At 41.0% G+C, this 125394-nt stretch overlaps 3 protein-coding genes, 1 long non-coding RNA gene and 2 other non-coding genes across 6 annotated transcripts; 1 reads left to right on the forward strand and 5 right to left on the reverse strand.

The window, feature by feature from the left end:
- The first annotated feature begins 17593 nt into the window (after positions 1-17593).
- Positions 17594-95948, forward strand: GTF2F2 (general transcription factor IIF subunit 2). The gene is made up of 9 exons (XM_041407305.1): positions 17594-17761; positions 24178-24251; positions 24745-24763; positions 25531-25675; positions 32391-32429; positions 54394-54475; positions 86423-86522; positions 90911-91054; positions 95593-95948. The coding sequence occupies exons 1-9, from the start codon at positions 17696-17698 to the stop codon at positions 95710-95712; spliced, it is 789 nt and encodes a 262-aa protein (XP_041263239.1). The 5' UTR covers positions 17594-17695; the 3' UTR covers positions 95713-95948.
- On the reverse strand, positions 43327-58286 carry KCTD4 (potassium channel tetramerization domain containing 4). The gene is made up of 2 exons (XM_041407306.1): positions 58242-58286; positions 43327-44757 (listed from the first exon to the last, which is right to left on the reverse strand). Exon 2 carries the CDS (start codon positions 44553-44555, stop codon positions 43782-43784), a length of 774 nt encoding a protein of 257 aa, XP_041263240.1. The 5' UTR covers positions 44556-44757; positions 58242-58286; the 3' UTR covers positions 43327-43781.
- LOC121337284 lies at positions 87204-90903 on the reverse strand. Its single transcript, XR_005952872.1, has 2 exons — positions 89964-90903; positions 87204-88571 (listed from the first exon to the last, which is right to left on the reverse strand). It is a non-coding gene; the product is annotated as an uncharacterized LOC121337284 (long non-coding RNA).
- Positions 95949-103528: 7580 nt separating the features above from the next.
- Positions 103529-103664, reverse strand: LOC121337353. The gene has a single exon (XR_005952888.1). It is a non-coding gene; the product is annotated as a small nucleolar RNA SNORA31 (small nucleolar RNA).
- Positions 103665-104338: 674 nt separating this feature from the next.
- On the reverse strand, positions 104339-109213 carry TPT1 (tumor protein, translationally-controlled 1). The gene is made up of 5 exons (XM_041407307.1): positions 109055-109213; positions 108210-108400; positions 107370-107475; positions 105983-106099; positions 104339-104562 (listed from the first exon to the last, which is right to left on the reverse strand). The coding sequence occupies exons 1-5, from the start codon at positions 109151-109153 to the stop codon at positions 104560-104562; spliced, it is 516 nt and encodes a 171-aa protein (XP_041263241.1). The 5' UTR covers positions 109154-109213; the 3' UTR covers positions 104339-104559.
- On the reverse strand, positions 104628-104757 carry LOC121337352. The gene has a single exon (XR_005952887.1). It is a non-coding gene; the product is annotated as a small nucleolar RNA SNORA31 (small nucleolar RNA).
- Positions 109214-125394: the final 16181 nt, after the last annotated feature.

The following is a 125394-nucleotide window of genomic DNA, read 5'->3' on the forward strand; positions in this document are numbered from 1 at the left end:
TTTTCCCTTTTCTCCTGCTATGCTTAAGATACTCTTTCTGAGCCTGACCTGAAGGCCATTGAAAAATCTCCATTATATTTGTGTGCAGAACATTGCTTGACGAGTTCCTGCTGGGGAGTATAAACTCAAATGGCAGCTTTTACATTTGCCCAGTGCTTTTATTTCTCTGGCTCTGTGTCTGTACATAAATACAGGTTTATATGTATGCAGTACAGTTTCTGTACTGTAGCAGGAAGAGCTAGGGGTAGCAGGAGTAGTAAAACCTCAAGGTTTTCAAAGTTAGTTGTAAAATGGTAGTATATGAGAAGAGAAAATCTAATTTGAGTTTCAATTTGTAGGGATTGTCATCAGAAATCCGTCTTTTTTTAAGCACATACGATGTGAAAATCAAAATAAGGCTTATTTTGTCCATTAATTTGCAGACCAGAGCAGCTCTTCAGTAAGGAAGGAAATAAATCTGACATTTAAAAAAGTCTACAATCATGTTGAGAGTTCTTTACCTCTTCTGAGGGTTAGCAGCAGAAGAGGTTGTTAAACCTTGCAGTGGGCTGCTCAAGGAGGCGGTGGAGTCAGCATCCCTGAAGGTGTTCAAGAAACAGCTGGATATGGCACTTGATGCTTTGGTCCACACCGTGGTCATCAGTCAAAGGCTGGAGTCAATATTTAGAAGTCTTTTCCAACCTAAATGATTCTGTGATTCTGTGTTAATTATTTAAAATGAGACCTGTGCTTTCGCCCTTTGTCTCAAAAGTTTAGGATCCTTCTTAAGCAGTTACTCAAAGTACCTATACATGAAAACAATTTTATTTATGAGATGCTGGTAATTTGTTTGGAGGTGTAAATACTGTGGGGTTTGCTGTAATTTGAAAAAAATTCCTGTAATTTGGAAAAAGGCTACCCGGAGAGATGGTGTCTGGGTTACTTCATGTTTAATCGAGCAGTGACTTAAGTTCCAGAAATGAATATTTGAAAACTTGGTCTTATTTTGTTGCATTTGTGTGTGAGCTGGAGACACAGGCTTCATGTGCAGAGAAGTCTCGGAGAGTTGCAAATGACTGCTTACGTGGAATGCATTTAGATACCACTTTTTTTCTAATGGACAATTTATTTTGCCAGCTGAAAACCCTCCTGCCTTCAGGAGAAAGAGAGATTGATTTTGTATTGTGTTTGCCTTTTATCACTTTTCAGTTCCTGAGCCTTCTGTTTTGAGGTGAGAGGAGGGTTTAAATAAGGGCTCTTTATTTTTCTTCCCCTAATACAGACTTCTCTTGCCTCATGCTTTTTTAACTCAGCAATCAAGGCCTCATTAAGATTCTACTTTCTGAGCAAATGTAGATTTCTTTATTGGAAAAGCAGTATTAGAAATGTCTGGGACTTTTTTAGGCAACTAAAGCGATGACAAGGTGAGCATGGTATGACTAGCTAAATCTTCACAGCTGAGAAAAAATTACTTGATGAGCGCATCATGCAGTCCTTGCTCATTCAAAGTCTGGAGCAAGGATGAGGGCTCCTTGTATAAAAATTTTGTTGTTGCTGTTCTGTGCCCTGTTTTGATTTTTGTCCTTTGGCTCCTCCTCCAAACTGGGGACCAGTCATCAGATGTCGCAGATGGCCAGATCCAGTTGGCTCCCTGCTGTTTGCTCTCTGCCCTGCCTGGCCCCATCCTGGTCTCCTGCCCTGTCCAAGGCCATGCTTGAGAGGAGAGCTCTCTTAACGGGAGTGCAGCAGCCCCTTTGCCATCGTGCACTATTCATCTGTGGGACACGTGGTTCTAATTAATCAAGCCTTGGTGCGAGCTGGGAACCTGGTTTTGACTCTTCTTTTTTTTGCCCCCACTCTGCGGCAGCTTCTTAAAGTCTTGATGATATCAGTGTTATGATCTTGAGGTGGGGGCAAGAGGAGTTGAGAGTTCAAGTCAAGCTTTTCATTACTTTCTGTAAATTGCATGAACCTTTGAACTGAATTCATACACAAACTCATCTCTTACTCATGCCAAGCCATCCCCTCAAGTAGTCATTAGAACAAGCAGTAACTCAGTAAATTACAAGCTCTGTAAGCTTTCATGGGAGAAGATGAGACATCTACAATTTGGACAAGTTGTAAAGCTTTTCTGCTGCAATGTTAGGAGGTGTTTTTTTCAGAATCTCATTTGAAAAACCAGAATCTATTTCACAGAGAATCTTCACCATAATTACTATGCAGTGTTTCTGGTAACGAGCTCCAACACAGATTTAATGTATGCTGTTGCTATTCTGCAGTGCCAGCCCATGTCACACCATACTGACTCCAGGCATATCAGGAAATCCTGTTTTGTAAAAAGAAAATGTCAGAGAGGTTTTCCTGAATATGAAAAGTCTGCCAGCCTAGATTTCAGTGTGCTTGCCTTTGATTTGGGCTGGCATAGGTGTCCTTTATTTACACTGATGTTGAACATTCCTGCTCAAGAGTGAGGTCTCCCTCTTCTGAAATGTTAAATAGGTGTGTAATTCATAGTACAGTCAGTAAAAAGAAGGCTTTTGTGGTAGGCGTATGATAAATTGGGTGTTTAAAACGAATTTTAAGGAACATTATATGTTAATAACAAAACAGAAAGGGAAAAGAACCAAAAAATAATTTTTGAGCTTGCTGTTACCAATGCACAATTAAAAGCAATAAAGACATTTTCAAGAAGACTTACTGATTGCTTTGTATATGTCTTCAGGACAAATATCTTGAGCTACCATACTGTCTGAGATGCAAAATTTTGTTAGAATATGATACAGCAATACCTGGGTAAAATCTCTGTTTATGCTCTCCCAACGCAAACACCTATTTGTGGAGTTATTTTTTGCTTTTGCTGTGGCAGAATGGATATTGGTGGATGCCCTGTGCATGTTGGCTTTCCTGGGATAAAATGCATTTCCTAAATAATCAACGACAATAGAAATGGGTTTTATTTAGGGCTTTGATGGCATCATATTGATAGCACCAAAATGGCATTGTAGAAATATCTTTCTTTTAGAAAAAAATGTTGAGATGGAACATTAATATATTTCTGTCCAGTCGGAAAGGGAGTTTCCACATTAAAGAAGATGTAAAATGCTCCAGAAGATTCCAAGAATCCAGGGCTAATTGATCCTGGGGACTTGTTTTGTTTCTGAAATGTAAATTTATTGTGATTTCTGTCCAGCCAATTACAAATCACCTGTTGATTTAAGAGTCATATAGCATTAAAAATCTGAATCTGAAAACTTTCTGTGCATGCATCCTCAGCTCCTGCCACCCACATTGCATACAGTGCATATAGTATCTAACTGCATAATTACCTAATTCTCAAAACACATGCATATGTTTTCCTGTCTTTATTAATTGCATGCAATTGTTTATATGCTGGGGGGGGGAAAACCTAACAAATTCTGCAGTGTCTTTCAGACACTCTTGAAATTTTTCTCATGTGCTCACAAAGATGGTTGAGGAACACAATTGTGGCTCTCTGTTGTTGTGCACCTCTGAAATGCATCTTCCTGATGCTTCCAGCTCTGGCAGATGTATGGGAAGTGATGACCCACAACAGGATCTCACACAAATGTGGCATTTCTGTTCTTTTCAAATATAGCATGAAGGCTGAGGCATTACCTGTGCAGGGCTGATTTTCTCATAGCAGCCGCTTCTGGGTCCTCCCAAAGTGGCTGTCACTGCAACAGCCACTGGTTCAGTTCATCTGTTTTCTTACATTGGTCCTTAAACCAGTAATAAGTCCCACTGCTCTTCGAAATTACACCCACTTTGAATCAGCATAGAAATCAAGCCTTAGTTTTAAAAAACAAAGTCTTTCTTTCAGAGTGAGAATTTAAGATGTCTAGGAGACAGCAATGCAAACTGTCAGTTCAGCAGGAGCAGATGCAGCTGTGACTTCTTCCAAATAATTATTCCAAACATAAATATTCACAAACAATTCTCATAAGCAGATTTAGAGGGGGGGGGAGGGGGGGGGGGATGGCTGACCTAGGCTCTCAGCTGCTTAACATCACAACCACTTGCTTCACTTCATAGGGCTGTAGCCACTTGTCCTTGCTCATGTGACACCTGGCCAGGAGTTTGACAATTTGGGGCAAATGACATCTTCTCTCTGTCCTTGCCTGACAGTCTCTCTCAGAGGGCCTTGCTGGTACCTGGACATGCAAGCCCCCCGCTCACAGCCCTGCCGCAGCTGCACCACTCAGCCCTCCTCTGCTGCTCGCCAGCCACACCAGCATCACGTTGGCTGTGCTCACACACACCCACTCAGACCAGAAAGAACACTCTGGTTTAAACCAGATAAAAATAGGTTTTAATGAGAATACAGAACAGATTGGAGTGATCAAGTGCAGGCAGGACTCAGGGACACTGACCTGCCCTTTTATACTCTTTTTTCCCCACACTTGCTGCTTTCCAATCTACCTCAATTCCTTCCTTTCCCCACTTTTAATCCATTCCCAATATCCTAAACTAAGTCTTGTACGTTCCCATGGCCCTTGGAAAACATCCCAAAACAAATTGTAGACAATCCCAAAAGTGTTTTTTCCCACCACATCCCTCAATGAGCCTTATACTCATCATCTTATTGTAAATACCTCTAGATGTTTCCACATGACCCACAAGAGGGTCGGTCATGTGTCTGCTCTGCAGGGCCTCACATGCCATTGGCACTGAGGCCATGGAAGCCTAATGATCCTTTCCACTGCTTGGAGTTCCCTCTTTTCTGTTCAGCTGCTTTGTACCTCTGCTGTCAGGGCAGTGAAGGGTTGGCATGACCTAGGGCGACATCTGAGCTGTGTGAAATCGAGGAAGCCAAACTCCTACTGCTGCTTCCCAGTGCAGCACCACTCCCCATCTGATGCCCCACAGCACCAGGAGATGGTAAATCAAAGTGGTCGTTTTCCATCGAGGGAGAAAAGGCACAACAGAAAAACAGCAACTTCAGGAAAAGGAGACCAGCTGGCTGCTGGTGTGTACAAAGCCTGCAGCCAGGGGGAAGCTGTCTAGAAGCAATGAAGGTGTTCCTGTTGTTTCCAAGGTAACTTCCATCTTCTGCCACCCAGGTGAGGCTCAGCCTTTATCATAATGTGAGCAGAATACAAATAACGGGCCTGATGTGGAAAACAAAGAGCACAAAAAATGCCATATGTTACTCCAGCTGCTCTGCTAGTCATTTCTCACCTTCCACCCTTCCACATCAGTCTACTGAGGCAAAGTGACAGGAACAAGGAATTCACCCACTGCAGCTGAACCTTTCTGACTCGCTGCCAGATGGAAGTCAGCTAATTCAAAATTATCATAGATGGCTTTCCAACTGGAGTTACAACTCAGGAGCCCAGGAAGCTCATCAATGCACAGATCTTTGGTGCCCACACCTCATGGATCTGACCTTCCCATGCTCATCTGAGAGGATCCATGAGCTCTCCAGCGCGCATGGGCAACAGCTAGGTGTGCCTGTTGCCTCAAAGCCATCCTGTTATCTTCTAGGGAAATAAAGGAGTGAAGGCTTCTCAGACTTTGTGGCAACCTCAAGAGAGCTGGGCTGCTGCCACTGAACCAAGTGGCACTTCTTGTATGGAGTCACACGTGTCAGGTGCTATTGACCTCTGCACCACCTGTGACAGAAGTCACTGGGTTTTAATTGCGTCTTCAAAACCAGCAAGAGAGGAAAAGAGGAGTGAGAGGATGTGCCCACAGTCACGTACTGAGTGCAATACTTTAATCCTTTGATGTATGCATTATTGTCCACAAAGAGAGTTTCCAGGAGCAGAGATACTTAAGGTCATCTCTGAACTCTGTGCAGTTATTCCTGTCATTATCATGTTGTGCACTGGCAGGGAGCCCGCACCAACTATGCCAGCCTTCCACAGAGCCCTCCCAGGACACACTCTCAGGTTGTGGCCCTGCTGCTGCCCCTGGTCCAACATCATCTCTCCAACACCTTTTCAGAACAGAGACCTCAGCGGGGAGGAGGATACAAGCACCAGGCTGAGCTGTTAGGGCAGAATCTAGCACAAGACCAGCACCACAGTGATGAGGGTTATGGGGGGATAGTCTTGAGGAGGTTTCTGCTTAGTATTGATACTCTAGCAGGACAAGTGCATGGCCAGGAACCAGTAGGGGATCTGCAATGATACTAAATACAAACATTACCTGAAAAATTTGGCAGCAGGAAGCCCCTCCTTTCCAGGTATTTGCAGCTTTCCTGGAAGCTGGCGTTATCTATCTAGGTGTCAGCTCTGATTCACCCACAAGAGCCTGTGTCACAAAATGTCACATCAATATGACTTTTTTAGAGTATTTCAGAGCACAAACTCCAGCACTACCAATACTGAAGAGTTCCTAGCACTGTGTGTTAAAAAGCTCTGGTTTGGAATATAGACTTAAATTTGGGACTCTTGCTAGCATAAGGAGTATTTTTTTTTACCAGATATACCCCCACCTACAAGCCTTCAACCCTCTCAGGTCACAGATGCTGAGAAGAAATGCGTTGGTGCCTAAGAAGCAGCTCCCCAAGACCTGCTCTGTCAATGCTGTACCCCAGGCAAGGAGGCTGGCTGAGGTCTGCTTCCACAGGCAGGGCCTGCAGCAATGCCAGGATGAGTGGATCTGTGAGCAGGGAACTTGTTCATTCCAGAGGATCAGACTTCTCCATCTGTGCGGCTGAGATGACCAGTAGGAATCTTGTGGCCTGCTCTCTTGAAGGATGTGGAGAGATCCACTTTGCCTTGTCAGCTTCTGGGGTGAAATGATGTATCACAACCATCAGCTGAGGCAACCAGTGAAATTTCTGCCCCATACCCATTTGTCAAATCCTGCTCATCAGGGTCCTGGAAAATGGAGTGTGGAAGGAGCTGCCTGGTCACCCACCAGTTGGCGGTGATTTTCTCTGGCACTCAGAGATGGGCATAGCCCAACAAATTGATACCTCCTGCAACATGGACAAGTGAACTTGTAACCTCTCATCTGGGGTTAAGCACACAGAAAAAGCAGAAATCTCGACCAACATCCAAACAGCAATAGCAAGTGAGATGATATAGATGATACAGGCTATTTTGACTGCTGTACCCCCTCAATTAGCAATTGAGTAGTCTTGGTTACAGAATCTTATTAAAAACTCTTCACCAGGAGGAATTCTTGGTTTAGCAGCTAATATGAGACAGTGAAAATCTGCCAAATGCTTGGGAATTTGAAATGCACTAGGCACAACTTTGCAAAGGCAAAAGAAATCTTCTTTCTCAGCCTGTCAAAAGATACAGCCTTCAACTCTTCAAAAGAGTCAGCTGGGATGAAGTGCTTCCAACAGGCAACATTCCTTACAGTGTAGTTGTTCCATTTCTGATCTTCCAGCCCTGATTATCAAAGAAGATCCTACAATATCTTGGTGAGGCAAATCTGGGAACTGTATCTCATTACTTTCCTGAATACTAATGTTTTAGAACACATTACCATCCTTCTCTCTGCACCTTTCCCAATTATCAATCTCCCAGTGCTCTACATCATAAATTACCTGCATCTTTTTTGCCCCTAGGAGATAACCACCAATATAGTCTTTATATTCCACGGGTGCTGTCAGATGTCTAGCTCAGACACAGGTCTAATTAAACCCAGAACAACTGTTCCCAAGATGCAGTTAGGTTTGAAATTCACCTCATCTTTTCTGAGGAGTGTACATACCCCAAAACTCATCTGCTTTCTTCAGATATACTAGGTGGCTTCAGAAAAGCTATTACACCTACATAAAAATCTTTATCTTGAAACCTTTGCTCTTACAATACTGGCATGCCAAAAGGCTTCATAGACTGTGAATAGGAGGGGCAGCAGGGGAGTGACTGGATATGGTTTCTAAAAAATAGAGGTGTGATACTCTGTCATGCTTCACAGAAGATCTTAAATTCTGTTTCACAGGGCAGAGCGGGGTTTGAGCACTAATTTAAAACAGATGCTCACTTTTGAGTAGCAACAATGACACATAGCTACAAATTGCTGCAAAGCTCAGACTCCCCTTCACTCTTTCAGCTCCTGCCTGGGAGAAACACCTCTGCACTCCTTCAGGAGGCTCTTCCCCATAAGGGAAGCAGCGTCTGAGCTGCCCTTTCACTGAGCCTCAGTTTCCTATTTGTAGAAGGAGGACAGGCTCAGGCTTAGCCACTCCAGCCTGCCATCTCCTCCACTGGCTTATCCATCACTGCTTGTGTTTGCTCCTGACCATGGCCAGTCTCTCTCCAGACAGCCACCTGCACTGCTCTCCCCAGGGTTTTGTACATTCACTGTCACCTTGCTGCATGAGAGGGACAGTGTGTCCTGCCAACAACTCCCAGGGCAGCTGTGTAATAGCTTTATTGTACATTTCCACAGTGGAGAAGACTTGAATCTCTTCTCCTTGAAGCCAGGCATCATGACTGAGACCTTCAGAGATGGCTTGGAGAATGAGCACTCCTCATGGAAAGCAGCAAGCAGGGCAGGGAATGCAGGATGAGGGAATCCCCACATTGTGGACCAAGCCAGTGCTGCAGCAATGCCCCCATGGGAAGTGCTGACAGTGTGGGACTGAGCTGGGCAGAAGAGTGAGTAGCTCTGGGACCAGCAAGAGCCCAGCCTGCAGGGTGACCTTTGGAAGGAGAATTACCACAATACATATTTATCCCATTTAGACAACAGAGGAGGTAAACTTTGACTGTGGCCAAGTTTTTAATAAAGCATGAGACCAGCTGAGGCCTTTCTCATACCTGTAGTATTTTAAGCATTCTCCTCCCTCAGGTTGCTCTGTTAGCTCTTAAGGGCTGGATTTACATTGCTCTTATTCTCTCTCACTGCATCTCTAGCAGCCTCTCTTTCCTCAACTGGACCTCTAATTTCCACAGATTTGTGGCAGTACAGTATCTTTAGGCTTTGGCTGAAACTGATGGATAGTTTCAAAAGTTAGGGACAGAGCCACTGGCAAGCAGACACCTACAGAGACAACGTGACTCCAAGGGCTTCCTTCCCATAAAAAAAACAAGCTAAATGCTATGTAGTCATGACATTCAAGGCTCCATTATAATGCAGAAATATAGAAATACAGAAATAATGGGGTGTGAGCAGCCTAAACTTTGGCCTTCTTTAATTTTTGGCTACTTGACTTTGCAATTTTAATGACTCTTTCAAGGAATCATTTTTATATTCAATGCAGTACTTTGTGCAATGGCGTGTTAACTTTGATGGACTTTGTTTAAGTAGGGGAAGATACCTTGTAATTTTCAGCTGATTTTCACCTTTTTTGCATTTTTCCCTCACACACTCTCGCCCACTGAGAGTAGATTCACAAACCCTGTGCACAAACACACAGAGGATCAGCAATGCAAAAGCCATCCACATCCTTGTCCCCATGCCATGCATGATGGGAGGCCGATGAGTCTGATCCTCGAGCCTTGCACAGACAGGCTTATTGAATTTGACAGCACCACTTGTGTGCAGGGAGATGACTCATTCGAGCAGAGGCTGCGGGATCTGCCCCTACTTGTTGAGCCACTTTCTTCATAGCAAATACTGGCTGTTCAAACAACACTCACGTTTCTATTTTGGGTCACTGTTTACAAGCACAAACTAACAACAGTGGGAGAATGGAAATCTGCTACCAGCCAGCATTCTCCCAGCCCTCTCAAAAGCAGCTTTTAGAAACTACATTATTGGAGAGGATCAGAATGGACAATTGCTCCAAATATCTTAAAAATATGTTATTATCTTCCAGAGACTTCACATTTCCTAAGAGGAAGGTGAATATCTGGCACTTTATCTGGTTAGAGGAGTAATTACTAGTGCAGAGACATCGACTCTTATCTTTGATAAGTTGTCAAGGATTTCTGAGACTAGTGAAGTATCACAATGTTTTCAAAATATCAGCAAATTTTCTAGTGAAGAGCTGTACGGTTATGGGTGCTTGACTGAAGCATCTCTTAATGGCTGTCAGAAGTAATTTGCACTGTTGCTCAGCAGAGGCAACGGATGGTTTAATATCCAGACCTTTTGTTCTGCACAGGCATGTCAGCTAAGTACATATTGTACCCAAAGGAAATTGCTACCCATTCTTTGTACATTTGCTTCTCTTTGTGTGAAATCGCCTGTGACTCCAGCAGGCCAGTTCAAAGTCCCTCATCAAAACCATAATTGTGGTTCAATCAACAGTGTTTTACAAGAGGGAAAATGACTTCACCACGAGTGCTCAAAACGGACGTCATGCCAAACTTACAACTCATCAAGGTGCGCAGACATTTCGCATGACCTGCCTTGAATTTCAAAAGCTGAGTTTTATTGAGCACTCATCTCAATGATTTTGTGTTGTTCTCCTTTCTAATATAGCAGTGGGCTCCTTTCTGCAAAGGATTCTGTATGCCATGAATGCCCAGGATGAGCTGGCAAGCACAAGTGACTTCTGACGTCTGGGTTTTCTTCAGCAGAAGCATGGTTGATATGTCACTGAGATCAGAACAAAAGGTCAAAGAAAGCAAAACAAAGAAATTTAATCTTGAGTCTGCTACTCTTCTCTCCACATGGTAAGAAAATCCTTATGTGTTTCCCTTTTTCAGTGTCAGCCCTCTACATGTTGAAAAGTATTATACATCTGTTAACATAGGATTAATACCTAAGATTAATAATGAGGGAAAAGCCTATCAGCCAAAACAAGGACTCAAAGTCAGTCAAATGAGATTCCAGTGAAAGAGAAATAAGACTTCCTTATTCCTGGCATTGTTAGAAAGATACCTTCTCTTTCACCCTAGAAATTCTCCATGTGAACAAAGAAAGTTCAGGTAATTTAACGAAGAGTTTAGCATTCAGCTTTGTTAGAAAAAACTTCACTGACTCATCCTCAAGAGTATATGAAGAGCTGACCTGATCATGTGGGGACTCCAGAAATGACAGGGGGTGAGCTTCAGGAGGGAAGAGAAAATATCCCACAAGCTGCAAGTGCTCATTTGAGGGCTGCTGCTGCCAAATGCTCAGTCTCTGGAAGAAAGTGTTCTCAGTGGTAAGTCTGCACTTTTCAACAAGAGGCAGGCTATCAAGAAATAGCCTCTGATAATAAATAATCCTAGAATTATTGTATTTCTTTCCTCCAGCCCCATGTGTCATTTGCCAGAAGATAAAATGAAACAACATGAGGCCATCAGGACTAGCTGTGGTCTCTGTCCCTCTCATGACAATTTGGCCCCCACATTCTCATTGGATTTTCTTAATCTCACCGGTTTTATTTTCTGTTTTCCTTGGTTCTTTTTCTGTTTATTTTCCTCTCACTGACTGAAATGTCATTTCCATTCCTTTTTTTTTCATGTTTAAGCCATAACAATTAACTAGAAGGCAAAATTTCAGACCTTATTTAACCTCATCCATCAACAGAAATGCAGTAAAATATGATTCAATTGCAGGTCTGTAACACTTTCTATTCATTCCAGTTTATTTATTTCACTTTGGTGGGAAATCTGGCAAAGAGACTGTATTTTGCTCTGGTCTGTAATAGCATTGTTAGCTTATGCTGAAAGGAGACAAACCACTCTTACATAATCATATTTATTAGATCATTAGTGCTGTTTTAGAGAAGTGCCAACAAGCAGCACATAGGAAAAAAAGTGAGTTATCAGCAAAGGCCATTAGGTGGAAAAACTTTGGAGGGAACCTGCAGGCAACAGCACACAGCAGTAATGAAGCAGACACCTCTGATGTCTCCAGTTAATTATCTCAGTGAGAGTCTGTTGTGAGGCGCTGCGGTGGCTGAGCTGCAGCTAGGTGCAAGGGTGGGACACGAGGTTAGATGCACATGCATGTGGTTCATTTCCTTTAATGACAGCACTGACACTTGTGGCATTGAAGAGTCCCAGAGTGATTACTTCTGAAGCAGTGAAACCATAAACTAGATGCCTTTGTTGCATTTATATGTACACACAATCACAAAATTATATACACCTACTATGCTTTCAGGCTGAGAAGCTTTCTAACAGAAGTACCCTGTTTTTCTTTAGGAGCATTGTAGATTTGTTCTTCTGGTCAATAATCTTGTTTTTGCTCAGTTTAGTCACACAGCCTTCTCCTAGTCTCATTGGGAAGCTCCCTCTGCAAAACAGTATTTCATTAGGAGATAATTTATGCATCAATAACACACCTTGGTGACTGTGCATTGCCTATACCTACAAAATAAGGGGAATATCAGTGGCATAGAATCAAGTTTGTTAAATTACAACACAAGGGGAATAAATCCATTGAAAACCATTTTTTTGGTAGCCGAAGAGAAAATGCCTTGCTCTTCACCAACTCATTAGTGGAAAGTCCAGGAGATGAGTGACGGTAGATGCTGCTGACCTTTTGTGCTGAGGTAGTACATTACTGGAGAAGAAGATCAGAAAAAATATCAAGGAGTGCAGGAGAACAGGTTAAACTCAGTTCTGTGTAACATTTTCTATAACCTACAATGAAAAAGCACTTTAGAAAGCAACAAGTTGCTGAAACCTCACATTACCTTTGTACTATTACTAGACTGAAAATATTGCATGCTTAAAACTCCTTCTTGAGAGACACTGGTGAAAGAGGCTAGATAATACTTTTTTTATGCCTGCAAGGCACAAAAAGTATCTTGAGTTAAAGAGATAATGCCAATTTTATGGTCATTAAAAAAATTATTTTAAATTAGCTTCAAACCAAGCACCTGAAATTCTCTGACAAGTGTTCTCTTCCTCTGAAAAAAATTAATTTGCAGTTGTGTCTTTCAATTTTCTCTCTTCCCCCACTTCCACTCCTTTCTTGATATGGTGAAAATCCTAACAAGCAAGAGTACAAGCTGCCTACATTCAAATTTACTGCACACTGTCAATATGATGGAAGACATGGTATGGGTTGGAACTGCAAGCAGAGGTGCAATGCCATTACAGTGAAAATTAAGTGTTCTCCAGTACATAGCATAGATAAAAATGTATGGCTGTAAATAAAGAATTAAAAATGATAAATAAATAAATGAAGGCTGCCCTCTGTTCAGAACTGCCTTTTTATGTTGTGGTTTGCAGCAGAAGTGCCATGTTGAAGATTTCATACTGCCTAGGATTGTACTGAAATAGGAGCTCAGCCCTGTGATGTTTTCCAACTCTCTGCCACAGAACAGCTTGGAGTAAACAAGTCTGTTATTAACATGTTGCTCGAAAGCAGTTTGAAAACACAAAATCTCCAACATATATTTTTGTCTTAAAAAGACACACTAATTCTTTGCTGCCTCAGGAAATAGATATGCAGCTTGATGGGCCATGCTCTGTTTTGGAGTAAGTTACACAGAATTTATTTTCACTTATTCAAAAATAAATAATCATGATCTGCCCAGATGTTCTTTTCATCTCTGCAGATTATTTCTTCTCTTCTTTCCAGCTTACACAGACCAACTGTGCCACAAACAAGAGAATGATGCATTACAGTTGAAGATGGCAAAAGTTTGCCCTCCTCATACTCAAGCAGTTCAAGCAATAATGGTAGTTGTGAGATTTGAGTGTTTCTTGCACCCTCGTAAGTCCATGAGGTCTTTGCTGACTGAAAATCCAGGTATTCAGAATAGAGAGATCCTTGCTGGCAGGCAGAGCTCTGCTGATGCTGTGTTGTACTTGTTACAGAGTAGGACAAGCAAAGTTATAACAATCTCCCTCCAGTAATTTGCCTCTTCCAGCATGAGTTCCCTGCTCACCTTAATTTGTTGATGAGGAGATTAGAAGGCAGGAATGAGTGAAGTTAGAGCATCAGCTGTGGGTGGAATAGTCTTCCTGGCTCAGTACTCCCAAATCAAAACCAGCTTCTGCAGGAGATTCCCTCTGTGCCTCGCAGCAGATCTCAGCTCTGGCTCCAGTCCCAAATATTTTGACTCCATGGAGGCCCAGCACAGCTCTGGTGTACAGCACTGAACTCAGGGAGCATCCAGATGTGGGCAGCACTCATCTCCTCCAGCATGTGGAAACCTCTCTGATGGTGTCCATCCCTGATATTCTGTGGGACCACCAGCTCCCAGGAGCACATCTTCCCTAGTTCTTGCTGGGCTTTGAGGAAAGCACATGGGTTCCTAAATGCAAAACTCCCATCAGCTTCAACAGGGCAGCATCAGGCCTTTTGCATCTTCTGCTGTGCTGGATTTCACTGAGCACCACAGGCTGCATCAATTAGACCATTCCTAAAATGGATGAAGTGAAATTCTGTGTGGCTGCTGATGACACTTCCAACTCTTCATCTCACCAAATTGGACAAGAGGAAGATAAAGAATTAAAGGCTGTACAAGTCTGAATTTGGCCATCTCTCTTCTCAGACACATCTGTTTCCATGCAAGCAAGAAGAAAATGGGTGACTAACACACAGCTCAACAGCTGGCCCCTGGGTCCTCCTCCATGGCACTAAATGTGTCCCTGGCAAACACAAGGTTGAGATTTTAAATGAGGAATTAATGAAAATGAGCTCTTTCTCCTGCTTGTTGTCCCTTTAAATTCAGTTTCCATGGAAACAGCTATGGAAAGGCTGCCTGGAGGAAGCCAGGAGAGATCTCTGCCTGGCCGCCTTCCCCTCTGGGTTGCCAGCTGAGCCACCCCAATTGTCAGTTTTTTACAGAGGTTTTTGCTGTTTTCATTCACACTTGGAATATGAGCGATGACTCCTCAAGGATTCCCTCTGTAAGGAGTCCTGAGGTGGTCAGCCATGCTCGTGTAACCTGCTGCTGGGCTCTTTGCAAATGGAACTCCTCTCCATCCATCTGGTGGAGTGCAGGCCCACCTGAACCCCTGCGACGCTGCTTTGCTGCAAATGTCACCCCATTAGAGACATCCATTCCACTGCTTTTTTCTTTTGAAATGTAGTGGTGCATGCGATCTGAGTACACAGACTGAGCTGGGAGTGGTGGCAGAGGGACAATTTTGTTGTTAATTCAGTGTTAATCCCAGGGGAACATTTGAGATCCCTCCCGCAGTACTGCATCCAGGCCTGGATTCCCAGCATAAGGCAGACACCAACCCATCAGACAAGGTCCAGAGGAAAGAAACTAAAATGGTCAGAGGGCTGGAGCACTTCTCCTATGAAGACAGCTGAAAGATTTGGGCATGTTCAGCCTGGAGAAACAGAAGCCCCAGGGAGATCTTTTTGCAGCCTTTCAGTACATTAAAGGGGCTCACAAGAAAGAAAGAGACACTTTTTATTCAGGGCCTGTACTGAAAGGACAAGGTGCAATGGTTTTAAAGAGGGTAGGTTTAGATTGGACATCAGAAAGAAATGTTTCCTAATGAGGGTAGTGAAACATTGGAACAAATCACCCAGAGAAATTGTGGATGCCTTATGCCTAGAAATGTTTAAGGCCAGGTTGGATGGAACCCTGAGCAACCTGGTCTAGTGGAAAGCGTCGCTGCCAGGGCAGGACATTTGGAACTAGATGGTCTTTCAGGTCCCTTTCAACCCAAACTGTTTTATGATCTTATGAGCAGGATGCAAAGCGTACGATAAAGCAATGGTGTTTGTCTGTGTAGATCCACTCTTTCTCCAGGTGAACAAAACCAAAGGGTCTTAGATCTACAATATTTGGGGGTGACAGTCCCAGAAAATGGGGCTGGTCTTACTATTGTTGAGATGCACCCATTTCCATTTTTATTAGCATTTGAGGAGCCTCTAGTAGGTCTATGTAAGGTTGTCATAAAGAAAACTGAATTTTCAGTGGAAGTTGACTAACAATATAAGATCTGTCCACCCTCCCAGATGAGTTCTGCAGACAAACACAGTTCCAGTGTAAAAACAAAAGCAATTTTTAAATGTAAATAATTTTAAATGTAACTAACCCTAGTCAATAGTTCAGTGTTAGCCATTATTGCTGCAGATACATATAAAAATGTTGTCATCCTTGGTTACCTAGATGACTGCCTATAATTAGAAAGGCAGACTCTCATATCTGAGATTTAATACTGAGATAATTTTTTGTGAACCGGATGAGCAATTTCTTGCATATTGCACTAGAAAAAACCCTCTGCTTGCTGCTGGTACAGACTCAGATGGAATACAACCTTCAATATTGAACAACCAGGCTTCAAAGAGGACGCAAACTTGTACTGGGGGGAATTCAGAGAGCAATAGACATAGCCAGAGGTCTAGAAAATAGACCTATGAGACAGAATTGAACAAACTGAAGGTATTTCATATGAAAGGAGGCAAATCAAAGGGCTACATCTCAGTAAAAGGATAAAGTAAAGAGAGGAAGATAATAAAATGTTTTCAGTGCCATAGAATCATAGAGTGGTTTGGATTGGAAAGGACCTTAAAGATCAACTAGTTGAAACCCACTGCAGTGGAGAGTGACACATTCCATTAGACCAGGTTGCTCAGAGCCCTGGCAAACCTGGCCTTGAACACTGCCAGGAATAGGGCATCCACAAGTTCTCTGGGCAAACTGTGCCAGCATCTCCAGCGTGTCCAAGTCTCTCTAGTGCTCACAGTGGATAGAAGGTAGATAACAAGGTTAAACTGCAAAGGGGGAAAACTTCCCCAGGGATAGAGACAGCTGTAAAATAAAGACTTAAGTTTTTCTAAGCCAAATACCACCATCTCAAAGCAGGATGGGCTCTTTCTCTCTCCTGACATAGAGATTTTTCACTGTCTGACATGCTGTCCTATCTTCGGACAGCCTGTTCCAGCATTTCCTTGTGAGTTCCCTTTCTGGGAAGCTAAGCTTAAATCTTTACTTTTACTCCCAGTAAGTGATTCACCAGCTGAGTTTTCCTCACTTTCGTGGCCTTTAGGCCCCCTTTCACAGGAGCTGCTCCTCTAGCCACCATTTCTCTCCCAAACAGAAAGGCACTGTCATGGTAGTGCCTCCTCTCTCCAGGCTTCTCCTCCAGGTCCCCTAGATCATTTACATGCTGCTATCTTTCTTCAGCATGCTGGGACAACTCTGCTGGTACCAGGAGGGAAAAACTTCAAGCTCTGCTCTGCGCTGGTGCTGCCTCACCTTGAATCCTGTGCGCAGTTTTGGGCGCCACAGTGTAAGAAGGACATTAGGCTGTTGGAGAGCGGCCTAAGGAGGGCAATGACGATGGTGAGGGGTCTTGAAGGGATGCTGTATGAGGAGCAGCTGAGGTTCCATAGTCTGTTTAGCTTGGAGGAGACTGAGGGGAGCACTCATTGCAGTTACAGCTTCCCCGCAAGGGGAAAAGGAGGGCCAGGCACTGATCTCTTTTCTCTCAGGACCAGTGACAGGACCCGAGGGAATGGCCTCAAATTGGTGTCGAGGGAGGTTCAGGCTGGGTATCAGGAAAAGGTTCTTCACCCACAGGGTGGCTGGGCACTGGAACAGGGTCCCCATGGGAGTGGGCACAGCACTGACAGAGCTCAAGAAGCATTTGGACAATGCTCTCAGGCACATGGTGTGACACTTGGGCATGTCCTGTGCAGGGTCGGGGTTGGATGTGATGATCCTTACAGGCGCCTTCGAACCCAGGATATCCCGCAACACTGGGACTTCCTGCGGCCACCACGAATTCCCGCCCCTTCCCATGGCCCCGCCAGGGCGGGGACCCGAACCCGCGGCCCCGAGGCAGCGAGGGCCCGCCCCGCCGCGCAGTGAGAGCGGAGGAGGTTTGTCCCTCACGGGCCGCCGTGTGCCGGGTGCGCTTCGCTGCCGCGCTCACCGCCTGCTCGTCTCGTCCGCCGCCCGGCCCGGCCCGGCCGCTGCCTCGCCATGAGCGACAAGGGCGAGCTGGACCTCACCGGCGCCAAGCAGAACACGGGCATGTGGCTGGTGAAGGTGAGGAGCCGCGGCCCAGGGCCCGGGCCCGGCCCAGCGCGGCCTGTGGCAAACGGGTCCCTCCGTTCGTTCCCGCCCCGCCGTGCCCGGGTTGAGGCCGGGGTTGCCCGCGTCAGGCTCGCCCTGTGGCCCGGGACAGCCACTGTGCCTGTTCCCCGTCCCGGGGACAGCGCGGGGCCGGGCCCGGATGCCTGCTGAGTAAAGGAGACACGGCAGGGAAAGTTGGGCTGCCGGGGAGCTCTCACAGAATCAGAATGCTGGGGGCTTGGAATGAACCTTAGAGATCATTCAGTCCCAGCCCCCCTGCGCTGGGCAGGGACGTCTCCCACTAGACCAGGTTGCTCACGGCCTTATCCGGCCTGGCTTTGACCATTTCCAGGGATGGGGCATCCACAGCTTCTCTGGGCAAGCTGTGCCAGTGTCTCACCACCCGCATTGTAAAACATCTTTTCCTTGTCCTTGCTAGTGGTTTGTGACAAGCAACAAGCATGGCCGTGTAACTTTTATTTCCCCAAAACTTTGAGAGTTGGAAAAAGTTTTGAGTGTGCCCAGATTCATGTCCTGATTAAAAAACTGTCCACATCCAACAAGGAAAGTAAACACACCAGTGTCTTGTCATTACAGCTCCCTTGGGTGCTAGTGAAATACAGCTCTAGTGGAGGGGCTGTAAAAACGTAGTGAGGGTGTCAAAATCAAACCTGTTTGGTGCAGGGCCACACTCCAGTCTGGTGCCACCACTAACAGGCTGGCACTGCTCTGTTCCCTGGAGTCAGTGTCTTTGCTGTCAAGACGTTTTGCTGCCAATACCAGGGATTGTTTCAGAAAGAGGAACTTGAAGCTGATGGGGAGCGTGTGCCCTGCCTGCTTCGAGTCCCCTCTGGTGTGCTCCTCTTTTTCTAGACTTATATTTATTCTCTCTTGGGAGAAGCAGTTCCTTCTGCCCATCCCTCCTTTAGGAATAGGTTCAGACCATCAGCTTGAAAGAACCTGTGGGGGCAGGGTGGTACCCAAATACTAGTCTTGAGTGGTGAGAGGGGTGTAACATCATACTTCAGCTGCCAAAACTTCCTGATGTGACCCTTAAAAGTGACTGGGGATTTCAGAGCTGCTTTGCTGTGCAGAATTTTTGGTGGGCAGGTTGCTGCATCTGGCTTCCTCTTCTGTACTGACACCTGAGTGTGTGGTGTCACAAAACCACAATGAGCAACTGTGCAAGTGTTCTAATTGTAGTAGCTTTTCCTGGGCACTGTCAATGAACGCTGGCAGCAGGAAGCTGCAGAACTGGATCATGACATACTGAGTGACAGGATGATAAAGTGGCAGATGAAATTAAGAGCTGAAAGATCTAATCTGGTGTGCATAGAGAAAAACTATCCTAATTATATGTATGCAGCAGTTGGACTCCTGCTGGTTGTTTTCATTCAGGAGGAGTGGTTTTTTCTGTACATGGAGATAAATCTATAAGAACGTGTCAAATGAGCAGAGTCAACATTGGACATGAGTACAAAAGACACAGAAAACAGAAGAGAAAATATTATTGTGCCATCACGTTGCCTCTATCCAGAATGCTTTTTGTAGCCATGCTCTCATCCCCCCTGCTGTGGAACGTGTACAGTGCACCTGGGAACAGTCCAGAGGAGAGCACCAGGTCTGGTCTTGGCCACAAGGAGTGACAGCTGTGAGGGAACTCCTAAATGTGTTGTTACCTTTTAGGCCAGCAAGAGGATTGATTTGGAAATCTTGTAGAGGTCTGAAGCAATGAGTAATGTCTTGGATGGATAAGGAAGAAGCGAATAGGCAAAGGTGAACAGGAAAGAATCAGTTCAAACACTAGAATTAGAGGTGTGTCAGATTAATTCATTGGTGGGGCTCAGCGTGAGCAAAGGAGGTACTGTTTTGCACAATGTGTAGTTAAATTTTGGAGCTTCTTGCAGGTAGAAGTTCTGAATTTCAAAACTTCACAGGAGCTCAGACACAGTTAGTCAAATTCAGGCAAGAAAATTAAATTGAGAGATTAAAAAGCAATTTGCTGCCAAACCCCATGTCTGCTAAAACATCCTAGAAATTAGAAGAGCACGCTGGGGAAATAAATTTTCCTTGTATGTTCCTCCTGAAGTAACTGCCAATGGCTGCATTTGGAGACAGGACACTGAACTTGCTTGTCCTTTAGTGTGGTACAGTTTGATGTTTCCTGAAGCAAGGAATTTTCAGGCACATTTGTTCTTAGAGTTGGTGCCACTGTGTTTATTGAGAAAACAGGACTGAAAGGAAAGCTGGAGTATTACTCTTCCAAGTAAATGTTGATGTAGTCCTTCATGCATGTGTTCTGAACTTATGTCTGTCTCCTTGTATGGTAATGATAATGCTAACACTGATAGACCATAACATGGGGCGTGCAGGATTTGATCCTTTGATTTCCTTTGGACTTGAGCTTGGAAACAACCACATCTGTTAGGAGGACTTCCAGCTCAGTGGCAAGACAGTGCATAGTACCTGTACTTTCTATCTTCACTAGCCCAGACAATGGGGATGAATTTATCCTTCCTTTGAGGGAGAGAGCATTCAGCTCTGATGGAATAAAAAACCTGGCTTATTTGATTTCCTTTTAGCGTGCATTGTGCTAGCACAGGAAGTATTCCAGAGAGACTACTTAACAGGCAATAAAAAAATGTAGTGATGAGTATTTTAGAAGCATGAGCAGTAAAAGGAGGTACCATAAAGAGAGTGAGTTGCTTTAGTACAAATCCAGAAAGCCACTAGATTTTTATTTCTGTGTTTTCAGTGTGTTTTACCTCTTTAAGGTAGAGAAATAGTAAGAGTATTCGGTTATGTACTTGTGGTAAAGTGAAACCCATTTAGTGTTAGCCATTAGAATGTTAATTTCTTGCTCTCTGAGTGTGTTGGTCAGATTTTTTTATTTAATCTGCTGCATGGTTCTATAGCTAGAAAGAGGATATCTTTATTTAATTATTTTTTCTATGTTCAAAGAAAAATTTAAACATGGAATCTGACATCAGCCTTAGTTTCTGTTGTATGCACTGCGTATGTATTGCTATATAGAGAAAGAGCTAATTTAGTTTCTTGCAGAAAAGTGGAAGTAGTGTGTTACAGAGAGGGGCTGCTTGTGTGTTCCCTTCTACAGCGGGGAGGAAGCTGTGCCCAGGCTGAAAGAGGAGTGGAGCAGGGGCACTCGTGTCCTTCACTGCCTGTAGCGTGCCTGGTGTACTGCAGCCTGGGCTGTGATGTGAGTAGCAAGAGGAGAACAGCAATGGGAAGAGGGCTTGAAGTGATGCTCCTTAGTACATCACATTTGTTCTAGTGATTAAACTCCATTTTTTTCTCTTTTGGAGAGAAGAGTGTTCTTACCTGCAAATCCCAGAATAAAGACCACTTGTCCTGAAAGGCTGCATCCAGCTGCCTTTCAGTTGGGCAGGCACTCGGTCCACGGTGCTCTTTCTGTGCATATGTAGTTTTCAAAATCTTCCTGTGGGATCTGTGAAAATTCTGCCCTGTAAAAACAGGTTGCTCTTGTTTTCTGTGTTCTTTCAAGGATTGTTACGACTTTGAAACCTGACACTTATACCATAAGTATTATGTTAAGTTAAAAGAAAGGTGCAAAATAAGATGTCTATGGCATTTAAGATTTATTTAGTCTTTCCTCATTGTTTACGTCATTAGCATGTGGGTTTGTGAGTAACACCCAGTTTTATCTGAAGTACCTGTGGATAGCTGGAAGTAATCCTTTGATCACAGCCCTTCAAAACCCTTTGTCTTTCTCTGCATGGGCCTTGACTGCAGGTAGGCCAGCAGAAAGATGATTAAATGCACTCTTTGAGACTTTCCCATGCAGTATGATTGATCTGCAACGTCTTAATCTGACTTAATTCCCAGTCTGAATATATTACATAGCAAGTCAATGATTTTAACACCATAAGAGCCCTTCACTCCTTGTCCACTCATACTGAATGGGCATCTACCTTTTTGTCTGGCAGTATAAAGAGAGATTAGGTACAAGCATGTAATAATACTTCTGTTGAGTAGCTGGATCATGTCACAACATTTATCTTGACTTTAGAAAGAAAACAGTATCTGATCTGGCATGGAATCTGCTGTAGAAAGTTACCAGTTTGGAAATAGATATATCAATAGATTGTGCCAATTCATGGCTTTCTGTTGTGCTTTTGTGATATTTTTGACCAAAGTTGTCTGAACTTTATGGGAACCTGGACTACCATTTATTTTGTCTGAGCAGTTGGAGGCATCTGGATTTTGTAGTTATTCTACATGTACTTCATGGGGTGCTGTGAGTCTAAAGCTAAGTGCTAACTAAGTACTAGTTCCAAGTCCTGGAGTTCTTGAAGAACTGATACATGCAAAGTTAGTGTTAATTTAATTTGAGCTTTAGGAAGTTAGGAGGTTGTTCTTTGTCAGCAAGTTATTGGAACAGGCTCTTTTTCTCCCCAGCTTGGCTTAGTTTTACTCTATGCAAGAAAAAAATTAGGCTTCAAAGTGCTTCTTTGCTGCTTGAAACAGAAAATGCCCCAGGCACAGCTTAGTGTATTTCTCTTTGTGGCTGTGCCTCACACTGTTTTTCTGTGTGGGCACAGATGTTTTCAGTAGCTGTGGACTGTGTGAGCCAGGACAAACTTTGCCGTGCCAGTAAAGAACATGGCTGTAAAATTCTGAGGAGTGTGCTGCTTGCCAGAGCCTTTTAAGCCAAGGTCACCCAATGCTGCAGATACCACAGCCTTTGCAACTGAAGGAATTGGTGTGTAGGTGAGGTAACAGAACTGCAGCAGCTTTTAATTCTCAATTTATGCTGGTCTTGTTCCTGTCCCTGGACTAATCACTACTTTGTGCAGCTGTTCTGGAAAAGGGGTTGGGGAGCTGCGTTGGTTGTTCCACCTGCTAAACACAAAATCAGCACAGCTAAAACGTAGAAGTCACCCACTCCTCCTAGCTAGACCAGTCTGCTCTTTTCATGTACTGAGCAGCTGCACAAGGTCTTTGCCCAATGCGCTGAAGAGCTGGGAATGAGTGATGGGAGGCAGATTTGCCTTGGGTGGTTCTGCTGTTGGAGGAGTGGCAATAAGCTGTGGTCTACTGCTCAACATGTCTGAGATTCCCTGACTCTAAGCCTTACCCTCACGGCAGAAATTGCCTAACTTCTTATCACTGTGATTGGTTGGTTGATTTTTTTTCCCAGAGAGATGATAGTTTCTAATGAATATTTAAAAGTATAATTTTACCCAATAAAATATTGAGACTCCTTAGTTTAAGAATTTGATGCTGATCTTTTTCTGCCTTTTATGACTGGATAATAGTATTTGAGATTGAAGTTACTAAGATTTTTCTCTCATTAGAGACTCTACATTGGTGTTATTTTTGGGCTACGTTATTCTCTTTGCTCTCTCTAACTGAATATATATACACATAAGTGTGTGTGTGCATGTATATGTATATAACAGCTCAAGAAGTGGGCTTGCATGAGCTTCAGAAAGTTCAACAAGGCCAAGCACAAGGTCCTGCACTTGAGCTGGGGTAACCCCCAGTATCAGTGCATAGGGTGGAAAGGACTGAGAGCAGCTCTGAGGGGATGCTGGTAGATGGGAGGCTGGTCATGACCTGGCAATGTGCACTTGCAGCCCAGAAAGACAATTCTGTCCAGGGCTGCAACAAAAGCAGCATGGGCAGTATGTCAAGGGAGGGGATTCTGTCCCTCTGCTCTGCTCTGCTCTGCTCTGCTCTGCTCTGCTCTGGTGAGACCCCCCTGGATTGCTGCCTCCTGCTCTGGGGCCCCCAGCATAAGAAGGATGTGGACATGATGTAGCAGGTACTAAGGAGACCACAAAGATGATCAGAGAGCTGGAGCACCTCTTCTGTGAAGACAGATGGAGAGAGCTGGGTCTGCTCAGCCTGGAGGGGAAGAGGCTCCAGGGAGACCTTACAGGTGCCTTCCAGTGCCTCAAAGGGGCTGATGAGGAAGATGGGGACAGACTTTTTAGTAGGGCCTATAGCAGCTGGACGAGGAATAATGGTTTTAAGTTAAAGGAACGTGGATTTAGACTAGATCTAAGGAAGAAATGTTTAATAATGAGGGTGGTGGGGCACTGGCACAGGTTGCCCAGACAAGTTGTGGATGTGGCATCCCTGGAAGCATTCAAGGTCAGTTTGGATAGAGCTCTGAGCAAACCGATCAAGTTGCAGATGTCCTTGGTCATTGCAGGGGGTTTGGACTAGATGTCTGTTAAGGCCCCTGCCAACCAAAATCATCCATGACTCTCTATTGTCTACTAGATTTAGCTCATACTTTATTCTGAAGTGGTCAGGGTAAAAGCATTTAAAGTATTTACCCATACACAGTTTGTACAGAATTTTAAAATCTGCTTTTCTTGAAATCTGTTGTCTTCTCTTAGGTCCCCAAATACTTGTCACAACAGTGGAGTAAAGCTTCGGGAAGAGGTGAAGTGGGAAAACTAAGGATTGTCAAGTAAGCCTTTACATTTACTGGTTATATTTCTTAGAAGTTACCCATGTAAAATAAGAATATGTTGCACCTGTTCTGAGACATAATCCTTTTTCTTGCCAACAGTGTGCATATTTCTCTGATACACGAACAGTGTTTGCTTGTGTAGTGATTAGGAATATAAATTTTACAAAATTATACTGGGGAGTCACTCTGTAGCATTACATGAGATTTGATTTCCTAGGTTTAAGAAAACCTAATTGCAGAATTTGCTTTTATTTATATATGTTATTTTGCTGCTTCTGTCCTCTATTCATGCTGACTTTTCCCATTTACTCTTGGGCATCATCATAACAAAAAATTGAATAGCTCAGGGGTGAAGATGAATAACAAAACTAGAATTTGAATGTGCTTTTTTATCAAGAAAGCTAGAATTGAGGAATTAGGCTATGGAAATGTTGTTAAATATTTTTTAATATTTCTATATTTAGTAAATATTAAATGTTTTCTTTTTCAGAAATCAAGGAAGAACGGAAGTAAGTAATTGTTAAAGTTTATGTTTGAATTCTAAAAACTGTTTAGAATGTGCTGGTTTCTAATGTCACATATTTGTTGTTATACCTCTAGCGAAGCGATGTACCACAGAATCAGGAGGAGAGGATTCTGTTAGTAGCTCTGCCCAGAGATGCCTGTGGGGCTTGCGTCGGGTCTCTCTCTTCCCTCACTTTGTTTACCTTCTCTTCAGACACTTTGAGATGTGTTAGTACAAAAGGCTGAGGAGGATGCACACGAAAAGCACGTGCTGCTGGTGTGAAGTATCCCTCTTCAAACTTCCTTAGCTTCTCTATTGAGAGTACACTGTGAACATGGCAAAGGAGCTGTGTTTAAACCTCTTCTGGGCTGTCTGCAATTCAGGAGTCCCAGGCTAGTAACACTTGTTGTGGCACTTCAGCACTTTTTCTGGAACTCATCTGGCTGTGCAAAACATTTTTTAGCACTCATACTGAGCAATGGCTGAAAACCTATTAGGCTATATATTTTAACAAGTAAAATCAAGTTGTTCTCTGACTTCAGGAGGAGGTAATCTACAACTTTTTGAAAGCTGAGTAAATTTTATTAAGTACATGAAAGCTTTGAATTCTGTATTTCAACAAGAGATCGGTGTGGAAGGACTCCTACATCACCCTTTATTTTTGCAATAGAAATATACTGTACTACTTGTGTTTTCTCTCTGTTTCCCCATAACCTGGGAAACAGTGTAATTGAGTCTGTTTGGTAACACTGTGGCAATTGTGACTGTTAGGTGTCATTTACTTTGAATGAAGAGCTTGCAAGCATCAGTGATATTGGAGGAAAGCCTGCTTCAGTCAGTGCACCAAGGGAACATCCATTTCTTCTGCAAAGTGTGGGAGGACAGACCTTAACAGTGTTCACAGAAACTTCAGTAGGTAAGTTAGAATTAAAGTTGTTATGACTTTACTGGTATGTCTGCTTTCAATAAACTCAGTGCTGTAAAAGACAGAAGACTCCAAGTCAGATTTTGGCTGCTTTGTTGCTTTCCGTGTAGGTAACACTGTTGTAAGTTTTTTTTGTGTCTGTCTGTTTACTTAGTGTGATCAAGCAACTGATTTAAGTTCTCTGGGGTTATCATGTACATTTCAGCTCTGAGTCTGCCTGAGAGAGCAGGGGGAATGTGGAATGCAATAGAGTGCAGTACATTGTGTACATTCTCCTTTAGGGTTTTGACTCAAAAAACATGGTTTTGTGTTTCTGTGTATTTTTTGTATGAACTAGTATTTGGTTTTTTCTCCTTGAATTGGTCTCTGCTGTGAATATAATTTTATAAGAGTGCTGATTTTTCTTCTGTTCATTTTTTTTTTATTTAATCAATTTAAAATTTTGCATTTCCCAGCAACTAGAAACAGTTATTTGAGGATTGTGGATTACTGAGCCGAAGTTATTTTAGCTGGGAGCGTAGGGTGGTTAGTTACATGAGAAATTATTGGGATGAAGCACTAAATAAGCATAGACCCTGTCAAAATTGTTTTTGTTTGAGATTAGCAAGCATAACATGCAGTCAATGAGTTTTCCTGAAACTGACTTAAATGCAAAATGGCTGAAATCTTTTGCTATTGCGTTTAAGTTGGTACAGTGACAGTACAGTCAAAAATGTACTTTATTTTGCTTTTCTTGCTTGACTTTTTTTTGCTTTGAAAAATGAACATGACACAAATAGTCCAAATTCCAGTCAGATTCCTTACAGGCTCCATGTTTCTGAGGTTACACTCATGTGCTTAAATGTGTAGGCATGCTTTGACTTCAGTGTCCATTTTCAACAAATTTCAAAGTGAATTATGGCTAGTGGGAAAACAGGCATCTGAAGGGTGGACTGTACAGATGTCCCAATTGAAAGAAAGGCTGCTACTGTATTGGATGCCAAAAAATCCCCATGGAAAAACCCACTATATTGGCCATGAAAAAACACCCAGTAAGAACTTACATACCTTTGCACATCAGTTGATCCACAGTAAGGCAATAATAGGAAATTGAAATTCATTCATTCCTAGGTTCACAGATCATTATGAGTCTTCATATTATAATTAGCATATTTTTTTCTGAAAAGCATCTTGTCCTTTTTCTTTTTTTTTATCTGCATCATGTAACACAAGGAATATATCAGTTTGAACCATAGGCCAAAGATTAAGCTGGCATGGAACTGCAGATGTCATCTAGAAGGGTGCAATTGAGGAATTAGGCAATGAAATATGGATAAAAAAGTGCTTCATGCATTATTGCTTTCAGTCAGTAGCCTTACTGAGGACTCACTTAAATCAACTAGAGCAAATGGCTTAAAGCAGTTGGGTTTGTTTTGTACAAGGTGGGGTGGGTTTTTTTTTTTTTGATTGTAGGTTTGTGATTTTTTTCGCCCCTCCACTGTTTTTTGGGTGTATTGAATATCCTAAGATCTATTCTCTGTGTAGTCCTTTAATGCTGGGATCCTTATATTGCAGGGACTGTCTTTTTGATGGCTTTTCTGAAATATGCTGTGATCTTGGAAGATGCTGTAGGCAGTTTATATATTCTGGATAATTCAGCACTTCACATTGACTCATCAGGTCATTTAGAGCAAGCAAAAAAGATCAAATTTGACAAATAATTTAATATTTTCTGCATGATGTAATTTCTAGTCTTCTGAATGGATTTTCTATGGGTTTTGTTTTTAACTGAACTATGCCTCTCCTACTTGTAGTGCTGGAAGAAATCCTTCAGTTCTTTCATTGTAAATGTCTGCATCTCTGGTGGTCCCATATTTCTTAATGGACAGCAGTAGGCTCTTCTAAGTTACAATTTATTGTGTCCAAAATGTAAAGAATTGCAGTTTCTTGCTCTTCTGCACTGTGTATCTGAGCTAATAGGAAGCTTGGTAAAGTGGCTCCCACCCCACATACTGTTAAAAATCTGGCCTGGGCTGGTGCTGTGTCCTCTGCTTGATTAGCTCTGGGATTTCTCCCATTTATTTTCTTTTCTTTTCCTTTTTCTGTAATTTGAAATAGCTCCAGTGAGTAATACTGAGTACTCTGAAGGTGGTAGTTGCAAAGTACCTCCCTAGTTCCTTTGCAAGGCTGTTGCATGTGTGGACATTGCATTGTCTCCATCGCTGGGCAGATCACTGAGGCCTGTGGTGGCGTTCTTGAGCATGAGTGTAGCAAAGCTGGGGGGAAGCATGGCTTCCATCATGTCTGCAGAGGGATCCAAAGCACACTTGTCTCTTGCTGTCTAGGTCTTGCTGTCTAGGCTGGTTTTGGTGTTATTTCTGCATTAAATATGAACTACATTCTGTTCCATAAACATCACCATATGTACATCAACAGTTGCTATGCTACAATGCTATTTGTGCTTCCAGTCGTTTTATCTCATCTTTGTCATCAGCTATCATAGCTGTGGTTTTTGGCGGGTGAAAAGCAAAGATTTTTCATATATTTTCATGTCTTATTGAACAAAATGAATTCTTTATATGTGCATATAGCTAGAAACTATCTAGGGGCAGTTCATAGGCCTGATACATAGGGTATATTTGTTTAAAATAGTTTTCTGCACTTCCTGGTGGCAGACACCCTAGCTTAAGATAATACTGTAATTTAACTGCTTTTTCCTTCTTTGAAGGAATGGGAACACACTTTTGTTAAACATTTAACTGCAAACTTTTCTGATTATGATTATACATTACTTTCCTTACTGCTTTAGTTGCCCATTGCTTAATTTTTCTGCCAGCACATAGTTTAGGTTTGCTGGATCTTAGTATAAATAAAATTGCAGCTTTGTTAGAGGTAATGGCAAAAGTTTCTTACTGAACTGGTTTTTGGAAAAATGTGCTACTAATATGACTTTTGAAAACACAGACCTTGGCAGGCAATTGCATCCCAGACTCTAAGGACTGATGGGTGGAGGAGAAGATTTTACACTGTAGACACAGCTAAAGTGTAAGATATTTCTGTAAAGTAGGATGAGATGATTCATTTTATTTAAATTTTGAATATATCTTCACAACTCCCCCTTCACAAGTGGGATAGCCGTAATGCCTATTTTTGCGTCTTTAAATTCTTTCATGCTCTTTCCATCTTACTGAAAGTAAAAAGTGTTCAGAGAATTCCATTGACAGAACACATATCAGAGCTTTGCTTCTGAGCAGCATTCATGCATGGATTGTCCCACTGTTTCATGCTTCACAGAACATTGCTGGCTTTTAGTATTTTGTTTTTCTTCAGTTTCCTAAGCCTTCTCTCCTTCAGAAATTCAGTTAGTGACACTAAATTATTTTTTGTGTTCTTGTTCAATAATACACATAACTCTGCCTATATACCGAAGAACAGTTCCTTTATTCCCACATTCCTTGAAAATTCTCCCATTGTTTTGAATTATTTGGGTTTTTTTCCTTTACACAAAAGCTTCTCATACATGAAAGGACCTTTTCTGAGTTTGTACAAGAATCACACCTACCATATAGCATACAATTTGCAATTGTATGTCAGTGAAAATGAATATTCAGATGTTTTTATTCTGTATTTTGTATATATGTATTTTTAAATATCAGCTGTCCACCCATTAAAGAAATGTGAAGGGAACAAACCCTAATAAAAACCTTTCATTAAAGCAGTTACTTATTTAATTGCACTTAATTATTCCCAGTAAAATACAGTGTGCTCAGAATCTTGATGCCTTGTAATACTGTTTCCAATTTTATTACATAAGTGTCTGAATTCTGAAATTCCTCATTAAACTGTTATTTAGGAAATAAACACTCTCACTGTTCTGCCATTTTAGTGGGGCCTGATGAGGAGTTTTGATGTGTACCTGTCTACGTTAACAGTACTCTCCAGTTGTTTCTGTTCAAGCTGTCACTTAACCACATACTCCAGTTTCCAGAAGATTTTGGGATCTAAGCTAATGCTTCTTTGTTCTGTTTTCTACTTCACTCTTTTCTGCACTGTTAGCAGAAGCAGAAAATCTATCAGCAGCCTCATGATCAAAAGTAATAGAACCAACAGCAGCCTTTCAAATCTATAGCACTTATGCAAATTTCCAAATATTTTTGAGAATCATAAAGATGAAACCCTTGATCAGAAAAGGAGAATTTGAGGCTCAAGCTAGTTTAATTACAGACATCATTTTGATGGCTCAAAATTTTGTGTGTATTATTGAGATATACAGTCCATTTAGAAAACAATTGCAGTTGCTTATATAATACCCCTTCTCCATCTCAAAAAAATGGAAATTATATTTATTTAATTACTTATGCTTGTTGGAAAGTTAAAAAAGTACTGTAAAGCAGGTTCAGCTGGCTGGCAGGGATAAGCTAATTTTATTTTCATTTCTGTTATTAAAATTATAGACTGTTAATTCTTGTACAAATTTAAACAATTGAGGATGTAACACTCAAAATATATGGTCTGTTAGAATGGGCTCCATGTGATGGGAATAGTCTTTTTGCAAACTTCATTGATTTAAAATACCTTTTGTTTCCAGTCTCACTGATGTATGTGTAAAAAAACAACACCCTACCACCACCCACTGCCACAATGACAGCAAAAAACCCACTAACATCAAAAAACCCCACTTACCAACCCCAGTCTGTTGACATTTGTCAACTCCTGCATATTGTAGAGGAGGCTGAGCAGCTTTAGTCTGCATTAATAAAATATATTCAGTAGGCATATAGACTTCAGTAGACTTCCTTTACCACGTTCATTATATTAATGCTGAGAAGATTTTTAAAGCAGAATTTGTGACCTAATCATAACAAAACTGAGTTGTCTAATGATGAGGAAGAAAAATGGCACTTTTTTGCAAGACTTGAATTTTGTCTAGCTTTTTGTCTCCGCTGTTGAGGGCAGATACAAACACACACACTTTCCCTGTAGACTTGAAGTACATTTATTGCTATTTGAATCAGAGAGGCTCTTAGCAATGTTCAAGTGTGATGTCTTTGGCAATAGTGTCGGTCTTACGTTGAAACTGAGTTGAAATTGAACAGCTTTAAGTCCAGTTCCATCTCGCTTCTCACTTCAGACAGGTGTTTGTATCTTTGTATGTTTGCATGTTCTTCATTTCATCCTCTGTGCTTCCTGTGTGTGTACTGAATGTTGAACGTTTCCTTTGTTAAACTACAGTTGAGTTAAGGTATTGGTTGGGCGTTTGTTTTATGTCATGCTGTAAATGTGCCAAATATGCACAAAAAATTACATCAAGGAGAAAGTGCTTGATTATTCTGTAAACAGGCTATCCTGGATATACGTCTGAAAATTGGCAAGGGTCTTTACTCACTTTGTGAATACTCATGGCTGGGAAGGGGCCATATAATGATTGTTTCTCAAAGAGAAAGCAGGTGCCTTCAGCTGCTGAGGCTAATGACAGCCACCTGGTGTAAAGACAGAAGGAGCTGTAAGATACTGGTTTTTATGTTTGCCTTTAGTCCTCAGGCTCTCAAGCCATCTCAATGAGAAAAGAGGAGCAGAAGCCTTCAAAGCCAGCAAGAATCAGTGGCAAGAAAATGATTTTCTAAAATATTTCATGTTTTCAGTTATTTTACTACCCAGCCTGTAAATGGCAGAAATTTTCAACCTAACTGAACTGAAAATTACTCTCGGAGTTAGAGCAGTAATTCACTCTTGCCTGTAAGTAAATAGCCTGTAATGACAGCTGTAACTTGCCTGAGTTGAAAGCAAAGGACAAGTATGTTTTAGCATTTCTAACTGTGTTTCAGGGAAGTGAAAATGTTCTTTTTGTTCTCTGCATCAGAGGATGCATAAAAAGGAAAAATATAGGAGTAGCAGTCAAATATAATACTGACAAATTAATGGCGGGGTTTAATCGTACAGGACTTGGTAGGCGTTATAACTCAGATTACCACAATACATCTACTGGCAGCCATTCCTTGAAATGTGGGATTGGAATTCCTTGCAGAAAGCTGCTTCTGAATCTGACTCTGCCATTCACTAGTGATAATTTTTTAGCAAGTCAATTTGCAACACTGTGTCTGTTTCATACATATAATTCTCTGCTATGTGGAACGGGGAGGTGTTTCTGATTATTTGTTGTACTTGACAAGTACAAACACTTGACAAAAAATTCCAGGGGACTATAGTGTCATTGTAGGACAAATAATCACAGAGGAAAAAGCTTGAATAAATAAATTCTTCCATGGCCTGTAAAAAGGGTAGAGAAGAGGCTGACCAAGGTAAAAAAATTACCTAATGCCAATTAAGAATATTCTCTGGCAGAAACCTGATTATTTTTGTAATATACAAAAATGTTTGTCTAGGCTAACTGGTGAGATAAATGAATAATGTACATTGCTTGAGCATAATCCTGCTACTGATTTTGTATAAATGTGTAACTTTGTTCTCGCAGAGCTCAGTCAGAGGTGCAATAGAGTTTTCTCATTTAAGTTGTAAGTTTGGGCACTAAAGGACTTTTTTTTTTTTTGTTGCTCCTGGTAGCAAATTATTCCTCAGAAGGTATATTTATAAGCATTAATCAAATCCAGTGATTTTTATTTTATCATAATTTATCATTCTTTATTTTGCATCCCAGTTGTTGGATGTAATTTCAAATAATCAATACGGAAACATTATGATTACTTTTCTGTTTATTTTTTTTTTCCAGAAAACCAATCAGAAGAAAAATCAGAGAGTGGCAGTGCTGGTGAGTACAGACATTTTCTTTGACGCACTTAAGAAATTACTTATTTCTGCACATATTCAGTTTTGCATATTAAGAAATTGGTAAATTTAAAAAAGTGTCTTTTAAAATATTTTGTAGAATATCATAATATTAAAAAATAACTTCATAACTGTTTATCTGCTGTGCTCAAAAGTTTAAATTATTAATATTTTTTTTTAAAGAAGGGAAATAAAATGATGAGGGAGAGGTTTAGAAATGTAATGTTCTTTGCACTGTTGTTTTAGAGTTTTTATTTATTTCTCAACCTTTTTTTTTGTTTGTTTGTTTCAATTTATTGTTTGTCTGCCTTTAGTTTGAATTCTTTTCTTTTGGTTGAAAAGTTTGTGACACATTTTCCAGATCTTTTGTTATTTGATTCCAATTACATAAACTAAGCAGTCATAAAAATAGTCCATAAAAAGTAGGATTATCTCTGGTGCACATGAAATAAGTAGTGCTGGGACTGGAATGCACTTGTTAAGTGGCAATGGCACAGATAGGAGATGGCTCATGTGAAAGATGTGAAAGAGTTTCAAACTCCTACTTTTCTTAAAAGCATTTCCTAAACAAAACTCTAATGCTAATGGGTGTTTAAAATGTCTTCTTGAAAGTACTTCTTGGACACTTAAACATGGAGATGTCAGCTTGTTCTAGTATCTGACTTCTTTGAATTGCTTTTCAGCATCAAATACTGTCAGAAGTGTGTAGTTATGTCTGGCTAGAGCTAGGGTTTGGGTTTTGTTTTCTGTAGCAGGGAATTTTTTGTAAAATGGAGATTCCTTCTGTTACTCTGGCCTAAGCATGTCAGAAGACTGACATTAGGAATGTTATGGTCTGCAGACTTGTACTGAATACAAGTCTGTACAAGGTGTGTTTTACAGCTTGCAGTTCTTCTTATTTAATTGGTAAAACCTGTTCACTGATTCTGTGTGAATCGTGGTGCAGTTTTAAGATAAGAAGGGATACTTCCTAGAGATTGGTATTTTATACCACTACAAGACTGAGATTCACTGCTATGCAGTGTCTCTTGTAAATCAGATATTGAGATTTTAGCTGCTAAAATGAATCAGAATTTTGATACTTCTGTTTAGTTGGTTTTTTAGTTGTAAGGGTGCACTCTTGGTTTTGTTTTGTTTCGGTTTGTGTTTGAATGGTTGAATTGTCTGCTGTTCACTTGGTGCCTCCTCTGTGCTCTGTGAATGTTGTGTAAGATGGCCACGTGTTTAGTTGTTTGTATTTTTGCTTCAGCCAGAAGAATGAATTACTGTATGGTGTGAGCTGTTTAAATATGCTGACAGGATAAGTTCTCAACCCATTTTATGGAATCAAACTGGGTATGGATTCACTCTCTGAGTGATGGTAGTTGGTTACCCTGGGGCGTATAAAGGAGGACTCTCAGCCCTCAGTTACACTGTTTACTTATTCACTTTTTTCTCAAAATCATTGTGGAACTCAGATGGCCTTTTCCAAACTACCTCTCAGGTAATTCAGGATATTTAGTATTTAATTTTTTTCTGTTAATCTACTGTTTCTTGGCCTACATCAAGTACTTCTGAGGCAAAGATGATGTATTTTATGTTTTTATTCAGCATGTTAGCATAACAAGATCCTTTTGGGTCTTACTGAAATAAAATATGTAAAGTTTTAAAGTTAATTCATAGTTAGCAAGTAAAGAAAGTACATGAGATATGGCATTCTGGAACCATTTGATTTACATCCTTAAAAGATGATTACATTGGCAAGGTGCTGTCAAACTTTAGAATTTATGTCGTAAATCCTTAGTATTATGTATGACATTTTTAATCACATTTATTGTTGGGATAGTTGTAAACCACCTAGAAAAGCCATGACAGTGTTGCTACTCTACATGGTGCTGTTTGAGAGAGAATGTGAGTGATACTGGATCACACCAAAGTTCATCTGGCTGGTGTGCTGTCCTCAGTGGTGCTAAGCAGCAGATACCTTGAGATGAGAGTAAGAGCAGGGTAGAAGCACAGTGGTACCTCCCCATGATACTTTTCATGGAATCCTAGAACAGTTTGGTTTGAAAAGGACCTTTAAAGGTCGCTTAGTCCAGCACCCCTGCAATGAGCAGGAGCAACTCCAACTAAAACTGGTTGCTCAGACCCCTGTCCAACCCAACCCTTGAAGGTTTGCAGAGAAGAGCTCCTTCCTCCTCTCTGGGCAACCTGTTCCAGCTTCTTCCAGCCTGTAGTGATTCACAGCTCAGGGAGTTCCAGAACCAGAAATTATGGTATTTTACCTAACAGGACCTCATGGATTTTTCTTCTATGAAGTGTCCCTGTTGTTTGAGCCCATGTAAAATCTTTAGTATCCATAACATCTCGAATGATGTTAACAGTCAAAATATTCAGGAATCAAGACATATGTGAGACAAGTTTCCTTAAATTAAATTTGAGTTCCTTTTGCATTTTATCATTTTAGATCAATTTTTCCATACAGAAATCTATTTGTTTAGAGCTTGTAATAAACAGTGCTTGGTGATTCAACTAGTGTTGTTTAGTGCCTGAAGGCTGGTTTATGCTGAAATTGAAAGGAGCAAATGATACACTAAGCTAAAGGAAAAGAGAAATGAGGATTGACTTTACTTGGTCCTATATAAGGATGAGCAAGCAATTTAAATCCAAATATGTGTATGTGGCTCTTGTTTGTTTATGACATTGCTTGCACCTACCTGAAAGTGCTGTCAGTGGTGACAGAAGCTGTGAAAACCAAGCATTTGTGCCAGTATAAAGTGTGACCTGCTCCCCCCCATAAAAATACTCAGAAGCTGCTGCTCTGAGCCTGTGTAGTCTGCTGAGTATGATACAGTAAAGAAATGCATTCTCATGTAAGAGCAAATTCAGTTAGGTGCAGTCCTTGTGGGAATGCATTATATGGAAGCTGCAGGGGCAGCAACTGAGTATTTAATGTTGCCCAAGCTTTGAGCATGTAGACAGACAATATAGGGTAAATTTAGTATTAAAATGTTACCAATTGTGAGTGTATGAATGTGACTGCAGACACAAGTATACAACACTCAAACTGCTTGTATATACCACTTCCTTAATTTCTTTATATTGTGGTAAAAAAGGATTCACATGTTGATTATACATATGTTGGAATATTTGGAATTCATTGTAAGCGTGATGATAACCACTGACCTCCATGTGATAAAATCAGCCCTTTTTTGGTAAAGACAGAGACTTCTTATGGTATAACATGGGATGATATAAAGCTGCTAAATGCACATTTGATTTTTTCCTCTTTCAAGCAATTAACATATATTAATTAAACTCCAAAAAAAAACCCCTCTAACTGAAAAATGATTGTCAGGAGGGATAAAACAGTGACTTTTAATTTAAATATTAGCTTGCAACTCAGCGTTGAAGATAATTTAGATGTGATTCTGCCATGCTCAAGACACACAAACAGTTTTTGTCTTGGAAATATAACCGGGTTTGTTGGCAGATAAATACAACACAGCTTAAAATATAAGTTTTCCAGTGGCTTTCCAGAAGCCGTAATCAGTGTGAGACTCCATTGGTAGCTGTTGAAACACACAAAGAAGCAGTGATTCTTGCTTTAAGGTATATGTAGTCAAGGCCTATGGTACTGATTATAATGAATATTGTGGAAGAACAGGGAAGGTGCAGTGATACAATAGCAAAAGGATATGGATTTAATGTAGGCCAGGATTAAGTGGGGTGAATTTTCTTGAGAATTTGTGTAAGTGTCCTTGGTGCCCTTAGAGCGTGACTATTTATTTTAGGATATTTTATGAATAGTCTAACAGGTATGTCTGAGCAAACAAATGTACTTATTGTCATACAGTTTCTCTCCTGAGAACAGGACTTGATACAACACAATGGGAATTAATCCCATGTCTGTATTTTGTCCTTCTATGCTGTCCATGTCCAGCTTGTAGAAGTAATGAATAAACAGAAGTGTGCTTTTGGCTTGTACCAGAGTTCTTGGTTTTCCTTATGGCTCTTGAGGAATCCCAGGAATCTTAGCCATGCCGAGCACTGCAGATCATGACTTCACAAATTGTGTTTGTCTTCTGTGAGGTATTTTGCTGATTGTTGCAGTTCACCCACCTACCAGCGTTTGATGGATTTGATCACATTTGATGGGCTCAGATTTATAGAGTATTGCGAATTCAGGGCCTTGAATGATGGATCAAAGGGGCAGAGGAAAATCAAATGTTTTCTGTCTTTGTACAAGACTGACATGTAAGACTTGCAGGAGTCAGTTTCAAAGTGAATAAAATGAGGGAACACTGTGGGCAAACCCAGAAATCATAATCTTGGCATGGCAGAAAAGTTATAGAAGTAGACTTTTATCGTCATATGGAAGGCGTAAGGTAGCCTACCTGTTAGATTTCTGCCCTGTTGGGAAAGACCTTTATTTGCTATTCTTTTTAGAAAATGTGTTGGGAATGTCATAAGACCTGGCAGTGCTGTAGGCCTTAGATAATGTTAGTATTGATAAGACTTCTAACCTCAAGAGTACCTTTTCCTCTCTTTAGCTGATTCTTATCAACCTGCCTGGCAGGACCTTTAATTTGTCTCCTCTGAGGCTACCAGTTTCAGTACAGAGAAAATGTACTGCTTTATCCCTAATACTTGCCAAAGGCCTTATTTAAGTAGTAGAGAGGCGATAAATGACTGGGTTTGGTGTTGCAGTTGCTTGTTCTGTTTACATTTTTTCATGCTTAGCCTGTTCATTGCTAGTTTGTTTGCTTATTTTTTCTTCCTGATTGAGAGAGTCTGTATCCACCTCTGACCTGTTTTTTTTTCATTTTATCTGTTCGCTATGGTACAAAATCAGGAATCTCCTAGGAGCTAACAAATAGCTTTCTGTGGAACTGCAGCAGGAGATTTGTAGCTTGAAATTTTCTATTAACAATATTTTTTAAAAGTTAATTCCTCTGACTTCTGCTATAATAAATAAAATTGCCTCTTTGAAAGGTGGCATATGAAAAGCAAAAAGAGAATTTTGTAAGATTTTTCATCCATTATTTATTTATTAATTTCAGGATTATTAGACATTACTGGTACTGTATAACCTCAGTGTTGCATGGTGTGGGCATCTGTCTTCAGCACAAAACCAAGACCCTCAGCTGACAGTGAGTGACACTGAGTCCTTTTCTCTTCACCTCATAGTGCTCTCATAGGCTCTCTCACCACACTTCTCCCTCCCCATTCTCACAGCTGGGGGAGTCCAGCACTGCAGACTTCCCTGAGCATCAGAGTCCAGACTCTGGCAAGCCCCTTGGAACTTCGTCTTCCTGGGGCATTTCCCCAGCAAGCAGCCTTGGGTTTTTAAACCTGAATTCTCATCTCCTTGATGTGTTTCTGTTGCTGGTAAAGTGCCACCCCCTGACACAGGATGCCAAATCTCTCTTCAGGAGCTGTGAGCAAGGAGACCTTGTGCTTTGATTAGAGCAGGCTTTCCATACCTGGAGCAAAGCTGTCCCGGAAAGTTTGGTGGTGTCAAAGGGAAAAAAAAAATGTATCCTGGAAAAGAGTAAAGATCTAGCTTTTCACAAAACTGAAATAATGCTTGGGGTGGGACTAGTGGAATACCCCTTTAATGCCCAGAAAGATGATGGCTTTCATGAACTGTGTGTAAACCAAGGTTATGTCTCCCACAGTCACACTGCCAGTGAGCAAGGCAGTGTTGTAATTTTTGGCATTATCAGGAGAAGCTTACAGACATTCAAAATGACTCAATTTGTAGGAGTCATCTTCTAACAACTTGGTTTTGAAATCCTAGCATGTTGAGCTTGCATATCATCATGTTATAATGGTGTTTTAAATGAGTAGCTGCTGTTTACAGCTATAATTATTTTACCAGCTTTGAGCAGCACAGATAGAAACAGCTTCCTGGGAGACTGTTGCATTAGCTGTGTGTGGTACTCCTACTACAAACATTTTTGGGAAGAGAAATCAACTGTCTAGTTCTACAGAACATTACGCAATTTCAGAAAGAAAGACAACTGCAGTTGCTTTTTTGGAGTGGTTGCTCATCTGCATTCCTCAGGTGTCATCATACATCTTCCTCCTACCTTCCCCAGTCCTTGCCATACTGCTTGTTTTCTGGCATTTTTTTGGGAATGATGATGATTTACAGAGGCAGTGTTTTGAGACAATGTTCTCTGTCATATTCCAATACATAGGAGTTACAGAATGTCTATTTCAAATGTAAATAAATCCCAAAATGTTATTTTTTCTGATCCTAAATTTCTTGTACCTTACTTATTGATTTTGTTTCAACACAGTGTAATTATGCAAGGCTCTCTCTTCATGTAAGGGTTCCTTCATTTTTTAACTAGTAGTGACTTTCCTTTTCAATCTACCCTGTGTTGCAGGGCAGCAGACAATGTTAGGTTTATGTAATAGTTATTTTGCAAAGATGATCTAGCCTAGGAAAATAGTATTTATTTTGCCACAGACCCAAGTGAACTTGTGCTCTTCATCCCCAATCCTGATTTATCAGTCAATAGCATTAGGGCAACGTGACCCTTCTACACAAATAAATGAATGGATTAGACACTGCTCTTATTAAATTGTATTTTTTGTTGCCTGCCCTTATTCTGCTTGTATACTAATGAGGAGTGGGGGAAGAAGATCATTTTCTTAACCTCTTCTCATCTTACTGAGTGGAAACCTTGTAATGCTTTTAAGAGGCGAAAATAACAATGCCACTGGTTTTCTGCAAATGATGATGTAATTTTTACCCACTGTAGAAAAGAAGTGACCTGTTGTCACTTAAACAGTTGTAATAAGTACAAATGCAAAAAATGAAAAGACATGAGTGTTTGAAAATATCAATAGTGCAATTATGAGGCTGTGAAACACTGGTCAGTGGGTGAGTCAGTGCTGAAGGTACAGAACTGGAGCTGCAGTTTGACCCTGTTGTGCAGCCTCTGTATTTCACAGCATGAAGACTACTTCCAGAAACCACATCTAACCCTAGAAGTCATTGGGCAATAAGACTGGTTAGAGACTGAAAAAATACTTTGAGCAGGCATTGTATATATTTTTCCCAGTATTTATTCTTTCTTAGGCATCCCTGACAAAGCCCCACAACTGGCCTGATGAAAGCAAGGGGTACAGTGAAACAAAAATGAAAATAGTTGCATGATGGGAGGAGAGGACATGAGAAGGGAAAGAATGTGAGGGTCAAAGGATCAAAAATGTTGGTTCTCCCAGACATGTGAAGTCTCTGGGTTTAGAAACAGTTCCCAGTCACCAGGGAAAACTGGGGTAAAACAAGCTTTAGTCTGACATAGTGCAGCCACTTGTAGGTTTTGTCTTCAATGGAAATCCATATAGTTGGTACCTATGGCAGTGTACTGCCAAGTGTGATCGAGTCCTTGGCTTCTCCTCCACCATTGGGGAAAGGCGAGCATCCAGGTGTCAGTATTTTGGTTAGTTTGGCAGCTATTTATATTTTTCCATGAGTAGTCATTCAAGAAATTAATAGGGACAAGGACAATTTTTTGTAGTCTATGGAATTTAGTCCTGCCTTCAGTTGCCTCTCCTTTCTGCTTGGTGACACCTTTTCTCACTTGGCGAAACAGGCAGGGAGGCAAGCAGAGCTGACCAAGCCTGGGAGCAGGTTAAGTGCCTCCTTGGGGAAACAGGAGGAAGTTCTTTCTTGCTCCTACCAGAGCAATTGAAGGTCATTAGAGAAATTATGGTAATTGTCATTCCTTCCTGATACTTGTAGGACAGTTCTGATAAGTTTGTTGTGATCCAAGTCTTAATGAGAGAAAGGAGAATAGAAATATTTTGCCTGCACATCATGTACTAAATAATGTTAGTGTTGTTAGAACAACTGTGGGTATTTCTGACTTAAGCACTTGATTTTGCAGCTTTCATATTGTCATAGCACTTATTGAATATGAAATTTCTAGCTTTAAAGAAAAGACAGAAAAGGTAGCTGTTGCATAACTGTGTACTTTTTCTGGCCCATCCTACTGTGATGGAACACAAGTATCCACCTGACTGACTGAACATATGCAAAATATATTTATGTTATAATTAGGATGATTATGGAGTACAAAGGAAACATTATTCGCACTGTTGATGTTTTATGTGCTTTTTTTGTTCCTATACCAAAACAAGACAGTCCCACCCTGAAAAATTGCTCAAGTTTATATCTAGTTTTAAGTGTCTAATTGTAGCTGATATGGCATGATTCAAGACAGTTGTGGATTTGTTTAGTCTGAATAGAGAAGGGAATTAAATTTTTTACCTCCATGTTCCTTTCTGCTGTGTAATTCAAAGAGCTGAGGTGCCTTCGATCAGAGGTAGCATGTAAAAATTTCAAACCCTGACACTTGCAGAAATGCATCACTGCTCATGAAAAAGGGAAAAGAAACAAGATTGAAGTTAGTGTTGCAGCAGATGACTTTATGTGTGTGCCATAAATGTCAGTATTACTTACACAGAAATATACGAAAATTACATGAGGTAATGAATCATTGAATTTCAAACAAACAAACCAACCTGCAATAAACCAACCAAACAACACAGGTATTTATTTTAATAATTATTAGAGAAGTACATTTTTCACCCAAAAACCCCTTTTTTTTGTCCAAGTTCTCTGTCATAGGTTAAAAGGGCAGTAGATACTCTGAACCAAAATTCTGGCAAATAAATCTTTTATGAATAGCTATACAATATTCTTAGAAGATGCTTCAGATGGTTTCCATGTTACCTGTGATTATCAGCTTATGAACAACTTATATTCTGAAAATATTTTCTACAATAAATGCAGACCCATCAAATTCTCTACTGATTTTTCATGAGCAAAAGTCATTCTCCAATAAAAAACTGGTTCTGCCTTCTGATAGGGGAGTGATAACAATTGATTTCTTGGTGTTTGGCATCCTAAGAGCTTAACTGAAAGGCAAGCAACCACAACATATTTTAATTAACATATATTAATTGTTTGAAATAAAAATTGTTTTTCGCCTTCCTTCTTTTTAGCTGCAATTACATTTTAAATTTTAGTCAAAGACCCAGGACAAATGAAGGTTGTAATCATAAGTGTTTAAGTGCAAATGGATTGACATCCCAGGAGCAACATCCTCCTCCAGACTTTGTGTTGATGCAGGCTGTGTATTTGACAGCACTGTGAGCATGCTGCTTTAAAACGTGTGGATTTATTATGGAGCTTTTTTAGATTGTCTTGCCGCTTTATCTTGCTCATGTAGAGAATTCTATCTACAATGGGCTTTTCATGTAATTGTTCTGTGTGTGATTGTGTTTCTAGTTCTTGTCCTAGAAGATGAACAGGATTTTGTATTTCTTTTAGGGAAACTTTCAAATTTGCTTTTCACAGAAGTCCTACAGATTCTTATAAGCACACGAGTAGTGGTTAATGAGGGTTTTTTTAATACCTCAATTTGAAAAGAGCTTGGAGGGGGAGGAGGGAAGATGACACATGCTGGTGGCACATGTAAACAATAGTATTTTACTATGTATCTTTTGTGTGTATATAATTAATGCATTTGGACAAATTCAGAGAAGTTTTGGGATACATGGACAGTTCTTCAGCTTGTATGCCTGAAATATAAAGTGATCTGATTTTTAAGCATTAGAGCCTGAAAAAGTTTCACTTAGAATCATATTTTTTACAGAACCACATTTTTTGTGAACTGTAAGTCTGTAAAGGAGGACTAAATAGAAAACATCATAATTTCTAGACAGTGTATTCATTCTGATTGAGTATTCTGGAGAGGTTCAATTCCCCCATTTGATAAAATCAAATGGGACATGGGAACATGGAATATGTTTCAGTCACTGCTCCTGGTCTGGAGATGTAGCATCACTGTATTAATTCATCTGTAGCAAGGGACCTAGTTAACAACACCTGTTGTGTGTTAAAAGTGAAAAAGAGTTTCATGTTGAGGGATTAGTGGACCTTTGGCATTTGTATTCTCAGCCCTTGATACTTAGGATTGATTTGTTCCCCCTAAAATCCAAACCACAACTGTTTTCAGCCTGTCTTCTGTTAGCTGTTTTCCTTGGTTGTCACTTCCAGTATGGATTGTACTGCCTTTTGTTAACATTATTTTTTTCCTGTATGAATCAATGTTTTGGGAGACTTAGTTGGTTTTTTCCTTCTTTAAAAGCACTTTACTTGAATTTTGGGTTCATATAAGCTGTGAATGATGATTGGTTTCAATGACAAACAACACTTAGTGCTGCTTTTTGCCTTTTGTGATGATTTTTCAACTTGCTTTTGTGAAATGACTGGTTTGTAATCCTTGTGTTTAAATTGGTTGCACTTGTGCTGTAGAAACTATTAAAACTTTGTTTAAAATATCAAGTAAAAGATTTTATAAATAGTGGAGATGAGGAGAATGAAGGTATTTATTCCATTACTTAAGAGTGAATTGTCTTTAATGCCAGCAGGTGGTCTGTTCAGAACTGATAGTACTCATTGCATTTAGTATGCCACTGTGCAAAGCAAGGGCTGTCTCTGTTCATTGCCTGTCCTTATATGCACAAATGATTGCTAGGAAATACTGACTGTGGCATTGTTGGATACCAATACTGGAAACCTGTTACACTAAACTTAATATCAAATACTTTTGTTAGTTATTTCATATGTATGTATGATTAGAAAATGTAACATTCTGTGCAGATTGGACCCAATTCCTATAATCAAATTAATTTCCCCCAGAATTATTTTGTTGATTTACATGTTTCTGGCAGCATTACTGTAACAATATGGTATAAATTGGGGGTTAAGTGAGTTGAGAAATCATTTAACTTAAAAATTAAGTTGGTTATTTTAAACTCTCTTGCAATCTTATTTTTGGAAATTCAGTACAATAGATTACCATAAACACTAATGAACAGTCAAAATCATTTATTCCAGTTAAAATTCATTCTTAATGTCTTATAAGCAAAACATACTTTAAGCCTGCTTATTGTCTGAAAACACTCTCACTGCTGTTCAGCAGAGCAGTTAGGTATATGCACGTTCATCACACAGGTACACAAAAATTCAGCTAGACTCTGGTTGAAAGACAGCATTGAGAAAACGTATTACAAAGAGCATAAAGCATTCCATCTGTTTACAGTGTTAGCAGATGATTCTTGTTAAATTCAGGCATAAAATTTTCATTCAGCTTAAGTAAGCCAGAGATAGATGTCATTATGAGATTTACATACCATTAGCTCACATCAGTTGATTAGCAGCTGAGCTCTGTGGTACAGAGCTAGTTAGATGCATTATTTGCGATGCCAGGAGGCTGCAGCTCAGGGAGGTTTACTGGCTGCGTGCTCGTTTCCTGTGCCTTTGTGATTACTTGATAAAATGCAGTGCATCACTGTGAACAATCGACCCTCTTGAACAGTCCAGACTGGTCAGCAGTCTAAATCCACATTTTAAAGCTGTCATTATAGCCTCAAATTTAAGAGTTTCCAGGGTGCAGACGAAGGTGTTGTCCTCCTTCAGTACCAATCGTGTACCGTTTTCAGACTTTATGAAGTACTTGAATTGAATAATATTTGAAGATACTGAAAACTCCTCTGGAAATCCATCCAGCCTGCTTTTGGACACCAGTACAATTCTGGATTTTATTTTTGCAATGAATTCAGGAGCATTACAAAAGATTCTAAGTCCTTGTGAACGGTCGTGGCTGTCAGTTATTTCCAGGAAAGTAGTCTCTCGGGATGCTAGCTGTTCCTTCTCCCACCTTGATTTCACTGCCTCTGAGAGTACCTTAAGCTGGAAAAATTCGGCTTCTTGTGCCAAGAGTTGATTTTCTCGAAACCCCTCTGGTAGAAGAAGTTCTCCGTTCCGTAGGAAGTTGAGGATGTGTCTAAAAAGGAGTCCATCTCTGTCTATGAAGTAATGACCATCTGCATCAAATGGGCACATTATTCTTCCATTTATGATCCCCTCCAGGAAGGAATCTGGATACTTGGTTAGTGTCTGTTTTTGTGTGATATATAGATAACCACCGACATTCAGAGTAATCAGAGACGTTTTATAGTCCTTGTCTAGCTCCGAGCTTTCAGAGTTGCTGTTTTTTTCTTCGCATTCGTTTTCTCTCCTGCTTGCTTTTCTCTCCATTATTGAAGCTAGGACAACAATACAGCTATCCTGCTTTGCTCTTGTCAGCTTGCAAAGAGGATGTTTCTTTTTAAAAAGCCCCTTTATTCAGCTCCAGCTCGATGTTGGAATGGAAATGCTGCTCGCATTGCTCCGACTGTCAGCTTGGGTTTGCAGTAGGTGGCGTATCAGCTGTGTGTGCAGGGAGATAGCAGGAATATGACTGTAAGAGAGAATTTGCATTTAACTGTGTAAGGGAAGAAGCATGTAACAACTGTTTGTTTTATTTCTTTCCTTTAAGTCTAAGTGGTTTGCATAGCTTAAGGGGTTCTGCACAGAAGTACATACTGCTATACTAAATGGCAACTTATTTTTAATACTCGCAGATGTATTTGTAGTGTCAGCTGGCCAAATCACGTTTTGTGCTTATGGTGTTAAACAGCTTCATTTGGGTTTCAAGGATTTTTTATTTTCACAAAGCCTGTTTTTTGCATGTTGTTTTTTAGTACAGATTACAGTACCTGATGTATAGAGAAGGACAACACAGAAACGAAAGGTGTCCCTGTGTGTATAAGGGGGGGTGTCATCTGTGGAATGTGTGCACATGCATGTCACTCATTTATCAGGCACATGTGCAGCAGTAAGATGTTTCCACAGAAGAAACCCTGGAAGTGATGCTAAGGAATTGTTGGTCTGACTGTTCTAAGTTTGTGGCAAAAGCTTTTATTTGCAGTCAAAGGGTCTATCCTCACCACCACAAGAACAGCAGCCTGATTAGGTTTTGCTTTTTGCCTTCCTGTGTGCCATAGACAAAAACAATTTTACAGAGAGGATTTACCATTTATATTGATGATGGTTTTTAAGTCACCAGGGCTGTCTAGCATCATTTGGTTCTTTCTCGATAGAAGAACTCAGCTGCCCTGTGGAACAAAGGGCTTGTGTGCCTACAGATAGCTTTGAACATCACATAACACCATAGCTTAGCAACACTGGGGTACAGGGAGGCAGAAACATCGGCACAGCACACTGAAATCAAATGCTTATCTTCACTCCTGTACTTTGAGCCTCTCAGTTGCCTCCTAGAAAAAGATTTCCCCTTTAAACATTTGCAGTTTGGAGCAGGAAGGGGAAAGCTCTCCACACATCTCTTTGGGCGTTTCCTTGGGGAGTGGACAGATGGGAGCCACTGCACGCATTCCCCCGCACGGGTGGGAGCAAAGGCTTTCCTTGGGTTAGACCTGGAGAGGAGGAGGTTCCATCTTTTTCAAGATGTATTTTTCACTTTACAGATAGATGTGTCCTGCTTTGTCTGACTAGCAGTGGAAAGGCAGATGATTTTTCTGTAAATTCTTCTGCTCTAAGTATCTTATTCCTACTTCTCCCACTGTCTGTAAGGTTGTTTATTGATACCACAGAGTAATCACTATACAATTTCATTAGCTGGTAATCAACTCTAGTGAAAATAAATGTTTTTCTCTCACTCTTCTCCTTGCCAGGGTATCCTATCCCTAGCGCTGAATACAGTGCTGAATTTTTCTGCTGCTGTATATGATATATTAAGCAGGTATTATTAATTAAGTTTGATTTACCATGAATTAGTAATGGTTTTATTTTTAACTTTTTGATGCTATGGATATGTTTAACATAACTTCAGTCAGAGATTTCAATCTCTTTCTAATTCTTAAACATTTGGACTTTTTTTCAAGATTAACTCCTTTCACTAATTACTAAGGTGTTGAAGTTCAAGTTACTGAATTCGTAATTGAGAAAATGAAAAAGCCAATTAGTTTCAAGTAAGGTTCTTTTTTTCATTACAGGAGACATTCACTCAAATTCATTTTATTGTCAAGTGATGGAAAATTCATGTAATGTGCTTAGATTGTGCATAACTAAAATACTGAACCATCTTATTGTCTGTTAAACCTTAAGAGAATGATTGGTGGTTCTTTCATCTCACACAGTGAACTTGAAATATTCTGAATCTGTGCTAGGAGCATCCTGGTACAAGTGACTAGGGATTTCCAAGGAGAGAAGGGATTTGTAAAAGACAAGAAATTTTCCATGTCCAGTTAAACTGTCTGCATTTTAACAGACAGAATTTACAGAACAGTGCGTGTTCTCTGTTCATCACCTTCTCAATGTTCTAACACTTGTGGTTGATATTTTCCACTTTTGTGAAGAAGTAAGTATTCTTTAAAAGATCATGCAAAATCATTTTAGTGGTTTGTATGATAAAATATTCAAAATGGATTTGGTGTGGAAAATATACTCTGTGGAGTTCATGAATATTTACACTTAAACCTTTGAGACTTGAAAAATTTAGAGCTGCTGTAAAATTTTCATTCCCACAAACCCATGTAGCTTTATTTCACTGCAGCTGACAGTCATCTGTAACACAAAACTAAAGCATGGCATTTCTCAGTGAAAATTTTCCACTTTTTCTGCCATGCACAGGACTTTCCCAAAAAGCCTAATTCTTCCTTTGCACTTGGTCATACATGTGGTATTGTAGTGCGTGTAATTTTAGTGGGGTGGTTTCATATAACTTACTGTTTTTTGAAGGTGTAGCTATGCTAGATTTTCTTTTTTCTGTCCTTTTGTCCATGCACTGAAAGACCATCCAAAAGTTCATTTTGGCAAAGATACAGAAGTATTTCCTGCAATCGAGTTAGAGAATTTGACCATTTTTGTCCTCTGAGAGTCTTTTGTGTTGTCTGTAGTAGCTGAGATGTACCAAGTGCATCCCAGATCTTCTTGCTTCCCACTTGGATTGAATGGAGTAGCTTGTTGCTGGATGCTTTTCCCTGTTGTTAGTGAACTGTTTCTGCCCTATCCTGCCGAAGTGTTTTGCTTACAGTGTGGGGTAGCAATCCTGAAATGACTGCTGCTTCACAAATTTTTAGTGTCACCTGTATGCTGGGTTTGCTGTTGAAATAGGGAATAGTGCTGGAATCCAGCGATTGAAAGGATATTGTTTTGGTTTCAGATTAAGTCATGAAATACACAGAGAACCCTTGTGCACACTTAGGAAAGTGGCTATAGTAGTTGTACTCCCTTCCCAAGTTACACACACTTTGGGTTGCAGCAGAAGGGCAATCCACAGAGATTTCCAGGCTCTAGCTCAGACAAGCTGTCCTGGAGACAGCGAAAATTCACTGCTGGTGTCTAGCAGCTACACAAAAAACAAAACTTAGGAGGAGGGGGCTAGGCATCTGCCCCTCCTTCTGCCCTACATGTTTCCTTTTGGAAAATAAGTTCACTCTCACTCAACTTCCACTCTCTTCCTGAACCTCGTGGTCTGTAAGCTTGAGCATGCCATGGAGCTGAGGATTCAGGACCAGAAACACCATGGAAAAGTTGGTGCTTTACTAGTGGTTCAGCTTACTTGCCTATCCAAAGAACATCAGCTTTGCCAACAGTCTGCTGTCAGTGAAAATAATCTGGGTTACAAAAACCAGCTAAATTTTTTATTAGAGTACAAAAGAATATGAGGAAAATTCTCAGCTACAGGAGGGAGAGAAATTTAAGAGTGTATTAGGAAGCCATGCTAATGCAATCTGTTAGGGTTATTGAGGCAGTTTGCTAGTCATTTAATGTCATAACACCGAAAATTGGCCAGGTTGTTGGACAGTTAGACCATTCAGTAGCTCCTGTCTCACAGTGTTGGTAGCATAGAAATTCTCATTTCAAAAATATCTCCAGATGTTGATTAACAGCTGTTGAAGACAAACTCTACATAATAATTAAAATTAAAAATTTTCAAACCAGCAAGTCTGAACAATTTGCATTCAAGAGTTTCTAAAGGGCTGTCTAAGAAACTGTCAAAGTTGCTGTTGATATTTTTAATAATTTTTGAGCACTGCAATTCTACAAGACTGGAAGAGCAAATTTTGTGCCAATATCTGATGAGACAGGTATTTAAATATGAAAAGGTACTGTATGAAGAATGATAAAATATCTGACTTGGAAATCAATCAGTTAAAAATTAAGGGAGAGTGATATAATGCTAATCAATGTATGGAGAGAAAATGGGTGGTGCCAATTTTTTTTTCCCTTTTTTTAAAAATCGAATTTGTTCAGCAAAGCAGGTGATGCTTTTTCTGATAAATCCTTCAGTATGTTTCATTTTGTAATAGAATATATGCCACCTTAGTTTCCCTATCATTTAGCTATACAGAACTTAACCTGCAGGCTTGAAACTGGCAAATGTTAAGCAGAAAATTGTCATTCAGATGTTGCTGTGGTTTGGTTCTTGGTCCAATTTTTTTCTAGTGAAAAAGATCGAGGAGGTTGTTGCTGATGGTTTTGGAGATGATACACCTGAGAGTCCAGTCAGAAAGGTGATACATTGATGATGCAGAACAATTTGGATAGTTGTTTAGGATAACATTTTATTATCACCAAATACAAAGCTTATGTGCCCAGGAATACACTGTAGACAGAGCTTGCACTATTTGTGTTTGCAGGATAGTTACAGCAGAGGTTCAGACCTATGTATAATAGGTCATTGACAGCTGAGCCTGAGTTCTGTGCAGTGGTCAGTAAAACAAACATAGACTGTATCACTGGATGTCTAAACAAGGGAATGCCAAGTGAAGACCTGGAGAGCCTGTTCCATAGTTGCATAGCTACCAGGGAAGGATGGTCTGAGAAGGGCACCAGCTTTGAGGCAAGAGAGGTGCCACAAAATGCCTTTGGTGTGTAAATGCAGGGCTGAGGTCTAGTGAACGAAAGGGCTGTTCCTTGTCCAGCCAACACATGCAGATGTGAAGCTGCACAGCGGTTTAAGTGAGCAGTGTGGGCTTACCAGGACTTCTGACTTGGATGCAACTGTGCTGGTTTTGGCTGGGGTAGAGTTAACTTTCTTCACCGTGGCTGGTATGGGGCTGTTTTGGATTTGTTCTGAACACAGGGTTGATAGCGCAGAGATGTTTTTGTTATTGCTGAGAGGGATTACACAGAGCCAAGAGTTTTTCTGCTTTTTGTACTGACACACTGGTAAGGAAGTTAGCGGTGCATTGGAGGTTGAGAGATGAGACAGCCAGGACAGGTGACCCAAACTGACAAATGGATGTCCCAGACCATGTGACACCATGCACAGTATATTAAGTGGGTGAAGAAGGAGGAAGAGGGGGGGACATTTAGAGTGATGGCATTTGTCTTCCCAAGTGACTGTTATATGTGGTACAGCCCTGTCTTTATCTCAGCCCATGAGTTTTCCAGCTTTTACCCTTCTGATTCTCTCCCTGATCCTGCTGGTGGGGCAGTGAGTGGCTGCATGGGGCTTGTTTGCTGGCTGGGGGTAAACCATGACAGCTGGGAAGCAACAGCCCATCTTCTAACAGCTGAGGAGCGGAAGGCACACATGCCCACAGCCTGGCCTTCCTACCCTTTCATCTCCTTTTTCCTGCAGCCTGAGTACCATGCATCCTGAGTGTGGTCTTCTTCTCCTTTTTTTCCTTGGCGCCGCTCACAAGGCAGAGGACTTGGTGAGCTCCAGAACCTGACCCACGTGCTGTCAAGTCTGGCTATGAGAGATAATATCTCAGGAAAGACGTACACGAACTGGACTTTCTCAGGCTAGTAAGAACAATTAAGAAGCTGAAGAATTGACATAATGGAAGGTTCAAGAAAACATGATTTATTTTTATTAGGCTTGATAAAGGGGGAGACTGTGTAAGTGCTTGGATGGGCAGAAATGCTTTCCTAGCATGCTCTTCAACTTAGCAGTCAATGGTCCAGCAAGACGGTGACTGGAAATCGAAGCTGAGTGCAGTCAGACTAGAAGATTGATACATTAAAATCTCCAAGCCAATCCATCTCTCTCTTTCTAAAAACTACAGCAAGCCAACTCCTATCAGACCATCTACTGCAGAATTCCAGTAAATTTCTCTCCTGCCCGTTTATTAACATTGGGTTAAGTGTTTCTGCCATATTCTGTTCATTGATAATGGTTATCAAAAGGATTCCAAGCTGGATTCTGTGTCTCCCCAGCATATCTATCATCTCACTGAGACAATTGTTGAAATTGCTTTATGAATTGGCAACAGGGCATTCAGGCAGGGAGGACAGGGTGAGCATGCACTTGGCAGCTAATGATGAACGTATGGGTTCTGTGGAGGAGCCTGTCTGGAGCGGCACTAAGAGGGTACTTTGTTCCTGCCAGCACATGCTGGGCATTTGAGAGTGTGAGGCTCTTGGGAAAATGTCTTATTTCCCTTCCCATGACTGATCTCAGTTAGTCTTTCAGACCTATTTAATATTTTGTACTATCTACTTTGAGTAGGTGTTTTTAACAGGAAACTAGCAATTCCGTGCCTTAGTCATACATTACCTCCTAGGCTGATGTGACTATGGAAATATCAAGGCAGATGTGTAGCATTTTTGGATATCTTTTCATTGCATCTCTGGTCCTGCAACAGTTGAAGACAGACCCAAGTCTCTGAATTTGAGTTTGGTGAATGGGGTCTAATTAGGCTACAAAGGGAATAAAAATGTGTTCCCTCACTACAGTCTTGCATCCAGAGGTTTGCATGCATCTTTGTGTATTCTGCTTGACTCTAAGGTTGTGCTAAAATCCCAAAGAGGGTCCAGGGAAAGTGGGACATAAGCTTTGGTGTTTGGACAGTGGATGCTCTTAGACAGCAAACAAGCTTAGCTGCAAGGTGGTGTTTGGGAGACTATGCACAGCCTTGTACATTAAGTGATTAGAACATTTTGTCTGGACTTGACTGCAAAAGTCAAATCTGGATCAGTGGTAATTAAAAGAGGGTATTAACCAAGACATCAAAGATTGGATACCAGAGAAGTTGTGGATTCCCTAACCCCGACAGTGTTAAAGGACAGGTTGGATGGGGCTTTGAGCAGCCTGGTCTAGTGGAAGGTGTTACTGATCATGACAGGGGGGTTGGAACTGAGTGATTTTTAAGTCCCCTTCTAACCCAAACTGTTATGTGATTCTGTGGTAATATTAAGGATAAACACGTTTAATTGGCATGTTCATTTTCTAAATAGTGGGTAGGAACTTAACTGATCCTGATCCTTGAAACATAAAAATAATTTGAAAATTGTGCAAGGAGCAGGGAGATTGATAGTGACATGTCAGTGTTCAGACAGCTGGGTTAGATGGTTCATATGAATATAGGTCAGCTAGCCTTGAAACCTCTACCATTGAAGTGAGCAGAAAAATTTTTATGGAGTTGAAGAGGTATCTAAGATTGGAATGTAATGAATGCTAGCAAACATGGCTTTATGTGAAGTTTTTCTGGTCCCACAAACCTCATTTTGTTTGTTTTGAAGATTATGAGTTTAAAGTAACAGCACATTTGCAGCGTGCTTAACATTTCCTATTGCACATAGTCTAGATCCTTGTGGCATTCTGATTTATATTAAAAAAGAAACTAAAACAAGCACAGAACAAAATTAAAAACTAGCTGACAGTTATCAGAAAGGAATTATGAGTAGGAAGCCTCTTGAGTTGTAGTTTGAAGAGCTTACTCCAGGATTAGCAAGAAGGACATGGTGAGAATCACTGCTTATAAAATGTGTCGTGATTGACACAAATGCAGGTCAGACAGTGAGTAACTATGACAGGACTGCCATAGTGTGACTGGAATTGCTTAATTCACAGAATCTGTTTTAGAGACAATGTGATTTCACCAAGCCAAAGGCAATTATACACCTAGGCAATGCAGAGCACCTAGGTAAAAATGTGAGGCTTAGAAAAGACTCAGAATAGTTGTGTTGGTAATATAATAGCCAGTCAACTCCACAAACCCCCAGAACTTGGTTTTTAGAGACAAATTGATCTTAACCCAGTTTTAGCCATCTAGGCATGAAGCAGTCATGGGACACAGACACAGTGTGCCCCCTCCTCCAAAAAAAAACTTAGAAAAAAACCCCACTGGAAAATAATTTAATTCTAAAAGAGATGGGACCATTTTTTTCCTGACAGTCTCCCTTCCTCCCTCTCTCTGCTGAATTCATAGATTCTGAATAACATTCAAATGGCTTAAGTGAGGTGAGAGAAATTCCAGCTTCTGTATCTGTTGTTTTACTTCCATGTATGGTTTTTATAAAATCAGTTCAGTGGTGTTATGTCTGGCTTCTGGTCTCTGTTATTTTAAAACATCATTTTGAGATTGAACAAGATGCAAATAAGAAACCTCGGACTGATTTAAGTATGGCAAAAATGTCTTGCAACGAGAATGCATGAGCTTAAATCCGTTCATTTATTGAAAAGGTGATTGAGAAGCAACTTGATAATGATTTATAAGTACTTTCAAAGGGATAAGACACCAGGTACTGAAAGACTCTTTACCATAGTATAGAAAGTCATGAGAAGAACCAACTGCTAGAAGCTGAAGCCGAAATCTTATTAGAAACTAAGCAGCAATATTAGTACCACTTTGGCTACAAATAAGTTACTAGATTCTGTAAAGTAGGAAGACCATACAATTTTTCTGTCTGTGATATACAGGAAGTCAGGCAAATTTGTCAAGTTGTCTCTTTTGACCATTAAGCTGGGAATCTGCAAAATCACAAGTGTTTTAAAACAAATTTTCTTGCATTTCATTCAAACCTATCTGAAAAAATATGGCTTTCTTACTGCTTTCAAAGATTTTGTTTGAATCAATCCAATAAATTTTAGATTAAATAGTTTTAAAATACGTGATGTCTAAGTAATTGCTTCTGGCATTATTCAGGGAGAGCAGACTTAGATGTGCAGATATAGTAATATTTCAGTCTATAAAGTGCTAGGAAATCCGGAGATATCTCAGAGTGCCCTGGGTTACTTGGACATCAGTATTTCTAAGTGTTTCTGTCATCTTCTATGACATTGCCAGCAGAAGGTGACAATGACAATGTAGTGCTCTTGGAAGGATATTTTAATACGGGGAGCTAATCAAGCCTTTAAAACTCATCCTTTCTTGTATGCAAGGCTGTTCCAGAGGTGTTTGTTTAACACATCTTGCGCTGGCTATGCCCAAAACAGATGGATTAATTGACATGTGCTCCTCCCACATCCACACATCATGCACTAGAACATTGTAGTAGAAGTGAAGAAGTCTCCCCACCATCACTTCTCTCTTCATTTCTGCATTAAGTTGCTTTTAATTTTTGGGTTTACCTACCTTTATGGTGTAGGCAGGTACTGCTCTGCCATCGTTGCTTTAGGGAAAAGGTGGTCACGTAGGGTAACAAAGTGACTGCCTCACGTTGTGGTGAATATCCAGAGAGGAGTATTACCTAGATACATTTATGTGATGTCCTAGATTACTAACTGAAAGCTTTTACTTCTTTTCCCTGAATGTTACCATCTGTTGTATTATTACTTTTTTTGCATTGTGTTCCTTTAATGTCTTTCTAAAAAAATTGTAACAAGAGGAAAATGTGGTACTATTTTCCAGAGAATAAGAATAAAGTTAGCTTTTGTTTTATCTTCCACTAATTTTGGATACTTTGATTATTGGATTCTCTTTGTATATTATTTTTTTCATAGTCACTGATTGTATTAATTGCCCATTTACAAAAAAGTTCCTAGATAATAATCTGAGTGCAACATCTAGAGAAAGGAGTTGAAATCTCGTATTTAAAATGTGATCTCTGTGATTCATTCTTAATATGTAAAACATCTGAAGGCAAAACAAGGACGTCTAGGGTACACCAGCTATGCAAACATGTTTTTCTGCTTATTTCTTTGGTGTCTAAATAGCAGAGATTTTAGAACTTGGTTCGAGAACTTAGAATTATGTTATATTTAGTAAATTCTTAATTAGTGAAAAATAATTCAAATGCTGACTGTCTTGGTGGATCTTATTTTAATGTCCAGATTTACTTCATTTTCTTTTCATTCTAGATAAACTTGCTTTGGAAGGAATAGTGGTGCAACGTGCTGAATGCAGACCTGCAGCTAGTGAAAATTATATGAAGCTGAAAAGGTAGGAGGCCTTAATAACAAATGATATGTGATATCTGACTTTGCCTTACTAGGGAAGGTTAATTTCAGTATTATCATGGTCTTACACACCAGATCTACACAGAATCAGAACTGACCTTGCTTTTGGGGTGGATTTACTTTAGGGAGGGAGTGAAGGCTGCTGTGACCGTTGTATCTCCCTCTGGTTTTGTTTGGTGGGATGATGCATACTTCTGCATCCCATCATATGCAAATCTCTTACTAGAGCACATGTACCTTTTCATATCTGAACATATGACTGTATTCAAATGTGATTCAAGCTGAATTTCCTGAGGACTTCAGGGATTACATTGGTCTGCTCAGGGTGCATTTCTCGAGTGTGGGTTTCTGTGGATCACCCAAGTTTAATTCCACTTTACACTGTGCCATGCTAGACAAAAAAGATCTCTGAGAAGACATTTAGAATGTCCAAAATAGAAGTTTCTGGAGAAGTGCTGAACCTAAATTGGCATGGTTCTTAGAAAGTGTAGTGACTGAAAATATCAGAAGTGGCATGGAAACCACAGTGCACACATTTAACAGGATCATTTAGCGACTTCTGAAAATTTTGCCAAATAGCGCTAGAATTTACCATTTGATTCATGTATCTTATGGGGAATTAACTTGATGATGTTCTCTAGTAATCAGATTTGGGATTGAATTGTGCCTTATATTGAGTCCATCTTTATATATTCTAAGCATGTGGGTTTTCATTAAATCACCTTTTTATACTGTGAGTTTGTTGTAAATAGAGACATTGAAAGCAGGAAATTTCAGGAAGAGAATTGTCCATGACTGGCTTTAAAATTGTCAAAAGAAACATAAAATGCAAAGTGACATTTTTCTCTGATGCCTGATCTGATTTCTATGTATCATATACGTTTTCAGTCTCTTGTATTTTATTAACCTTCTCTGTCGTCTAAATTGCTCCAGTACTTCCTTACAGAGTTCATTCAGTTTTGACATTTTTTGACATTTTATGTTCTAGCTGTTGGAAATTAGTACCATAAGTTTGTTCCTGTACAGTGAACTACTTTATTTCAGACTGAGTTCTAGGATTGCTGTCATGGTTTTTGTCATCAGTCGGAAATGGAGATGAGGCAAATGTAATGTTATAGAAAAGGACTCATTTCAACCTGGCAATTTTAAACATACATGAATATATAGTGTATTTGCTTCATACTTGTTCTAATTACAGGTTTCCTGATCCAAGTGCTTTTTTGCATTTTGTACATAGTTGATCAGATAAGCTTCTTCTGGTAAGGCCACAGAAGGAGACCAAAACAGAACTGACAGCTTTAATTAAGAACTACCCAAACTGAATTTTTCAGCATTCTACTTTCTGTCACGCATGGATGAAGCCCCCCCTGGTCTTCAATTTTGTCATGTTCTACTCCTATAGGAGCAACAGAAGTACAAACACAAAAGCAGATTTTGTCTCTGAAAATATTTGCAGGTGAAAACAATGGTACCGTTGTTTTTTTCCTTCCTCTAGAAAAATTGTCAGGCTGTGTATTCCTACTTTCTAACTTCACATGTTGTTAAAGATTTTTTTGCCTCCTACCAAGAAGTTAAAAAAAATAGTCTGATCTGCTGAGAATCAGCATGAGATTTAACACATCTAGCAGTCTCAGCCTCACAAAGAATTGGTTTATATCCAAATACTGTATCTGGTATTTGAGTAGTAGGATCTAACTTTTCACTCCCTTTATGCTCTCCCACCCTCAACATGTTACAGTCTGTACATAAAAAAAGGTGACAGCATTAAATATAAAACACATTATAGAGCTATGTTATATTTAACCATTTTGTTCATTTTTCAATTTACTGTTTTGCTTATATGAGACAGACTTTTCAAAGATGGAATTTATATTGACAAAACAGCAAATCTATTGTGTAGGCTTTGAGTGCTATAATACTAAGTTGGGAAGGAAGTAAAAGATAAATGCAGTAGCTTCAAACGTTTAAGATCTAGAAAATGGAGCTGCACACTCTCAAAATCTATAATCACTTTTTTCTGAGAGCTGGCAGTAACCAAAAAGGATTATATACTTCCTGGTATTAAATGCAGATATGGATCCTGTCTATTTTGCTGTCTGCATCTGGGTCGAGGAGATCAGCTGATGGATGCCTGGCATGGCATTGGTCTCCTTGCTGCTCTGTTGAGTTTCAGCATGAGGATGAAGTGATGGTCTTGTGATGGGCTTGTTAAGTTAAGTGGGAGATAAGCGTGACATGTGGGTTTAAGGATGGATGATGAAACTGCAGAAACTGGTGACATGTGTGAGTGAAAATGTTAAAAAACGTAGTAGTCAGGAGGGTTCCCCCCCTCCACTTTTGATTTAATTACAGAAAGGATAGAGGTGGCTGATGTTCGTAACACGTTGAATACAAGGTACAAATGTGTCTCTAGGGATAACTGCTCCCTAACTAAGGTAAAAGAGAGGTTGTGTGGCCTTCACTTGGTATTCCATTTTGCAAGTTTTGTTGTCGGCAGATTTATTTAAATTTTTTCAGTTTTCCTGAGCTTCACTTTCTAGAAGAGGGACAAATACCATGAATCTCCCACTATCCTGCTAGTAAAGCTTTGTGCTATTGAACTTCCTGCAAATTTTTTATTAGCGGTGTATTTCTTCATAGCACCTTAATGATTGGTTTTGCATTTGCTATTATTGAGGCTAGCTGGAAAATAATATATGTGGTTTTCAAGCACCTGTCATGATTTCTGTCTTGTGGGAGTGGATCTCATGATCCCATTTAAAAATATTTGGACTGTGTGGGGAAAAAAGTAGGCAGACCATTCCTAACTGCAGTCAGCTTTACTGTGCAGTGTACAGAAAATACTGTGCCTACATTGCTCTATGATAATTCCCTTCTTGCCCCATGGAGCCTGTCAGACAGTGGGGGCACATGTGAACTGTGGTAGCAGTGCCTGTGTCACAGGTGGGGGTCACACACATGGCTCACTGTGCAGCACACTCTGTATCTGCACCAGGCTTGTGCCCCCACCATCCGTGTCATCCAGGCAGGTTGCCTTTCCCGTCTGTCAGGCTGCCTTAGGCAGGCTCCACATCCTCCCTAGCCAGTCCCACACAAGCCAGATGATTTTTGTACTGTAGTCAGCTTTCCACCATGAAGATGCATTGTCTGTGCCTTAATTTTGTCTTTGAAGCTTAAGAGATTTTAATTTTGTGATTCCAATGTTTAACCACATTGGATTAATGACCCCTCCAAAGAGAGAGATCTTCCAAGCAGAAGATCTTGTCTGCACTGGGAAACATAGGGCACAGGAAGAGAGGAGTTCCCCAGACATTCAGGATCGCTTCAGGCTCCAGATGACTTGAGAGGAGATGAGAATACAATTTTGATACTCCTAAGGAGTGTTTGCTATTCACAAAAAAGGGAAAATGGAGGGCTGGGGTTGTACAAGGGGGAAAAAACCATTATTTTCTTTTTTTTTTTTAATATATAATTTCTAGCATATTAATTATATTGTTTGTGCAAACTGATACTTTCTTAAATTTTGGGAGAGACCATTGATCTGATCACTGGATCTCAGTTTCCTTCTTTTTGTAAATGCATGGAGACAGAGGATAAAAAAAGTAGGCTTTGCGGGCTGACTTATGATTCTTCTTTTGTTTTACCTTAAAATGGCTTCATTACAGCATGGTATGAAATTTGCCTCCTTTCTATATTTTAAATATCATCATGCCAGTTGTAGCCATCTCAGATTCTTTCTGCTACATTACCTGTTTCAATCCTTGCATTGGTCCTTATGTCCATTCTCTTCATCCCTCGATCACAGCAAACTCTCTTCTTCCCCAAATCTTTCTCAGTCCTCCTTTCCCATTTCTGCTTCTCCATTTCCTCATAGGAAAAAATATTTTTAAAAGTATTTGGACCAGATCAGCATCATACATTTCATTTTAAGGTAAAGTTACGAAGAAGAAAATCTCTGAGAGTGACTTCTGCAAAGCTCCAATTCAGACTGACATGGTTCAGTTGAGTAGCTACAGAAAGGTGTCCAGGACTGCTCGGGCCCTCTGCACTGGGGGCTGCAGGCTCGAAGTTCTCAGAGGAGGTTTTGAAGGCTCATGTGAAGTGCAGATCAAGCAGTTGATGAATTGTGTGATGTGTTTGTTAGCACTTCTGCAATGGTGGAGAATGGCAGGCAAAAAAGGATGAATTCAGTGCCCTTGTTTCATTCTCAAATGTGATGCTGAAATGCTGGTCGCCTTTCACAATGGCTTGTGGAATACTCTGGTTTGACTATACCTAACCTGAATTACTGAAGTCTCACAAACTGTACACCAAGTGAAGAAAAAGAAGGAGTCCTAGGATTTCCAAAAGCCTAGAAGAGCCAACATTTAACAGTGCAACAAGGGTCATAATCCCTATAGCTCTCTTGAGTAATTTAAAAATATGTCTTGAAGTGTCATTAGTGAAAATATGATTGCCAGTATGACAGCTTGTAACAAGGCTGCAAGAATTTTGTGTACCTTCTTGCTTTTTCTTCTAAGAGTTTTCTATAGAGAATATAAAGAAAGTCCTGATAAAAGATGCTGGAAGAAACGTACATAATAGACTTTTAGGAGTAATGGGTTGTAAAACATTCTCGAATAATGAACTTCCACATTTGAAAAGTCATATTTCTTTACAACCATATTATGGAGGCCTCTAGAAGTCCTGAAGCTTCGTGTTCTAGGTCAAGCAAGTGAAATTTAATTAGTGCAGATGAGATGCTCACCTTTTCTAACGTATTGAGAGAGTATTGACTGACTGACAGTTCAGTATATTGCTAAAAATGTGCATTATACCAGGGATTTGGGAGGGTTTTTTTCGTTGGGGTTGTTTTGGGTTTTTTTCTTTCCCCCCCCAAATACTTCCTACTAGCAGAAGAAAATGAGTCATTTGACCACCATGCCACTTCCTATATATTCTTGTAGATATGCTTAGTTGGCTATGAATTCCTTTCCAAAATGCATAAGTGTGCATACCTCTGTGCATTTTCCACAAAGTCTGACGTGCTGCACAAATGCTGTTCAGTTTGTTTGAGGTGGAAAGCCAGTTTTATGCACGGCTGAGATTGCATCTGCCAGGCAGTCAATGTGACCTTGATTCTTCAGGTATCAAAGATCAGTTTCTCTGGCTTGAGGTAAGATTCAGCATAGTAAAAAAACACATTCCTAGGGTGTTTTAAGTTACTCATCAAGTACAGTTTTTTGTTGTTTTTTTTTTTTCATATGCTAGAGTATTTCCAGTCACAGCTTTTCCTGAAGAGTTATGTGTACTTTGTAAAAATTATGTTAATCCTGTTCATGTAGGTTAAGCTATACTGTTAAGATATGTATTTAATATGATTCTTCTGTTCCTGGACACCCACCAGTTTTTAAGAAATCAAGCAAATAACACTCTAATTGTGAACAATTGGACTGCAAAGTAACAGACACACTTCAGTATGTGTGTCCATTTTTGATCCATTTTTTCACATTTTTTTACTGGAGAAGTGGAGAGAAACAAGTGAGAAAAATAAGGTTTAAGTGAGATGAGCTCAGCAGCCCAGAGAAGTGGTTATTCCCCATTTCAGCAGTCAGGACTGTTGCATTTGTTTGTTTCCTTTATTGTTTTTGGTGACCTTAGACTCTTTTCACTGTCCCTTGTCCTTTTCATTTTGTGTGTTGTTTTTTGTTCTTAACAAGTGGTGTTCTGAGACTGGATTTTAATAGGCCTTTTATATTACCATGCTTTTTTGTTCAGTGATATGAAAAAGGTTGTAATTTTAGTTGTTGCTTCCAGCCATTATAATGATACTAATAAATAAGGCATAGCCTACTGTTGGTAATGCAGCAGGTAATTTATTGTGTTTCTCTTAAATCTGCAGCTGGATGCAGAAGGTTAATATGTTCTTTTTACTCCATTTTACTCTTCAGCTTCTAGTAGCCAAGTGTATTCAGGGTAATCTGAGGCGGGTTCGGCAGGGGGGAAGAGGCATAAAACCTTTTTTTTTTAAATGCACTTTCTAGCATATGAATGATATTGGTTATGGAAACTGATACTTTCTTAAATTTTGGGTGAGACCATTGATCTGGTCACTAGATCTCAGTTTCCTTTTTTTTTTGTAAAAGCCAGGAGACAAGATAAAAGAGAAGTAGGTTTTGCTGCCTGACTTATGATTCTTCTTTTGTTTTACATTAAAATGGATTCATTACAGCATGGTATGAAATTTACCTTCTTTCTGTATTTTAAATATCATCATTTCCAGGTGAGAGTCACAGAATCACAGAGTGATTGAGGTGGGAAAGGACCCCTGAAAGTCATCTGGTCCAAACAGTCCTGCTCAATCAGGGACACCTAGAGCTGGTTGCCTAAGATTGTGTCCAGATTCCTCTGCATTTCTCTGGAACTGAAATAGTTTCTGAATAAAGAGCATAGTGTATGTGTTCTGTGCCTTTTTGGAAAGACATGTTGTTTGTAGAAGCCTAGCATGAAAGTAATTTTCAGAAAGAAGAGAGATACTTTGGGATGCATATTTAAGAAGAGTTTATGGCAAATACTCCATTAATTTTTCCTTATACCTTGGGGAAAGAAATTAATAGTTGCATTTGGAGAGTTCTCATTGTCCTGGGGTTTTTTTGACATAAAGTTCATGAAACAGAGGCATTGCTTTTAAGAACATATCTAGTTTGCCTTTATGGTAATCAGCAAAAAAGCATCCATTTCCTTTCTATCTGCTGAAAGCAGTGAGGCTAAAAATAGTCACCCTCGAGTATGTTCAGGCATCAGTTGTAGCCAGTTTCTTCAGGCTGGAAAAAAGCCTCACTCAGTACCAGTGCTCAGCACCAGAAGTTCTGGATATTTATAATTCTAGTAAACCTTAATGTCAGGGGCACTGATTCCTTGTCTTGAAATCAGAGTCCTTGGTGTCGTACAATGCTGGAGGTCCTTCAAGCAGGACAAGAATAATTACAAAGATGTCTCTGCTGCTAAGGTGCTTTCCAGATTTCAGTGAGGGACTTGTTTAGTACGTAGGAACATATTTCCTCTTCCCAGGGTAGCACATTCCTTTTCATCCTTTTTTCCATCTGTAATATGAAAGTCACGGTATAGTGGGTGAAAATCTGAGAGTTCAGTTTTAACTACCATGACTGATCTGGTGTCACTGATGTAAATAAAAAAGCTCATTTCTTCATCAGTGTCAGCATTTTCTCTGTTGCAGAGCTCACTGACATTCATGGATCTCTTACTGGTCACCATTCCAAATGCTGTAGTCACGTTGAGTACTGCCAGTGTTCTGAGTTCTGCAAAACTGCTTTGGCAACTACCAGCCTGACAAGCTCAATTTTTCACAATATGTAGAATGTCAGCACCATACCACATCTTCTATTTTTAAACTGTTTTGTTCACGTGCTACTGATGATATTTGGAGTTTGTAGCAGATCAGTAGACTGGTATCGTCCAACAGTTCCCTGCTGCAAAAGAGCTACAAAAATTCTGTGGTATCATTGAGTACTAAAAGCTACCTGCTGCAGAATCAAAGATTAGAATTATCAGGGGGCAAGTTCTGTTGCTGATGCATTGATTTCCTGGCTTATCAAAACATTTCTGAAATTTATGAAGGTACAGGAAGGCACTGAGACAGTGGTCTGAAAGGTGGCAGGGTGCACATGTGTCCCTCCAAATATTGTCTGTTACTTGGGATGTCACCAAGTTCAAGAAAATTCATAGATGACAAACTGCCCATCCTCTGTTTCTGGTTCTTTTTTAAAGGCATGTCTGTCTGTAGGATTCCAGTGCTTATCAAACTGGGTTTCCCTGTGATCAGTGGGTGATTTAATTCCTAAAGACATGGCAAAATTCCAGTGGGAGCTTAAGTCCTAAAATGCCATAGGACCAGGTACCATGGAGGAAAGCTGTGTAGGTACCTCCTGTGCTCACTAAAGGCTCTTTGGGTGGAAAAGATGCCAGCTTTAGAAATTAATCACAGCATTGCATTTTATGGAAGACTCTTTCATTCTCCAAATGTCTCAGATATTCATACAAGATAATGAAGCACTGCAACAATCAATTAGTACTCAGGCACAATCCTGAAATGTTTTCCAAAAGGGAGGATGTTGTGCAGCCACCTGCTAATGCTTGAGTCCGGGATGTTTTTAAAAAGGCTTTTGAGTTGAATTCAAATTAATGCCATAAAATGGAAAAGAGCAGTAAATTACTTCCTTTTACTTTAAGTGAGAGATATAATGTAAAATTCTTGGAAATACACTCATCTCGTCTACTTAAACTTACTTTTTCTCTTGAATCATCTAAATAGAAAAAATTGGGATTGCCAGTATCAAAGGCCAACAAATTATACTTAAGCTGCAAATACAGTGAAGGAACTTTAAAATCATAGGAGGCTTATTTACACTTCAAATCAAATGCAAATAATTTTCAGTAATACTTTTCACAAAAGCTCTTCTACAGGCTGTTACTTCCCACAGCTTGAAAGAAGCAGGAATTAATACAAAGCACCCCTACCTGAAATATTTATGTGCATTCATGTGCATACACAAATTTAACAATTTCATATAAAAACAATGGCTCACAAATTCTTTGTTCTTTCCATGCCTTCATTCAAATACAGATATGTATTGCATTATATTTAAATACAGATATGTCTGCTTATGGCCTTAAGAAAAACATATGCTGCTATTTTAATTCAGTTACCACTGCAAGACTGACATGATTGTGAGAGAACGAGGTGGTTTCTCTTTGGAATGGTATTTTATCAACAGAATATGATTTAAATGTCAGTTCTAGTGATGTGTAAGTCCTGAAAGTACTCCTTCCTTTCAAGTCTACATTGAGTTTGAAATTTTCAAGCTGCTTTGTGCTTTTTAATGAAAAATATTTTTAACTGAACCTTGTATACAATAATTGTGCCATTCCTGAACTCTGTTATGATGTTTTTGCTAGGCTGTTGCCTCCTCTGTTTATATTCAATAGGTTTGCCTGGGATTTAATCATTGTCATTTTGGTATCTGGGATAATTCACTGAAAATTTTGCACTGTGCACTAAGCCAGTACCACCATTAGGACTCAACACAAATGCCACTGTGCTGGTAGAAAGAATATTACAACTCAAATCTGTCTGTTTGTTGAATAGTACAGTGGAACTGTTACAGGGCTGATTGCTTTATCCATAGCTGAGATTGCAGTGAGAAGTTTTTTTGAGCTGACCTTGTACCTTGAATGCTGTGATGACCCCAACAGGAAAGCACAAAGAGTGCTCATGGACTCTACTGCTTAGTTCCTCACCTGCTGGCCCTGGCAGAAAGCCGGAACTGAGGCAGCTTTGTGACAACTACCAGTGATCATTAAGGTTTTAAGGTCAATGTTACTTTAGTTTATAATTTTGTATAAGTTTCTTCTGTAGAATACATAAATGTATGATAATATGCATATTCTGCGCCTGCGGCAGGGCAATCCCCAGTATCAGTGCAAACCAGGTGATTGGGAGCAGTCTTGTAGAGAAGGACTCGAGAATATTGGTCGATGAAAAATTGGACATGAGCTGGCAATGTCGGCTCACAGCCCAGAAAGCCTCTCACAGAGGAGTTGTAAAGATCTGTTTTTGCCTTGAAGTGCTGTGTTCCAGGTGACTGCTCCGTGCTTTCCCAGTGCCTCACAAGAAGACTGAAATGTTCAAACCCAAAGTTAAAATGGATAGCACATCGCCTGAGAGTTGTCAGCTTCTCCTGTTTCAATTTTGAAAGCAAGGTATAGCATAAAGTAGTAAAACTTAGAAATATTATATGCCACTACTTGAAATTAAAGCTTCCAACAGAGTGTAATTAATATAACAAAGCCACTAAATGGAAATTATTAAAAAGATCTTCACCCAAGTTTCTGACATACCTCAAGGCTGATAATGTTCTGCACTGAAAGTGGCTCTGCATGCCTGAATTAATATCTTATTGATATCCAAACGTATTGTGTTGGTAGATATTGATATATGTTACCTGTTCTATCAAAATTATTTAATTTTCTTTTCTTTGGGGTCTGTTGTCTCTGCTAGGGTGTTGTAACATAAGCTAGCTAAAGCCATTTCTAGTTGAGCCATCTCTGAACAGTTTAGAAACCACTGTGTGCACAGATCAGAACTTAGGTTTAGAAGGTGGAGAAGGGCAATAGTGAAACCTATAGGAGCAGACTGATTGGATTTGGGGTGTTTTGGAGGACAGACTGACTTTTTTTTCCCACTGATGACTGTATGTGTCTTCTTTTATCCCCTACCTTCCCTTCCTGCATCCAGGGTACTTTTCTTACTCAAACTTTAGGAGTGCTTGATGCTTCTGGTGTTGTCAAGCACTCAAATACTTGCTGGTAGAAGTTTAGGGTGGCCCTTTCTGACTAAGGTGTAGTTGCAAGTTTATCCAGGAGTTATCTTCAGCAGCAGTTTTAAAATATAAAGAAATTTAAATCTGTGCTCAACTCATACAGTGTGTCCTATTGATAACTTATGTTTGATTTTCCAGATGCCAAAGATTGCAGACCTACTGTCTTATTAATGTATTAGTCCATCCTGACAGACAGTTCTGAGAATTAATTCTGCAATTCCAAAAATACCTGCCAAAAATTGACAAGTGCAGCACCATCTTGCAGGTCTTGGGCACACTGAAACAGTAACTGAGGAAAATGTGAAAAGACTGGGTCCTAACCAAAGTTAATGGCAATGAAGTCTCTATGTTAGGTCTTTGAACAGGTCCATATTTTTTCAGGGATATCTGAATAACCCCTTTCTTAATGATAGTGGCAGAATCAGGAGAAACTGTACCGTGTGACTTGTAATATAAATTTGAATTACTGCTTTGCTGTTCCCTCAGATTGTGTGTGTGTTCTTGAGTGCTGACTGAGACCTTGCCAAGGAGGAAGATAAAGAAGAAATAGGAATGAATTAGACAAAGAAACAGCTCACCAAAGAGCTTTCCTCTGTTCCTTCTGCTCTTGGTTGTATTCAGTTCTGAGGCTTTGTGCTGCATTCCCACCAATAGGCATGGGGAAGTTAGGGATTTTACAGGGTTCATTTCTGTTTGTAACGTAAGGTTCTGACTTCATTATTCCAGTCTGCACACAGCAGAGACACTCAGGCTTCTGTCCTTCTGCAGAACTGGTTGAACAGTGAATCTCAGGTTAGAGTCAGTCAGGAATGTGACAACACCTTTAAGGTGAGGAATCTAAGTGTAAAAAAATAGCTTAACACAAATCCTTATCTTCCCATGAACTTAGGCACTTGTTAACCCTTAGACCATCATGACTGTGACAATGCAAACACTTCAGATATAAAACAATAAGGAGGTGAAAAAAATCTCTTTCAAAATGGTTCATATTTTTTAAAAAGGTGTTTAGTTCGACCTAGAAGTAACGATACAGACATTCTGTCTGCTAAGCTTATTTTTAAAAGTTCTTGTATCATATCTGAAAAGATCCTAGCAGCAGTGTTATCGCCGGCAGTGTTAACTATAGCTGTTTCTGAGGTTAAAGAAAGCCCTGTGCTCAAAACCTGTTACAAGGTTCAATATTATCTGTATCATAGTTCACTCGAATTTTTTTCTAATTGGAAAACAGACAGGAGGAACAGGAACACAAAAATATCCATGGCCAGATTTCTTTTTGTAAAAAAAGAGAAGAAAATCCCTGCATTCTGGGATATATTATGAATTGTGAAGTCATCTTGAAAGAGAAATTTCACTGTATGTGAGTGTAGGCGGGAGTAGAAAAATATGTGATAAAAATAGCAGACTACGTGAAAATTAACACCAATATGTGGATGCATACCTGAAGATGTTAAATGATAATATCTGAGAGAGAATTACCCTTTAGATCTGTATTTATATAATGTATTTCAAACTAAAATTTAAAAAAAGCCCAAACCACCTGTATATGATTTTCAAATTACATTTCAAATAATTTCTTTGTTTTGAATTCTGATTTCAGCTCAGACATTTGCTTCTGTTTTGACTTTGGGAACTGCCTAGAAAAATCATGATCATTTTAACTATTCTGCGGTTGGTGGCTCATGTTGACAAAGAACTTTTCAACAAAGTCCACAAAACTAAATACTCTTTTTCTGAAGTGAAATGCAGGAAATAAATGCTACATCCTGAAAGTATGAAACTATGATCAAAATACTTAGAGCATTAAGAAATCACTGTATTGCAGAAAAGACTCAGAAAAGACTTAATGAGATGTTAATTGATCAAAACTATGGTTTTCAAAACAAGAGAATATTTTTGTAGGCTCTCATGAAGCACATTTATAGATACAGCAAACATAATTTTTTCATGTGCCATGTTTATAGTATTGGAAGCCAAGGATATATTTTGTAGATTGACAAAACACAGAACTTCATGAGGTTAATTTGTACTATATGAAATAAACTCCCTTCTAAGTCAGTATGGTTAAGCAACTGGGAAAACCACTGATACTTATATTGAGCACTGTTTTTTAATTCTCTCACTGTACCTAATGTTGTCAGAAAATCACACTTTAGATGTGCTCTTAAGTATCAGTTGGTTTTGTTATTATCAGCAGGAAGCAGGAGCAGCATATGTCTGTGGGAATGCAATTTATGATAAAATACACCTAATTAAATCTCTTGAGGATTTATATTCACGCATGCTGTGAAACTGAATCATATGAATATTTCTTAATAAATTAAAGCATCTGCTTTAAATTTCTAACTGTGCACCTAAACCTCATTTCCTGGTCTTTATACCACAAATTTAAATGAACATGAAATGCACTTTATTACTGCAATATCGACCATGAGAGGTACTCAGGGCGACTTGGAGAGAAACACCTACAGCATAGTTATGCTGCCACATATTAGAGTAGGAGTAATGGTGTAGGTTTTATAAATTGATGCCTAAGTCAGCCAACTGGAGTAGATTATTAAAGATGGTTTTATTGCTATTTCTTCTTTTAACTCTTTTTAGCCTATGTTCATATTAGAAGACGAATAGCCGATGTAGCATCCACTCTAGGGGTAAAAAGTGCTTTCCACAGTTTGTGGGATCTTAACAAGGACAAAGCTAGCAAATAGATCTGCCAGATTTAAGACATTGCATTGCAGTTTTACACAGTATTTTTTCCCTCTTCTCTATCCTGTACTCTTTTTTCAGATCTGCCTGGTCTGGTACAGAATGAATTATCAGTTGATACATCCTTTTGCTGCTTTAAAAAATAAAAAAAAAAAAATTTGGATATTAGTTTGTACTCTGTGGAGGTGGTTTATTATATAGCATTTAGATTTTTTTTTTTATTATTTCATTAAGCTGAAGTGCTAGGTGAGTAAATGGTAGATGTTAGCCACAGTGAGAATGTAGGTTTTTGTTCCTGACAGGCCTGAGAGCCAGTGCTTATGGAAAGTGAGCTATTGTTTTGTGTATTCAGTGAAGTATATTAGCTGCTGCATAGTCTGTACTTATGTTATGAAATTTGGCAGAACATGGATTGGAATATGGCAGTTACTTGTTTAATTGCCGTATAGGCTCTTAAAAATCTAAGAAGTTGCTTTCTATTACACTCTACTTTGTGGTTATAAGTGTGCATAGTACTGTTGAAATACATACTTCACTTGCTTTGATTACCTAAGCATAGCATTTGTGGATGTCTTGAAACTGGCTAAACAGTGGACAATAAATAGTATTGTACTTTTGTCTTCTGTGTATTTATTGAGACTTCAGCTGTATGAAGGAAAGTAAGACTTGTGAAAGCTGCCTGAAAAGCAGCTTCTTGGTCTAAACAGACAGTCATTCATGTAAAGTGATGAGAAAAAAGCAAACAAATGATAAACTGATCTATTACTACTATTTTCCAACAAAGATTTCAAACTGTAAATTCTTTTAATATGATAAAAAAAATAGTTCAAAATTATATGTAAGGAATCATAGGTAAAGTATCACCAGTTTTACTGAATCCAAGCTGTCATATTGTAGCTGTAGATACTGAAGTTAGGAAATAAAACAGCAGATTTACTTTATTTGTGGTTTTATTTCTCTGAAAGGGTCAGTAAATTCAAATGAGTTTATGCACCTCAGGGACTTTCTGGTCCCCAAACATCTGGGTATGAGCCTGGAACATGGCCCTTGGAAACCATAACCTCCCTTATAAAGGAATAGAACCAAATGAAATGTATGTAATTAGTGGTGTGTTCCAATCTGTACATGGGCAGCTGTATGATTGGTGCTGTGTAAATGCTGCAGCAACGAACATGGGTAATGAAAATCAGGAATTGCCTAATTATGCATGAAGTAATTTGAAGATTATGGCCAGATCCATTTCAGAAGCTGATGAGTGAAGCACAAGTGTCCTATGTATCATCCAGAGAAGATGAATAAGGGTTATAAGCATATTTGCCCACATGTCACATGTGCCATTATCTTAATAAAAGAATAAGCACATAATTCAAGTCTAGGATTAGGAAATCTGGTGTGTGCAAAATAGAAGTTATACTTGGTATAGATATCTGAAACTTGCTGAAAAGCAAGTGCACAAGCTCTTACTAAGTTCAGAAAGACCAGTGTCCTTTTTGGAAGCAGCGGAAGCATCATGTTACGTGTTCAGTTTTGTTGTTTGTCAAGGTCTTTTGATGTATTTGTGTGTCTGTATAAGAAGTGATTGATGTACAAGGCATTTATTTAGCAAAATTTAAAAGGCAGAATTCAAACAATGTTGTGAATTCATGTCAGGCTGCACTAGCCAAGTAGTTACTAGGAGCTTTTAGGGTCTGGTCCCTAAATCCTATCAAATTGAGGAAGAGTTCCATCAAGTGCAGCAGTTATTAAATCACCCCATTAATGGTGGTGCAGAATCCTATGTGTTAGCTATGTTTTGTGATCATATAGTTTTTGGTTTGCCTTTTCAATTCTATGTCCTTTTCTAATGGATCTGCTTTTACTGTGTAAATAGTGAGGGATTTTTCCCTGAAATAAAATGCAGTGTGGAGGCCACCCATTCTGCAGCGCTCCCTTCAGAATAATAAAGTGTTGTTCTGTCCCCCAGGTGCTCTTCAGATAACCTGGCTTCTTACACTGGCTTGACAGTTACCTCTCTTCTCTTTGTTAATCATTATGAACAAAAGCAATTGCCCTGGACTAAGTTAATGTCAGAATAAAATAAATTGAGCCTGGCTTTCACTTCAGTTTTATGTGTGAATTGAAAGTCCCCTGTGAAAGGAATTCAGGCTAAAAAGAGTTATCTGCTCTGAGCTCTCAGGGACCAGGCAATCAGTGCACCCTGCCTTTTTTGCCTTCTATTAAGATAAATCAGTAACTTCATTCAGAGTGTAGGCATCTTCCTTGCTTTTTAAAACATAGTGTTTTGCTTTGGTTTTGTTCAGAATTTTTCTGAAGTTAAAGACTGTTGAAGTTTTGGCAAAATGCAGGAGTACTTTCAGTTCATTGCAATATTAATAAAAAAGGGGAAGAAAAATTGTTTTTAGAGGATTTAAAATCTAGATGACAAAATTATTCTTGTTCAGATACAGCTTCTTGCTGCAGCAAATAGGAGCCTTTTACAAACAACTCCAAAAAGTAACTCAAGCTAATCAGCTAGTAGCCAATCATCAAGGAAGGTGAAGCTCTAGACATTAAAAAAACTCAACAAAAAACCCATAAAACATCCCTCAAGATTACAAGAAAGAGATACTTGAGCCTGTCCACAGTTTCTCTTCCTGATTGAATTATCCTTCACAATGCCCTATTTTGACATCTGGATAGAGATTAGAGTGCAATAGCAGTTTCATGATGTCCACCTACAAATGAAAGTGTGTTTATCTAAGAACGCCAAGCAGACAAAATTCTATCTGATGTCCCTTTCCTAAGTGAAGTACAGAAAATTAGTATCTTAGGAAGGCTGTTGATGGGCCCTCCCTTTATATTTTTTGGTTGTTTTTTTCCTCTCCATTGTGCCTTTATTCCTTTTTGAAGAAATCCTTTTTTCTTTAGGTAATTATGACTTCTTGATTATTCAAAAAACTCTTCCAAAACCCTTCCAATTATCTGTCATGTGTTTCTGTCTACATTTTCATTCTTCATTTTCTCTAGCTTTAGGAGGTGGGCCTATCTGAATATCTGTATGGATGCATAGGGTTCCCTGCTTGAGGCTGTCCTCATTAAGTTATGACTACGTTACTTTATTCTAAATAATACACTAACTCACAAACTGTTTTTTTTAAACTCTATTTTTATTCTTGTAGTTCTTTTCTATCATGGGCGTAAATATCCAGCTGTGTCATGTATGTCCATCTTGAAGAAGTAATTTAATTTCTCTGCAGTTTCATTAGCCAGCAGGAATAAATGTTTCACTTTTTCCCTCTTTTGACTGGTTTTGGCTTAACTGCATTAGCTTGCAGTTTAGCTTGCATTTTATTCCAAAGTGGTACCTCTGTGTTTATTGACATGGTCATGGCATGGCCCACTGGAGTTTGGTAATACTCTCTGTAATATGCCTGTACCCAAGGGTCTTAAAAGGCTTTGCACTTTTGAGTGGTCAATTTCATGCTGTGATTTAGAGTGGGGAAGTAGAGGTATGAAGAAGCTGACTAGTCCCGCTTTGGCAAGTGAGTTGATGGTGCTCTTCTACATGTCCTGACAGAAATGCTGTGGCATGGTTCCCAGTTTCAGGCAAAGACCAGGTTCATCTTATTTTCCTTTTCATCTATATAGATCATATGAGATGCTTCTTCCCCTGCAACACTGAAGTCAAAAGCCTTGGTTTTGAAATAATCCATACTCAACTCAGAAAGTCTTCCTTTCAGTTTTCTTCTATATCTTAGACTTACTTCCACGTTAAGATTGCAGCAATATAATGCCTTTGTGTTTTTGTATTGGATCCCATCCTTGTCTTAAGAGGTACCTTTGAGCAGAAGCTAATTAAATCTACACACATTTAGCATGACATTATTTTTTTTTTCCTTATCTGCAGCAGCTGTTTATGAAACATGATTACTGTCCCAGCAATTAATATTTCTCAGGACTGTGAGAAAAAAATCACAGCAGTGTCTGATGTGTTTTTCTTTCTGGACTCTCAATTGTATTGAGCTGGAGTGAGTGTTTGGCACATCCATATCTTCAGACCTGCATGGAGCTGTGCTTAGTGGCACAAAGCAGGCTGTGGCTGTTCCCTTTGGATGCCGGCAGGAGGGCATGGCAGAGGGAGAGCCTCTTTCTGCTCGATGGAAAGAGGGAGTGCTTGTCTTCCCAGTTTTCATGCTAAATCCAGCCCGCAGTGCTTGTCCTGTGATACACTTATCTCAAGGACTGTTGGGTTGTCCTGGTATTTAGCAGTCATCAATAAAGTTACTTTTTGGGAACCCATATGCACTTTCAGCATTCATAGTACTCTGCATCAAGAAATTCAGGCATTTACTTACAAGTTGTCTGAAGAGCTGCTTTCCTCAATTTGATGTGGATTTTCCTGTGATTTAATGCCTGCTACTTCTGGTATTCATATCATACAGTTGTTCTCTATTCCTGAACTGCATGAATTCATACACCTCAGTCATACCTTCATATCTTTTTTTTTTTATTTTTTGGCCCTGAAGAGTTCTACTCTTTTTTTTTTTTCTCTTAGAATGTAACTTGTTACATTCCTTTGGGCATTTATACCAGGGAAAATTAGTGCCCCAATAGTTCTTGTTTCTTTTATTGTCCTTTCAGAGAGAAGACCACAATTTATAATGAAATAATTCATTAATTTCAGTTGGTATCGTACCCTCCAGGAAATAACCATTCTTGCTGCTGAGGATACATGGAGTAATAATGGTGTAATCTCACCCTGGCTTCTCAAGCTTTTTCCTCAGGTTCATTTTTGCATTGCTGTAATATCAGTGTGCCACAAAATATCGCACCAGTGTGTCAGCCTAATTTTTCAGGTGCTTATAAGAAGGGGTCTTGTGTGTGAGATGTTGGTGGATCTAAAGTCACCTGGCTGGCTGTAAGGACCGTGGGTGGTGTGGGGAGCCAGCTGGCCTGGGAATGCAGGGCTCTGGCCTTCTGAGCAGCTCACATGGCTGCACTGTCAGAGAGAAGGTCCTGTAGGTGCTTTGCCCAGTCCCTGAGCTGGAGTCTAATGTAGATTTTGTCATTTTTGTCACCATAGCAAGACATAAAAATGGCAGTTGTAAAATAAAAGGAATTGCATTAATTTCAGTCAGCAGCTGCTGAGGATACTGGGAAAGCATATTTTGTTTTGGGAACATCATGTTTGGATTTCCAAAACAAAATTTTGCAGGATTTCTGTTCCATGAAAACTTCAAATGTTGGCTTACCTCCTGATTCAAATCTGTTTTTTTTTTTCTTGAAAGCACAAAAAAACATGTAATAAAAATCCAGATTTCCAGACAGCCCTACTTAGGCTTCAGCTGGAAGATTATTTCTTTTTTTTTTTCTACATCCTATAAGTAAGAAACTCTATTGCATCTATGCTTTTTGCATTAGTATTTCTCACATCACTGCAATGACTGTTAGTGTCCCAGTGTGCTGCTTAAATTTTCTTTTGCCTAATTTCCTTTCATTACTTCATTGCACAGCCTTCAATAACCTAAGTGCTTTTTTGTTTACGCCCTTGACATTCTCAAATGATGACGCTTTTCAGCCATTCTGTAGCTAAGCTATACCTATTTGTCTTGTGGGCTTCTGATTACAGAGTAAATATGCAGCTATGGAAAATACACATTCTCTAATGCATATTAGTAGAAGCAGATGGTGCAATCTGTTCATTGATGGAATTTAGTTTCTAAAACTGATTTCATCTGGTTTGCAGCAAATACCATTCCAGTACCGTCTGTCATGAAACATGTACAAAGGGAGATGTCCCATTTCAGGTTGTTTATATTTCATTGCAATAAAGTGTTTATTTCATGTGTTACTTGGAGTATGGTATAACAGAATACCTCTTGTACAGTATGTTGTTTCAATGCACAATACTAAGTTGTTCATTCTTTGGTATTTTTATATGTTACTATTTTTCATTGGTCCTTTTGTATTACAAAGCAGGATGCTGCTAGTCCCCTTTGTAAACCTAGTTTTTATGCAGCCATTAATAGAATTTGCACTTGAGAAGAAACAATGGACAGTTATTTTCTTCATTTCAAGTGGAGAGGAATTTTAAATAAATTATAACAGCATTTTGTGTAATTTGGCGTTTTTCCCATTGTGAAAAAGAAGTTTCCTTGTTTCTTCAGAGTAGAGGATTTTCCAAAATTATGAAGGCCATATAAACTATTTGTGTTCTGCTTCTGCTAAGCCAAATGTAGAAGAGAATACAGTGCATAGTACTTGTCATCTTTGGCTCAGAGATCCTGTGGTCTCTAGAGCAGGAGGTACTTGGCCTGAAGTGCTCAATTGTCATAGAGGTCTTGAGGCACTGTATAGCTGGAGACACAGGCTTGCAGAGGCAGTTTTCTTCTCCCCACTTAGCAGAAGATGTTTGCAACTCTAGCAATAAAGAAAGTGGTAGGTAATTTATGTTTCATTTCCTGTTGCAGTGTGAAGGATGTGTGAATCTTCCAAAGTCTTGTGGAGCTATTAAATTAAAGGATGTGGTGAAGCAGAGAAGTAGTCCAAAATGTATTGCAGAAATAACATGATATAAAAGCATCTGTTTGGAAAAAAACCTGTTGGGCTTCTTACTTTTCTGAGTAATTGCTTAAGTGTTCTCTATATTTAAAAAATTAAATATTTTCTACACCTGTTTTTTTGGGGAGATTTTTAAGTGAATCTGTTCTCCAGTTCATTTCTGTAGAATGTCTTAACCTCCTCTAGACTTAGAGCTAGAATTTAAAAATTGATCTCCCATGGAATTTTAAACAGCTCCAAAGAGCTTTCACAATTTTCACAAAAGATGATTTTTTTCTCTTTTCCCCTAGAGATGCTTCTAATTTATTTTTTGTACAAAGCCAATAAATAATAACAAGAAAAATTATTGTCCTTCAAGATGATTACGTAAACCAAAATTAACTTAATAGGAGGCATGTCAGTAGAGAAAAGAACACTTTTGCTTCATCTAATCAAAGAATGGCTTGGGTTGGAAGGGATCTTAAGAATCACATGGTTCCATACCTCTTCCATAAGCAGGGACATGTTCCACTAGAAGATGTAGTAAAATATTAAGTATATGTGATTTCCCATGATTGTTCTTGGAAGTGTACCATGTATACCACTGAAGGAAGAGCAGATATCCAGCAGTTCACATCATTCTGAGCTGACCTATATTGACTGCTGTGTGTTTTCTGCCAACAGCAGTGTGTATTGTTGAGTCCAGAGAATTTCTCCCATTGATGTTAAGTGTTTTTAAAACATTTGTAGCTCTAATAATTTGTGTCTCTAATACTGAGCTAACTTTTTATAAAGTTACAATTTTTTTTAGCATTTTTAAGTGTGGTGGGTTAATCTTGGCTGGCTGCCAGATGCCCACCCAGCTGCTCTCTCACACTCCCTCCTCATCAGGGCAGTGGAAAAAAATAATACGGAAAGCATCATGGATCAAGTTAAAAGCAGTTTAATGGAAGAAAGCAAAGGTCGTGTGTGGAAGCAAAACAAAAATATAGATTTAATCTGTATTTCCCGTCAGCGAGCGATGTCCAGCCACTTCATGGGAAGCTGGGCCCCATACACATAGCAGCTGCTTCAGAAGAGAATGCCTTCATAAGGAATGTCATCCTCCTCCTTTCTCTTACCTTTTATTGCTGAGAATGACACCATATGGTACAGGGTATCCCTTTGGTCAGCTGGGGTAAGCTGTCCTGGCTGCATCCCCTCCCAACCTCTTGCCCACTCCCAGCCTCCTGGGCCCTGGGGGTGTTGGTGCTGTGTGGGTGCTGCTCAGGCACTTCAGGGGCTGCTGTGGGGAAGGCTCAGCCCGTCCCTGTCAGATTCAGTACACTGAGAGACGCTGTTTTATGCTGCTATTTGAGAAACATACCCACACTGAATTAAAAACTACAGAACTTTTCTCAGTAGTAATGGTTTCGCTGTTTATTAGTATAGTAATAATGCTTTCAAGTTACATTTCATGTTTGGATTACTGACCAACAAATTCAGTTCTTGACAAACCAGTGAAATTTATGTGGAGCATTTCTTCTTGTATGTATACATTTTTTAAAATTGCAACCTTGCGTTTAATTAAGGAACACGATGCAAATCAAGCTTTAAAATACAATGGTCCTGAAACTTCTTTCATTACTCTTCCCCCCCTCCCCCTTCCCTGTGGAAGACATACTCAACCAAATTACACATGAATGGAGACTGCTTTCACACAGATTTTATGGAAAACCCAATTATCCAGCTTCCTGTTGGGGAAGCTAGACAATGTTTGTGCTTCAGCCACTAACTGGTTTTGGAATTTGTCATGGCAGACAAATCTGTAATCAAATCTTTGCGGTTTTTTTATTTAATAACAGAATAGGTATGGCTTCACAAAGTCTGGGTGAGTTTCTTTGTGCTCACAAATAAAATGTACTCTTCCAAAAATCTCTAATTAAGAGAATACTAATGTAGCAGACCTCAAAGTGCATGGAGCTAAGTTAATATCTTAATCAGTAAGCTCTCTAGGGAGTGTTCCAAAGATGATCTTCTGAACTACTAAGCTTATGTTGGTTTCTTTGAAACAGAGGCTGGCTTATTTTTTAATTTATATTTTTCAAATGCAGAAAGAAATCTTAACACTTTCTGGACTCAGTTGCCTTAAAACCTAGTCATGTCCTTGTTGTGCCTTGTGGTTATCAGTGTGCTTTTTAAAGAAAGCTATTTTGAAATAACTTTGAGAATTGTTGGTTTAAAGCTATAGCAGAGCTTGAAGCTGAGTCTTGAGCCACAGTCTCTTGATCCTGAAGGTATTTTCACTTTACTGAGAGCTTTTATTGGGGCTAATGGTGATACAGCTGTGGCTTTGATGAGTACCACCCTGAAGACGATGCACAGAAGGCAAGTTAAGGCTTTTTAAGAAAATAACATCCTGGTTTGTCCTCTGCAGCAGCATTTCAAAGACCAGACCTTGAGGAGGGTGATTCAAACCAAATTGAATGATGCAGGGCTGCAGTAAAACCTTCCTTCACGACCTGGCAAGGAGGAGTGGAGTCCTGTGGCAGGTCACCCTTTGGTGGCCCTTTTTCCCCATTGCCATCACCTCCCAGCTGCAGAGTAGCCCTGCAGCTCCCAGCCCTGTTCCTGCATGCTGGGCTCCGTCTGCACGGCTGGTGTCTGCCTCTGGCTTTGCTGCAGCTCTGTATCCTCTTGCTCTGCTTGTGGGAGCACAGTTCCCCCTTGAACAGGTGAGGGATGTCCAGCAGTGATTTTTCAGTGGAGGTGGGCAGGTATGTAATATATTGGGAGAGGGAGCTGGGGGAGCACTTGTTTTGCAAAATAGGAGGAGGTAAAATGTAATTAAACTACGTGAACAAAAGCAGCAGAGCAGTAGTTCTGTACAATTATCAAAGGAAATACAATTGGCTGAAACAATGATGATCGAAGTTTAAAAAAATCCTCAAGTTTTCTGATTTAACTGATATATATTTCAGTCTGTGCTGTGTTACCTCTTTTTTTTCCTGTGGCTTGCAGGAGTAACTGGTAAATTTTCCACTTTGGGGATGAGCAAGACTGTTTTTTCACATGGACTGAGAAGAATGACAGGTTTCTTTCCTGCTTTTGCTTTGGTTTTTGTAGCATAGGGTTTCTAAGGTTGCTGAACCTACCCAGCTCTTCTTTTTAACTTAATGCTGGTTTTGTTTGGATTAAGCATGATTTCAGAGTTCAGTTAAAACTAATTTCATTCTCTTTGCCTGCAGGAAAGAGTGTTGGGTGGCTTAATTCAGCAGTTCTGTGTGAGCTAATTCTGCAGTTTAGTGCTACCATATGTTTAAACCATTGAACAGCAGCTGAACTGTGCAAGATTCCCCTCTAAGCTATCAAAGGCAGTGTATAGTCATTAACCCATGGGTATGTGCAGTACATTCTCCCAGCAATTGCTTTCAGTGCCCTTTGCAGAACTTCTTGACGGTTGTTTCCAAGCATATTTTAACTGAAGGGAGGGGTGGTTCCTCAAAAAGGTGTTCTTGCAATCCAACATTTTAGGGTCTGCAGGCTAAGGAAGGAGGAGACAGAGAAAAACCTTGAGGATTTGAGCCATCTAGGTTTTCTAGGGAAGCAGTCCAAATGTTTTCCAGATTGTCACAAACTGTTAAATTGTTTACAGTAAATTTTAACTGGAAGATCCCCAATTAAGCCAGATGCCATAGCTGTTTGCAGAACAATCAGGAGAGTGGTGAAGTATTTGGGAATTGGAGTTTCAGAGATGGCAGCATGTAGTCGGAGGCAGAGTGCTGGCAGCTGTAACTTGATAAAGACATTTTGCAAAAGAAGGGGAGGAGAGGTTCAGATTGAAGAGATGTAGCTGAGGTGCTGTAGGGATTTCTTTTTTCACTGAGGACTTGTAGCCAAGAGTCTGCCTCTTTCTTTCCACCTCCTTAGATGTGAGCAGTTTCATTGTGAAGTGAATTGACTGAGCTTGTAAATCATCCACGCTTTTACCAGTAATTGAAGAGCTAGGCCTTTCAGGGTATGGTAAAGATGTTCCTTTTCTGTCTAACAAACTAGTTTTTAAAATTCTCTTTTCTTGTCCCCATTAGCAAAATGTGCACTATTTCTCTATCTGCAGACTGACAAGAACTATTTGGCTTTGTGTTGCCTGGACCTAAAAATCCCTGTTACTTTTACCATTGATTTTAAAACAGCTCCAAGCACACCAGATGAGTTTTGGCAGGAGAAGAAAGATTATGTTATTTTGAGACAAGTCTATTTTTTTTACTTTTAAAAATAATAATTCACAATTTAGAATTCCTCTTCTAAAATCGTGTCTAACATGTAAATCCATTTGTTGTGGAGAAATTTGAGGACTGAGAAAAATAGGAGCGAGAAAGGCAATTGAATCTTTGAAAATGTAAGTGAGAAAGGAGACTTGATTTGACTTTAATTCAGGAGCTAATATTAATGTTAAAATCAAAGGGCTGGGCTTTTTCTCTCTTGCTTAGTTTGCTATGAGTCACTTTTCCTAGATCGCCTTCTCTAGTATTAGTAATGGGCTTGTGAGGATGCTGGTGCTTCCCCCGGAGCCAGGAACTGCTCCATGGTTACTCATCCCTACGGTATTTCAGATGCTGGCATCTGCCTGTGCTGTACAGACTGCAGTGTCCAGTGTCAAAGGGTTGGCTCAGAGGCCTGTGGTGTCTTAGTTGAACAAACCCAAAAGCTTTTCAACCTACTTTTTCCCCTTTCTTTCTGTTTTTCAGGAGTATGTGCACCAGACTCCTGCCTATTCAGCCGTTCCTATTGTGGTGTCCTTCTCTTGCAGCCTCTGTGTTGCCTCCCTCTCTTTTTCCATGTGGGAATGATCTGTGTCATGTACAATTGCATGGTTCTTTATAGCTCTCTACCCAAAATCTCAGCTGCATTCCCATTTCTCCTGGGAAAAAATTAGGCATGTTGCCTAATTTTTTGTTTGGTGTACCTTATCACTCTGCCAGTCTCAAACCTTGTCTCATGCCTGTAGTCACAGTACCCTTACATGCTCCGGACAACACAAATGGGCATCCAGGTTTTACTTCATCCTAGTTTTAGTCCTTTCTGTCACTGGAATAAGCCACAAGTATAAGCACCGTGGTATAAAAATCTACTATGTTTTAATCCACTTAGAAACTAAGATGAAGTGCCCCATAAGGAGCTATAGCATGTAACTGAGCATGCATGGATGCACTTTTACGCTGGCTTAGTCCTCAGGGAAGACCTTGCCCTTTAGCTCTGCTTTTGCTTGTTCTTGAACTTGATCTTTTATCACTTGTGTTGGGCAGGAAACAGAGCAGAACAGAGATATTTGTGGTATGTGTATTAAGAAGAAAATATTGGAAGTGTATCAGGAACCAGTAACAGAGAGTTCTTTTCCTTTTGGGCACTAATTGATTGACTGTGATGACATTTTTAACAACTGCAAAGCTGCAAAATTCTCTGCTCTTCAGAGTACCTGAATTGTAATAAGGAAGTGTTCATTTCTTTGTGGTAAATGGTAGTACAAGAGGAAACAACCTCAAGCTATACCATGGGAGGTTTCGATTGGATTTTAGGGAACATTTTTTTCACTGAAGTGGATGTCAAGCATTGGAAAAGGCTGCCAAGGGTAGTGATTGAGTCACCATCCCTGGAGACATTTAAAAGGCCTGTAGGGACACTTTGGGACATGGTTTAGTGGTAGATTTGGCAGTGCTGGGTTAATGGTTGAAATTGATGACCTTTTCCAACCTAAATGATTCTGTGGTTGGTTCTGTGATTTTCTATCAATCAACAGCCTAAACAGTGCTGAAAGGACATTTTCAGCTGGGGGGCAAGGGGGTGATGCTGTGACCCAAGTCCTGACCTAAGTCCTCCTGAAAGGACAAGGAGAGTGCACGGGAGTGAGTGGGAATCTCTGCCCTTAAAGATATCTGATTGTGGACCCTTTTCACTGGAAAAGAGTGTGGGTGCTGTGTAAAAGGGGGAGGCAACAAACAAAACAGAGACCCAGACCTGGACAGACAAACATAATGGAGGCAAGGACAAGAGAAGCAAACTTTGTCAGCCACACTAATGGGTAGGCTACTTATAACATCATTTAATGTAGAAGATACCTCTGAGGTACGATTCCTTTTTGAACTCAGTCTCAGATAAAACTCTTCCACCTTGTCCCCAGTGTGGATGGACCAGGCAATGCCAGAGCCTGACTTCATCAGTGTCAGAATGCTTCCAGTGGAAGTATCTGTGGACACACATGAGCTTGATTGAAAATATCTGTGATGTCAAGCAGATGTTACAATTTTTTTTCATGCTAATTGCATTAGTGCATCACTTAACATGTTTAAAGTTGTGCATCAAACAAATAGAGAAAACTATTCAAATATATCACTACTAATGCTAAAATAGATTTTATTTTAACTTTACATTATTTGTTCATACAAGCTTAGCTGAGATGGTTTTAGTCATTTGCAATACTAAGATCAGAGAGGAAACTTGGATTGATTTTAATCAATTATTCACTTTTTGTCAATCCAGAAAATAAAATGCGTAAGAAATTGTTACTTATTGTTGAATTGCCATTTATATCATCTGATGTTCTGTACTGGAGGAAGATGCAATTGTGTAGAATTGGAGTCTTCAGTTGTGACTGTGGTGCCTGTCTGAGTATTAGACATGAAATTGTCATATATTCGTATGATTCATTGCTTATCCTTCAACATATATAGTTGAAGATGTTGACTTCAGAAAAATCTAATATCTGAACACATAATAATTACAGCACTTTTCTTGAAATGCCAGGGTTTCAGGACTTAAAATTAGTTATAAATCATATCCTGTATTAATAATATGAAACATTTAGTTATTTAACGCTGGCAAATACGCTTCTTAATGCCATTTTCATTCAGCACATGCTCTTCTCTGTCTGCCTGTCTAGTCTTCATAAATGGGGACAGGTTCCCTTTGCTTTGACTGCGCTGGAGTAACACTGAGTGTCTGAAGAACAGTGGATTCATCCATGCGATGGGGGCTGTCATCCGCCTCCATGGAACGTGAGACAGTAGGGCTCCTTGCAGTGAAACACAACGTGCAGAATGTTGTTCTTATCTTTGAGAATATATGACAGATTGTTTGGTGTAGCAACAGATTGTCATTCTTATTATTACATAGTGCGTGTTTTTACTGGTGTGGTCATTCTGGTAATTTCCTATGTTGTTTGTGCTTGAGCCCTGCCATGGGGTTGTTTTAGCAGGATATGCACCACAGGGTGCTGAAGTCCCTTAGTTCTCACAGAACTAGTGAAGCTTTTTAAGTTTCAGTATCTTATAAGCATGTTCATCTCTTGTTGATCATCTGCTTGCTTCTTACATTACTGTTATTCTTGCTTGGAGGGAAAGTCAAAAGAGATGATACCTGAACCTCAGCAAGGTGCAGAAGTCCAAACGAACAAAAGAAGAGGAGGTGTGAGGCTATATTGTTGCATTTACTTTATTAGTTTGTTTTGGATTAGATTCTTCAGGATGTACCTACTTCTGTCATGTTTGGGATGCTTAGCGAAATAAGGAAGCAAAGAAAAAGCTTCATGGCCCATACCAAGTATCATGAAACTTCATGTAATGCAGCTGTCTGTGCCTGGTTCTAGTACAAAATTACTGAGTAAGGGACGATCAGAGCATTAGTTCCCTGATATTGGACTGGAAACTTCTGTGAGCAATCAGAGAAAAGCTACAAAACTGTGCAAAGATGGAGAATTTATGTTTCCTCCCCTCCAAAGCTTTGGGCAGTGGGCCTGCTCTCTTCTAGTGCATCTCTGCTGGGTGTTACTGCAGAGAGGGAAGAAACACAACCTTTCCTTTTTTGCATCAGTAAGGCTGACTCCTTACTTACTGGTGCCCTGTGTACAGATAGCCAAGCACAAAAAGGTGCATGAACTTTCCTCTCCTATCTGTAAAATAATTTCTTTAGAAATGCAAAGAATTCGAGCCCTAGCAGTGTTTCTGATTAATACCTGCTTCAAATCTTTGAAACATTTGTTTTGTGACAAAAGATTAATCACAGTAGATTATCACTTCTAAATGTCTTTGGTTTATATTTTGTTGCTGAAAATTGCATGTATTTAAAAAACAATGAATATCTCTTCCTAGGAATGTACATACTGACTTCATCTGTCTTCTTGTATGAGCTTGCTACATGTTGCCAAGTCCTATGGAATTATTTCCAGTCTGTTTGAATGTTTTTTTCCCGTTATTCAAGTATAAGCACAATGTCAAATCAAAGCTGTGGTATGAAATGTGTTTTGCTGGGAAATGACCATGGTGAATTCGATGCTGTGCTGGTTACTTGCTGTATTTCAAGCTATATTTGATCTTGGGGGTGGAAGAGAAAACCACAGTGTGCAGGCTGGTGGCTGCTCCGTTGCTAATTCATTGGCAGTTTTGGGGAAAAAATATCTGCATTTTCTCTTTATTTTTTTAGGCCAGATATTAGCATGAAATATGGTTCTAACTATTTCAACAAGAGTTCAGTGTAAAATTTAATTCCTTGGAGCTTTGTTTATCATTCAGAGCCATAACTAAGTCTTTTAACTCCTGCAAATAATAATAAAGAGTAATAGGTAAAAAGCCACTGCTCCTTTAAATCAGTATCACCAGTGACTCAGAATATCTATTGATTTTTTTTCTTCATTCCTACCAGCAGTTTAGTTTAAGATTCAGCAGGTCCACTCTGAGAAAATTCTGCATAAAGCACTGCCAGATATTCTTGGTTTTAAAATTCTGTTTAAGAAATTTTAAATAATTAAAAGTAATCATCTCTAACATGTTAAAACATCTATCTAAAAGGCTAGTACAATTCCCAGTTTATAGCTTTTGTTATGTATTTTTGTGTATAATTACTGGAATGTATAAATTTATATATTTAATAAAAAATTTTTAGACAACACCTATGCATATTTTAAAAGTCAGTTATATTCCCCCAGACATACTACTCTCTGAATATAGCAGAATTGCAGCATGATTTTGAAAAAAACCCAAACAACCATGCTGTATTTTCCCTGCAGATAGTGTCTGTATCAACAAATCATCTGGACAAAATGATTATGGGCTGTTTGTCTTTATCCTTTGTAATGCACTAAGCAAATTTCAGTGCTTCATCTCCACGTGAACCACTTGCTAATTTGATGTTTATACCATGTTTGTCAGTCCCTTTATTCATGTGTTTTTGTGAGGCCAATTCCGGATGTGCATCAGCTATTATTCCACCTGGAAGCCAAGCCCAGTGGAAGGAAGGTAAAGGAAGGTAACCTGAGGCTCTGTGAAATCGTGAAAGCTGCAGAAAAATAAATGGGAAGGGCAGCCATCAGGGAGAAGAGCAAGATGCATGTGTAGAATAAAAGCTATTAATAAAAAGCTTTGCCTCCTGAGTCACCATGCTTCCCATACAAATTTCCATATTGGCATGTGGCCACTGCTGTAATTGTTTGCATTAAAAAGTAGTATCAGGAATGTAGTGTATTTTTAGCTCTCACTACAGCAGTAGAAACAAAAAAAAAAGGTTAGCATTTTACTGTAAGCCAGTTTTCTAAAGATCATCTGAGATCTGTGAAATGTGTCTTTGTAATTTGGAAACCTTTGGCAAGAAATATCAAAGTACAACACAAATATCTCTGAAATTCCAGAGACTTCATTTGTAGCTGATATATTTGTTACTTGCTGTGTATAGATCTTTCTGAAGTCTTCTGCCATTTCACAAACAAGCTTAGATGATCCCTCTCCATTTTCACTTGGTTGGCTTTCATTCTGTTTCCTAAGCAGGCAGTAAGTTTTTCTTTGTTTTTAAGATTATGTGCCGGAGGACTTTACTTGTTAAATGTACCTTCACTTCCATCAGCCTTTGGAGGAAGGCCTCTGAGAAGTGTATTAGCTCTCTTACACATTTGGTTTTCAACTGGTTTGGAAATTGAGAGGTTAACATAAAAGAGCTGAAATGCATATCCTGCATGGGTAGTGAAAAATATTAAGAAATAAATTGCTAGTGTACTTTTGTGCAAAGAACGACTAATTTGAGGAAGCCACACTGAATGGGGGTTGAAATTTCTTCTATTGTAATTTTAAAATGCCAGATCAGGAAGAGGCCTTGAACTTGAGTGGTGTCTAAAGTCCATGGCTGACAATTCATCATTGAGGAGTTCTTTGGCTGTGTACCTGAAGAAATAGAGATATTGTTAATTTACATTGTAAAGAGTAATGGATATAAAGGCCAGTGCAAGCAGGATTAATCATGAAGATAGGTCACTGCTGAATGTCTGGCGCTGCCTGAAAATGTGACACCATCTGATGTATTTAAGTGTTGTTAGGACCCTGTGCTGTAGCTGTTATGAGAAGGACACTGGAGCTACATTGCAAATCAAATAACTTAATCTGGTGCACATGAAGTTGGTGCAGTGGCCTTGGAGGGGAAGAGGGTGACAAGAATTCCCAGTTTGTCTCTAGGAGCCCCTGTCTCATGAAACAGAGCAGTATCAGTAAATGGGGTGAGCAGGAAATCTCCTTTATGGAGGAAAAATGGGGGGAGAAGTGATATGAAAAATAGCTAGAATACAGGAGAGGAAGAACTGGAAAACTCCCCAGATCAAACCAATCGGAACATGATGAACTGGAAAAAAATAAAAGAATTAGAGCCAAACTATGTAAAAATTAAAGCTAAAATATTTTAAAATTTAAAAAGTCAGTGAGACCAAAAAGAAAAATATTAAGCAATGGAGAAGTAGAGAAAAATATAGATTTGTAGAAAAGATAGTGATTTAGTTTTGGTCTCTGCCTTTTGTGAAACATGAGTTTAGAAGATCTTTGGTAACGTGATAAAGAAAATCTTTAAAATCATTTAGTTAGATTGAAGGCCAAAAGATAAACTCTTGTGATAAGCAAAAAATGTTCACTGTGCATTTACCTTCCAATTGATTTTCCTTCTTCCTTTTGCAGACTTGTCTTTTTTTCTGTAATTTTAACTACTCTTAAGCAATCATTGCCTCATATTCTAAATTTTTATGTTATAAAGATTTGAGAGGAAGCAAGTTTATCTATGTATGAGAAAAAACTGCCCCCACCTACTGTCCAGCAATACCAGCTATGAGGGATGATTTTCTTCCTTTCAAGTTGCTGCAACTAGAGAATTTTTTTTCTTTATTTAATACTTCTTTCAAATGTAATTTATTTAGGTTGTTCAGATGTTAACTCAGAAACATGCTGAATTTAAATTCTATCTTTTAGGGTGTAAATGATATCTTTACAAAAATAAATCAGCGATCTCAAACATTTACAGTTGTTTCTAAAGATCTGTCAGTTTTATAATTTGTATGTTTTACACTAGAAAACATGCAGTTATTATTTGCATTAATGTCACCATATTTTTGTTTGGAAAGAAGCAAGCATCACTGTGCATTTATTGGGCTGTGTTATACTATATTTAGTGGAAATTGACTCCTCTGCCTACAAGATGCACCTTTGGAAACAAAACTGCTTCACAGATCAAAATCAGATCACATCAGATGTGCCATAAAGCCATTGTGTCTGAAAGGCCGTTGTCCTGTGCTTTTCTAGAGCTTGGTTTCTTGCCTCTTCATTTCAAGTAGAAATTCTTGAGTGCTAAATCTGAATTAAATGGAACATTCCCTCTACATCAACATACAGAAGCTTTCAATTACATAGGGATGAGCTTGACAAGATATCAACCAGTGACCTTCTGAGAGTCTTTCCCAAAGAAAATTGAAGGTCACCTATTGTTATCTGTGTGATAGAGAATTAATTGCACATTGATTTGAAGCTGGGTAGGTTTTTCTGTCTTCATGTCTTTATAATGCCCTTAAAACCATTATTTGCACTCTCTTACTGTAGTGTAATGCCAAAGGAAAGGTCACAGAAATTTATGTTTTTACATTTCAATATCTAAGAGAAGATTGGTTATCGGTTAGCAGAGGAAAAAAGCTTTTTTCATGCCTCAGCCAGGTAAGCTGTGAGATTCTGCATTCATTTGGGTTGGGTTTGATCTTTTTTAAGAGCAAGGGCTTTTTTTCAATCTGGGCATTAGGCTTTTGCAGTGAAATTTGCATTCAAGGTTTGGTTTTAGTAACTTCTCTTCAGCTGTTTGATTTTTAGCATTTCAGTATCTTCTGCATTTCAGTGTCCTTTAGCAAAAATAGAGTAGGAAGTACTTAATCCAGAAGAGTGCATCTGTTTTGCCTTATAGATTGTTTGCAGCTGACCCTTAATAATGGCTGGTTCATAATTGCAGATTTTTAGAATTGACTTTGACTGTGTGCTTGTCTAAATTTATTCTTGTTTTCTTTTTTGTAGATTACAGATAGAAGAATCTTCTAAACCTGTAAGGTTATCACAGCAGCTGGACAAAGCTGTAACCACAAACTATAAACCAGTGGCTAATCATCAGTATAATGTAAGTAGTTTTTAGTATTTTCCCTTCTTTTCTTCAGGAAGAATTTGGCTTAGGACTCCAGGACTGCTCTGCTGCTGTCCAGCAGGTCTTTTGCTCACATTTGGCCACTGTCTTTGTCAATGCTCTATGTCACCTGATTTCTCCTTGATATTGTTTTCTGGGGATCTTCTTTGTGTCTCAAGACCAGTATCACCCTTGGGGCTAAGGTCTGCCAGTCCTAACTGTCTTGTGTTATCTGATGGAGGGCAGACCACCTTCACCCAACCCTTTTTGGTGGCTTTATTACATTCTTCCTCTAATAAGTTTTTAAATGTAATTTTGACATTTGTGGATGAAAGGCACTTCTGGCTTTGTGCTGTGAGATGCGGAAACGCTCTTTTGAGCCAAATAACTTATCATCTGCAGGAGGGTAAAGGACTTGAAAAGAGTCATTAGTATCCAGTCCTTTGGAGGAATTGGCAACAAGTAGAAAAGAGTAACAGCTGATAATTTTTCTCAGTTTCCTACCTTCACAGTACATGTTATTGGCATCATTGGCTTTGTCAATATTACACCCACACTGCTGTTCCAGATCGGTTGATGTACATATAAACTAACGTCCTTTTCCTTAAAGATACTCTTTGAGTATGTTGAATGTGAGGAACATTAAGTCATACTGAAAATGAATCACTGTGTTAGTCATTTAAACTTTTACACTTTTTATTAAGATTTTATTTACATAAAACAAGTGACAATATACTGGATGATATTTAAGCATTATTATGAAAGTCAGTCTATTGCCACAGAACCAGGAATAATAATTTCTCTCTCATGGGTCTGTTTTGTAGTAGTTACTGTTCAAAGTCTGCTCTGTATGTGGATGATCATACCAATATAACTGTTGCATTTCAGGGAATGCCATTTAACCAAAACAGTCACACTGATGTATCCTACTATGCAGATGCAGTTTTACATCAGTATATTGTTTTATGATGCTGCTGGTGTTCTTTAATTCTGGAATAAGCTTTGGTGGGGTACAGCTTCTCTTCCAGTGGGATGCTGTTCCATTTCCCTGACACCAGCATAATTATGGCGTGACTACTTTCTACAAAATCTTTCTTTTCATTAAGTCTTTCATTAAGGTTCAGGTTAGATAGCTGAAAGCGTATATAACTGGGAGAAAAGGTCCATGAACTTCTAAAACCGCTTGGTTGAATTTTTCTGCTCTTTTCAAGCAGCAACCTGCTGCATTGCATGTAATCGTATGGGTGCTGTGTTGGAAACAGACTGAGCTTTCACAAGAAAGAAATAAAAATGTACAATCTGTCATATATGTTAATATAGCCATCATCTGGGTAGTTTCTGAGGGAAGAATGAGTATCTACTAAGTAAGAGTTAATATTTGTTGAAGGAAAGAATATAAAATGGGACTTAAGTGTGGCTGCTTCATGTACCTATAAATGAAAATACAGCAGGAAGGAGGAGGGAAATAAATTACATGTGGATGTGGAATAGCAATAGTTTCTTTGAATTCAAGGACTGGGAAAAGTGATTAGGTTATTTTTGCAAGAAATTATATTACACCTAATTATTTTTTTTTTAAGAAACTGAAATTCCATTACAATATATGCTAAGGTTGTAACTTAGCATTTCTTCTCTGGGGAAAAGACCTCCATTGTATCTCTAAATATTAAATATGTTTACAAAGTTGCAAGGTTAATATTCTTGAATTCATATCCTGGAACCTTTCTGTGACTTAATTACTTTTCATAATACAGCAGAAAGGTTCTTCACTGGTTCTGGCTACCCCTTCAGAGGCTTCTTTGAGTGGTTTCTTTGTGGTCCTTTCTTCCCAATGTCCTGTACAATAGAGGTCCTGTACCCATGCTCCAGGAGACAAGAAAACCTTTAGGACTACTTTAAAGCGTCTTTAGGTGAAACTTCAGATTTATTCCAACTTCTCTATCACTTTTCTATTCGCTGTTTACCAAAGCAGTTACATCAGCTTCAGCATTAATGATACTTTCAAGAAGGCGATTTTGGCAGCTTTTCAGCAAGCTTAGCAACATCCTGGGAAGGTAAACAAAGAGAAATTGATTTCAGTATAAAGTCTTCTGGGGATAAACTCACAACTTCTATGCTAAACAGCTTGTTCTAAAATGGCCCTTCCTTGAAATCAAATAGTATTTGAAAGTTTTTTAAATTAAAAAACCACACAACTTTAAAGACATCTAAGACATCTAGTTTACAGTGTAGGTGCATTACATGATTATTAAAAAGTGCTTTAAGCCTACTACATAGAAGATCCAGTTTGCAAAGAAAACAGGAAGGAAAAAAGTGAAAGGCTGCATTGTAACTTGCTGTGAGCAGTGTATTCACAAGGCCAAAAAGAAGAAATCAGCAACATAAGACACCAGGCTTTTTTTTTTTAAGCAATTTTTAATGTACACTTCTATCAGAGAACAGTGGAAACTGTTGCAGAAGTTAGAGGAAAATGCTAGAGTATTGTTAATTAGAGAGTGGGCAACTGGGGCACCAGCAGCTAATAACTTTTCAATAAAGGGAGGGTTTGATATCCAGTTTTTTATGTGAGTTGATTTTATACATTGATTAAGTGTATTAGAATAGTCACATGGAATTTTTAAAATTGTCTGTTGGACTTCCAGAAGAAGCAAATGTTTTGACATGCTATTGTTTAAAGGAAGGCCAGTGTCATAGATTTATGTTTCTCTTCTCGTGTCTGTGGTGCAGCAGTTCTGCTGTGGATCCTGGCAGCCATGATGATGTACTGTCAGGCTGGTTTGCTTGGTGTTACAGTTTGCTATGTTGCACAGCTATTACTGTTTTGAAGATTTATTCTTCTTTAAGTGGACTGGCTAAAGAGTTAAATAATTACACTAAACTGTGTTACTGAATAAAAATCAATTACATGATGGTTTTGTGTGGTGAGATTGTAGCTTTTATAACACTGCATGGAGTTAGAAAAACAGACAAGTATTTAGTTGTGCACACTCAGTTTAAAGCAGAAGTAAGAGACTTCAAGCTACAGGTTGCGAACAATTGCTCTGCATCCAGTTTAATGATGTACATCCATTTCAGAATGTGAAGAAGGTAGTTGGCTGGCTGGAGACCTGGGAGCCACAGCAAAGGTGGCAATAGTCTTTAGCCACTTCGGTACAGCTACCAAGAGACAGGCTATTTTCACTCTGGGAGTAGGAGGGAGTTAGCTGGCAAGGATACATAGGAAAAAATTAATTGGGCCCTAAAACCAATCTTTCTTCTTAAAAATAAGATCTTTACTATCTAGTAGATCTGTGCATTTTCATTTCTAGGCTTTTCATTTACAGCCAGGCACGTGTCCCTTATTGATCACATGCATCTTTTCTGCTGTACATTGTGCCGCTATGGATTCACCCACGCAGTTTGTCTGAAAGCACTTGATGATTACATGACTTACACTACCTTCTGGATCACTTCTGTTGGTTCCAAGGAGCTGGCTGGTTTTCTGTTCCAGGGTGGTATTGGGAGTGGGTGGGGTGATGTGCTGGCAGGTGGCGTGGTTGGTGCTCTCTGGTGACTGGGGTTTGTTTGGGGTGTGCTGGTCTGTGCTTCTGATGATGAATCAGAGGAAGTATTTTTGGAGGCGATAAAAGTTTCTGTGAAAACATATAGTCATCTGGTGCAGATTATAATGGTTAAGTAATTTTTGATGTACAGTTTGAAGTAGGATGATGTGTGGCTGCAAGGGGCCTCTGCCTGCTTAGAAGGTTTGGTTTTCTGGGACTAGTGCAACTTCATGTGCGCTACTCTGGCTTTTCCTGAAGAGAAATCATCCAGATCCTCAAAGTGTGTCTTTGAAGATTGGTTGTATATTGATGGAGCTGATGCCTTGAGTGCTGCTTCTGGAGAAAATGAGGCAATGTCCAAGGGCCATTGGGAATATTCTTTGGGCAGGTGCCTGTTATGATTGCGGATGTAGCCGTGTTAGTCTGTGTGGATTTTCCCGAGCATGGCAGTTTGGAGGTTGTTTGACATCTGTCATTGTACCTCAGAAGCTGGTACCAACAGAGGTGGAATGAGAATACCATGTCAGTTTGGATTCTTGTATTTTTATTAGGGGTTTTTTCTGTGTTTGGGCACCTGCAGGCTCTATTTCTGCTGCCTTTTTTTTTCTTTTTTCCCTGATTAAAACAGATCCATCTGAGAAGTTTATTGTGCTGAGGACAAAATGCTTAGTTTACGTTCATAAAAGAATATTTGAATGTTCAAAAGAAAACTTTCCAGATGAAAAGCACTCAGTCATTGAACAGTGTTTTGTTAAATAGAAAAGGTTTTTTGTAGCTTAATGGTCAGCACTGAGAATTATACAGCATTACATATGAATGTCTTTAAAACATGTTTTGTAACAGATTGAATATGAGAAGAAGAAGAAAGAAGATGGAAAAAGAGCTCGAGCTGATAAACAACAAGTGTTGGACATGCTTTTCTCAGCCTTTGAGAAACATCAGTATTACAACATTAAAGACCTGGTGGACATAACCAAACAGCCAGTGGTATGTATTGCAAGTCTTGTAAATACAACCATTTTCAGTAGTTACTACTGTGTGTATTTTACATATCTAGAAAATAGTTTAGTATATATTCCGTAGAAACTCCTCTCTAAATATGTTTTACAACAAACTGAAATCACCAAGTTTTATGTTCAGCATTGTAGGACAGTATAGGATACCAAACTTTGTAGTGAGTGTGCTTTTTCTTGACAGAGATGGTTTGAATAACCTAAATGGTCTTTTTTATTTAGGTTTGCTTTAATACTAGGAACCAAATTCTGTAATGCTCTCATGTCTCCCCTGCTACTCCTGTCCTCACTGAAGCCTAGTTCTCTTGGCAGCTGTGAGCTTGTGTTTGTCTATGGTCAGCCCTTCCCTCAGCTCCTGAACTTTATTTTGGCACAGGGGTTGCTTTTTTTCTGTATTTCATGGAATTTGTATTAAATGAAAGGATTGTGCATATTAGAAGCTCAGGCATCATGAGCTCAGGCTCAATGCCTCCAAAATCACTGGATTTCCTTTACAAATAGGGTAATTTTTAGGTTAAGAGTTTAGGTGGTTGATATTTAGGAATTATTTGGGGGTTTCTTTTAAACAGTGTTTTGATACACAGACAAGAAAAGCAGCAAGACATCTGCATATGTGATGGGTTTTGTTGTCTTGCAGTGTCTGTCAGCCTCTTCATGTATGAACCATAACTTTACAGTTCTCTCCCTTCTTTCTGTGTTCAAACTTTCCTTGAGCAGACCAGGCAAGAGTGGGAGGGTGACAGTGACGTGCAAAGGACCTTCAGTGTTCTTGATGTTTTTCACTGCCAACTTCAATATCTATCCTCAACCCAGCTGCAGATTTCAGAAGACTTAAGGGGACTTAATTGAGTCTAAATGGAGCAACAATGTCACAGGTTGTTAGAGCTAAGGCAGAAGAAAGAACAGTAACAGCTGGATTATGGAAAAATACTCTGTAAAAAAAAAAAAAAAAAAAAAAGGGGCAAAAACTCTGTAAAAAAAAAAAAAAAAAAAAAAGGGCCAGAAATGAAGATGCTTACTAGTTTTGCTCACTTCACATTTAGAATGAAGTGTATCTCTCTCAGAGCCTTTGTATAAGTGAACAATCTGTTTGGTTAGATGCTGCACGAAGATGTTGCCCAAGTAAAATCCATGTAGGTTCACTGTGTTCTAGTGCCTTCAAAGAAACTTGAAAGTTGAGTAACATATCCATGTCTTCCATTCATTTATCTCATGAGTCAGCTCCATAGCTCTGCGGCAGAGAAGGTGTGTGGGTCATGGGAGATGAGGAGGAAGGAATAGGAGGAAGGTATGGAGGAAGTGGCAAGAAAATTTTAAGTGGGTTTTATTTTTGGTAAGAGACGTGTGGCAGTCACTATCTCGATCACTTTGAATGGAAGTCGGTACAGATTTATCTCATCTACCATGACATCAGCTTGCAGTAGTCACCCACGACTCCCTCTTAAGCCACTGGAGAACTTGAAGTTACAAATAAATAAAGGTACTTTTCTTATGTAATGGTAAATGTAAATAGTAAATTAAACCCTTGCTAAAGAATATGTTGCATGTTACACAAGAAGTTGCTGCCATCTTTATTTGTGTCATGAAATCGCAAAACAAGTCTTTTCTGAATGTAAATTACTGCTATATTAGGGAAACCTGGATTTATTCGTTTTTCACTCTAATGCAAAATAACAATTTGCAGTAATAGGCAAATCTTTCTGCCTACACAGATGTAAGTACTGAATGCTCCCTGGAAATATTGCAGTAATTCCAGACTTGGGTTTCATGGCTGAGAGCATAATACTGTCTGTGAGGAATCAAATATTTGTGAAGAATGGAAGCAGGATGGAGCCAGTGGCCTAAGAACTGTATTTTTTAAAAAATTCAGTAGATTGTTTGGATTTTTTTCTTCTATTTTAGCTTTAAGTAGTGGTTATCCTAAATACAACAGGGTTTGTTTCCCCCTTAAAGTTTCAGAAGAATTTTTAGAGCTTGTAAGTTAACTCCTCAGAAATTTTTATCCCATAATTCCATGATAACATTTCACTTTATATGGAAAAATATCATGAGGAAAAGTAGAACAGAGCAGAAGAGCTTTAAATATATGAACAGATCACCTACAGATGAGTTTCTGCCCTAGAATTATATGTACATAAACACACTGGATCCCTTTCTGAGAAAAAATTTTGGCCCCCTGATTAGCAATCATCAGGCTCTAAAATTCAGTATTTGCCATCACTGGGAGTAGTGTGGGGTTTCTCTCCATGGTACAGTGTCAGAGCTGTACTATAGTTCAAGATACATAGGCCAGCCTGGTGCAGTGCAGACCCAGGTGGGTTTCTGGAAGAAGAATTTATCCTGCAGGAAAAATCATAGCATCCCCTGAACTCAGCTCTTCACGCCACTTGTTCTCAGGGACAGCACAGCACAGTGGGATTATCTATGTTTCATAATTGTCTAAAAACTCCAGCAGTTCCGTGTTGTCTGTGCACACACAGTGATGTTTTGGGATTAATGCTCTCAGCTGCCCTCCCTAACACCTCTCCTGCCTGGTTGCCCCCTGCAGCAGAGATGGGAAGTGGCAAATCCTCAGCTGCTGCAGTGCATGGTTGCAGCTTGAAGTTCTGTTATCTGAGTCACAGACCTTACCTTGCTGTTCCGTTTGGGCTGGTTTTGTTCCATTTTGTTACACTCTTGGAAGTTTTGCCCTGAGAGAAGCAGAACTGCCTGGGTAATTAGGTCTGAAAAGTAGTTAAAATTAAAAATAGCCTTCATGTAGCAGCGTGGGTGAGTTTGGATGGGTGCTATGGAAAGTTCAGCCATAGTGGTTTTGCTCTGCCCGAGCCCAGCTGCAGCATCACAGCCTGTGACCCAGCTTCTCAGGCAGACTGATCTGCCAGCTCGAGAACTGCACATCAGTGTACCTCATGGCACTGAGTGCAGTTATGGGGGATTTTTTCCAGTTCTCTGTCCATGTGATCTAGAGCAGAATTTAACCTTGCAGCCAGGTGTTTCTCCTGCCCACTCTGCCTTGCTCTGAAGTGTCTGTCGGTGACACTGCCTCGTGTGCAGGGATTGCAAAGCAGGCAGTGGGTATGCAGGGGTGCCCATGCAGAACCTGCACACACCCGTGCAGAAATGGCTGTTCCACCTGCTCCCAGCCCTTTTACACCGCTGCCGTCGCGAGCCTGTGTCCCGGGTACCTGAGAGGAACAATGACGGCATCTCTGCACAGATGAGGTGTGCGAGGGGACGTCGGTGATCTCCTGCTGCCACCTGCTGGGGTTTGCATCCTGCGCCCCAGAAGGCTGAGGAGCCATCCCTGCACAGCGAACTCCCTGCTCCTGTGCCCAGCTGCTCTGCTCAAAGGAAACACCCTGGAAGACCCTAAGAAGCTGGTTCATATGCACATCCCTGACAGTCACCTTTCTTATGTGTTGGGTTGCTTTGCATACTTTTGATGTGTACCTGGAGAGGGAGAGTAAGGATAAGTTTTACTAAAATTCACTTATTTTACTGAGAACATATTTTTGTTCATGTATTTTCTAGCTTTTCCATTTAGCAAAGAGGGAAGGAATGTAAGGAACACATAGACAATCAGCCTTTCTTATTTTCCTGTGTCTTCAACGTGTATTTTTGGGTTTAATAGCTTGGAGTACGTTGATATTTAGTGGAACTGCAGATGCAGAAAATACAAGCATTCCAACAACTCCAGTTTAATATAAGCACTCCAACAGGATTAAATTGTTCAAACTTGAGCAATTATGAATTTAATGTGGGGATTCTTAAACTGTGGTTTGTAGTTGCCATGACAATCCACTCATCTCAGTCCCAATTAATAATTAAACAAACAAGCAGGCTCTTGTGACTCTTAAGAAAATTACTGGTGTTTATTATAAAGAGAGAAGGAGGACAATATCAGTGAGTTGTGTTTTGTCAAAGATTATTATACTACTAGCATAATAGCTCTACTTGTTTTGGGTTTTTTCTTTCTCTTCCAAGCCTTAATATTTTCTCAGACATACACTCAGCTCTCCTCTAAAAATGAGGCCATAATAAAATGCTTAAAGCTTTGCAAAATGGCATGAAAACCAACAGCTTGAGGCTTTGACAAAGTCTGAATAAGGCAAGGATTTTCAAGATAATCCCAGCCCAAGCAGGAAGAAAGGTCAAGAGCTTTTAGCTCAATTGGAGGAATTCCAGCAGGAGGAAGATGTGTGACATAATAGTTCCCAAGAGGTGCTGGTGACTTCATTTCAGCAGCCCCTGGAGTACTTGCTTCTCAGAGGGACGGCCTGGGAGCCATCACTTCTGGGGCTCCGTGCTCCCTGCTGCATCCCTGGGGCTTGCACTAATCCCTGCTGGTGCCTGAGGGTCGAAGTCTATCCCAGAGTCCTTCCCACACCAGTTAGTGCCCATCAGCCAGCCAGGCTGTCTGCCCCTTAGGAACTGAGTCCATGCAGCTGAGCAGGTGTGCAGGAACTGTGGCAATTGCCTGTCTGTTTAATTTGAACTTTTGTTTCCTTTCAGATATACTTGAAAGAAATTTTGAGAGAAATAGGCATCTACAATGTGAAGGGGACCCACAAAAACACATGGGAGCTGAAGCCAGAATACAGACATTACCAAGGAGAAGAAAAGAGTGATTAACTAAAATATTTATGATGAAAGAGTGATTGCACTGAGGGATCTGTGGTATTTACAGACAGGACTGAGCACAGTGCAATTCTGCAAGGATAAAAATAAATTAAAGCAGCTGATACTTTGTAATTTTCTGTAGCTTTTTTCCCCCAAGGAATATTTCTTGTATGTTTCTATATATGCTTTGTCTTTTGACAGGAAAAGTTTATAGAATAAACTTGTATTAGATTTATCTTTATTAGAAATCTTCTGAGTTCTCCTCTTACTTTTTCTTGGTAGCTTTGTGGCTTTTCCAAGTCTCGATAACTTTGATGGAAAATGTGTCTTAGAGGAAACCATAACTTTGTGGGTTTGCATTCCAGTGTAACCAGGTTAATACCCTTGGTTCTGCTGGCATCTTTCAGGGCTTTGTCTGGAAGCCTGCAAATGTGCACAACTCTTTGTGCACTGTTTGTGTGGAATGGACATGACACTCCTCCTAGTATCAGGCTTTAGGAAGAGCAGCCACAACCATGGTGCTCATCACAATCCTTAGATTCCCTGGGAACAAACCAATGCAGCTAAAAATTCATAGTCAGTGGGAAGATGTCAGTCCCCTCCATGTGATTACTGAGAAAAAAATGTCTGTTAGGTACAGCAAGGAACAGTTTTTTGTTTGGTTTGGTTTTTATGCTGATACCTATGTTCTGTTTAAGCATATCAATAAAAGTATTATTTTAATTTGTACCACCCAATATTGACTTGAACACGCTGTGATTTAGGTGGCATCAGTCTGAAGTGTTTTTTCAAAGCATGCTTTTATGGCTTTGCCACTGGGTTCCTCTGTGGTTTGGGGAAGATTGCTAAATGTGTCTGTGTCTCTGTTCCCCCATTTTTGAAATGCACACTGCAAGGGTTATTCCTTCAACATCCTTTTTAGGAGGGAGCAGGGAAGGGACTAGTTAATTATATTCTCAAAGCTTTTATGTTAAAGAAAGAGCAAAAAACACAGAGTGGGGCTAACCTCATTATTATACCTGTAGATTAAGCAGGTGAGGTTTGATAGCTCAGCTTTCACATTCTCTCATGGTGTATGCATGAGAATGCAGACTCTCACACTCCTTCAGGTGTATGCATCATTTCTGCTCACCCTAATGACACAGGAGGTCTGTGTGAGAAGCAAACATTCCATTATTGGTCCACGTGGAAGCAATGAAAGGCTTGGGAGTGGTCAAGTGCTTTCAGAGGTTTGTAAAACAACTCTTATACATAAGTCACACAGTTTTGCTCAGTTAATTTTTTTCTAGAGTTGTTTGTGTAGGTATCTCTCTACAGTTACACTTGGGGCTAGTGCTCAGCGTCCTGTGGCATTAAGTGCCCAGTTCCCAGGAGAGGGACTGCTGAGGTTGAAGAGCAGATCACATTCCAGGGGGGTGTGTGCTTTCATAAATACTGCCACGGACTCGTGTCTCCTCAGGCTCTACAGCAGGACCCAGCTGGCAGATGGCTGCAGGAGCCATCTGAGGATGCTGAGAGGAACGCAGGAAGTCAGCCTTTGTGTCTTGCTGTGGAACACCATGTGCTCCCGGGCAGTAGCCAGGGCCTGCTCACACTGCTGTCCTCGTCGTACTGCTCGAGTCCTCTGTGGACTTGTGCTCAGGGATGTGTAGGATGAGAGCTCTTGCCTTTGATGAGCTGGGCTCTTCTGTGGGATGCGTGTTCTATTTCAGCAGGTGAAGCTGAAGCACCCAGAAAGTCTAGGTAAGCTTCTCCCTTGTATTCCCCCTCATATGGCCCTCTAAAACCATGCAGGGGGATGCATGCAATCCTGATTAAGTAGTGGTGTAATTCCTTACCACAGGTAAAAATGACTGTGACATTCCAGAGGGAAATGGTTACCTTGAGTGGAATCCCCAGCAGGATTAGTTTAGCAGGAAAGTTTTGGATCTGCTTGTATTTCTGGTTTTATGTGAGCTGCTTCAGTTTGTCTTCAGTCGAGAGGGACATAGTCAGCATGAAATGCCTGAACATGTAAGGAGGTATTTTATTGATCTGCAGAGTGCCTTTGGACAGGGTGAATAAGCTCTGCTCAGGAGTAATGCAAAGTGTGCAGAGCACTCCGTTTTTTATGGGGTTTATGGTCTTTGCAAAGGGCTGATTTTTTTTTATGGGTATCATTAAAACATGCAGAGTGCTAGAAGTAAACAGAAAGAAGAAGCAGTGGCATTTTTAACCAGCGAGCAACTAGAACAGCTGAGGAATGCCAAGGTGTACTGGTTTGCTTTCAGCCTTCTGTGAAGTAACACTAGTTACAAATAATGAGGAGCAGGACAGTGAGGAAACACCATTTCAAAAATGGAAATGCTGTATCAGAGTAAACTAAGAAAAGATAACCAGTGGAGAGTCCAGAAGCCAGATAGCTTGTGAGCTACTTTTTTACCTGCTTTCTGCATGATTTTGAAGTTTTTCTAGCATGTTAGGGTGTCATTGGAATTTTAGCTTCAAAAGCTGCCACAAAATCCAAGTGGCATGAGAGTAGGTAACAATGAGCCCACAGAAATGCTGATCTAGAGCATGAAAGATGCTCTCCTGTCTGGCAGCAGGACCTGTGCTGTGCATTCAAGGGCTCTGCTGGCTCCTGCCTGGTGGAGCACATGGTAAAGATGAAGGTGGAGTTTTTAGGTGCCCTTAGCAGGTCAACATCCAACCTGCAGCTAAGCCATGGGATCTTACAGTACAAACCATTGTAGACAGAAGCAGCAAGATAAACATGCTGCTATGAGCCCCATATTGTACCTTCTGCAGTAACCCAGGGCACTGCAGGACTAGTCTAAATTCATGCAAGGCTGGGATAATGACTGAGAATTTGGGAGAACCTCGTTTGGATCCATTGCTTAATAACCAGCAAAACCTCTCCAGCTCTGCTGTGCTTGTTCTGCCCGACGTCCTTACACAAGTGCTGTTGGCAGGATTGCCATCTGCCAGAAGAGAGAAGGAGGCTCAGGGCGTTCAGGTCTTATTCCCTGGCCCCCACATTTGGATTAATTTAAACTCTGGACATGCAGCAGTGATGAACAATTCCCTGCTGATCTTCCCATTTGCTGCTGTCCCTGCTCGACGCTCAGCTCCGCTCATGCAGATGTTCTTGAATATTAGCAGTGACAACGCTGCTTGGCAAGCGGGTCCCACAGGCATGAGCAGAAGTTTCTGTGTGCTGAATGCCATTAAGTGAGATTAAAAGCACATCCACTCTCCAGCCTTGCTTGACCCGAATGACCAGTTTGAGTCATTGGAAATTTCATACACGGTAAGCTCAGCAGGGACCTGAGCAGACACAAGGTGACAGCCACCCCTTTAGAGATCCCCTGCTCACTCAACCTCCTTTCTCTTTTGCCCAACCCCAGAGAAATTCTCCTCCAGAGAAGGAGAATCAAAGTAAAACTCGTATGTTAAGAAAGAACAGTTCAATAACTGAAAATTAGCAAAATATAGTAATAATGGTAAAAAATATAGAAATTTTAAAAGGGAAAAACAAGTGATGGACAATACAAGTGCTCATCACCCTCTGACTGATGGCAGACTCCCCCCTTATGGGTAAGTCCCCCCCAGTTATATACTGGGCGTGGCATTCTGTGGTGTGGAATATCCCTGGTGAGTCCAGGTTCTCTGTCCTAGCTGTGCTCTCCCTGCCCTGTTTCTTTTGTATCCCTTCTCGCTGGCAGTACATGAGACAACAGAAAAATGTCCTTGACTTAGGGTAAACACGACATAGCAGAAAAACAACATCGGTGTGTTACCAACACCGCGACGATTCTGAATCCAAAACACAGCATGGCAACAGCTACCAAAAAGAAATAAACTCAGAAATGAGCACAGCTGAAAATCAGGACACGGGGTACTGGCATGGCACATGCTGCTGGGGGCAGCTGCAGCCGGCGGGAGAAGAGCCGAGTTGACTCCCTGAAACACCTTTTTGTGGGCAGCGTGAGGGAGCACCAGCAGCTGCAGGCAGTTCTGTGGCTGCAGCAACCACACAGCTGCAGGGACAGCGAAATCATCCCTCCCCACTGCCACAGGAGGGGCCCAGGGCACCCAGCTCGGGTGCAGACACAGCTGTAGGTAGAGCAGCTGAACCTCAGCCCTGGAACCAGACCAGCAACAGTGGGGGTTTATTAGCTGAGGACAGGAGTACCCAGCTTTACATGGCCATTTTTCAACCACTCTGTTAGAAATAATTTGGGACGCTGATCTTTAAAAAACTTTCTCAACGTCTATGTTCATGGACATTCCCTATTAAAAAAAACCAAAACATCTGGACTGCTTTGTGCCAGCAACATCTGCACCTTGCTGAGAATACGAAAAAAGAGGATTGCTCTCCGAAATGCCAGCAGTGCTTCCCTCCTACTGCTGCTGGTTACAGATGGGGAGGTGAATCCCAGCTGTTAGCTCCCAGGTTAAAGTGTGGGCTGCAGGGAAACAAAACTTCAGCATTTTATCTGTGTGTCCAGCTGCTACCACATTGGCAATACTGCCATCACACAACCAAAATGTTCTTAAAAAGGTCCTCAAAGGTCTTTGGATCCCTTCTGCCTGAGGTGGAAGGTGATGAATGCAGCTCTAGTGGATTAAAATGCCCAGCAGCCATGTGCATCCTCAACATCCCACCCACTCCTGCAGAACACACTGGCAGGGTTGCCAGCATTTGCTGGCGGCCAAAAAAAGCTCCCTCAAGCCACCAGCCCTGGCCACAGGCACTTGGCTGTGATCTTTGCACAACAGCTTCCTGCTGCAGGTTCAACCAAAAGACAGCAAGACACAGGGACTGCAAACCAGCAATATTGTGCTCTTGTGAATGGATTTGGTACTGTTTAGGGCAAAAACTTCCAGGCTTGGCTAAGGTTTTTTCCTCCTACAAAGACATTTATCCCTGAGCTAATGAACGTGTCGTTTAACTGCTGCTCTCCCACTGCCAGCTACAGGGACACAGAGAGTTCCTGGTCCAGAGCAAAGCGTCTCAGCTTACAATGGCAGCGACACCCCAGAGAAATGGCTACAGACCTAAAGCACATATGGAGGTTCACAGGAGCAGAGAGGCATCCTGTCTGCTCCAAGCGAGCAGCAGAGTATGAGGAAGCAGAAGTATCTTGATGTGGATAGTATTGCTTTTTAATGAAAGCATCCTCCCTGTACCGCTGCCCACTGCCAGGATTGAAGTGGGCAGACCTGTGCCAGCCCAACAGCCAGAGACTTGCTTAGGGAAGTAAGCAAATTACAGTTTTTCCATTTTTTCCAAATTAAAATAAAAATTTAAAAATCAGTCTTATTTTATTTGGTAACAACTATGTCCTGTGCTTATTGTAACTGCCTTCTGGCTGTGAGCTAAACTGAGTTAAAAAATAAATTCACAAAAAAAGCCCCCAACACCAATCAGATCCAACTGCGTTTCCTACACACTTTCATTTAGAATCTTCCTTTTGCAGGTTCTCCCTCCTTGTGCCAAAGCTGAGGGCTGCACAAGGCTCAAAGACCATCACCCACTTGGGCTCTGGCATCCACCCCCAGCTCAGTGGGCAAAGCTGGGCACCCCAGAGGGACAGTGGGGACACCAGTGCCTCTCCCAGAACACCAGATGTTCCCTGCATTGCACGAACACCCCCAGGTCTGCACCCTTTCTCCTCAAAGCAGGTGGCCAGGCAGCAAAATGGACATTAATATCAGTCACTGGGGCATGGAAAGTGTTTGGGGTTTTTTGCTTGCTTCCAGAGGGCAAAAATGGAGTAAATTTGTAGGTGGGGTAGCAAAACTGTAAGACAATAAGCAGACATTGAGGGCAAAAAGTTAAGGAGACCATGGGACATGTGCGGAGCAAAGCAGCTGCTTCCCTCAGCCCCAAGGCATCACTCCTTTAACCACAGAAGCATGAAACTAGAAAGGCAGGTTTTTCACTTGTAAACAAATCAACCTCCTGTTAGCATCCAGCTCATAGTGGGTGCAGGAGTGGCCTCCTGGCCCCACAGAGCCTGAGACCCCAGCCAGCACAAGGGAGGTTTCTACCCAGCTGCTTAACCTGCTCCATGAGGCTCAGGGAAAATGCAATTTGGATCCTTCCCAAATCCAGTGAAGGTATCTTTCCAGGAATGCGAGATGCAAGCCTGATAAGCAAGTTTTAAAACAAGACTGGGTTAAGTGTTAAAGCTGTCCTTCAGTTCTGGCTGTATTTTAAGCAGCACCAGGCTAATTTGTTATCATGGGGGATTTTATCAATTTAATAACTCCAAAGCTGTTGTCTGAAGTATGAAGACTTTCCTTTCCAAACCACTTCAGCTTTTCAGCCCAGAAAAGAAACAGCTGCTTGAGATGAAGATGGGTCAGAAGAGGAATTACGCTATGAGGAAATACGCAGACTTCCTTCCCAACGCAGAGCTGCGTCATGGACTGTGGACAAGCGCATTTACCAGCACGGGCCTCCCCTTCACAGCATGCAGCAATTCCCACCTCTCCCTCACCCCGACTGCACAGCAGGCAGCTAGCACAGCAGTGCAGCTGCAACAGCTTGGCACTGCCGCAGTCCTTCCCTGCCACACCCTCCCTGGTGCATCTGACAGACGTGATGCTGCAGAGCAGCAAGGCTTATCCTCTTCCCTGAGAAACTGAATGCAGCAGTGCATTTTTGGGAAGTGCAGCTCACTGAAGACACAAACAAAATCCTGCATCTCCAGAGCCTTTGAACTGACACTTCCTTACAGCAGGCTGAAAGGAGCCTTCCCACCAGAGGCTGTGCCATGCAGAAAAGCACACCTGCTTGGAGCACAGAACTCCCTAGTTAGGAATGTTTGCACACAGCAATTAAATACCCCAATGAGCCTGGAGTACAGACAGGATGACACACAATTTACCATTCAACCAAGCAGCAAGGCTGTGTTCATCGTGCTTTGAAGCACCTGCTTTTCAAAGCAGCTCCCCATCTATACACAGGTGCCACGTGGCAATTTGCTCCAGGCTGGTGCCCAGGGCTCCCAGCCTTGGCAGGACCAGGCAGCACGGGGAGGAGTCATTTCCACTCCCACATATCAGCTCCAGAATTTTAAACACTGAGTCACAGGAAGTGGGAGCCAGGGCTATGAGGGGCAGCACAGGCATACCAGCACTGCCCTGCCCACACTAACTTCACTCAGCTGAGGACTGCTTCCTCTCCCTCTCTTTTAATGCTGCCATTTTTAATGAAGAACATCAGGAAAGGGAAGATAACATCCTCACCTGGCCCCATTAAACACATCCTCTGCAAGAAAAGCACAAGCTGCCTCAGTGACTTTATCTACTAGGTTTGAAATTGCCTCCCAGCCTCAATGGATGAAGCAAGCTACACCAAAATTGTACCTCATCCAGCACAGCTGACCCAAAATCCTTTATTGAATAAGCTTAAAAAAACAAAAAAAAATTAAAAAACCCTTATATAAAGTTCCCACAGAACTATAATAGGGTGTATTTAACCAGACAGGAGCCTGGGAGATAACTAGGGCAGGTTCCACTCCCTCCTCCAGTCTCCCACTCCTCCCAGCCTTCTGCCACATCTATCTCACCCCTGCAGAACCCCCCACCACCTCCACCCTCCAGCACCAGGGGCCAAAAATTGACACAAGACAGCAAAGATGTGAAAACTCCAAAAGAGATAAACAGTTAGCAACTGGGCCGTGCCCTCCCCTTTCAGGCACCTTAACCTCCTATGCCTCTGCCATCACTGCAGCAGGAAAAAAGTTAATGATTAGCAGGCCAAGGCAACATCCCTGGTCAGGAACAGGGTCAGCAGCAACAGACATCCCCTTGCTCCAGGTAGGGCTCTGAAGGAATTTGTGTTCCTTTATTCAATCCAAACTGTCACTGGGTCAGACAGGCAGAAAGCGCAAGGAACCCGTTACTGTTGCATCTCAAAAGAGAACCCGAGAAGCAACAGTGTTTGCTCCAGGTCTGTCAAACAGATGCAGTCCCTAACAAGAAATACAGCAGGAACCTAAGTTACCAAGACTCAGTGAAGTCCCAAGTACAAGCATTCACCTGGTTTGGAGGAAGTCTAGGGCAGGGCTAGGCCATTCCAACATCGCTCTCCAAGGAGGCAAGTACAGAAAAAGCCCAAGTCCTGCAACTCGACTGAATTCTAGTTCATATCATCTAGTCTCCCCCAACAGCTGTCAAATACCAAGTACCACAGCCAAGCTATGTCAGAAAACTGAGCCATTTCACCTTCTCTCCCCAGTATTCCCATTCAGCCTCCTGCCTTGATCCTGGAGACGTAATACTACAGCTCAGGAGAGGCACAAGTACTCTTGTCTGACACAGCAGCTCAGCCAGCACTCAGCTTGAGTAGCACATATTCCATTCCGGGATGTTTTTATTATTATCTCTGGAAGAGGTAAGTCTCTGCACAATCACAAAAGATGAAGGTGGTCCACTCCATTATGACATTTCTTGGACTTTGCCTTATTGATCTCAACTTGCTTTTGCACTCCAGTGCTACAGGCAAACTGTGAAATCTGTCTGGAAACAGTCCAATTGTAGTGCTCTAACACCAGCTGTGCTACTGACAGCATCCAATCCATGGTGCAACCTCTCCTTCAAGTCACCTTGAGAGACACATCAGACCAAAAGACATCAGCTAGAATGGGTTTAAATGAGTTTTATTTTAGACAACCTACATGATAGATGTTTTTTCGTTTTTTTTTAAACAATGCCTCCACTCCAAATCAGGGTCAAAATAAGTGAATAAAGCTCAAGATGACATCAGTCCCGTTAGACATTGCTGATTCCTGGTGTTGTGCCGATGAAGAAGAAACAGCAGCCAGCTATGAAGACAAGTGATCCAAAACCATACTGTTTGATTTGTTACTGAAACAAGAGTAGCAAGTGTTAGTTAAAGGTCATGACAGCATCAGCAAGTTTCTGTAACTTGTTTGTGTATTCCCTAATTCAATCTGGGCTGCCACAGTCAGGCAGGCAGAAAGCGCAAGGAAGTTATTTTTGCATCTTAGTGCAAACCAGGGAGCAACAGGAAAAGTGCTCGTGGTCTATCAGAGGATGCTGATCGTTTTTACAATTGTACAGAGCAACTGGCACCCACCAGCTGCTGAGCAAACCAGGCTGAACACACTTTCACATCCTTCCTGCTTGACACACCAAGGTTCAGATTTCCTATCAAGCACATCCTAAATAAGTACCAGAGCTTACAATGTACCTGGCTGTCTCTGAAAACAGCTGCACCAAGAAGCTGAAGCAGGTTTTAGTACACATGGAAACACCTTGCTACTGTTCCTCTATTCCACCTTTAAGCAGGTGGTTATCCAAACAACACATCTAAAATGTGTGCCCCCATAGAGGGATGTCTCCCCACAGAGGAGATGCACAGAAGCTTCTGCTCCCAGGAGGTGCCTTCCAGGTGACCACCTGTTCCAGGGCCAGAACAGACACCACCCCTTCCATCAGAGTGCGGGAGGTGCTGTGTCTGTGGCCAACTGACGTATTCCCTTCACTGGGCTACTGCTCCACACCAGAACGTGGCTCATCTTTACATGACTTGCATACCAGAAAGCCTGTGAGAGGCTTTAGATAAATTTAGCTGTCTATATACAGACTTCACAAGTCCACAATGGGCAAAGCAACTGTTGATCCCACATTGCAGTGAATTCCACAGGTCTCCAAGCAAGCCAAAAACCCACAAGTGTTGAGATACAAATACTGTCTTGTGGTAACCACATTCCAATAGAGTGGATAAAGCAGACCACAGGTGCTCAGGTAGTTGGAAATTCCAGACAGAAAAAGGTTAAGTACCTGGCCAAGTAATACTGTGTTCCCAAATTCAGGGCAATATTTAAACTGACAGTTCTTGTATAAGGGCATCAGATTAAGTGAAAAAACACGGAACATGACTACACAAGGTACTTCACAATTAACCTCCAGAAAAGGGATCCAAAACAGAAGTGCTCCATTTCAGAGGACCTGCTCTTTAATCTAATGGTTTAAACCCATTCCCAGTTACACACTTTTCACCAGGGCCATCCCTTCTGCATTTCTTGGCCATTAAGTCACCATGAATCACAGCAGTGATATACTACAAGTTTTTAGCACAACTGAACAGTACTCAAAAGTTTCAGGCACTTTGTATACGAAAGCACCAATCAGGCTGTACTTACACAATACTTAAAAGTTTTCAAACTGGCAGCTACTATTCAACTTCAACAGGGGTACAGGAAAACAAGACATGAAGGAGCTCACCATGTACTTGGGCACATTAACCCAGTTCAGTACTTACACATTTCTCGATTTCTAAGCCGTCCTTAAAGAAAATCATATATGGGGTCACACCGTCCTCACGGAAATCCAGGAGAGCCACCATTCCATCTGGATTCATGTTCTCCCCTACAAAGAACTTCAGAGGAATGTGTCTAAGACATTTAATTGGCTAATGCCAGGAGAAAATGTCTTTTTATACAACACCTTTGTATAAACAATGCAACACCACCAAGCTCAGTTTAAAAGTCTCCCTGACCAGCCACAGGGATTTTCCTTCTCTGCAGCTTGTCCATCTTAGTGCCACCATGGCTGACACAAGAGAAGAAAGGGATGCCATCCAGAGGGACCCTGACAGGCTGGAGAGGTGGGTCCATGGGAACCTTGTGAAGTTCAACAGGCCAAGTGCAATGCCCTATACCCGGGTCAGGGCAACCCCAAGCACAGATATATGCGGGGCTTGGGAACGGATTGACAGCAGCTCTCAGCAGAAAGACTTGGGGCGTTGGATGGATGACAAATAAGTCCTTGCAACCCAGCACTGTGAGCTTGCAGCCCAGAAACCCAAACATCAAAAGAGGAGTGACCAACAGGTCAAGGGACATGACTTTGTTCCTCTGCTCTGCTGAGACCTCACCTGGAGGTGGGATCCCAACACAAGAAGGATATGGACCTGCTGGACCAAGCCCAGGTAGGCCACTGAGATGGTCAGAGGCCTGGAGCACCTCTCCTGTGAGGAGAGGAAACTGGGGCTGTTCACCCCCAGAGGCTCCAGGGAGACCTTACAGCATCCAGTATGTAAAGGGAGCTACAAAAAGTCTGGAGAGGGACTTTGACAGGGGCACATTGCAATAGGACAACAGGGAATGACTTTGAAACTCCAAAGAGGACAGATTTAGATTACATATTAGGAAGACATTATTTACTGTGGTGCTGATGAGACACTGGCACAGACTGACCAGGGAAGCTGTGGATGCCCCATCTCTGGAAGTGTTTGAAGCCAGGCTGGATGGGGCTCTGAGCAACCGGGTCTAGTGGAAGGTGTCCCTGCCCACGGCAGGGAATTGGAACCGATGACGCTTTTCAACCCAAAGCCTTCTGTGATTCAGCAATTTTACCACGCTGCTATGAACAGAGCAAGAGACAGCAAGGGCCAAAGTGATCAAAGACTAACTGCACAGTCCCTGAACCACCATAACAACAAGTGTAGGTAACTACAAGCATTACCAGCTGGAATGATCTAACAGTCTTTGGCTGTTTCTCCTCCCTGACTCTCAGGCCCCTAGTACTCTCAGAGATGGTCAGGTTATAGCAGCCTCACAACAGGATTCCTCAAAATTCTCAACAAGCTGTTCAGCAGATGAACCAATCACAGCTTATCAATACTGCTGTAAGGAGACATAACTTACCTGGTAGTTTTTGAAGTTGGCAAGGATGTGTTTGATTTGTTCTGCAGCCCCAGTCATGAAAGGCTTTACTCTCTCTGGCTTGTGTTCCTCAAGTCTGGCTTTGATTCTGGAAGGAGAAAGAAAAAATCCTCTGAAAACATGTTCCACCTTAGTACCTTCACTGTCTGGCAGGATATCACAACAGAAAGAGTCCACCCAGCTACCTGTCAAACTTAGATTTTGCTGCCTTTCCACCCACTTCCTCTCAAAGCCCCCAAATTTTAATTTAGTTTTTCAAGTGAAATCACAGAACAATACCTGCCACTCATACCAAGGTCATTTTACAACCAGGCTAGTAACAGGCAAAAATCAGCAAGCTCTTTCCACAGCACCAGGAGTGTCACCCACCATGTCACAAAGCTTTTTCACTTTCAATATTAACCCCACTGAACATCAAACAACAGCTATGACACCATGAACTAGCAAAAAGACCCATTCATACACTTTTTTTAGCTGTTTACATTGTCACTCTAGAACAGCATCAGAAGTTTTTCTTTACCACTTCGGTCCCTTCTACATGAAGGTCTGGCATGAAGAAATAGAAAATAGCAAGGCTACAAATAAGATCCAAAGCACATGATCAGGTCCTCCACCTCAGCCAAAATAAACATAGATATTCCAGCCCCCATTCTTTAGAGCTCCAGTTCTGCCAAGCACTAAGACATTACTGAAGTTCACAGCCAGTTTCACACCTGTATCAGAATGAACACCTAACAGGAATAAATCTAATGCTGTTTTTACAATCTCAAGCACACAAAACCACTGCAATCCAACTGAAAGGAAAAGCCTACCAACACTTACGCTTTCATGTAATCCTTGATGTACTTCTTGTAGGATTCTTTTGTGAAGCTGGTCTCCTGAAGGTGGTGGTTAATTACTATGTCAACACCAGTTATGACCGTGGCTTCTGTTCCATCTCCCTCTGGACCTTCAGCAGAGGCATTGCCACCAATTAGAGAGTCATCAATTTGACCCTCTGTCCTGGTGACCATCTAGATTTAGAGACATCAAAAAACTTAACGGCTCTGCAAAAAACCTTAGTGCTACCGCTCTTACACACCTATGACCTGACAGCAGGGCACAACTCGAGAGATACAGTTCAGTGCAAGGAACCTGGCTGCAGCTGGAGCACTAATTTCCCAGTGACAGGAAAAGGGGGAATGGATTCAAATTGAAACACAGTAGCTTTAGATTACATATTAAGAAGGAACTCTTTACGTGGGAGGCACTGGCAAAGGTTGACCAGAAAAGCTATGGATGCCTCATCTCTGGAAGTGCTCAAGGCCAGGCCGGATGGGGCTTTGAGCAACGTGCTCTAGTGGAAGGTGTCGCTGCCCACGGCAGGGAGGTTAGAACTACATGATCTTCAAGGTCCATCCCAACCCAAAGCATTCTGTGGTTCTATGACTCCCAAGCACGACTCGCCCACGGTGCGCAACCGAAGCTCCATTACACTCCAGCCTGGCTGACCTGGGCTCTCTCAGGCACCATCTACGGCAGCACGGGGCACCGGGCCAAGGTGAGTCTTGCCTTCTCTCTTTCCCGGCTCGGTCCCTTCGCAGGGACGCCACCCCCACTCCCCACCGGCCGTGAGTCACCGCGGCAACCCTTCCTCCCTCCCTGCTTCGGGGCGGGCGGGCACTCACCTTCCCCTCCACTTCCAGGCACAGGCCGTCCGCCACCTCCCGGATCTTGTAGATGTCCGAGAACATCTCATCCTCTGCGGGGGACAGACAAGCACACATACACACCCAGCCGGTCAGCCTCCGCCTCCCGGCGCCCACCACTTTCCCCCATCGCTCCCGCCCCCGGGCTCCGCGCCCCCCCCGCCCGGCCCAGCCCCGCACATGCGCGGCGGCACCGCCGGGCCCAGCGCTCGGGCCCGGGCCGCGCTTCCCCCCCCCCGCGGGGCTCCCGCAGCGCGTGCCGGGGCAGCGGCAGCGCCTCAGGGAGCGGCCAGCGCGCGGGGGCCGCCCCTCCGTCTCCTCCGGGATCAACACACCAAGAGACCTCACACGGCTTCCCCTCAAGGCCCTTCGCCATCCTCGTTGCCCTCCTTTGGACGCTCTAACAGCTCCATGTCTTCCTCGTCTCCTTGTGGCGCCCAGAACTGCCCCCTCACCTCGAGGAGAGGCAGCCCCAGCTCAAAGCAGAGCGGGACAATCCCTTCCCTGGCCCGGCTGGGGATGCTGTGCCTGATACACTCCAGGACAGGGTTGGCCCTCCTGGCTGCCAGGGCACTGCTCGGATTCAGTTTGCAAAACGGGCAGCAGGATTTCATCCTTCCCGAGTCAGAGGGAAGGGACCTCTGGAGAGCAAGCAGTCCTGCCGTGCGCCCGAGCAGGGCTGGTGCCTCTCCCTCATTGCCTGTGGTTGCATTTTTTTGTTTCAACACCAATTTTCCTCTTTCCCCCAATCTTTTAAGCTCTCGGTAACATTTTTCTTTTTGTCTAACTTCTTATGAGGTGTCTGGGATGTGTGATCACTGGCTCTTTTCTCATTACTCAGAGTCACCGAGCTGGGATGATCACATTTTCACTTTCTTTTTGCTGCAAGATGGTACAGCTTTGGGGCACATCTATCCATCTTGTCTTTTTCCTCTCTCTTTTTTTTTTTCTTTTTTTTTTTTTTTTTGTTTGTTTGTTTGGTTTTTTTTTGGGTTTTTTGTTTTTAATGTATATCCACTCTCTTTTCCTTGTGTTGTATTAGGAAGCATCTTTGCACCCACGTTTTCCAGACTAGCCTCCAGTTTAACGCAGGCAGCCTGGTAAATCCACGCACTGACTTTCCAAGGAGAAGTGTGCCCAGCTTTTCCCAAGCACCCCGGGGAAGCACTGCTGCCCGTGTCCCGCCACAGCCAGGGTGTCCCCTCCATGGGCAGCCTGACGGGGTGTGTCTGTGTGAGCTGTCCTGGTCACTTCCAGCTGCTGCCTCCTCACCGTGATGCCCACTTCCAGCTGCTGAGGGACTCTGGACCTTGCAAGGGCTGTGACACAGGGACACAGAAAGTCATTCGCCCTGCTGGGTGTACATGGACATACATTTGCTCCCCCTGGTGCTGGACCTCCTCCAAATAAGTGATGTTTTCAAAACATTTATAGGGAAATAATTAGGAAGCTGTTGGACTCTTCCTGTTATTACTCCCTCAGGGAAATTGAGTTGGGTATGTTCAGGGGCGCTGCTTATGCACTTGCGAAAGTGCTGGCTGGGGCAGGTATATTTTTCTTATTTTTCTAAGGATAAGTGAGATTTAGCCCAGTAGTCAAGGTCGAGATGAAAGATGGAAGAGCAGTTATGCCTAGACCTCTTTTTCCCCCTTTGGACATACTTTTCTGCAGCAGCCTGTCACACCTGAAAGAAATCTAGACCTCACTTGAACTCTGATTCTTAAGAGACATTGATAAAATACCTTCAAAAGACATCATGGGACCTGAAGCGCTTAATGCTGCTAATGATCCTGGACTTGGCAGAGACATCAGGGCACAGGACACAATTCCCTGTCCCTCACCTTCCTTAGGCAGTGAATTGCTCATTGCTTTCTTTGTGTGTGCCAGTGGAGCTCCCTTTTTATCTCCTCCTTCCCTGCTCTTCCTTCCTTTGCTCCAGATATCAGTGCCCTTTTTTTTTTTTTTTTTTTTAAGATGGTCTAGCTTCTCACATAATCTAATTAAATGTATAAGTTGTTCTCTGCTGGTTTTCACCTTCAAGACTGCTGCTATTTCAGGCCTGAAGAAGGGGCTTCTTCCCAAAAGCTTTTCCTGTTTCTTTTTCAATGGCAGCTGGCCTGATAAAAGATAGCCCCTCTTTTTACAAACCACAGTAAAAAAAGAGCAACTTACATCTTTAGCAGTGTGTTGAGTGATGGGAACATTTGGCTCCTTCTATGTAGTGTAATATGCAGCTAAAAACATCCAGTTAGTAGGTGTGCTTCAATTTGGTTTTACTTTCAAGAGACTGTTCTAGAAAAATGGATATTTCTGAGTCCAGAAACCTCTTACAAATTCATCAGTTGACTCAACTTGCTGGAGTCAGGGTAGAAAGCCTTTAGCACAGTGTGAAGGTAGATGGACCTTCAGGTTGCTTTGCCTTGCCTGTAGGTCTGTGTTAAGAGTTGCAGGTGTAAAATGTGAGATGTCATTTAAAAATGCATCTGTTAAATGGGTCAAGGCTCCTGTGTGAATGCCAGTTTGATGTGGAGTTAAGTTAAATCAGTATCAAGCTGAAGTTAGCAGTGTTTTAATTGGCATAGGCTACACTGAGGTACCAGTGCTGAAATTTTCCTGTGATCCCGTATTAACACAGAATTATCTTATGTGCTGATACTTTGTGAAATACATTTGAAAATGCTTCCCCCCCCCCCCCCCCCCCCTTTTCTTTTTCCAGAAACCAATGACATTTGAGAAAACCTTAGTGTTCCCTCACCTGCTTTCTGTCCAGGCAGCCTCTCCAAGCACTTCTCACATCCAGCCAGAGCTGGATTCACATTTCAGTGAATCCACTGTATCCCTCCCTGCACCTTTTCAGTTGCCGATTGACAACCAAAATGATGCGAGAAGCTTTCCTGATAGTGCACCTCACCTTTGGTGTTGTGTAAATCCCGAAGGATTGATGGAATCCTGTGGGTTTATAGAGGAGTCTTCTAACAGCATCTGAGGAGGATTTTCTAGGCAGCTGTCTGCAGAGTGTCACAGGAAGCCTTTCTCATGGAAAGCCACACCTCAGACAGTTGTGAATTACTGCAGTATTGCTTCCATCAAGTATTAGCGTCTGGATATGGCTGTGCTCAACTAATTGTGTCTTGGATTAAAGTGCCAGATGACAGATGATACTACACCATTCTGTCCCTAAATAAACAGCACATTTTCAGTCCATTGTGGCAACTCCCACTGAGCTGTAAGAAAAGGGAGGGGATCCTGCCTTCAGCTGTTTCCTGCAGGGTGCAATCAGTGGAAATAAAGCCGAGGTGAGTCTGGAGGAAGAGAGGTGATACTGGGCTATGACATAAGGGATGGCACCAGTCTAACCTTTCTAAAAGGCTGTGGAAGTCACATAAGAGTGGTGATGTTTTACATCATTTGCTGGGTGTAGGGGAGAGGACCCTAAGTATATATCTTCTGATAGAAAGAAACTGGAAAAATGAGGATTAAAGGGCTGAGCAAGCCCTGGTGTTGCAGAGAGGCTGGCAGGACAGTCTGTGCCCAGTGTCCCCTTCCCCAGTGCATCTCCCAGCACAAAGGCTTTGGGGGAGGATGGACGTGATCAGCTCATATCTTCACAAATCTGTCTGGAATGTAGGACTGTATCAAAGAGCTGTGACTTTGTAGACCCTGTTTCAACACACACAGGTGGAAACCGCAGCTTTTAACTGGTTTCCTTCAAGTCCTTTCCCCGGAGCATTTCCAGCCAATAAAGATTTGATCACTATTTGTTATCACTTCTTATTAATTGGGAATTGATCTTAAAAAGCCGGAGCATCAGTTTGATTCTTTCAGGTGAGTTTATGTTATGAATATTGTCAGTCTTCCAGTGCTTAGCAATCCTTCGACTGTTTTGGATCTCGAGCCAAAATTCATAATTTAGATTTACATTGGCAGTGTACTAAGCCAGAATCCCAGATTCCAAGATTAATATTTGAAAGAGTTGAGCTTTGATCTTTAGTATAGTTTATCAGCTCAGATCTATTCACAAATGATAGACCATATTAGACTGGACTAGATAGATTAAGGTATCCCAGACAAAGGCATCACTTTTTAGAATGCAAGGAAGGTCTTCGGTTGAGCAACAACCCCTCTTGCACTCAGAGCAATTGCAGGTGTTCTTACCTGGGCATTTTCAGTACTTACTGTTCCTCGCGCTGGCTGCTGCGCTTCTGCGAGCAGACGCAGAGGTCACTGCGCAGCCACAAACCCTTTTATCTGTGGCACTGCTTGCACCAGGCCAGCTCACCCAGACCCTGCCCCGGGCCAGGGCTGTGAGGCTGTCAGCCGGCACTGCAACTGCTGCGTTCTTCGGAAAAACAGGACTGCCATTCCCAAGTTAAGAACTATGAAGCAAGGTGCTGCCCACCTGCAATTTTATATTTACTGACCGTATAAACATCCAGGTGACTGAAAGGGCTGTGGTGGAAATGCCTGCACCTGATCCTCAGGTCTGCTGCCAGTGTGTCCCACTGGTGTGCTCAGTGATGGAATAGAGAGTGCATTCATTAAAGTGGCAGTAACGTTACAATGGGAAGAACCACAAGTGTATTGGAGATTAAGATTGGAATTAAAAAGTGATTTTGACACATTGGACAAGTGGCCTGAATTGTTGGAAGGCATTTGGACAAGGCCAGCCCATCCATGAGCAGTCAAACATTTGCTAAAAGGAAAATCTGCCAAAGGCTTTTGAACACAAAGATGCAGCATAACCTTCAAAAAGCTCTGAGCCACACATTACTGGAAACTGAAAGAGTGCACAGGGGAAGTGCTGCCTTATCCTGGCCCTGGTCCTCTGCTCTGTTGTAGGCTTTTGCTGCTGGCAAATTCCAGGGAATGCTGAGATGATGATGTGCTCTATATGGGTGCTCTGATGTCATGCTTGCGAGTGCAGAGCAGAAATGATCAGCCATGGACACAGGACAGAGAAGGGGGCAGCAGTTCTATGGAAAAGATCTGGGATACTGGTAGATCCAAAGCTGAAACAGAATCATAGAGTCATAGAAACAATTAATTTGAAAAAGGCCTCTGAGATCATTGAGTCCAATCATTAACCCAGCGCTATCAAGTCCACCACTAGTCCATGTCCCTGAGTGCTACATCTGCTTGTCTTTTAAATACTTCCAGAGATGGTGAATCAACTACATCTCTGGGCAGCCTGTTCTGATGCTTGATCAGTGGAAAAAAAAAATCCTAATGTCTATTTCACCTGTTCTGAGAAAAGCCCACACCATACTGGAGTAAATAAGTGGTGATGTTATATGTAAGAAACTTGCGCTATCGTAGATATGAGGGCCTGAGCTCTGTTTGGTAGTGCTGGTATTTCCTGAAGCACTGACTCCAGCTTTAGCAACACACTTTGAAAAAGGTATGGACTGATCAGCAAGGTTTCACAAGAGCAGAGGAAATGAGTAGAAGGAAAATGGGTTTGTTTATTCTGCGAGGAAGGTTTAGATTAGCCATTGAAAATGCTTTCCAGTACAGCCAATAGAGAAGCAAAGAATAGGCTGTCTACCTAGTTTTCTGTCCTGGCAGGTTTTTGAGAATAAGCTAGAAACGTGCTCATGGGAGATCAGAAAGCATGTTAGATCTGTTATTATTGACACAAATAATGGCTGATTCTGCCTGTCTCTAGGTTCTTTTTAACCCTATTCATCACCAAGTCATTCTTAGATGTGCTGTCATTTATACCCATTTAGAGTGGTTGCACAATCAGGATAAAATTATTATCCTCAAATCCCTATTCAGAATGAACAAGAGGGTTTGGAAAAGGGACATTGTGAGAGAGGAATGTTGCCCTGCATGGCAAGATGGATCTGCATGGAAATCACACGTACACAGAAGGAGAAGCATTCAGGTTCTGCAGTGCCCAGAGTTTTAATCCTAGTAAGTCCCTATTTTAGTCCTGTTTAAATAAAGTGTGGTACAATCCTTTGACTCAGACTAGAGATATGCTGCAGAAAGGGTTCCTTCCATACCAAACCTAAGGTAAAGGTAAGCAGGGATCTAATTTCTTGTGATGGGACTCTCCTTAGTCCATGGGCAGTAAAACTGGATGTCTCTCTGCAGAGATATCCACTCTTACAGCAGAGTGGAGGTTTTATAAAGTCATCCACCAAAAAACCAAAAAAATTATCAGTGCATGCCTGGCTGGTTCAATTGTTTTGCAAAGATGGGAATGGAATTTATCCTATTATTCTCCACAGCAGAGATAACTCATTAGTAGATCCATTTGTTAAGGGAGCTCAAGCTGACTTCTCATGGAGCAGCCAGGCTGGCTACATAAGGGAAGGGGAGCTGGAACACCCCCACAGGCAGGGGAAGTGTCCTCCCCAACCAGGGCTTAGTCCAGGGTGCCCCAGCCAGGCCAGGATGGGCCTGAGCACAAACAGCTGCTGAGCCTTGGGGAAGAGGGTCCCAGCAGGGCAGCTCATCCATGGAGCTGGTTTTACTGCAAGGTGAGTCAAGGTTACAAGTTCTGTCCACAAGCACCACTTCAAAGTTAGCCAGTGCTTCAAAGATACACATTTCTGCGCAGCTCTTCACCCTGAGGACATCTTTAGTTAACTCAGTGATTCCTGTTGAGAGGACTCAAAGACATCCTCCTGGGAGCTCTCTATTTTCATGGCAGCCTTAAGCCTTTCTGAACGCCTGTGCCATGTGGAGACACCCCGCTAGATGGCGGAATAGGAGCCGGTGGATGATAATCAGGGCTCTGCTCGCCTTGGTAGGAGGCCAGAGCTTTTTCCACTCCTGTTGGTACGGTTCCACTGTCACCTGAACTGCCCCAGGACCAGCACAAGTAAAATTCGATCTCGGACCCGTAACTGATGCAGCCGCTCTGGGCTCCTGGCCAGCTGGACGCTGCACACAGATACCATTCACTCCAGATAATTAGCCTCCACTCATAATGAGCTGGGGTCTGCTGAGTTCTTAACCATTATAGGGGCTAATCCTGCCATGCTAAACTCACTCAGTTGCCATTTTTCAAAATGGCATTTGCTTCAGAAATCTTATGAAGCCTGAAATTGAGTTCTGCCATTTTAATCCATCCCTGTGTGCTTTTTAGGTCATTGTTACACAGAGTGAGCTCTCAGTCTTGTCAATAGGGAAATAATCATCAGAGCACTCAGCATGTTAATGGTATTATCCCTGGAATTCTGACACTACCAGCGGGTAACACAGTCACATTTAGAAAGCAAACTTTGCTGCAGATGCACCAGGAAAATGGCAGGATTTAATACCCATTATGAGGAAATGGGTAGATGAACTTCTTGGGATCACAAAGTATCACTTTAAAATACTGTAGGGGACAGCAGGCAACAGGACTAAACTATTCCATTTTGGAAAACAGGTTCTCAAATGGCAATCCAGTAACTTGAGGTCATAACACATGTCAGCTGGAAATACAAAGCTGCTGTCATTTTCAAAGATCTCAAGTCAGATATTTATTACTTTCTGTTAAGAATTTAGTGTTCATTACATTCCTCCTTTCTGCAATACATCCTTTGTTACCTGGGTGACAAAGGATGTATTGGACATTTAGGAGGTATCTCCCAGCTTCTGAGAGATTTTGATTTTCTCTATTTTTTCAGAAAGGTATGGCAGTACTGTAGGAGCTACTCAAAATTGGGGAATTTTAAAAGAAGGATGAAAGAAGAAGGTGTTTGTCGATTTTATCCACAAATATGCTCTGGGGAAATAGGGACTGATGTGCTTGTCTATCTGTGAGATGGCTGATAATCTGAGGCACTTCAAGATAAGGGTAGAAAAGGACCTTGACAATTCAGTCAGCCAGTCTTCTTTCATCAGGGGGATCAGTTAAACATGCACTTCTCTGGAGAGATGTTTGCTTACCTGGTTCTTCAGATTTCCTGGTGCTGGAGATTTCCATAGTCCTGTGCAGAACAAACAGAAAGGCTTACTGAACAGGGGGCTGGGCCCTACCATTCCCCTGTGAGTGTTGCAAGTATAGGATGCATCATAACCTGTATTAATGTGGATTTAGAGGTCTGTCTGATCCTCAGATCCCTATGGAACTCAAGTGTGCCCCATTCTACACAGACACTTGGCTGTGTAGAATAATACAGAAATAAATTTCTATATTTATTAAAAAAACCCAACTATATTATTTGTCAGTACTTTCACACAGGATGAACCAGGGTATTCCTCACAGTTTTGTTCTTTCACTGGGTCAGTGGGCACATGGAAATCTCTCTCCACAGCTGTGATGCTGTAGGTAGAGAGGACAGCTCATCTTATGTATTTCTTCAGGAGTTTTACATAAAAAAAAGCAGTTTAGCTAATGAATACAATTCAGGACAGAGTTGCCTGAAGCGATAACAGATACATCTGTGAAAACATAAGAGCATCTCTCAGTGCTGATCACAAGACTAAACTGTTAATGAAATTTTAAGAAGGAAATAGAGAATAAAAGCAGAAACATCGCTGCCATATGTCTGATACACACACACAGAGTAAATGCACACACACACACACACACATTTTGTATGTAATTGCTACATGCCCAAATGTCAAGTGCCATGTGCAGGCCTGGCCTCACAGTGTCAAAAACGTATGATAAAAGTGGGACCAGTACCAAGAAGAGAGGCAAGGAGCAAAATATTATCTGCAATAGGACACACTAACTTTAAAAAGAGATATCTGGGGTGGTGGGTGTGATGGCAATATTTGAAATCACCAGCAGAGCTGAGAAAATTAGAAGAGACCAACTAACCATTCACTGTCTATCAGCAGACAGGAAATATGGGAACATCAAGAAAATGATGGCGTGACAAGTTCAGAAGAGTCAAAAGATGGCTCCTTTTAACACCCTGTGTATAGTTAGCCTGTGAAACTTATTGCTTGAGGATGCTGTGGATGCCAAAAATTTAGATTATTGTAAAAGCAATTAAAAAAAATTGCAGAAAAGGCTACTAAGCACTTCCGGCTCAGGAAGAAGCCCTACAGCCAAGGACTGCTGGAGGTCAGGAAATTTAACACTGAGATGTTGCCTTCCTCTGCATAGATTTGTATGTTTTTCAGGAAGAAGTTTGAAGTCTCTGTATCCTTAAATGTCCTTTATTAACTTGTCAATCATATGCAGCCTTAGGGGAGAACATTTCTAGAAACACTGAGAAAGAAAGTCATAAGGAGGCTAGGGAATCATCTCTGTCTTCTCCTCTGCCCTGAAGTAACCCTTGGCAAACTTATGGGGCCATGCTGAGGTGAGGGAGGACTGCTGCCCATTCTGCCTCACCAGCTCCCAGCTATGCCAATTACATTAGCTGCTGCCCTGAGGATTTCTCCTCGTCTGATCCTGCTGTCTTACAGTTCTGACCTGGTTTTGACATTTGAAAGAGCAAGCAAAACCTTCCTTACATGTGACAGGTGGTTTAGCTGCCACCAGCTTCCTTACTGTTTAATGACTGTGCTCAAATGCCCAGCCAAGGCAGTGTTGGATATCCCTGAGTAAGCGAAGGATTACAGAGGTGATGTGAGGTCAGTCTGCCTTGTTTCAGCAGTGCCAAGAAATCACATCCACCCTCTGCACTATTTAGTAGGGCCACAGGCCCCCTCTGTTTGTCTCATTTTGAAGTTGTTCTGCAATGTGGTCTAGTCCTGTGATCCTGCAGCTGTGGCTCATCAGACATTAAATCACAGCAAATTTCCTGACTGGGACATCCTGCCACACGTGAATATCTGAGCCCACAAACTTGAACATGTGTACAAGCAAAGTGCATTGGGACCCAGAAAACGTATTTATGCACATCCAAAGTTGAGCACACATATTTTTCTGTTGTAAATAACAAGCACTGTAGTGCACACAGTGCCTGTTAGGTTTGGGCTTGTTTTTCCTAAAAGGTCATGCTATCCTTCAGTTTGGAGAAGCTCAGGAGCATGGGTGGGAGCACAGTACACACCTATGAGGCAACAGAGAAATTCCTATGTGCCAAAACTAGTGCTTACAGCCCCGCCTCTCTGCGATGGCAGTCTGTGCATAACCCTCCTGTCTCAGATTCTCCATGCATGAAATGAGGCCAGTAATGTTTATGCACGTACTGCAAGGCTTCATAGAACAAATCATTACTACTCTATGGGGACAGGAAACCAGGAAGAAATCCCACTGAAAAAATTAATGCGTATGGGAGCGAGTGAATGCAGAGAAATCAGGGAGGCGTGGGGGCGTAGCTCTTATAGCACAAAGCAAATGATTCTCCTCTGACAACAGCATGAATATGGAAACCATGCAACAGTGCACTATGCTGAACATCAAATATATGCAAATTATTCTGATCATCTTTTTGGTGCATTTTCTCACTATTCACAGGCAGGTTTGTGCTGAACATCCTGGAAGAAGCTGCTTTTGGGGAGAGTGGGTGTTGCATACACTGGGTGAGAGCATGCAGGGTGTGATGTGCTCATGGTGCCCAGAGCTGTGGGGGCACCCCTAAACAGCAGGATAGAAATTGGCTTCAGAATCCTCTGGGGCAAGGCAAAGGGGTGAGCTCCAGCCAGGCACATAAGAGCAATGCCAAGAAAATAGGGATAGTTTTTATTTCTTTCTGTTAATCTGAGTTTACTATCCGCTGCTTTGGATTTCTGCTGGTGGCCAGTGCTATTTAAAGATTTGGCTTTCATCCAAAGCCTTCAGTTGCATGCTTCACACAAGAAACACAGACAGAAAAATAGCAATTTCTCCATTAGTTTATTGAACAGGACTGCTGCTGCTGAACACAAAAGGCACCATTTCTGTTTCTGCAGTCCTGTTTATAAGCAAGCTGCTTTCCTGAGGGCCAGCTTTTTCAGAGGAACAACCTGATCATTTTGGAGTGTCTTTAGTATCTGGAGTCTGACCTAGGAAGACAGAGGCTCAGGGCATGATTTTTATTTGCAATTCTTTTTTTTTTTTTTTTTTTTTTTTTTTTTTCTTAGAGCATTTCACATGAAAAATGCAAACATAAAGGCTGAGGCTTCTGATTTTTGCAGCCCACTGAAAATTAAGGAGCAGAAAAATTCTTTTTCATAATTTCCTTGATTTCTGATTATATTCTCCTTTCCTGAACATAGCCATGATGGTTGGTAGTTATATTGACCAAATATGTTTCTTCATCCATAGTTTCTCTTCTGGTGTAATGCAGTCATAACAAATTATTACTTATTTCCATAGGTAGGGAAACAAAACTGTGGGGATCAGGGATATTCAGGATGGATAGCGAGAACCTGAGATCTTGTCAAGATAATATTTCAGTGGTGCTGATGATGAAGAGAGGTACAAAGTTTGTTTTCACAGAGTGGCATTTGGCCCAAGTTACAAAATGTTAATCCTGAAAGAGAAGCATGAAAAAGGGCTGAGTTTTGGACTGACAGTGGGGAACTCCCACATCCCAGCCCTGCTGGAGCCATGACACTTTCTAGGGTGCTCAGGGCTAAGCCTGTAAGAATGTTTTTAGGAATCAAAGTACTTTTCTGCTTCCCAGCAGAGGCAGAAGCTTCCTGTGATGCACAGGTGTTGTTCTTGGCACTCAATTTGGATTTCCATTATTTGGTTTCAGTCCCTTTATTCATAATGTGTACATGTGGGCAGTAACAGACCACACAGAAATACCCTAAAGAGTCATTGCTAACAGCTCAGAAGTGCAGTCTATGGGATGAGATCCTCAAGGAAGAAGACTGAGTATTACAAAACATGTAGGAATTGCACCCTCTTGTTCAAGTCCAATTGCAGAGATGTGAACAGCATCAGGCACGGTTACAGCCTTTTTTCACAGTCAGTGCAATTTCAGTCATATTCAGACTTCTGAAGTCCTTTATTTGGCTTTTTATATCATTAATGTGAAGGACCTATGAGTTTAAAAACTGTAACTAATAGCTATGAAGTTACCAGAAAGGCACAAAGAGGAGAAGGTATTGTATTGATAATACAGACTTGTATTATCACCACAACAATTAAACAATATTTTATTATCTATATATCTATCTCAAAGATTAAAAATGATATTAAAATGCACACAATGTTAACTACTGTTAGCTTATATTAAAATAATTTTTATGTGAAAAACATGAAAGCTACAGATTGTATATACTGCACACGTGGACTTGCATATTGAACTTATGCAGAAAGTACTTTAGTCTTTTAATACAAATGTCCAGTAGACATCCGAGAGCTGAAGACTGTTGAATACATGAGTTCTGGTTTTGCCTAGTGTGTGATACAGAGGTAATATTAAGCTGGCTGTAGTTATATTTTTTAATCACATAGTTTGCAAGACAAGCGCTGTGGTTTTCAATGTAATGTTTTGTTTTCCATGCTCTGTCAAGTGACATCATGGCTTTGTTTTGACTTATTTCAAACACCAATTCTTATGTTAATAGTGTATAATAAGAGGAAATGAAGCATTAATGTAATTGCAGAAGTGAAATGCAAAAAAGAAAATAATTATTTTTAATACATGGGCACAGCATGACCTCATAGTAAGGTCACACTGCCTGCTCTGGCTCCAGTCTGTGGTGAGGAAAGGTCTCTGGGAGCTGATTTTGGAATCTGGCACAAACTGGCTCTGTCATGTGCTACTTGGGGGAAAGTTCAGACATACAAATCTGGGCTTAAAAACAGAGGCAGTGAGAACTAAGATGCAGTTCTGACAGAGGAGATTTATTATAATCTTTATACCCATTCCACTGCCCTTTTTCCTGCCCTTTTGTCTGTACTTTTTAAGCTTCATGTTTGCAAGCACCTCTTCAAATATGAACTAAGTTGGGAGTGGGGAGGAGAATATTTGTGTGTGTGTTCTGTGATGGAAATGGAAAACATTTCAGAGTATGCTCCAGAAGATTTTAAAATTGAGACGTTCTGGAGGTCAAGGTGGACCAAGCTTTAAGTATGAATAAAACCAGCCAATCTCAGTCATCAAAATGCAGAGTGACTACAACCGTGCCTCACACCATTGACTCCTCACCCAATGGCCACAGTCAACTCAAATCAGCAGAGCAGAGCCTCTGTGAGCTCAGAGCACTGTTGGAAGACACATCTCTGTATTTACAGTGCCAGTGTCACAGGATGTCTCCAGGTGTAATGTACACTAGACAGGATAATCTACTTCATAAATTCAGCCACATATTTTGCAGTGCTGCTGCACATGGAGTATTTTGAGATTACTGTGTCTAGCCTAATTGGAAGATCAGACCCTTGGTTCAGGATGAGCAGTTGGTCACCTTGCAAGAATATTTTGCTCTTGATTTTTCTTCAAGGCTTCCCCTCCTATTTTTAATACAATAAAAGTTATGGTCTGAGAACATTACAAAATAATAATCAGCCTCCCAACACCACCCTCTGAAACTAAACCAGCTTTTCAAGAACTTTCACAGTACATTGCTCACAAGGCTGAAAGAGATCAGCTAAAACTTGAAGGCAGACCCAGGTCCGATTAGTGAGTCTGTAATTCATTAACATTTATGTAGCCATTTGTTTCAGTGCATTTGAAGTAAACAAAACAGGGGAAATAAAGGAGCAAGAACTGAATGACAGTGAGAAACTCTAGGGCTTGATGCCATTGCTGCTTGTCAGCAAAAAGCAAATACCTCCAAACCTTGCAAATGTACTCTGGGGCTGCTGGAACTGTTGAGAGAGTGGATGGGTGCTGTGGCCTGCCTGAACAATTGTTTTCCAGAGAACTGATGTATTTTTCAGTGGATTTAGAAGACTTAATAGGAAAAAACCAAAATGCTATTCAGTTTAGTTTTCTGGTTATAATGATTTTGACCAAGAATGTTAATTAATGAAAATGCAAAAATGTTGCTCATTGTTTCTAAGGCAAAACAGCAAAACAAAACATTTGCGGCACTGGCAGAACAGCTTTGATGGAAAGAGTCCTGATTCTGATTTCCCTGCTGCAAGTGCTGCACCTCTGACAGCAGGCCAAGAACTAATTCCTAATGCTGTCCACCTGCAACAGGTAAAGCAAGTTTTGAAGGTCTCGCTGCTGCAGCAGCTCAGTCTCCTATCACAATTGTTAGGGGACTACAGCACAATGCAGAATTTAAGAAAATTCTTAGAACTCTTCCTGGGCTGGTATCCAGAAGCATGGGTTCGGCTAAGTTTAGAGGGCTTTTGGGACACAACTAATCTGATACTTGAAACCTGTGAAGTCAGGCGTGTTAACTTTTACATGGAAAAGACAGACACATAACTACGTGTTAACATGCTCAGATGAGCTCGGTTTGGGAGCTAATTTCTTCTGCACTGGTGACGTGGACAGTGGTTAAACTAAGATCTTTTTTGCTGATTAGAGACTTGCTGAGCTAATTGAACGAGCTCTGTTCAGATAAACCAGATGGAGCTGCAGGAGCCTGCACACCAGTGTTATTTTCCCTATCTAGTCTTTAACCACACCATTTAAATGCCTCTACTGTGTACTGGATTGTATGGAGTAAGATCATCTATACTGTACATTTCATTGCTCACACTTTCATCTCTCCCATTCCTTTGAGATGCTGTGTACTTACTGATCAAAAGCCATTTTCTGGGGTTCTATTTCTGGAACTGCTTTTGTACTTCACGGTTTTAGAAATAGAGAACAGCCTGTTTATAATCTCCAAAATTCAACGTTACAATGGAGTCTGCAGTGAAAATCAACATCAGAAAAAAGTGCTCTCATTTACATATTGCTGAGATACATTTGGTTGTGTAGCTTTTATAGTTACCTCATTTTCATACACATACAATTACCTCCATTACAGAAGCCCTTAAGGTAGGGACTGTCATTTAAGATATAAAAATTAAAAAACCCAGTGGATCTTTTGGAACCACATAAAATCTGGGCTGTGTAAGAACTACAAGAGCTAGGCTAGTTTCCTATAAAATTTACAGATACTACAAATCCATGAAGTCTAACTCCATCCAGGGGGAAGTATATAATCTATTGCTAAGTCCTGTACTCCAAGCAGCCTGGAAGGATGGCCATGCTGGGTATCCTGAGGTGTGACTGCATGGTGCTGTGACCTTACGGGATCCCTCAGCACCTCCTCCAGGAAGTGGAGACAATCACTCAATTCCCAGACACTTTCCTTAGAACATTTCTTCTCTCAGATCCTGAAAGTGTCAGAAGTAGCTTTCACCTATAGTGCTTTCCTCTGGAACAAGCTACCTAGATGTCTTAGTCCTCATGGCAACTATCACTGAGCTAGCAAACCATCTGTTTTCAAAGCATCACTTATTCTTTTCACTTACAAAAATCCCTCTTGTTGTTTCAGACAGCCTAGAACCAGTAAAACCTTCTGCACAATTTATACAGGCCTGTTCTCCTCATATCTCTTGTCTGAACATTCATTTGCTCTATCTTCTCTTGTCCATCTTTGTTACTCTTAATTGCTTTTTTGTCTCTCTTCTTCATGTCTTCTTGTTGACTTTGCATTTGAAATCAAAAGTAAGGAAGTTTGTAGGCTGGTTCTTTTATTAAGCAGAACGGGATTCCCCATGGCCTTAGAGCTGAAACAAGGCCAACCTGTCTTTGGCATGAATTGAAGTCTGCATTTTCAGCTGTGTTGTAGGAGGCCATCCAAAGCTCTTTGATGAGGTTTTACACACAATCCAGCTGGCAGCCTGCAGGCTGCAAGGTGGCTCTGCCTTGCCTCTGTTGTCTGGCCTTGAAGGTCTGAAAAAGTTGTTAGCAGATTGTGTAAAGTCTGGGCATTAATGCCACCTCCTGTTCTTACTGCAAGCCAGACAGGAGGCCAGAGGTATTAGGATGGGGTGTTAAAGGCAGGATGCATACTGCAACACCTCAGGAGTATTTGCTCTGCCAGACACTTGTGGCTAAGTCCTGCGAGATGTTGTGACTGTCTAATATTTCAATGCTTCCAAGAGGATGAACCCCCTTCAAGTCATGCAATGCTGCTGCTTCTGTTACACTGGTGCTGCTGCCAGTGTGAAGCCAGTTCAGCTGCATCAGCTGACAGAAGCCTGGGGTTTGATGGCTGCATTCTGTAACTAGTGAGTTGAACCCACTCATAAGTAGATGAGAGCAGTCAGCAGCAAAAGGCCAGAATTGTGCCTGGGAATGGGAGGGGAATATGAGAAGGTAAGGGAGCATCTGCCTTTTTGGCAGTGAGCTGCTACATCAGCACTGCCTTGTTGCAGAACAAAGACCCTTTTTACAGCTGAGAGGCACATCGCTCTGCTTCCTGGTGCTGCCTCCTCAGGCATGAGTGTGCCCAAAGGCCGGCATCCACTGAACCAAGTGTAGGGAAGAATAACTCTGGGAAATGGAGGGACATGAGCATGTCAGCTG

Source organism: Onychostruthus taczanowskii, unplaced genomic scaffold, assembly GCF_017590055.1.
Source record: "Onychostruthus taczanowskii isolate IOZ18803 unplaced genomic scaffold, ASM1759005v1 scaffold26, whole genome shotgun sequence".
Classification (NCBI taxonomy): domain Eukaryota; kingdom Metazoa; phylum Chordata; class Aves; order Passeriformes; family Passeridae; genus Onychostruthus; species Onychostruthus taczanowskii.

Coding starts and splice junctions, on each gene's coding strand:
- GTF2F2 (XM_041407305.1), top strand. CDS start 17,696: ATGAGCGACAAGGGCGAGCTGGACCTCACCGGCGCCAAGCAGAACACG. Junction 17,762..24,177: donor CGGGCATGTGGCTGGTGAAG/GTGAGGAGCCGC, acceptor GTCTTCTCTTAG/GTCCCCAAATACTTGTCACA. Junction 91,055..95,592: donor ACATAACCAAACAGCCAGTG/GTATGTATTGCA, acceptor GTTTCCTTTCAG/ATATACTTGAAAGAAATTTT.
- KCTD4 (XM_041407306.1), bottom strand. CDS start 44,555: ATGGAGAGAAAAGCAAGCAGGAGAGAAAACGAATGCGAAGAAAAAAAC.
- TPT1 (XM_041407307.1), bottom strand. CDS start 109,153: ATGTGTGCTTGTCTGTCCCCCGCAGAGGATGAGATGTTCTCGGACATC. Junction 107,476..108,209: donor ATCAAGGATTACATGAAAGC/GTAAGTGTTGGT, acceptor TTCTCCTTCCAG/AATCAAAGCCAGACTTGAGG. Junction 106,100..107,369: donor CCAACTTCAAAAACTACCAG/GTAAGTTATGTC, acceptor ATTCCTCTGAAG/TTCTTTGTAGGGGAGAACAT.